Source organism: Rhinolophus ferrumequinum, chromosome 6 (genome assembly GCF_004115265.2).
Source record: "Rhinolophus ferrumequinum isolate MPI-CBG mRhiFer1 chromosome 6, mRhiFer1_v1.p, whole genome shotgun sequence".
Lineage (NCBI taxonomy): Eukaryota > Metazoa > Chordata > Mammalia > Chiroptera > Rhinolophidae > Rhinolophus > Rhinolophus ferrumequinum.
In genome coordinates, this window is record NC_046289.1 from 97,268,845 (window position 1) to 97,385,560 (window position 116,716).

The 116,716-nt window shown below is 48.4% G+C and overlaps 4 protein-coding genes and 1 long non-coding RNA gene across 23 annotated transcripts; 2 read left to right on the top strand and 3 right to left on the bottom strand.

The window, feature by feature from the left end:
- Positions 1 to 1,051: 1,051 nt before the first annotated feature.
- On the top strand, positions 1,052 to 2,891 carry LOC117022858 (39S ribosomal protein L15, mitochondrial-like). Its single transcript, XM_033107036.1, has one exon. It carries the CDS (start codon positions 1,066 to 1,068, stop codon positions 1,975 to 1,977), a length of 912 nt encoding a protein of 303 aa, XP_032962927.1. The 5' UTR covers positions 1,052 to 1,065; the 3' UTR covers positions 1,978 to 2,891.
- Positions 2,892 to 15,843: 12,952 nt separating this feature from the next.
- Positions 15,844 to 46,669, bottom strand: GRAMD2A (GRAM domain containing 2A). 11 transcript variants are annotated; one of them, XM_033106833.1, is made up of 14 exons: positions 38,215 to 38,595; positions 34,360 to 34,443; positions 27,556 to 27,618; positions 24,133 to 24,225; positions 23,240 to 23,297; positions 22,820 to 22,895; positions 22,079 to 22,182; positions 21,409 to 21,507; positions 21,220 to 21,291; positions 20,656 to 20,718; positions 19,511 to 19,655; positions 19,161 to 19,260; positions 18,239 to 18,343; positions 15,844 to 17,991 (listed from the first exon to the last, which is right to left on the bottom strand). In XM_033106833.1, exons 3-14 carry the CDS (start codon positions 27,588 to 27,590, stop codon positions 17,988 to 17,990), a joined length of 954 nt encoding a protein of 317 aa, XP_032962724.1. In that variant the 5' UTR covers positions 27,591 to 27,618; positions 34,360 to 34,443; positions 38,215 to 38,595; the 3' UTR covers positions 15,844 to 17,987. The 11 variants fall into 11 exon arrangements, with proteins under 11 accessions (XP_032962724.1, XP_032962723.1, XP_032962719.1 ...); XM_033106832.1 differs by having other exon boundaries at positions 34,360 to 34,547; XM_033106828.1 differs by lacking the exons at positions 34,360 to 34,443; positions 38,215 to 38,595 and adding an exon at positions 28,453 to 28,552.
- A 1,239-nt stretch (positions 46,670 to 47,908) lies between these two features.
- Positions 47,909 to 73,925, bottom strand: PKM (pyruvate kinase M1/2). Of its 3 annotated transcripts, none has more exons than XM_033107423.1 (11): positions 73,703 to 73,925; positions 63,231 to 63,397; positions 62,562 to 62,653; positions 57,805 to 57,936; positions 57,177 to 57,363; positions 56,322 to 56,592; positions 55,668 to 55,818; positions 55,271 to 55,423; positions 51,517 to 51,683; positions 49,335 to 49,516; positions 47,909 to 48,634 (listed from the first exon to the last, which is right to left on the bottom strand). In XM_033107423.1, the coding sequence occupies exons 2-11, from the start codon at positions 63,382 to 63,384 to the stop codon at positions 48,528 to 48,530; spliced, it is 1,596 nt and encodes a 531-aa protein (XP_032963314.1). In that variant the 5' UTR covers positions 63,385 to 63,397; positions 73,703 to 73,925; the 3' UTR covers positions 47,909 to 48,527. The 3 variants fall into 3 exon arrangements, with proteins under 3 accessions (XP_032963314.1, XP_032963313.1, XP_032963315.1); XM_033107422.1 differs by lacking the exons at positions 51,517 to 51,683; positions 73,703 to 73,925 and adding exons at positions 52,082 to 52,248; positions 65,536 to 65,644; XM_033107424.1 differs by lacking the exons at positions 62,562 to 62,653; positions 73,703 to 73,925 and adding an exon at positions 65,536 to 65,569.
- A 2,490-nt stretch (positions 73,926 to 76,415) lies between these two features.
- On the top strand, positions 76,416 to 85,963 carry LOC117023737 (uncharacterized). Its single transcript, XR_004423249.1, has 3 exons — positions 76,416 to 76,885; positions 77,401 to 77,595; positions 85,623 to 85,963. It is a non-coding gene; the product is annotated as an uncharacterized LOC117023737 (long non-coding RNA).
- PARP6 (poly(ADP-ribose) polymerase family member 6) lies at positions 80,314 to 107,591 on the bottom strand. Of its 7 annotated transcripts, none has more exons than XM_033108848.1 (24): positions 107,499 to 107,591; positions 106,064 to 106,310; positions 103,506 to 103,703; positions 102,828 to 102,905; positions 101,993 to 102,087; positions 101,487 to 101,547; positions 101,161 to 101,251; positions 100,634 to 100,700; positions 97,487 to 97,636; positions 96,330 to 96,540; positions 95,762 to 95,815; positions 94,193 to 94,288; positions 93,551 to 93,643; positions 92,707 to 92,832; positions 91,471 to 91,536; positions 90,490 to 90,557; positions 89,222 to 89,270; positions 88,865 to 88,977; positions 88,045 to 88,117; positions 87,277 to 87,346; positions 81,775 to 81,854; positions 81,319 to 81,382; positions 81,071 to 81,155; positions 80,314 to 80,696 (listed from the first exon to the last, which is right to left on the bottom strand). In XM_033108848.1, the coding sequence occupies exons 3-24, from the start codon at positions 103,506 to 103,508 to the stop codon at positions 80,594 to 80,596; spliced, it is 1,896 nt and encodes a 631-aa protein (XP_032964739.1). In that variant the 5' UTR covers positions 103,509 to 103,703; positions 106,064 to 106,310; positions 107,499 to 107,591; the 3' UTR covers positions 80,314 to 80,593. The 7 variants fall into 7 exon arrangements, 6 of the variants coding, with proteins under 6 accessions (XP_032964739.1, XP_032964740.1, XP_032964742.1 ...); XM_033108849.1 differs by having other exon boundaries at positions 103,506 to 103,605; positions 106,064 to 106,313; positions 107,499 to 107,587; XM_033108851.1 differs by having other exon boundaries at positions 96,390 to 96,540; positions 106,064 to 106,313; positions 107,499 to 107,587.
- Positions 107,592 to 116,716: the final 9,125 nt, after the last annotated feature.

The following is a 116,716-nucleotide window of genomic DNA, read 5'->3' on the forward strand; positions in this document are numbered from 1 at the left end:
CTGACCCGGGCCTGCACCAGAGCCCCTCCCAACAGGCCCCAGAACTAACATACTTGGAGGTTAGCTTCAGACCACGGAAAAGCACTACCCAACTAGCCCCACAAGTGGCACGCCCAAAGGGTGATCTCAACAGGCACCAGCGCCCACTGAGACAAATCCCACTGCATTCAATAAGCCCCCTGCACAGCAGCCCATAAGTTGTACACGTGGCCAAACCCCACAGCCAGTCAGCCTGAGGGTCAGTCTCACCCACTGACGTGCCAATAGCAATCAAGGCTCACCTAAACAGGAGGGTACACACAATCCACAAAAGGGACACTCCTGGAGCACCCAGTGCAGGTGATAAGGGAGATTGTGCACTCACAGGGCACCTACTACATAAGGCCACCCGACCAAGACTGGGAGACATAGCAGATCTACCTAATACATAGAAATAAACACAGAGAGGCAGCCAAACTGAGGAAACAAAGAAATGTCCCAAATGACAGAACAGGAGAAAAGTTCAGGAAAAAAACTGAACGAAATTTAGGCAAGCAAGCTACCAGAGACAGAGTTCGAAGCACTTATTATAAGGATGCTCTATGATCTCAGGGAGAACTCCAACAAATAGGAAACACAAAAATGGAGATAGAAAACATAAAAAGAACCAGTGACAAATAAAGAATGCAAAAACTGAAATAAAGACTACATTAGAGGGAATGAACAGTAGATGAGATGAAGCAGAGGACTGAATCAGCAATTGGGAAGATAAGATAGCAGAAAACATCCAATCAGAATAACAAAAGAAAAAAGAATCCAAAAAAAATGAAGATAGTTTCAGGGGCCTCTGGGACAACATTAAATGTACAAATATTTGCATCATAGGGTACCAGAAGGAGAAGAGAGAAAGCAAGGGATTAAGAACCTACTTGAAGAAATAATGACTGAAAACTTTCCTAACCTAGAGAAAGACATACAAGCCCAGGAAACATAGAGAATCCCAAACAAGATGAACCCAAACAGGCCCACACCAAGACACATCATAATTAAAATGCTAAAGCTTGAGCTAAGGGCGGCCGGCCGTGGATGTTCTCGGCCTTGCGGGTCATGGCCAGTCCCTTGAAAGGTCGTGGGGCCAGGCCTCTGGACCTGCTCCGGGGCCTGCCCCGTGTGAGTCTGGCTAACTTAAAGCCGAATCCAGGTTCCAGGAAACCGGAAAGACGACCAAGAGGTCAGAGAAGAGGTAGAAAATGTGGCAGAGGCCATAAAGGAGAACGGCAGAGAGGAACCCGGCCCAGACTGGGCTTTGAGGGAGGCCAGACTCCATTTTACATCCGAATCCCCAAATATGGGTTTAATGAACGACATAGCTTCAGACGCCAGTATCAACCTTTAAGTCTCAACAGACTGCAGTATCTTATTGATTTGGGTCGAGTTGATCCTACTCAACCTATCGACTTAACCCAGCTTGTTAATGGGAGAGGTGTGACCATCCAGCCACTTAAAAGAGATTATGGTGTTCAGCTGGTAGAGGAGGGTGCTGACACCTTTAAGGCGAAAGTTAATATTGAAGTACAGTTGGCTTCAGAACTAGCCATTGTTGCAATTGAAAAAAATGGTGGTGTTCTTACTACAACCTTCTATGATCCAAGAAGTCTGGAAATTCTATGCAAACCTGTTCCATTCTTTCTACGGGGACAACCCATTCCAAAACAAATGCTTCCACCTGAAGCCCTGGTCCCATATTACACTGATGCAAAGAACCGTGGTTACCTGGCGGATCCTGCCAAATTTCCTGAAGCAAGACTTGAGCTCGCCAAGAAGTATGGTTATATTTTACCTGATATCACTAAAGATGAACTCTTCAAAATGCTTAGTACTCGAAAGGATCCAAGGCAGATTTTCTTTGGTCTTGCTCCTGGATGGGTGGTGAATATGGCAGATAAGAAAATCCTAAAACCTACAGATGAGAATCTCCTCAAGTATTATAGCTCATGAATTCCCTTCCAAGAAAGCAAAGTTGTAAACAAGTATTGGAAAAGGGAATGAAACATATGTATCTCATTGCATTTTCTTAATTTGTAATTCTCTAGATTTTTTTTTTTGGATGTTTTCTATGTAATCATCTCCTTTGTAAAAATTTAAAAATAAAAATCTGTAGGAACTGAATTTATAGATTCTGTCTGAAAGATACAAACTCCCTGGTGGTCTGCCAAAGGAAGATTATAACTTTAAAAATATTTCTAGTCAATTTTTTCATGATCTTTTCATCCAGGTCTTATTGTTGCAAATCAGAGTGAATATGCAAGTGGAATGGGGTTGATTTGTATGCCTGTTCAGTCACGGTTAGAGCAGTTGCTAGGGAGCTGGTGCCCCCTTCTTCAGTAGCCACAAGGAAGCTCTGCTACCCAGTGTTAAGATGGTAAGACTTCAACTTGAGATGATAAAGATGTGGGGTGTGAGTTTAAGGTTTAAGACTGGTTTCTAAGTAGTACGATATTTTCTAAAATTGAAACAAAAATTCCAGGTGAGTTCATTTTCTCAACTCTGATGTATAAACAATTATTATTAAGCTATTAACATTTTTTCCCCTGAAGAAAGTGTTCTAATTCTAATTAATATACATTTACATATTTCATATATTGGAGACATTTGTCTTTCAGTCATTTTAAGTGATGTTGAAAAAATTGTTTAGTGAGTACATAAGCCATAAAAACAATTGTGAAAATTAATGTAAAAAATTCAGCAGTTAGTAAGCTTACTTAGCTTTGCAAAGATCTGTTGTATCTAAACTGTAAGGAGGCTCAATTTATCTTGATGTAATTAAATCTTGAATAATTCATGATAATTTTTCCACAGTAGAAATAAAGTGATTCCAGCTATGTATTTTTTAAAAATAAAAAAATTTAAAAGCCTAAAAAAAAATAAAATAAAATAAAATAATAAAATAAAAAAAATAAAAAAATAAAATGCTAAAGCTTAAAGACAGAGAGACAATCCTAAAAGCAGCAAGAGCAAGGCAGCTAGTAACTTATAAGGGAGTTCCCATTAGATTGTCAGTTGATTTCTCAACAGAAACTTTGCAGGTCAGAAGCGATTGGCAAGTGATTCAAAGTGATGGCAAGCAAGGACCTACAACCAAGATTATTCTACCCAGAAAAGCTATCATTTAAAACTGAAGGACACATAAGCTTCCCAGACAAGAAAAAGCTAAAGGAGTTCATCACCACCAAACCAGTTTTACAAAGTATCTTAGAGGGACTTCTTTAGGACAAAAGAAAAGAAAAAGATAAAAAATATGAATAATACAATGGCAATAACTATATGTCTATCAGCAATTATTTTAAATGTTAATGGATTAAATGCTCCGATCAAAAGATAGGGTGGCTGAATGAATAAGAAAGCAAGACCCATATATATGCTGCCTATAAGAGACTCACTTCAGATTGAAAGACGCACACAGACTGAAAGTAAAGGGACGGGAAAAGTTACTTCATGAAAATGGAAATGGAAAAAACAAAAAGCTGGGGTAGCAATACTTATACCAGACAAAATAGACTTTAAAACAAAGGCTATAACCAGAAACAAAAAGGACCCAGTAATCCCACTTCTGGGTATTTATCTGAAGAAACCCAAAACACTACTTTGAAGAGATGTGTGCATCCATATGTTCATTGCAGCATTGTTTACAATGGCCAAGATGTGGAGGCAGCCTGGGTGTTCATTGATAGAAGAATGGATAAAGAGGAGGTGGTGCATATATACAATGGCATATTGCTCATCATAGAAGGGCTTGCTTGCCATCTGCAGCAGCATGAATGGACCTTGAGGGTATTGTTCTGTGTGGAGTATGTCAGACAGAGAAAGACAGATGCAGTGTGATTTTGCTTATATGTGGAACCTGAAAAACAGAAACACTCAGATACAAAGAACATTTTGATGGTTGCCAGATGTGAGGGAGGTTTGGGGGTGGGTGAAAAAGGGGGAGGGATTATGAAATACAAATTTGTTGTTACATAGTAGTCGTGAGGATGTAGGGTATAGCATAAGGAATAGAGCCAATAATATTGTATAGCTATGTATGATGTCAGATGGGTACTAGATTTATCAGGGTGATAGATGGGAGAGGGGTTGAGGGACAGGGTGAAAAAGGTGAAGGGATTAAGAAGTACAAAGTGGTAATTACAAAATAGTCATGGGGAGGTAAAGTATAGGAAATATAGTCAATAACATGGTAGTAACTATGCATAATGCCAGGTGGGTACTAGACTAGTCAGGGGGATCACTTCTTAAATTATATAAATGTTATATGCTATACATCTGAAATTAATATAAAATAACATTGAATGTTAACTGTAATTGAAACATTGAAAAGGGGGAGGAAAGGTGAAGGGGAATAAGAAGTTCAAATTTCCAGGTATAAAACAAATAAGTCATGGGGATGTAACATACAATGTGTGGAATATAGTCAATAATATTGCAATATGGCACCGTGTCAGATGGTTGCTGGACTCATCATGGTGATCACTTCTTTAGGTACATAAATGTTGAACAATTATGGTATACACCTGAAACTGATATAATGTTGTGTGTTAGCTATGTTTTAAAATAAAAGTCGCAAAAAAACAGCCCATCATCTTTCCACGGCATTGCAGCAGAAATCAAAATGTCATGTTCATCAGCACAATATTTTATGCTTGCATGAGAGCAAGCTGTTGTAGGGGAAGGGTTTGATGAACTTAAGCAACCTGACAGAAAATAAGGAACTTACAAAACATGCAACTCTAACCATGGACATCTCTTCAATTTATCTGCTGATTTCTTAGAGATTTTTTACATTTTACATAGTTGTAAGCACTATTTTAATTCTGTTTTTTATGAATTTCCACACTTGTTGTACGCTTGTTACATTTAAAGGTAACGTGGGGTTACATCAAGTTAATAGGTCATGATTTTCTTAGGCATTTCCCCGCTGTTAGGCTTTTTGGTTAGTTCTCATGTTGTTATAAATAGCAGTGCTGCAAAGACTGACCCCTAAACATTAAGTTGTTAGGAACTGTCCCACTTGGAAATTTCTGGGTTGCATTCAAATGCGAAAGAAATTTTGTTGAGCCACAGTAAAAAAATTGATTTGTTGGCAGCATTTGTCAGTCTCCTCCTTGATATATGGTATTTAGCTTCCAGAACACCAGACTCTTCTGTTTCTCCTCCTACCTCACCAGGCACTCCTCAGTTTCCTTTGCTAGTTCCTCCTTTCCTTCCTGATCTCTTATTCACGGTGTGCCACAGGGCTCAGGCCTGCGTCCTCCCCTCCAGCGACACACACTCCGTCCTGTGAGCTCACCCAGTCTCATGCTTTTAAATAGCATCAGTGTGTCGACAGTTTCCAAATTGATTATCTCCCAGACCTCTCTCTCGAACATCAGACCCATTTGGTCTATTGCTCACTTGTCATCCCCACTTAGAGTCTTAAACTCATCTCAGACTTAACATGTCCAATATTATATTTCTGATCTCCCAAGAACTGCACCACTCATGGCTTTCTCCATTTCAGCGGATGGCAACTCTATCCATCCTTTCAAGCCAAAAAACATGGAGTAATCCTTTATGACTCTTTCTCTATTATATTCCATCTCTAGTTTGACAGGAAATCCTATTATTTTTACCTTCAGAATATATCCAGAATCTTCCCTTTTCCACCCTCTCTACTCCTACCAGCTTAGTCAGAGCCACCATCGTCTCTCACCTGGATTGCCACAGAGGCCTCCTAACTGGTCTCCCTGCTTCCACCTTTCCCTCCCAAGCAGCCAAGGGGCATCCTTTTAAAACCTGTCTAATATAAGCTTATTCACTCCTCTGCTTCCCATTTCATCCAGAGTAAAAACCAGAGTTCGCACAGTAGTCTTATATGGTGTCCCCAGCCCCCGCCACCATGTGCTGCCCGCTGGCTGACCTCATTTCTCGGTCCTGCCCTTTGTTCTTTCTCTTCAGCTACACCGGCGTCCTGGCCATTCCTGAACAAGCCAGGCCCCGTTCCACCGCAGACCTTCTGCATGGGCTGTTCGCTCTGCCTGGAATGCCCCACAGTTATTCTCTCACTTCATTAAATGTTCTCCATCGGACCATCCCCTTTTACCTGTGCTACTTCATCAGCATCGCCAACCACCCTTTTTTTTGCTTCACATTTTTCTTTTTCCCTTAGCACTTAACACGTTCTGACACACTGTATAATTTATTATCTTGATTGCTTATTGTCTTATCTCCCTCCCCTCACTGCTGGAATCTGTAACCTCCATGAAGACAAAGGTTTTTTTTACCTGCTTAATTCACTAATATACTCCAAGCACTTAGCACAGTGCCTAGCCCACAGGAAGCACTCCATGATAACTATTAAAATGGGAAAAAATGAAAATCTGTCATCCCCAGCAACAGAATGAAAATCTGAGTCCACAATTTTGTACAACACAGGCATTTTTCCTTTAGACCAGGGATTAGCAAAGTCTTCTGAAAGGGCCAGATAGTAAATAGTATAGGTTTACAGGTCACGCGGTCTCTGTTGTAACTGGTCAAGGCTTCCTTTGGAGTTCCGGAGCAGCCAGACTACATATAAACAAGCGAGCATGGCTGTGTTCCACTAAAGCTATTTCCAAAAACAAGCGGGCAGCAGCAGGCTGTCCTTCACCGATTTCTGCTTTAGACAAAGATACATCGTGATAAATCATGGCTCTTCACTGGCAGGCCGGATTCCATCCCTCCACTCCACCACCTGCCAAACACAGAATTTTAGAAAGGAGAATGCAAACCTAGCGAAATCACAGACCAGTAGCTTCTCTGCTGGCAGACAGATTGGGCATTCCTTACTAAAAGTGGCCGTTGAGTAAGATGTGACTTGGGGGTGTGGGGTTGGGAGAGATATCCTGATATCAGCCTCTTTCTTGCTAATGAGTCTAGAGCACATTCTCTGTAGCTTTGGAGTATCCTCTAGAGGCTTTGAATATGCAGAACGATGTACTTCGGAAGCCTCTTTCTCCAGGTCATTAAGGTTTAGGCACTGATGATGGATGTCCTGTGGCGAGGAAACCATTTTTACTTTTGTCAGCTATTCTAAAAATCCATAGATGGATGCAGTTAGTTATGAAACTACCTGCCAATATTCTGAGTTCCAAGCCATAACCTCCCACCATCTAGACCAGTGATTCTTCGTCAGACACAATGTTTCCCCCTGGGGACCTTTGGCAATGTCTGCAGATGTGTTTAGGGGGCTGGGGGGGTGTTACTGGCCTCAGGTGGGCAGAAGCCAAGGATGTGTCGAAGCATCCTCCAATGCACCTGCTGACCCCCCGCCACCCGTAACAAAGAATTATGCAGACCAAAATTTCAGCTGTTACTGAGGTGAAGAGACTGACCTAGATGATTCTGCTGGACTTTGAATCTGTCTTGCACTCCACTGCCAAACCTATATTCCTAAACCATCAAATTTATCCATCATTCCTGAGCTCCAGCAGCTCCAGTAGCTCCTGACTTCCCGGAAAATCAAGTCTCTTCTCTTCATCCAGAGGGATATTGCCCACTTAGGAATCCACTCCCAGCACTGACTCTGCATCTCCCAAGCTTTCATCTGTACCATCCGCCTCACCACCATCCTTTTACCAATGTTCTCGTCGTGTAAGGATCCTTCCCACCTCGCTGCTCTGATCCAAATCTTACTCCCTCTTTGAAGCCCACGCAGGCTGCACACCCTCTGCCCCTGAGTGCTTATCGTGGGCGCACATGTCTTACACAGTTACACGGCTAGTCCCTCTACCTTGTCTCCTCAAGAAACTCCCCGAAGGGGTCCATATTGTATTTCTGGCCTTTTGGTCTCAGTTTCCACAGCGTAAGGTGTGAAAACCATGTTGTTGTATTGAGAGTTTCTTACATTGAGAGTCAAGTGATTTGAGTATAAAAAGCACCTTATATAGGGCTGGTACTCAGCGAAGTGCTCTGAAAATTGTAGGATCATGGTACCTACAGAAGCATACATTCCAGAGTCAGTAGAAAGTGCTTAATAAATCATTTAAATGTAGTTACATCCTGGAGAGAGCATGCATTCAGACTAGCCTGGTATTTGGAATTAACAGCAAAGAAAAACTTCCATCAGAAATCCTACACCAATTAACACGCCTTCATGCTACAGTGAATCCAGCAGCAGTGGGTGTCACGTTCTTCCAAAGTGGTGCCTAAGCCAACCTTTCTGCATTTAGCCAGTTAATAAACAGCTTGTGAATGACACTTTGCCCACTCTGGCCCAATTTGGAAGGCTGCCAATAGGATAAGACATCAATACGCCACACTCTGCTTTGCTGAGGTCCCAGCTGTGTCCTCCTTAAGTGCTTTTGCTCTCGGCCACTGGAGGGTCTGATGAACCAAGAGAAGTCAGCACCGGTGGGGTGAGGCTGCAGTGAGGGCCTGGCCTGTCCCCAAGCGGAAGAGAGAGCCTTGCCTCAGATCCTGTGAGAGAAGCAAGTGGGACATAGTATTCCGAGCAACCCAGGTCTGGCTTTGGGCCAGGCACTGAGTGGCAAACAAGAAGGAACACATTCCAGGAAGGCAAGGAGCGCTGCCAACTCAAAGGCGGCCAGCAAGAAGGGCCTGCAGGGCGCCAGGTGCTCCCTGGCTCTGTAGAGGTCAGACACGCAGAGGGATGGATTCCGGTTTCTCCGGATCATCATTTCAGAGCCTTAACCGGCCTCCCTTTCACTTTCAGTGGACAAGTATATGTAACTGTTAAATTTGAATCCCCTCATCTCTGGGGTCCAGCTCTTTATCTCTAAATGAAGGAGGAGGAGAAAGAGTTGTTGCCCCCTGAAATCACACTTTGCAGGAGCCAGTTTTCTGTAATTCTGTGCCCTGAGTAAAAGGAGGTGCTATTGCCAATGAGGGCAGGTCAGGGTGGAAGCCCGAGATTTCTGTGCCCTCGTGGGAAGAAAAGCTGAGCTCCCACCCTCCTCCTGCACCCCCGCCCCTCCAACACAAGCACACACTTTTGTCCTTCACTCTCTGTCAGTTCTGCCTTCCTGCTGGCCTGACCTTCAGAGGGGCTGGAGAGCCCTTGGGAGTGCTTTCCTTTGAGAATCACCTCAGGCCAGGGAAGAGAGGAAGATAAAGGACCGAAGCGGATAGGGAAGAAATGGCCTGTTGGCTAGGCAGTTCAGTGGACTTGGACCAGGCCTGGGCCCATTTTCACCCTGAAAGGGGACAGCGGGGTTGGGTTTGTTTTTGTTTTTGTTTTAAGAAAGACGAAAGAAGTCTGTTCCTTACCGCCTGGGCTCCAGTTCCTGCTGGACTTTGCTGCCACCTAGTGGCGCTGTTGACATCCCTTCCCCTCAGAGAGAGACCAGTCCAGGGATTTGGCCTCAGTTGCGGTTTGAGGCAAACCAGAGAGCCCTCTCTGAGAAGCTTCTCTGCTCTAGGACACCCTGATTCTGCGTCCCAGCAGCTAGGAGACGGGAGCCACACAGATTCACATCCAGCTTGATAAGTGTCCTAATGCCAACGCCCCAGGTAGGAGTGCCAAGGCTGGCTGGCTGAGCGCCTGGGAGGGGGTAGTGAGCATGAAGGCAGTTTCCTGCTCCCAGGATGTCTCTGGTGGAATGCAGTTTTCCCAGAGCTCTTCCTGAATGCCCTTTTCACTAGAACTTCTGTCCCTCTCATGACCTTTCCTCACAGCTGGCTACAGCCCATGTTGCAAAACTGAGGTTCCTGCAATACAATATATATATTCTGACAATTAAGTTTGCAAACTTGTCACAACGATGTTGCTAACCTTTTTTGATATCAGAGGGATTATTCATTATGAATTTGTACCAACTGGTTAACTAAGCAGTTAACCAAGTTCACTATTTTGAAGTGATGAAAAGGCTGCATGAAAAAGTTAGATGACCTGAACTTTTCACCAACAATTTATGGCTCTTGCATCACGACAATGCACCAGCTCACACGACACTGTCTGTGAGGAAGTTTTTAGCCAGTAAACGAATAACTGTATTGGAACACCCTCCCTACTCACCTGATCTGGCCCCCAATGATTTTTTTCTTTACCCGAAGATAAAGGAAATATTGAAAGGAAGACATTTTGATGACATTCAGGACATCAAGGGTCATACAATGACAGCTCTGATGGCCATTCCAGAAAAAGAGTTCCAAAATTGCTATGATGAGTGGACTAGGCACTGGCATTGGTGCATAGCATCCCAAGGGGAGTACTTCGAAGGTGACAGTAGTGATAGTCAGCAATGAGGCAGGTAGCACTTTTCTAGGAGGAGTTTGCGAACTTAATTGTCAGACCTTGTGCGTGTGTGTGTGTGTGTGTGTGTGTGTGTGTGTATCTCAGAGGGTGCCCAAAAAATGCATACACATTTTAAGAAAGGAAAAAACTATTAAAATTGTAATACTCAATATATACCAATTTAAAAAAAATAATACAAGTCACGTTTGACTTTTGCAATTACAAGAGGTGCTCAAAATGGTTACCATCAGCGTCCAGACACTTCTGATTATGGCGAACTACTGCTTGAGCAACGTTGACCAAAGTATCCACTTGTACATATTTTTTTGGCACCCCTGGTCTAGTACCCACCTGCCACTACAGGTAGTTATTACCATATTATTGACTATATTCCCTATGCTTTACTTTACATACGCTCGACTATTTTGTAACTACCAATTTGTACTTCTTAATCCCTTCTCCTTTTTCTCTCATACCCAATCAACCTCCCATCTGACAACCATCAAACTGTCCTCTATATCTATGAGTTTGTTTCTATTTTGTTTGTTTTGTTCTTTAGATTCCATATATAAGTGAAATCACATTGCATCTGTCCTTCTCTGTCTGACATACTCCTCTCAGCACAAAGCCCTCCAGGTCCATCCATGCCGCCGCAGATGGCAAGAACCCATACCCGTCCATGGCCCAGCAATACTCCATAGTATATGAGTCTATGTACCACCTACTCTTTATCTATTCACCCATCACAGACACCCAGGCTGCCTCCACATCGTGACTACTGTAAACACTGCTACAATGAACAGATGGATGCACTCGTCCCCTCAATGTAGCATTCTGGGTTTCTTCGGATAAATACCCATAAGTAAGATTACTGGGTCCTTCTTTGTCTCTTGTTATAGCCTTTGTTTTAAAGTCTATTTTGTTTAGTATAAGTATTGCTACCACAGCTTTTTTGTTTGTTTGTTTCCAGTTTCATGAAATATCGTTTTTCCATCCCTTTATTTCAGTCTGTGCGTATCTTTCAACCTGAAGTGAGTCTCTTGTAGACAGCATATGTAAGGGTCTTGTTTTCTTATCCATTCAGCCTCCTATGTCTTTTGATTGGAGCATTTACTCCGTTTACATGGAAAGTAATTGTTGATATGTAGTTATTGCCATTTTATTATTCATATTTTTTCTTTTTTTTTTTTGTCTTAAAGAAGTCCCTTTAACATTCTTGTAATACTGGTTTGGTTATGATGAACTCCTTTAGCTTTTTCTTGTCTGGGAAGTTCTTTATCTGTCCTCCGATTGTAAATGATAGCCTTGCTGGGCAGAGCAGTCTTGGTTGTAGGTCCTTGCTTTTCATCACTTTGAATATTTCCTGCCAATTCCTTCTAGGTAGCCTGCAAAGTTTCTGGCAGGCCAAGTTCAGCTGCAGCCTGTTGAGAAATCAGCTGACAGTCTTATGAGCTCCCTTGTACATAATTGATTGCTTTTCTCTTGCTGCTTTTACAATTCTCTCTTTGGGGCCGGCCCGGTGGCTCAGGCGGTTGGAGTTCTGGGCTCCTAAGGCCGAAGGCCACTGGTTCAATTCCCACATGGGACAGTGCCAGATGGCTTAGTTGCCAGTTTGACTCCCACAAGGGATGGTGGGCTCTGCCCCCTGCAACTAAGATTGAACACGGCACCTTGAGCTGAGCTGCCTCCTGGATGGCTCAGTTGGTTGGAGCGCGTCCTCTTAACCACAAGGTTGCCGATTCGACTCCACAAGGGATGGTGGGCTGCGCCCCCTGCAACTAACAATGGCAACTGGACCTGGAGCTGAGCTGCACCCTCCACAACTAAGATTGAAAGGACAACAATTTGACCTGGAAAAAGTCCTTGAAGTACACACTGTTCCCCAATAAAGTCCTGTTTCCCTTCCCCAATAAAATCTTTAAGAAAAAAAAATTCTCTTTGTCTTTAACCTTTGGCATTTTAATTATCATGCGTCTTGTTGTGGGACTCTGTGCTTCCTGGGCTTGTATATCTATTTCCTTTGCCAGGTTAGGGAAGTTTTCGGTTATTATTTCTTCAAGTAGGTTCTCAATTCCTTGCTCTCTCTCTTCTTCTGGTATGCCTAATGTTGTCCCAGAGGCCCCTTAAACTATCCTCATTTTTTTTTTCTTTTTTCTTTTTGCTGTTCTGATTGGGTATTTTCTTCTACCTTATCTTCCAAATTGCTGGTTGGATCCTCTGCTTCATCTAATCTACTGTTGATTCCATCTATTCATTTCAGTTATTGTATTCTTTATTTCTGACTGGTTCTTTTTTATGTTTTCTATCTCCATTTTTGTTTCCTATTTGTTGAAGTTCTCCTTGATATCACTGAGTATGCTTATAACGAGTGTTGTGAACTCTGCGTCTGGTAAATTGCTTGTCTCCATTTTGTTTAGTTCTTTTCCTAGGGCTATGTCCTGTTCTTTTATCTGGGACATGTTTCTTTGTCTCCCCATTTTGGCTGCCTATCTGTGTTTGTTACTATTTATTAGATAAATAAATAGATAAATAGGGCTGCTATGCCTCTCAGACTTTGTAGAGTGGCCTTTTTCAATAGTTGTTCTGTGGATCCCAATGGTGCATTCTCCCTCGTCACCAGAGCTGGGTGTTCCAGCTGTGTCCCCTGTGTGGTTGTATGTGCTCTTCTGTTGTTGGTGAACCTTGGTTGCTGTTTGCATGTCAGTGGGAGGGATTGGTTGTGAGGACTGGCCATGACTGCAGTGGAGGAGCTGTTGTGTAGTGGCTGACCCTATACAGCAGGGTTCGCTTTAGTGGGACTCTGGTTCTTGCTCAGTCTGTCCTTTAGTATGTTGTCCTTAAAGAGGCCATGTGATGCTGTGGCTCTGTCTGAAACTAGCCACCAGGCATGCCAGCCCTGGGGCCTCCTGGGAGGGACCCGACTGCAGGCCAAGTTCAACCACAGCCTGTGCCCTGCCTAGGTCCACATGGCATGAGCGACAAAGCAATATGCAGATGGCCGCCACTCACACTGGGTGGCTTGAGGAGCCAAGCCATGAACCAAGGCCAGCTTTTGCTAGTGCTGGGCTTAGGGCTGCTCAGCCAGAGTTAAAGGACATGCTGAAGTCAGATGCTGTTTATTTGGGGTTTGTGAACCTTTGAGAGATTTTAGGATAGTCAGCAGCGTGAGCCAAGACAGGCCATTTGTACAGAAAAGCCGCTGGAAGAGGCTTGTATGGGCCTCCAGGTTGGGTGGGGAAAGGTTTCAGGGAATCACCAATGAGTGGCAGAGGGCTTAACAAAGGTGCTAGCCAGTTTGATGGAGATTCAGATATGGTGGCCACCTGCGTCTACACACAGTGATGGGGGACTGCTTAACAAAGAAACAATGGCTTCCGCCAGCTTCTCCCTCCGCGACAAAGCTGCCCCTCCAGCCCTTGCCCCAAAGCTAGACAACTCAGTTCCTCTCCATTTGTCTCTGGCACCTCCCTGAGCCACAGACCCAGCGCTGGAGCCCAGAGCAAATCAGTCCTTCAGCGAGTAAGTCCATGCATGGGCCTATTATTAGGAATGCCTGGGACTGCAGCTGCCCTAGTCTCACTCAGCCACAATTTCTGCTGGTTTTCACAGCCAGAAGTTATGGGGATTTGTCTTCCTAGCACTGGAACACTGGGCTGGAGAGCCTGCTGTGGGGCTGGGACCCCTCGCTCCTCCAGGGGGAACTTCTGTAACCGAGATAGCCCCATTTTTAATGGTCACATGTGGGTGTGGGACCAGCCCATTCAGTCTCCGCCCCTCCTACAGTCTCGAGATGGCTTCTTCTGTATGTCCTTAGATGTAGGACTTCCTATCTTAACCATTTTTAAGTGCATAGTTCCACAGTGTGAAGTACATTCATGCCATTGTGCAACAATCACTACCATCCATCTCCAGAATTCTTAATCTTGCAAAACTGAAACTCTATACCTGTTGAATAATAATTCTCCATTCCCCACCCCAGCGCCTGGCAACCTCCATTCTACTTTCTGTCTCTATGAGTTTGATTACCCTAGGTATCTCATGTAAGTGGAATCACACAGTATTTGTCTGTGTCTGGCTTATTTCGTGTAGCATAATGTCCTCAAGTTTCATCCATGTTGTAGCATATGATGGAATGTTCTTCCTTTTTAAGGCTAATATTCCATTGCATGTTTATACCACATTTGTTTATCTATTCACCTGTCAATGGACGCTTGGGTTGCTTCCACCTTTTAACTATTGTGAATAATGCTTCTATGAACATGAGTGTACAGATAGCTCTGTGAGACCATTTTCAGTTCTTTTGGATATAGGCCCAGAAGTGGTATTGTAAGGTAGTTCAGATCATAGTTCTATTTATAATTTTTTGAAGAATTGATATGCTGTTTTCACAGTGGCTGCGCCATTTTGCATTCCCACCTATAGAACACAAAGGTTGCAATGTCTCCACATCCTCACCAACACTTATTTCCTGTTTCTTTGATAGTAGCCATCCTAGTGTGAACTGGTATTGGCTGTGGCTTTGATTTGCATGGCCCTAATGATTAGTGATGTTGAGCATCTTTTCATGTGTTTGTTTGCCATTTGTATATCTTTTTTGGAGAAATGTCTATTCAAGTCCTTTACCAATTTTTAAATAGGGTTGTGCTTTTTGTTCTTCTTGTTGAGTTGACTTCTTCAACCTCTTTTCATGTCATTCTCCCACTCGATTAGTGTCCCAGAGCAGTGCAGATGGTCTCTCTGTTCCTCAGAACTATATGCACTCTTTCCTACTTTTTGCAGTTGCTGATCCATTTGCCAGGAAGGCTCTTCCTGGCTCTTCACATGACTGGCTCCTCATCCTTTAGGCACCAGCTTAAACGTCACTTCAGAGAAACTTTCTTGACTACCAGCTAAAACCATTTCCCTATTTACCCCCTATCACTATTTCTTTCCTTCATGGAACTTAATCACAAGCTGCAATTACTTTGTTTGTTTACGTATTTACTTGAATGTTACTTTTACTTGGAACCCAAGTGGATGGAGATGCAGAGATGAGACCTGACATGGTCCTGCTACAGCCCCACTGCCCAGCATAGTACCTGGCACATAGTCTGGGGTCAATATTTATTGAATGAATGAATCCCTACTAGAGAGGGCATCTAGGGAGAAAGCAAGGTGATGTGGCCCAAATGGGAATTTAACCTGCCCGATAATCTGGGCTCGATGTCATAGAAAAGCTCACAGGAATTTTCTGGTGCTGAGTTTTGGACTTTACTTCCTGAGTCAGAAGAACAGTACTATTAAAACCAGAGACATCGCTTTAGCATGCCCAGGAGAAATGGGGAAGCATTCTCAGTGTCCCCCCAAAGGAGACAGAAGGCTATGATGGTTTGCTGTGGCCATCCTTACCTTTTGCCATATGCCTGAAGTAGGAGTCAGCTCAGCCAAAGTCCTGTGAGATTTGCACAATACTTGGGATTCTGGAAATGCCTTGGGCTCCATCAGTCTCCTTGGTGCCAGATATGTCAGTAAGAGTACCTTACGTGAGTAGTAGAAAGGTAAAAATGAACTCTCCATACTACAGGACACTAGAAAAATCAGGTTTTTTATTTAAAAATATTTTCAGAGGCTAATGCCATAGTGGAACAACCCAAGGATAGTTGAACCAAACTCTCGGAATTAGAGGAGCATCAGCCAATGCAAGCAAATCTGAATAAATACACATAGTTTATAAATGAGCACAGCAGAAGGTACACTGGCCCCAGAGGACCAGGCTGGGGGACAGAAGGGAAAAACAGAGAGCGGACCCTGCAGAGGGACAGGCATACCCGTACCCCTGGACCCTAAGAGGGCCCCCAAAGCCACCGACCCGACAGCCCTCCTGCCCTTTCTGAGGCTGGGGCATGGCTGGGTATGTTCATCAGCGTTTGGAACAGTCGCCTATGACTTGGCACCTCTCCTGGCCTCTGGTTCAACTTAGCAAGGCTCAGAGAATGGATCTGTTCTCCCTACTCTTCAGCAAGGAATGGGAGGGGAGGCGCTGGGGCAAGTAGGATTATTTCCCTGAAAACATGATGGAAAGGAGTGATGAAGGGGGCTGGTTCCCAAAAAAGATGGCTATTCATCCAGTGTGGCACTGTAGGGAGAACAGAACAGTGAGTTTCACCTGAGACGTACAGATTTGGTGCAAGCAATCCACAAGGCCAGGCTCTAAACATAATCCTGGAACCTGGCATGGGGAGAGGATGAAGAGGCCTCCAGTCTGAGCTTAGGGAGCTGTCACCTACTGTCAGTCCCCCCGATCCTCTTTTGGATTTTGTCACAAACAGGACAGACAATCATGACTCCATGATAAATAATTTCCACCCGGGTTTCTCCCCGATTAACCTCTCAGGTGTCTGAAGAGGGGAAAACAGTGGCTGTTCTGACACCACCCACCCCATCACCCGTATCTTTCCCTGATACCACTGGCCGCCTCACTAAGGCCCTTCCAGAACCTCCAACGGCACTGTCCTAGCAGACAGGAGTCCCAGGTAGGGCAGGCCAGAGTTCTGAGACACGGAGAAGCTTTTTCAGAATAGCTTCTCTTGACAGAGAAGGAGGAATCTCTAAGGCGAAGCCACCATTGTGTCTACCCTTCCAACCCCCTACCTCCCCTGTCCCCAAAGATATCAGACAGACCCCCTTGGCTTGGTCCCTGCACTGTACCAGACCCACTTTGGACACCTCCACCTTATTCATGGAGAACAGAGCCCATGGAACAGCTGCAGGTGACACGAGTGAGCTCTGCCCTATGGTGCCCGACAGTCCACAGCCAAGCCCCCGCAACCAGCTGCTGCTGGCATATCTGAGATCTTGGTAGTCAGGCAGGGATTACAAAGCAAGACCTCAGATCAAAGCCACAACCCTTGTCATACCTACTTTCCACCTGCGGCACCTTGGAAATATTTGGGCACACCATGGGGAGATTCAGTACCCATCTGTGATCAAAGGCCCTGCTCCCCGTTTCACTAGGAAATGGCAGCTGAAGATATGGAAGGTTGGACTCTGTTCTCCTTCGCAGCCCTTGCCACTGACCCCTGCTGCAGAAGTGTCCTCCCAGATTCCGCCAGCCTCCTCATGAGGGGCCAGAACCGAGCCTCAGCACAGAGCATTCTCTTGTCGGAATGCTGGTCACAAGCCTCGTCCTCTTTCATAGCTTGCCCCCCACTTCCCCTTTGGCCTGATAGGTAGGTGCCTGGATCCCTGCAGAGAAGCCCTTTGGGCTCCAGAACAGACTCTCAGCACACGGGAGAGAGCAGGGCCCCCACTGGTGGTTTGGGTTCTGGCCTCTGTCCCACCACTGTCCCACTGGAGTGAGCCATGTGACAGTCAGCGAGCTGCGTTCCAGGTATCGAAGCATGGTCTTTGTCCCTTGGAGCGGCCCCTCATGCTCTGCCTGTGTGCCAGAACTGTTTCCAAGGAAAGAGTTAATTTTTTTTTTTTTCATTTAAGTGGTTGCTGAAGCTTAGTGTACAGAACTCCTCAGCTGGTTCCAAAAATCTAGCTGTTTGTCTGAGTCCAAATATTGTAGGAGCTCTGTAAACAGGTACTTCAGATCACTCATTGGAAGAGGGCGAAGAGTTGGGGAAGGAGGGAGCTGGAATATTTTTCTTCCTAGTCATTCCTGGCATGGCAGCAGCATCAACCCAACGGGGTTGCTGATGGAAACTAGCACCCGAGCACTCTTCTTGGCGGGATGGAGACCAAGGCCCAGTGGGCGTTACCTGCACACAGAAGACAAACCCAGATCAGAGAGAGGGCCTGGCGGGCAGGGAAGCGCCTCCGCCCTTCAGAATGCGTCAGCACGGGGTCTGTGTGCCCTGCACACTCGGCAGGACCTTACTGAGGTCCATCAGCCCGGCGTGTCAAGGGCAGGGCTAAGTCCAGCCAGCACAACAAGCAGCCTGGCTGTAGGTTTAGGTCCGGTCCTTACCCCGAATCCCAGAGGCATTGGGAAGAAAAAGGGATCACCTGTGCCCAGGGACTGGGCCATCCCAATTCAGGGAGCATAACTGCTGTTCCAGCTGGGAGATGCGGAATGCCAAATAGGACGAGGACACGACCAAGAGGCAGATCCTGGAGAAAAGGGGACAAGAGGAGTTGAATCTCTCTTCCAGAAAAGGGCGTTTTTAGAGGCTCACCAAAAGTAGGAGTGGGAACTAAGTCACTCCTGCACCTGCAGGAATTAAAGCACCCTTTGCCCTGCAGCCATGTTCAAGCCTAGACATCTTTCATCCCAAAGGCCACGTGGGGGTCCCGAGACTCATCTGCATGGGGGTGTCCTTGAAGCCCTTCAGTAGTGCTGGGTTCTTCAGCTGAGCCCACCTTCCCGCTAACCAGCCACTGTGGTCCCGCACCCTTTCTGGGAGGCCATTAAGATTACGCCGTCAGGCAGTAGGCCCATTCCCCCAGCAAGTGCTAAGGTTGACGGCCAAAACCCAGCCAGCAGACCCAGAGGAACGGTATGCAGTGAGGTGAGGGGAAGCCAGGGGCGGGCTGCTCCTGAACCATCCCGCCATGCTCAGGCAGAGTTACAGACACGTCTGGGGGCCCAGAAACTGCCCTAATGGTGGGCAGCAGGATGGCCCTCTCCACTTTTGCTGGCCCTCCCCAGTCCTGTGCAACTCTTCATTTCTGCAACACTTTCACATCCTGCACGTCCTCATCGCATAGCCTTAACCCAAAATTATAGGGTTGTTAAAATAAAAACTGGAGACACTTTGCCTCGGTACAGAAGGGCCTGACATGTGGCTTCCAGACACCACCCAGGAGTTTGCAGTTGACTCAGAATCTTCCCCTCACCCTGGACAGTGACCTCCCCACACACCAAGGCCCCCGCTGCAAACACCCTGACACCCAAATGGGCTGCCCCTGCCCCACTACAGTCACCTACAGCACGAAGAAGACCTTGAGGAGCGGGTAATCCCACAGCCTTGACTCCGTGTCAGCCCTGGGCTCCTCCTCCAGCATCTCCTCCGCACAGACAGCGTTTTCTGCAATAAGAGAGCAGTTAGCCATCTTCCTGAGACAGGCAGGACCCCAGCCCAGCACAGGGCATGCCCACCTCCCGCCATTCTCAAAAGCTGCTTGGGCCCTGGGCTTTCCCTTATGGATTTGGAGAAAGAAAGAAAGAAACAGCTCTCAGAAGCCCTGCTGGCTGGGGTGATCCCTTTCCACAGAAGTGGGAGAAGGAGAAGCCTGGTCTTTGTACACCGTCATCATGGACAAGCCCCCTGAACTCACCAGACCCTGGAGGTTTTCTGGAAGGGAAGAAGCCGTCTATGGCGTCCATGGATGCCCGAGGGATACAAGGGATGTTGGCTTGGAGGGACAGGGACCTGGAGGCAGGGCACACTTTTCTCCACTTCATCTCGGGGATGAGGACTTCCTGCAGAGAAGGCAGGGAAGCTGTCTCACCGTGGCCCTTGGGATCTTACTTGCCTTAAGGGGCCCATACCAGGTTTAGCAAAGCTTTCTCCACATATTACCAAAACGGATGCTAGCAAGGCATGGAAGCAGGTACCTGAGATGGGGGAAACTACTGCCATAGCCACCAAATGTCTGCCCCATCTGCTCCCTTGCTGTGACCAGCTCCTCTTCTAGGGAACGACGCCTCTGAAGATTGCTAGTGTAGAACCACAGTGGGCTCCAAGACGGGAGCAAACCCAGATATGTGCTCAGATAAGCTGAGACCAAGACAGCTCAGCACAACGTGTCTTCGATGGGGTAAGTCATGACTCCTTCTAATCTAGGCTCTACCACACTGAGCACATCACTGACCTTGGCAGGGGGCACTGAAGTTCCTCATCAACAAAAACGGGAACATCGCCTACTACCTCCCTACATGGTATTGTGCACACTGCATGCTTGGCTAGCCACGTAATCATTCCCGAAGGAGGCTTCAAACACCCTGGAGTCATTGCCATCCTCCGTCTCTACTCTAGAAACTCAGCTCTGCCTACCCAGCAGCCCAGCTGCCCAAGGAAACTGCTGGGACATCAGCAAATGTAAAGTGAGTCTATCTGGGACCTACTTAATCGCCTTTGGAGTTCTTCCCCCGGGACGTCTCTACCCCTTTAAAGGAACTGCTGAAGGAAAGGGGCTGGGTCACTGGCTGTGCCCATACAGGTGTGGGAGCCAACCTGGGCAGTGTTCTGGGGGCCGGACATCTGTTCTACTCAGAAAGTCAGCCAATCTGCCAGGACCTGGTGGGTCTGCCCGGTATGGAGTGTGGCGGGTCTAGGAGACCCCCTGACACAGCATGGCCACTGGCTCGGGAGCCTGGCGCCTTGGTTCTGCATTGTGGACCCCTGCCTGGGAGACCCTGAAGCCTCAGAGCCACGAGCAATCTCAGGCCAGCAGCTTTCGCTCCCAGCCTCAGCTCTCACCAGAGACTCGCACTCAGGTTCCTCTGGAAATTCTCTTACACTCAGACTCTTCTTGCTGGAAGGCTGAGGAGGAAAGGGAACAGGGATCACTTGTCCATTTCGAGTAGGCAAGGTCAGGCCTGGGGAGGCATTAGCATTCTCTACGAGAGCTTGACCCCCATTCTGGGTCAGAGAGAGCCTAGCTCCCAGAGTTTGCAGGGGTGCCCTGTTTAATACTGGGGCAGAGGGGCAACCAAGGCACCCCACTCTCCCATGCTGCTGCCCCTCCCCCTTCCTCCCACAGGCTCAAGAGCGGCAGGCCTCCTAGGAAGCAGCCCCATGCTCCTGTCTGTACACTGAGGAAGCACAAGTGAGGGCACATACACGGGGACACACAAGGGCCAATGCTCTCAAATGCAGACTCGCAATCCAAGGACTGCCTGTGACACACCGAGCCTGAGCCTGTTACTCCCATCTCCCCGCCCGTTTCCCACGAGCAGATGGGCCGACCCCCCCCTAACAGCCAAGCCCTCAGTGCAGGCCCGCCCAGACTCCCTGGCCTAACTCCTACTCTGAGCTCCATACCTGGAGGTGAGTGCAGACCCTCCTCAGCATGTCATATACGCTGTCCCGGGAGAGCAGTGACACAAAAATATACTGGGACATGGAATAAAAAAACAGCAAGAGGTGGGGTAAGTAAGACATAGGAGTGTGCCCGAGTCAGGCGGGGGGTGGGGAGACTGACCAGGGAGTGTGTTCCAGAGACCGACTGACCTTCTGGTTGGCGTTGGTGGTGATGGCCAGGCCATTGGGCAGGAGCCGTGCCATCTTGTGCTTTTTGATCATTTGCACAGACACCAGAGGAATGACCACCTGAGGGGGCGAGGCGTGCTTCTGTCAGGGCTCATTCCCAAGGACAGGGTCCCTTTGCTTCTGGCAAGGGCCCCAGCCCCAGCTTGTAATGAGCCATGCCCGGCCCCATGTGGAGTATCTGAGCCTCCCTGTCTGCATGCAGGCTCCCCGTCCCGTCCCGTCACCCCGCCACCCTGCCCAGCCTTGGCAGCACACGCCACTCCAGGCTTTTACCGTTTTCCAGGAGGTCAAGGTTTCTCTGTGAATCCCATCCTCTAGTAATGGGGTGCCCTGACCACACTGATGGCTCCCCCTAACCATGACGTCCCATTCTGGTTCTGAAGGCGTTTCAGAGGCAGAATAATGTGTCTGCGAACTGCTCAGGCCAGTGCAGGCCCGATGTGGAGTCTACATTTGGGGCCGCTGTTGTGGAAGGGGCAGTGCTGACCCCGGGCGGGATGGCTCACAGCGATCCTGCAACCTGGGAGCAGCCTCACCGTTGTATAGGGGGACGGGTGTGACTCCGGCACGCTCGCAGGGCAGGGGGCCGTCTTTTCCCTGGACTGGGGCAGCCCTTACCACTCATTACTACCTTGATATCCTTGCCAAAGATGCTGGCGTGGAAGCAGAGCCAGTTGGGGGAGATGTAGAGCCGGCCCTGGAGAAGAAGGTCCCTCTGGAGGGCACAGGAGCACACTGGGAAGTCACAGGAGAGGAGACTGCCATGAGCAAGGTCAGCTGGCAGCCCCAGGGCCCGGGTCCTCACCCACAGGAGTCCTGAGTCGAGCCTCAGGGACTGTCTTTCTCAGAAGAGCCCCACTCCTCAAACAACCCCCCTCAAGTACCCCGAGTCCTTTCCTGAGAATCCTAACTGCCCCGAGCCCCCCCGCAGCAGACTACGAGATGCTTCCTATTTCTCCATCCATGCCCCAAAGGGGCCGGGCAGGTTTCTGGCCTGGTCCCCCAAGCCTGGATTCTCACGCCCTCAGGCAGAATCCCCTGCCCTGCCCTACCCTGCCCTACCCTGCCCTGCAGAGGGGGCCTTGATTGTGCAAGCGCTCCCATGTTCTCAGGGAGAGGCCTCAGCAGGAAAGAATAGTCACTGATTAGAGCAGAACGCAAATAACATTTCCTCAAGAAAACCTTCACAAATTCTACCTCATATTCCAAACCAGCCCCGTCTTCTCACACTTTTGAAGAAAAAAGGACCAACCACATGCAAAGGGCAGCCTGTTCACATTTCTAAATCTCGCCTTGGAGGCCCCAGGACAGGACCTGGGCCTTGGGCACTAAGGTACCTGTCCAGGCACGTCAGGCCAGGGAGACAGCTCACCTTTGAGCACCACCTCCTCCAAGGGGATGTCCTTGAACAGCTTGTGGTACTGCTGGTTGTATTTACTCAGTAGTGTCTGCAAACACATGGGCTGGGGCTGAGAAGTCCTGGGAGATCAGACCACCAAAGGGGCCCTGATCCAGCCACCAGGAAATAATGCCACGGGCCCCTGGGGACTTAGCATGAAGCAGCCGGAAATAGCCAGTGGGTGGAGGGGGCTGAGTTCTAAGCACAGCTTGTCTCCTGGTGATGCTGGGTCCTGACAGGAAGTCTACGACTGGAGGGGGATGCACCACTCCCACCCAGAAGGGGGCCCCCACTCAGGTTTCTTGGTGGCCAAGGAGCCAACAGGCACCGAATTCAGGCAACCCAAGGCCTCTCCCTTGCTGCTCAGCAAGAAGTCAGCCTCCACATACTTACCTCTTCTCGCCTGCATTTCGTTATCTCTTCGCCCTTCAAGCCGTGTGGCCAGTGCAGACTGCAAAGGAGACATTCCATTCCAGCAACGAGGAACCCTCATGTCCTGCCCATGTATCCTCAGTGCCAGTTCTGTGCTAGTTTCAAGCCAGAAGCTTGGGCCAGAGACTGAAGGGGCCTCCTTCAGGAGCCCCAGCTCAGGGATAAGCACAGTGAGTGAACAGCTCGACCTGGGGAAGGGCAGTACTGGATGCACGAAGGGCCACACAGAGGGGCCACAGGAGCCTCTCCTCCCAGACAGCTGTGAGCAGCGGGCCCCCCACCCCGGGAGGTATGCTCAGCCCGAGCCTAGGTGTCCAGGAGATGCTCAGGAGAAAACCCTTCCCCACTGCTCTGGCCAAGGGGTAAGTAGAGGAGCACACCCACGAATAGATGAGCAGGAGGCACAGGGATGAGGACCGGTTTGGGGAGTGGGTGAGATGGAGGTGTCAGGCTCACGGCTCCGGGCCTGGCCCTGCGCCATGGTCCCAGCAGGTCTGCCCTCTTAGTGGCCTCCGCTGCCCGGTAGGTAGCCTGGAGCTCAGCAGTGAGGATTCAGCAGACTCACCTGAGCTGACAAGGCTACCAAGGCTGGGGAAAGGGGCAGTGCTGACCGCAAAGCTGTCCTTAGCCAAGTTGGCCCGAGGACAGGTGGGCAGGGGAGGAGGCTGGTAACCTGAGAAGCCTGGACTCTGCTAGGTCCCAGTGCACCGGGATGGCGTGGGAGTGGGGGGAAGAGGCCCTGGGCGCTGGGCTGGACCCCACGCCCTGACGCAGCCTGAAGGTTCCCTTTCTAACAGGTCACCTCCCGAGGGCTCCCACCCGCCATATGGATATCTGACTCGGCGGAGCCTCACCTGGAGTTCAGGGGTGCCTGGACCCTGTCTAGCTTCTCTGTGCAGGACACAGGGCTCTTCAGAGGAGCCGTCTTTCCATGCATCTGGTGGTTACTAAGAAGAAACAGGCCCATCAGGAAGGGGGCGTTCATGGGAACACCTTTCCCTACAAGCTCCAACATACCCAGCCAGGGCAGCTGCCTCTGCCCACCACCCAATGAACCCTGCTTTTCAGGGCAAGGCCGAAGATATCACAGTCCTGAGGCAGCAGCTCCGGCCGGGGGGCTCTGGGGCAGCCGACAGGTGGGAGTCTCACAAGTTATCTTTCCTATAAGCTTGCAGTTCCGTGTATGCCTGGGCTGGAAGAAAACCAATCTCCCTCATCCAAGCGCCAGGCAGAGTTAGGCCGCTGGCCCCACCCTCAAGCAGGCACACTGGGAGGGAGAACTCTGAGACCTGCTCCCAGCTGAAAGCAAGTTTCTGAGGCGCCCAGGCAGCATTACTGTAAACTGTCAAGTTCTGGGAAAGGACGCTGAGCACAGGAAGCCTTATCAGAGCTGGCGTGGGAAGACTCCAGTCGGCCCACAGGTGGTGTGAGGGCGGGGATGGGAGGGGCTGCCCCCCCAGGAAGTCGCCATCGGTTGCCTTTGGACACTCAGGGTAGCTCAGCCTTCAAGCCAAACCATCTCAAAAATGTCTCAGAGAGAGGGCCCTTTTCCTGGGGGAGGGGGAGCAGCTCCTCAACGGTCTGTGAGTTCATGTCTCCACTAAACAGATCCACACAATGGGGTTCCCCCTTTCTGCCCCTTCAGGGAAGACAAATTTGAATAACTCAATAAAGCCTGACCAGTCAAACTAGCCCCCAACTGAGTGGGCCCAGGGACTGACGGGAAGAAGGGGTGGGGGCAAGAAGCAGAGCCAAGGCAGGGCAGCTCAGTGGTGGGGACAGGAAACAAGGTCCTATGCAGTGGTCTCTTAACAGATAAGGAGGTGGAACCTGGAGCCTACAAACCCTAGTCGCTGTCAGCTCTGTGACTCGGGCAAGTCACAGTTCTCTTCTTCGAGAAACAGAGTTGCAGACTCAGCGGAGCTCTGCAGGACTCTCAGAGATTATTTAGTCTGACCCCCTCCCACCATACCATTGTACAGATTAGGAAACTGAGACCCACCAGGGAACAGGCTATACCCAATGTCACGCAGGGAAGAGGCAGGTGACCTCACCCACAAAATCAGCCCAGCCACAGCCATGTAACCTGGTGACCTCTATGGAGAATTTTGATATATACATCAGCATATATTTCCTGAATCTTGCAAAGTGACAGGTTGTACTAGTGATTTGACCCTTTGACTCCGACAGTTAATCTCTGAATTTCTTTGGTTCTTTGACTCCGAAAGTTAATTTCTGGATTTATTTGTTTTTATCATTTCACATTTCACAGAGGATTCCACCACCGCCACTGCCACACCCCCCTCGGTTTTTCTTTTCTCATTTTAGGAAATATGAAAAATATAAAATATATAAATACGACGATCAAAATCACCCATAAGAAAAACATTCCCCCCAAATCACCCAAAGATATAGTTATGATAGACATACAATTTATGAGAGTGGGATTATATATCATATCATTTGTAAGCCCTGTTTTTGTCATCTAACATGATTTTATGAGAAATTCCCCATGTCAATATCCATTCCTAAAATTCTCAGAAGTGAAATTAGTGGATTGAGAACAAATATTTCTCAGGCTCTTTAGACCCACTTCCAAAATGCTTTCCAGATGCTATAGCAATTGACAAGGTCTCAGCACTGCGAGAAGGTCCCTGTGTCCTTACATCCAAACCCTACACTGGGTATTATCTTTTTCTCACCTTTGCACATTTGAAAGGAGAGAATATATTGTTTTCATTTCCATTTCTGCTTACTGGTATAGTGACCATTTGTCCCCTAAATATATATTAACCATTGAAGTGTCTTCTGTGAATTGTCTATAAGGATCTTCATGTTTTTCTAATTGATTTATATAAATTCTTAATTGAGAATATTAATCCTTGGTTTATCATTTTTGCAAGTATTTTCCCCAGTTTGTCATTTGCCTTTTAGTTGTGTCTGGTATGGTTGCTGTACTTGTTTAATTTCTGCGTGGCAGTTTCCGTCCATCTCTTCCATCTCTCTGTTTCTCACTTGCTTTGAGCGCTTTGATAGGAGACGCCCCTATGGTAGATGTATAGGTCAAACCCCTGGGCCCTTAGAGAGCGTGAGCCCTGCAGCCCGTGAGCCCACTGGGCCTGCAGGGACGAGAAAGGCATGGGCCCCACTCTAGAGAACAAGCCCTCCAGCCTGGAGACCAGGGAATAAAACAGGACCACAAGGGGAAGAAGGAGCTTGGCCCGTGGTTTCAGAGGCAGGCAGACTGTCCCTTAGGCCCCGGAGAGTGTGATTTGAGTTGTCAGGGCTGCAGGAACTTAGATCCCTGTGGAATGAAAGAGTTACAAAAGGGCTTCTCGAGAAAAGGAAGCTGAGCCTTACCAAAGGGGTAGGATTATCATCTTGCATGGATTCCATAATCTAACCTTGCATGGGTAATCATTCCTTTGCATGGATTCCAAACCACTCATCTTTAGGCCCAGGGAGGGGAGCCCTCCCTCTACCCTCCCCCGCCTAGGGAGGAGCCCCTGCTGCGTCACCCACAGCACCCTGCTGTCAGTGAGCTCTAACTGTCCCCCTCCAGGGGCTCCAAACCTCAGAGACTCTGCCTCCTCCCTCACTGAACCCCCTGAGCTTGAACACCAACCATTGTGCTACGGGCACTTGTGACACGTGTGAGGAATGACCGGGAGGAGACAGTGTAAGCAAGGTGAAGAGCAGAGGCTGGAGGAGTGACGGACCAGGAGGAAAACAAAAGAAGGCCGTGCACCTTCCCAGTGTCTCCATGAAGAAAAACACAGCAAGAAACAGGGGTCAAGTGGGGACACACAACTTTCAAATATCTACCCTGAAAGCAAGGCCGTGGCGTATGATCAGGAGGAGGCTTACAAGCTGTGCCTCTACGTCCATCCACTGGAGAAGCCCCTCCTGGCTGTCCTGATAAGGCTGTGGATCCAGGGGCCCTGCTGTGGCTGAAACGCACAGCTTTCAAAATTACCGTCGATTCAGACTTTCTACTAATTCGTCTTCTCCCCTGTAGCACTGATTTGTTCAGATGAGTGAAAATAAAGAAATGGGAGCAACGCCAAAAGAAAAGGTCCGGGGCCGAGTGGTCATCAAGCATTCACCAGCACATAACCAGCCGGGGAGGGGCACCCAGGGACCAACTGGGCCCATCCAGAGGGACACGAAGGAGGCTCCGCGAAGGAGCTGGAGACTGGGGAACTATCCTGGTCCCTCGGCCCCGTGACAGCCTCCGTCCACCCCTGCATAGACGTCCTCCGGCGAGTGGCTCTTACCTGCGGGCTTTGCTGTGGACTACACCGCTGCCCATCCATCTCCACCCGACCTCCACGTGCAGACTGTGGAGTTAATAACATCGGGGTCCTCAAATCCATATTTATGTTTTCAATCAAAGCCACAAAAAGTATCATTCTTGTCACGAGGGGGATGGAGCAGGGGAGGCCCAGTATTTTGGACATGAAACGGGGTAGAAAAGGTTGTACAACTCCTCCGATGAGGCCCTTTCACCCTGCTGAGCCTGGTCCGAAAGCAGGGCGCCTGTCCAGAGGAGCGGGCAGGTGCCCGCGCTGCCCTGCAGCGTCACTGGCCAGTGCGGGAACTCAGGCCGCCTGCCCATTCTTCCTTCTACAAACACTTACTGAGCTCATCACACTGCCGAGAGGGCAGGATGGGCAGGAGATGTCAGGAAGGAAACCAGACCCATCGAGAAAGGGGAGACCCAGAGGGGTAAGGAGAGGGAGCGAGGCAGTGAGCAGGGAACCCAGACATGAAGTCAAGCCGCCTCCCACAGAGCTCATGGACCAGGCCCCCTGGACGCCCAACACACACTCTGCTCTGGCTGCCTCTCCCGGCACACACTCCCTCATGCACACCTCTAGCCCTGACATCTCGGCCCTGCCATCTAGGTGTACCCGGCCTGCTCGCTTCTGAGCAACCGGTATCCCTGACAGCCTCCGTCCTCCGGTGGGAGCCAGAGTCTCCCACTCATTCCTCTCCCCACCGTCCAACCAATCAATCCCAAAGGCCACGGAGCCTTACCACGGCTTCACCCACAATACCCGCTACTTTCTCCATTCCCACTGCACCACACAAGCTCCGGCCACCACCGTCTTTTTCCTGGATACTGACAACAGCTTCCTAACTGCACCTGCCGCAGCCCTACCCTTACACACCTGCGCTCTGCCTTGGTGGCATCCACACTGCCAACAGAGGCCATCTGGGGCCCGGATCTGATCAGGTGCCTCTCCTGCTGAGTTTCCTTCTTTAGTTCCTTCTTGCCTACTCGGCTGGGCTTCCCGAACTTCCTGCCCCCCTTTGCAGGCTCAGCCCTGCAGCTCTGCTGAGCCCCTCTGCTTCCTCACCGCAGTAGCCCTTCACATCTGCATGTTCACTGTGCCGGAATTCCTTCCCCTGCTTATCTGCCTAGGGAATTCCCAGTCACCTTACAGGCCCCCGTTCAAAGGTCACCTCCTTGGTGAAACCTTCCCGGGTTTCCCTCTGCAGAGCTAGGCGGCCAGTCCCTCCTTTGTGGTCCCTTGTCCCCATTTCATGCTGTTGCCCTAGCACTTACCACCCCGACTGTGCTTGTCGTTTTATACATCTGTGTCCCCCAGTGGGGTATGAAATCCCCCAGGGGCATGTCTTAAACATCTGTGTCCCCAGCACACAGCAGGCACCCAGTGTCTGTTATGTGAATGAGTGAAGGAGAGACAGAGAAAGGGAGATGATGACACACTAAGAGGGCGGAGAGGAGGAAAAAAGCAAGGCAGTAAAAGTGAAGGGGCACAGAGAATGACTGACACCCAGCAGGCAGGGGGAGGGTGGACAGGAGCTGATGAGTCACCCACAGGAGGGACCCTCCCTCTAGGAGCCCTTGCCTGTCAGGAGGCAGCCGGCCCTGGCCCAGTACCACCAGGTACTCAATCCACATGGCTGACTGATCAAAGCGGGAGCTTGGGTGGGAGGCAGATGCAGACAGAAGAGGATTAAGCGGCCAGACAGGATGGGATGGGGTATTTGGGGGAAAGCACAGGCCCCTGGTCCCACTAGGCCACACACCCCTGGGCTCAGGCACATGCAGGCAACACTCCTCCAGCTTACCCAGCCTCCTGCCCCCAGGGCAGAAGCAGTGCCATGGCTGGTGCTGAAGCAGGAAGTCGGGCCAGGCCTCGCAGTCTGAGCCAGCTGGGCCTTCGTGGTCACATGGGGACCCCTTGGGCATCTCTTCCTCCAAGGAAATGCCTACACTTTCTCAAGGACTTCTTGTGGACGTGTGAGATGCTAGAGCATCTGGTGGGTCCTGCCAGCTCTTCTCAAGGCCAGGCCAGGGACAGCTCCACCTTTGCCCACAGCCAGCCAGGACGCTGGGCCCCAAGGAGCACCAAGGAGAGACCTTCTCTTCCAAACAAAAAACACATCTTAGCGTAGGCGCCTGAGAGCACAAACCCAGAGACCACGGAAACAGCCATGTAGGGACAGGGAGCTGAGGGGACCCCTTTCCTGGAAGGAGCTGGGGCTCAGTGGCCTGAACTTGGTGCTGCTCCAAGCCCCCCCCAACCTAGTTCTGCCCGGCTCATCCACCTCTGCCTCTTAGTCAGCACACAGCTCACAGAGAAAAGAAATCGTCCTGTTAACTCCATGTGTGGCCCGTTGGGGACCCATTGAAATCACTTGTAGAGCTTCTTAAAAGAACAAAAAAAATAATGCCTGAGCCATGTCTCAGACCAATTAAATCAGAACCTCGGGGGATAGCATTCAGGTGACTATGTATTTTTAATTTGTTATTGGAAGTATAATTTACATATAGAAAAGTGCACGTAAAGTCAGAGTATATAATTCAGCACATTTCCCAAGCGGGACATCGCTGGAAGCCAGCCCCGTAAGCCCCTCTGCTCCTCCAGCCTCACTGCCCACTCCCATGCCCTCCCTCAAGAAGAGCCATACACTCAGACGGCCTCTGCCTCTTGGGGACCTTCTTTGAATGGAGTCACACCGCTCTTTTATGTGGCGCCTTTCACTCGACAACAGGGTGACATCCACCCAGGGTTGCATGGAGCTCTAAACTGCACTGCACTAGGATTTAGAACTCCATCCTATGGACACACTACAACTGATTTATTCATTGTACTATTATAGGCATCTGGGCAGTGTCCAGGTTTTGCCTGTTACAAAAGTGCTGCTATGAACATTCTAGTACCTATCTTGTGGACACAGGCATTCACTGCTGTGGGTAAACACTTGGGATTGGAATTGCTGGGTCATAAGCTGGGCATATGTTCAGCTTCAGGCTTTTAAATTCTCTCAGGTGACTGGTCTGCAACCGTAGCCAGTGTTAAGAAACCACTGATGAACCCTGCCCTCACCCCTGCTTTCCTGTGGCTCCTGGTCCCCGGGGCCAATCGTCCCGCCTAGGCTCTGGCTCCAGGACCCCGACTCTCCTGTGCCTTCACCCTGCCCCTCTGGAGTTCCAGGAACATCCATGTCAAGATAGGAAATCACAATGTGAATAGAGATTTCCTTCATCTGTTACGAGCACGTTTGCTAAGTTGTTCCAAGGAAGTAAGAAACCAGCTGTCCGGTGTGGCCAAAGACGGCTCGGAGCCACACTGGGTCCTTTCCTTAACAGGGGCCCCTGTGTTCTCTCGGGGCCATAGTCCCGACAGGCCTCCCGGAAGCTGAAGAGACCTCTCCCAAAGGGAAGCTGGACTCATGTGGCTAGAGTCAGGCTCATCCTCAGTATGCTGAAACTAGAAGGTAAAAGGTAATCTTTCGCAAAAAGTAATTCTAATATTTCTTACAGAGGAGCTGCGCCTCACTTTTTATTTTCTCAGTTACTATTCTGTATCTAGGACAACTGCTTTGCCCTTTCTGCTGAGTACAAAAGGGGGGGAAATCCCATAATTGAATTCCATGCTCAGGTAAGGGGGTAAGGTTCACTGCGCTGAGGGCCACGTGTTGGGTCCTGATCCAGTTACCCCACTCGCCAGCCCCAGCTCAGCGCTGCCACAGCCCCGTTCTCAGGACTTAGCTTGAGAACACCTGGGCCAGGAATGTGCTTGTTTCCCTCTACTACCTGCAGCACCTTTGAAATGAAGGGGGATGTACAGTGCCAGACGTCCTGCTTCCCAAGACATCGTGGTTTGTACCAAATGACACTGGCCACGGCCGACAGGGCCACAGGGGTGCCCCAGACCCTTCGCAAGCTGACAAGCAGCCTCCTCAGAGTGCAAAGATGCGCAGGCCCATCAGATCCCCTTCCTAATGAGTCCTGACTGGGAAATGTGAGATGTGTAGGTGTGAAGCCAGAGGCCGTGCCCAGGCATGCTGGGGCAGATTCTCCGGGTACACCCAAGGATTGGGCCTAGAGCAAGGGAAGCGGGGGCAGCGAGAAGCAGCGGGCATGGACCCAGTCTGGGGGCAGCAAAGATGGTCTGTCCCCCGTGGCTGCCCATTAACTTTGAATTCTGCTTCCAGTACCCTAGCGCTAGCAGCCATACAAGAAACCCCCACACCGGGTTTGTCCAAAGACTGCAAACCAGGGCACACAAGTGATGTCATTAGCTTATTAATGGGGGGCAGGTGATACTACTCACATCTCACAGGTAGAGAACGGAGGCTCAGCTGGGTTCAGTCACTTGCCCACACATAGTCATTGGCAGGGCCAGGACTCCATGGAGGTCTGACACCCAAGCCTGGGTGGTATCATACCTCCTCCCACCCCAATGGGCAAACTAAGTCAAGCTCTATTAGCCGAGGGAGCCCCTGGGGAGCAGAGGCGTGAACAGATCTGGCTCATCATCTCCTCTAATCCTCAGTTCAGCTCTAGTTCTGTAAAGGAGATGGCATCTCCCCATTATACAGATGAGGAAACTGAGGCCCAGAGAAGTAAAGCACCTTGCTCCTGACCACATAATTGGAAAGCAGTGGAGCTCGAATTCAAACTCCAGTCTGGTTGAAAGTATACACTCTTTCTAACGTGGCAGAGTCGGGAGGGCTCGAAGGTCCTAGACTTCTGCCCTCTCCTATAGCTTTCCCTTGCTTCAAGGCCAAGCCCCAGCTCTCTCCAAAGGCCCCAGTGGACGGGGACTGGGGGGGAGACAGAGGGGGCATCTTGGTCTGAGATGCCTATGCAGAGGCCCCTCTGGGGAGTTCCCTAGATCAGACCCCCCCACCCCAAGTCTTTATCTCCTTTACTTAAAGAACCAAACGAACTGGGAGAGCTAGTTGCTCAGGTGGAGATGTGGGCTGGCCCAGCCCTCTGGGGGTGGCTGGATCCAGCCAGAACAAGGACCCTTTTGAGCTCTAGGGCTAAGAACTCCTTCTACCTACAAGGATCTCAGAAAGCCTGAATTCTCTCACCCAGTGGGAGCTGGGAGGACTAAGAGCAAGGCTGGCTCCATCTCCCTCTCTCAGCAGCCAATACGCTGCCTGCTGCCCAGGTCTCTCAGTGGAGCCCAGAGCTGCTCAGCCAAGCCCTTACTTAGCTGCTTGGCTGACTGGACCAACGTTGGTCAAAGGGCCCCATCCCCCCTTTACAACTGGGCTTGGGCTCTTTCAGCACACCAGAAAGGCGCAGCTCCTCACGGGGATGGAATTCAAGACCAAAGTGCTCAGGACGCCTCGCCTGCCCTTGAGAGGTGCAGTAACGAGGTGCCCCTCCCAGCTCTGCCGGGGCCCTGCTTCGCTCTCCTCCTGCCTACGGCGGGGTCCATGTTGTTCTCACCTCCCAGGACCTCTCCCTGCTGAAGCCTGGCCAGCCTGGCCCTCCAGGGAAAGCAGCCTTCTCCCTGCCTGTGTCCACACCCGTCTGCTCAGATACCTTCCTTGGCTGCACTGCCTGTTTATGTGGCTATCTCCCCACCAGACTGTCTTATTGTCTCTTACCCCAGGGCCTCACACAGCTTCGGGCATACAGTAAGTGCTCAATAACTATTTGTTGAATAAACAAATGCCTCCTGCTGAAAAGTTCCTCTGTGTTTGTTTAGCAGCAGTGAGGCTTTAGGACACAAACACAAGAGCTGGTGTGAGAGCAGCTCACTCAAGTTTGCTTCTGGCTTGTCCTGACCGTCACCGGCCTCTGTAAATGGGGAAAAACCCCTCCTGGACCTGTAGGTCTCCCGGGCTGCTGTGAAGATCTGAGAGGTCACGACCCGCCCTGGGGAGGGGGCCAGTTCGCACAGCCTTGCCCACTGAGCCTCACACCCCAGACCAGCACCACCACCGAGAGCTGTGTTGACCCCGAGCCCCATCATGTCACTTGAAGGATGCCTTCGAAGGATCCCCATGGGAAGTAGAGGTGGAGGCACCACCGGGCCCCAAACTGCACCCCCAAAGCTCCATACATGTCCTGCATGACTAAACCTTTCCCCTGGGAGCAGGGCCCTCTCTACACCTGGGCCACACCCAGTGACTGCCTCCCACCCCGTGACTGCCTCCCAGCCCTCCTGAGCCCTGAAGTGCTCCCACCGCTCAGGTCCAGCCTTGCTCAGTGCTCAGGACACCACCGCTCTTCTCCTCCCTCCACCAGAGGTCTGAGGCCAGCAGTTGCTGCCCCCTTCCTGGCCAGAGCTCAAAGGCCTGCAGAGGAGAACAGTTCCCAGGGAGACAGATGGTACAAACAGCTGACACCCAGACGATATGCCCCTGGGAATAGTCAGGATTTCCTAGGAAGCCCAGACCATACCATGGCGCAGTCGGTTGGTTCTGCAGAGTACCCTGCCTGTTGCTGGCCCTGTCCTGTAGTGCCTACTGCTGTAGCTGCATCTGTTTAAACTGGCACCCCTGGACCTGGTCACAGACCACTTTTTCTTGGCAGGCCACTTGGGGCCCGGCCGTTTCCAGACAAGAAGCTGGTCATTCAGGTCTAAAAACAGACTTGCATTCAGGCAGAAACAGAGTGCCCCTGTGCTCTGGTGGCCACCTTCTGCCGGTCTGGCCAGGGGGGCCACAGACAGCCTCAGCCACTCAGATGCCCCCATGCAAGGCTGCCAGAAGGTGTGGCTATTCTGGGGACAAGTCAGCTCTGTCCATCCATGGATACCAGCCAGTGCACCCCACTCCAACCACCGTGCGGTACCCACCTCGGAATCACTCTGGCCCTGTGGACCCACTAGGCTCATCTCCGGGCACAGGCAGGTCGAAGGCATCTCAGGGTCCTGAAGAGCCTGGGTGTGGGGGCAGGAAGGCAGGGAGGCAGGCCTGGAAGTACCTCTCACTGCTGAGGGGCCTGGGGGGAACCAGTCTCTCTTTCTGGGCCTCAGTTACTCCTCTGCAAAGGGGCAAGAAAGTCTCAGCCCAGGAGGAAAAGCAAATGTCGGAGGGAAAAACAGAGCCGGGCACTGGGTGGCCTGCCGATGGCCAGTGGCCCTCTGTGGTCAGAAGAACCCCTGTCCCAGGAGAGGTTGGCAGGAGCACAGTCCCCAAAGGGTGGTCGGCCTCTCTGCCTCCCTCCTGCAAACACCAACTGAATACTTCTATTCGCTCAGCTCTGTGTAAGTGCTGGGTGTGCCGAGAGGAATAAGGCAGCTACTATTCCCAAACCACCTGGTGGGAGAGGCAGACGTGGACCAAATATTTATAAAAATCAATACGCAATTCATTACAACTGTGAAACATATGTTATCAAAGAAAAGCAGTGTCCTAGGAGGACCTGTGTCAGGGAGTCCTCTCCGAGCAATGGAGAGTGGTGAAGGCGTCCCTGAAGAGACAGCAGCATTTCAGCGGACAGCCAATGGGTGCTGACCAGATGGGGTTAAGGGTGGTTGCAGGAAGTTGGACAGGGCTCACTGTAGAGGGGTTACGATGTGCCAAGCTCCTGAGGCCAGAGGTACATGACATGTTTGAGGAACACAAACAGAACCTTTCTGTCTGAAAGGCACAGATGAAGAGTGAAGTGGTGAGCAAGGCTGGAGAGGTTGGCAGAGCTAAATCACGCCCGACCCTGTGGGCTCCAGTAAGGGTTTCATCATTCTCTTAAAAGCAATGGGGAACCAATGAAGGGATTTAAACAGGCAAATACACCATCAACTTTGCATGTTAAAGAGATCACTCTGATACACAGATTTGCTTCAGAGTAATCCAAAGGAGGTAGAGCAGAGGGTGAATATTGATGAATTAGGGACAACCTTATGTTGGTGGTTACTGTAGCTGGGTGATGGATACATAGGGGTCCACCCTACAACGGTCTCCTCTTTTGTATGTTTAAACTTTTCCAGGAAGACAGGTCAGTTAGGAGACTGTATTTCAGCAGAGAAATAATCTCAGACTTGGTGGCAGTGATGATGGAGGGCCAGGGATGGATTCCGGATCTGTATTTCCAAATAGAATCAACCTGACTTGGTGACCAATTGGACATGGAGCGTAAGGGGAAAAGTGTCAAATATGACTCTAGATTTCTGGTTTAAGCAAGTAGGATACTGTTCTGTTTTGCTGAGACAAAACATACTGGAAAAAGAACGTCTTTGAAGGAAACAATCATTAGTTCAGTCCTGAACATGTGTGAGATACACTGAAATGGAGGTGTCAAGCTATATGTGGGTAAAAGGCTCAGATGGAAGGTCCAGGCTGGAGGGATATCTTTCTGAGTTATTCGTCCAAGGAGGGGTACAGGAGCTAGGAAGACCCCCCACAGAAAACGGGTACATAAAGAAGAAAAGCTATCAACAATGGTGCCAAGACCAATTCAATTGGGGAAAGAACAGTCTTTTCAACAATGGTGCTGGGACACCTGGATATCCACATGCAAAAGAATTAAGTTGGACCCCAATCTCACACCATATACAAAAAGTAACTCAAAAATGTCAGAGCCAAAAACTATTAAACTCTTAGAAGGAACCATAGGTGTAAGTCTTTGTGACCTTCGATTAGACAATGGTCTCTTAAGATATGACACCAAAACCACACACACACAAAAAAAACAGACGAAAAAACAGATAAACTGAACTTTATCAAAATTAGAAACTTTTGTGCTGCTAACGATATCATCAAGAAAGTGAAAAGACAGCCTACAGATGGGAGAAAATTGCAAATCATATATCTGATAAGAGACTAGTTAGTATCCAGAATATACAAAGAACTCTTACAACCTCGAAGATACTATGCTAAGTGAACTAAACCAGTCACAAAAAAGACAAACACTGTGTGATTCCACTTATATGAAGTATCTGGAGTAGTCAAATTCATAGATGCAGAAAGTACAATGGTGGTTGCCAGGGTTTGGAGGGAGGAGAACATGGAAAGTTATTTGAGGGGTATAGAGTTTCAGTTTTGCAAGTTCAGTTTTGCAAAAGTTCTGGAGATGGATTGCACAACAATGTAAATATACTTAACACAACTGTGCCATACCGATGAACTTAGAAATGGTTAAGATGATCTTTTTTATGTTACGTGTTTTTCTTAACCACAATTAAAACCTTTTTTTAACAAAAGGACTCTTAAAACTGAACAATAAAAAGACAAATAATCCAACTAAAATGGTCAAATGTTTGAATAAATATTTTTCCGAAGAAGATATTAAAGACCAATAAATACATGCAAAGTTGCTCAGCCTCATTACTCATGGGGAAATACAAATCAAAACCACAATGAGATACCACTTCACACCCACGAGGAGGCTATACTCAATATCAGGTGTTGGTGAGGATGTGGAGAAATTGGAACCCTCAGAGATTGCTGGTGCAAGCACTTTGGAAAACAGTTTGGGGATTCCTCAAATGGTTATACAGAGTTACTATATGACCCTACAATTCCACTCCTAGGTATATACCCAAGAGAAATGAAAACATGTGCACACAAAATCTATACACGAATGCTCGTAGTATTATAATTATTATCAGAACAGCCAAAAAATGTAAACAACCCAAATACCCATCAACTGATGAATGGATAAACAAAATGTGGTATATACATACAGTGGAATATAATTCAACCACAAAAAGATACGAAGTACTGATACATGTTATAGCATGAATGAACCTTAAAAACATTATGCTAAGTGAAAGAAGCCAATTACAAAAGAGCAAATATCATACGTTTCCCTGTACAGGAAATATCCAGAATTGGCAAAGCCATAGAGACAGAAAGTCGATCAGATCTCCCCAGGGGCTGAGGGGAGAGAGATATGGGAAGTGACCAATGGGCACAGGGTTTTTTGGGGGGGGTGATGAAACTGTTAGTGATGGTCGTTGCACAACTTTGTGAATACACTAAAAGCCACTGAATTGTACACTTGAAAATGGTGAATTTTGTGGTGTGTGAATTATATATAGTCGTCCCTCGGTAGCCGAGAGGGGATTGATTCCAGGCCCCCACCTCCCTGCGGACACCAAAATCCAAGGATGCTCAAATCCCTTATATAAAATGCTGTCCTGTTTGCACATCACCTATATGGGCACATAGACCACAGCAGGGTACGCCGACACATCACTTCGTTCATGTGAATTCAGAGTGGTGCTCCCTGCGTGGCAAATTCAAGTTTTGCTTTTGAAAGCTTCTGGGATCCCCCCGCCCGCCCCTCGCCCCATATGTTCCACCCCTGGTTGACTGAATTCAGGGATGTGAAGCCAGAGGATCCAGGGTAGGAAGGGCGAGGGCCCCCTGTATCTCCAGGAGGAGGGGGAGGGGAAGTGACAAGTCTGGGACCTCAAGAACCACAGCACTTACAGATTGTCTGAAGCAGGAAGAGGGACTCTCCCCTAGGAGATTAGGAGAGAGGGGCAGGAGAGGTAGCAAGAAAACCGGTGTGCAGGCCAAAACCGGTGTACGGCCGTGGTGACCGCCCAAGGAGCGTTTCAAAGAGGAGGAATGGGGAAACAGTGCAGTTTGCTGAGAGGCCCAGTAGAAGAGGACTGAAAGGCAGTCACTGGCTTTAGCAACCAGTAGGGGATGGGGAGCTTTAACCAGCACAATTTCGGGGCGGTAGGGGGCGGGGTACGAACCGAGACTCGGGTGCCAAAGGCCTGCTCCTCCTTGCACCTTCCCAAGCCAGCGACTGCATCCCAGAGATGGACAGTGGGGACAGGCCTCGGAGCACAAGTGAGGACGCTGCTGAACACAGCTGAACACTCAGCTCAGCCGCCAGCTCAGCATCACAGCAGCCCTGGTCCTGCCTTCCTCCCAGTGAAAGACCACAGAGACACCGGAGGATGAGAAGGACAGGGATTGGACGCTCCTCTCCAGGTCCCCTGAGGGGAGGGAGAAGGCGCTGTCCTTGCCCGCAGCCTCACTGCCGGGACCACCCTTCTCCAGCCATCCTCCCTTGACGCTCCGCTACCCCTGGTTCTATCTGCCGCAGCCGGGGAACCACAAGTCCGTTTTCTGCGCCGAGAGGGCAGCCACACCCAGAATTCCAGCACTGCCCCGGCGCCAAAGATTCCGTGCGTCCGCCCGGCCCACACGTTGGTGGGGGCTGGTGGGTCCTCAGGAGTAAAAGTTGGCGCAGACTGGGGGCGCTGTGGGGAATGCAGCAGCTGCGCCCACACCTCCTGGCCTCCTTGCCAAGGGAGCCCGCGCCGCATCAGGGAACCCCTCTTGGATCGGAGCCTAGCGCCAAACCAGGCAGCTGGCTGGGATTTGGGACGCCCCAAGCAGGCCCGGCTCCGCGCCCTGCCGCAGGCTCCAGCCAGCTCGGCTCCCCGAAACTGTGCTGCTGCTAAGGGTTCAGATTCCTGAGCGATGACCTAGTCTTCAGGAGATTGCTGGGTACTGGGACCTCCTCCTCCAGGGTAAACCCCAGAGTGTCTAAATGATGGAAACCCCCTAGGAATGCCGGCGCTCACCACCATTATTCAATATTTTTCTGGAGGTTCTACCATTGCATAAAGGCAAGAAAGAGAAAGGAAAGGTTTATAGATTAAAAAGATGCTTGTTATTTGAAAGATGGTTAAGATAAACTACCGAGAGGACGTATAACCAACTGAAAAAAGTGAGAGAGTGGCCCAGATACTCTTACATTTGGGCACTGGACTAGGCAGAGCTGTGTCCGGGATAGACACATAATGAAACCTTACGGAGTTAATTATTATTATAGTGGTTTAAGATCAACATTTTAAAAATCGGTAGTTTCTCTGTAGACCAACAGCAATAAACTGTTATAAAATATATTTGGGAAAATGATTCTTTCAGATGTCCACAATACATGTAAGATACCCAAGAATAACCGTTTAAAATGTAAAAACAAAAATCCGAAGAAAACCACAAACATTTTTAAAGTGACATAAAAGGAGACTTGAATAAATGGAGAGATAAACTCTGTTCTTGAGTTTGAAGACTCAAAGTATTAAAGAAGTACATTTATCCCACATTTAATGCAAGAGTTTTGCCCTACCAGATGTCAGAACAAACAACAAATCTAGAGCAATTAAAATTACATGGTATTTACTGGTTTAGGAAAGATTAATAGAGCGATAGGACATCAGAGGGAGTCCAGAATGTTATCTATGGGTATCTGAGAATTTAGTGTATAATTAAGAAGGTATTTCAAATAAGTAAGAGAAGAATGAATTGTCCAACAAATGGTATTGGGGCAACTGACGACCTCACACCATTCACAAAAATAAATTCCAGGTAGATTAAACATCCAAATATTTTCTAAATCAGTGAAGAACAAAATAAAATGGAAGAGAATATTAAAATATCAGGAAGGCCTTTCTAAACAAAATATAAAACCCAGAACACATGAAAGAAAAAATTTAATCACATAAAAATTAGAAACTTTTGTATATCAAAATTTAAACTGATGAAGGATTGGTATTTTTTGACATATAATGAGCTCATCCAAGTCAATAAGAAAAAGGTAAACAATCTCATAGAAAAGTGAGTAAAGAATATGAACAGGCAACTCACAAAAGAAGAAATTGTTTTCTTACCCATCATGTTGGTAAACATTTAAAAAATTATAGTGCTCAATATAACCAAGAATGTGCAAAATAATCATTCTCTATACCCTACAAAGAGACTGAAAACTGAGTTAACCTTTCTGACACGTATCAAATGCCTGAAGAAATACAAATCCTTTGATCCAACAACTCCATTTCACAGAACTTGGTATAAGAAAATGACTGGACAAGTAGGCAAAAATGTATAGTCATATGGTTAACAATTATGGGGGAATAGAAATACCAAAATCATATTTTATCAATATAATAGATTCCTAGCAAATTGACTAAAAGAATGAGTATAGCTGCATTTGATAATATGGAAAAAAGTGCAAAATGTGTTCTTTAGTGAAAAGTAGTACAGATTAATAAGTAAAATATAATCCATTTATAAAATTTAAAAAAATCTTTAAAGAGTATATATCAAACAACAGTGTTTATATCTCAGGGAGAATTATGGGGTGATTTTCACTCTATAATTTCTGATTTGTTTGAACTTATTATCCAATACTTTTAAAATCAGCAAAAACAATAAAGGTATTTAAAAATAAAATAAAGTGTAGAAATGATATCTTTTTTTACTTATTTAATTTCAAAGGCTTAAAAGTTTAATAATATCTACTGTTGATTGACATGTTGGTGAAGGGCAGTCTCACACACTACTATGTGTAGGACAGTATGAGAAGGTTATATACATTTTATATGTAGCTACCTGTCAGACCCAGAAATTCCACTTCTAACAATTTATTCTGAGAAAATAATTGGACACAAATTTAAACGTATAAGAATCTTCACTGAAGTGAAGTTAGAAGAGAAAAAACAACAACAATAGGGCATGAACAAATTATGGTTTATTCATAAACTGGAAGGCTATGGAACTATTAAAATGATATTTATCAAATTATTTATTAAAAACAAGTCCATATTAATATGGAAGGATAGCATTACATAACCTTGGGAAAAGCATTATATAGAACAGTATGCATAATAAAACTTGTGTGGGAAGGACGCTCACCAAAATTCTAACAACATTTTTCTTCATGAGTTGGGATTTTAGGTGTTTTTTTATTTTCTTTTTTATACTTTTCCTATACTTTACTTGAATTTTATGATCACAATGAACAAACTATTTTCATTTGGTGAAAAGAATTAAAATGAAGGAGAAGGATGCAGCAACAAAAAAACGTGTTACCAGGACACAGCCATGTTAACTAAGAGATGCCTCTGAAACTCCAAATTCCTAAAACTTCATTCTTCCTTCATGAAAACCCTGAGAATCCAACAGAAAAAGAAACTTTGATTTTAAAAATGAATTTTACGAAATCCTCAGATGTGATAAAACAGCACAAAACTAAACACACACACACACACACACGCACATACATGTGCATGTAAAACGAAATCTGAACCAGGTCAATGGATTATATCAAAGTCAATTTTCTGGTTGTGCTATTGGGCTATTGTCACACAGGATGTGACCACAGGGAGAAGTTGGGTGAAAGGTACATGAGATCTCTGTATTATTTCATACAATTGCATGTGAGTCTACAGTTGTCTCAAAATACTTTATTTTTTAAAAATGAACTTTGCACCTTGAAAAGAAAAACAGATCAAGTTTTTTTTAGAGCCAGAGCTGAATTATCTGACAATCCTCGTCTCAGATTCTTGAAGCTGAAGGCTCATCGGGGAAACTAACTTTTGGTGAGCTCCTACGTGTACCAGGCCGTGACACAGCCAGAGAACCTGTAAGTGGGCCAGATGTGACTGTTTTATATTAGGTTGGTGCAAAAGTAATTGCGGTTTAAAAGGTTAAAAATAATTGCAAAAACCACAATTACTTTTGCACCAAGCTATAATGTGCCTACTACATGTGAATGTCATCCACGTACATCATTAGAAAGTTCTTTCCAACACCCAAATGGTGATCTATCTAGTGATCTTTCACCAAGGAACAAACCTTTATCACCATGTTCCTTCCTTGATAAAACGAGATCTCCACTGTGGTGTGACCAGTGCAGAGTCTGGGCCATGGCCACTCCTACCCTCTCTTCTCCTGGGGCTAATACTGCAAGATCCATTAGCTTTCCCACTGCTGGTTTTTCATGGGGCCAACTGGCTATTTCCTGTCCTGCCCAGTCCTCTCCATCTTTATGGACACTGGTTGATAGTCTAATGCACCCCGGAGTCCAGGCAAGTGTTGCAGGATAGGTCTGTAAACTCCTGGAATTTGGGGCAAAATTGTGTCTGGACAAAGGAGCCTGTTTCTGGAAAGAGAGCATTTCACTTTTGTCAGATTTTTAATGTAGCCCATGACTTCCAAAATGAAAGGAAACACAACTTTAATTTGATCAGCAACAAAATGGATCTAAAATATAAATTTCAAAACTGATTATTTTAAAAAACACCGAACACCCTAACAACAAACACTCTTGATGCTTAGATTGTGGTCTCTAAACACCATTTTCCACTAAAAGGAACCAGCACTCCTTGGAAAAATGGCTGATTCCAGGTTTGGGGCAGGAAATGCACAAATGAACATAAAAATATCTAATCATACCAGAAAGCAAGGAAGTCATCAAAGACTGAGGTCATGACACAAGGATTCAAGAGCCAACTTGAAGATGGGACAATTTGAGCATCACTAAGAATGATGTCTACAATGGACTGAAACATAGCAAATCTGCTTAAATCCATGAGATTATAATAATACAAAAATAACTTACTGGTCACCTTTGGTGAATACTAGGGACCCATCTCTTTATTTTGAAATTTGTAAATAAAAGAAAGAGTTAAATTTTTAATTCTATCTTTCTAGTCCTAGCTATACCTCAGGGTAACATAAAAGGACCGATATTTCTTTTCATAGAAAGATCCAAGCTAATAATTGATGAAAGAGTGATAGAATTAGAGTAATACCATTTTGCAATCTCTAATGAAACAATGGGTGTAAATGAAATAATCATCAATGGCTGCCTAACGTCCTCTAAAGAGAAATAACCAGACCTTATATGCTTCCTCAAGGGCTCAAAACCTCTTGATTCTGAGCAACTTGTAGATCCAACTCTCTATTTACAGGAAATAAAGTAGTCAGAGGAATCTTTTAAACAACATCAACAAACTGGGAAATGGTATAGGACAAATAATCCTGTTTCTTCAACAAGTAAATTGCAACAACAAAGAAGAAGAAATGGAGGGGGAATTTTAAGATTACAAGAGATTATACAGAAACAGGTATATAAATTCAATGCGCCAGCCAATTGTAAAACCTCATTTGGATCCTTATTAAAATAAATAAATGGTACAAAAACATTTGTGAGATGATGGGGGAACTTTAAAATGTTGACTAGGTATCTGATGATTTTAACGAGTTACTGTTATTTTTTTAGATGTGAAAATGGTATTGTAGTTATATTTTTAAAAATATAAACATTTTTCAACTTGTTTGGTAATCAAGAAAGCCCAGTATGAATATCAATTCTGAGGTATTGTTGCTGAATTATTTTAAAATAAAATGTTGGGCAGGCCTTCCAAATTCCAAAATTATTTTAAAATAGCATTTTGTGTGGCCCTGGTAATTATGGGCAAGTTTCGAGTAATCTGATTAATGTTAACGCATGCCAGAAATATTTACTATTTTTTTCTACAGAAGAGACAGAAAAACATTCTTAGAACCAGTCACAGTTGTTTGCTCAGCACCTATGCTGCTTCTCTGACCCTAAGTCAGAGAAAAAAGGGACACCAGTGAAATGAAATACCAGTGGGATTTTGACAATTACTTAATATACCATTGATGTGCCATGTCAACACATTAAGAGGAAAAGCAATTCATGTTTGGTTTAAATGAATTCTTTATGTGCATTTTATTTCATATTTAAGAAAATAATGCCAGCCAAAAACTTATGTCCATTTAAAAATCTTACAATGTGATTTTCTACTGGATTTTAAACATCACCTGAAGAAACACTAATGTAGGACAAGGACCTGAAGCTTGATTCAACCTCCACAAGTTATTGAAACACTCCAGTCCTAAATTACGACCAAGCTTTCCTAGACTAATAAAAACGTGCAGTGGTGGGGGAGAAAGGAGGAACCAATTTGCCCTGGAGAGGCTTATACTCCGGGGAACAACGCCTTCCTTCTGGCCTCCATGCAGCAGCAGGCAGGTCCTCCTCCGGGAGGCACTTCCTTCTGAATTACCCAGAAGCTCCATGCCCAGGGGCTTCTGCCCTCCCTCTCTTCCTTCCTGCCCTACATTCGTAAACAGCTGGGGAATTAATCAAAGCTTCAAGGGCTGGTGATAACAGGTGGTGACTGATCAATGCCCTGTGGCACAGGTGAATAGCAGCACAGTGGCCAAGGTGCACTTCATGCCAAAGAATGATTTTTCACTTCTCAGGAGAGGAGAAAAACAAAGGATTTTCTGGTGTCCGGGCTCAGACGCTGGACACCAAAGTGGAATGCTGAACTGTTCTCGGCTTCATGGGCTTTCCATAGGTAGTCATAACAAAGAAGAAATGATGTAAAGAAATAAAAGGCCTTCAGAAATTGAGGGGAAACAGGCGAGGTAGCAGAATCACTGAATGACCACATGGAGGAGGGCTTTTAGGGAGCCTACCTTATGATGGCAAAGAAGGCCCAGAGAGGGCAACTGATTTGTCCCCAAATCACAGCAAAATAGTCACATGAGGCTGAGAACTCACTTCTGGTTCCCGGAGAGGCTCTTCACGCTGGTCTGATAAATATGGTATGTGGCATTCAAGAGCCAAACTCGTGGCTTAACCAGGTTAAGGACTGGGCGGAGCCACCCTCGCAGGCCCAGGGAAGAGCTTCAGCGAGGCTGGCTGGCTTATAGGCATCTTGAGTATTGCTGACCTCAAGCTCAGGGGGCATCCTAGGTGGATGAACTGGCACACGAGTCTTTCTGGTCTGCACTGAGGCTTAGAGGATTTGCCTAAGCTCAGGCATTTGAAAGCAACCAATAACAGCAAGGCACGGACAGGGCCTGGGCTGTCCCCTCTAAGGTATTCAGAGCATTCTCCCAAAGGCAAGTCGGGAAGGAGAACTTTGATTTGGCCTCAGCAGAAACTCTCCTGGAAGATCAGTGGCAGCCTGTCAAGTTTGGCCCATTTGCTCCAGAGATGCTCACTGCTTAACTGGCCCTGTCTGCCAGCGTGGACTGGACTGGACTCCAGCCAGTGTGATCAGAGGGCTGCAGAGGGGGCATACTGGCCCCCTCACTGCAGGATGGGAGGGACAGACCTCACCAATCTCTTTCTGCAACCCCGGATGTCTTTGCTCTCAAAAGAGCTGGACTTCAGAGCCCGCTGGAGGTATACACGGGGCAAAGACATCACAGACGGCCAGGGCACTCTGTCATTTCCCTGGAGCCTGATGCCAAACAATCATGGGGTGGGGAGGAGCAAGCAAAGCAAAGAAGGGCAAATGACAGCTCGGTGGAACCCCACCTGCCTCTTTGGGGACAGGACAGAGGGAACCCTGAAGCATTCCACCAGCTCCACATACCGGTGGAGCTGGCACAAGACTCACACATTCACCCCACCTGCCCCACCAGCTATCTGCCAGAGGTGCCAGGCTGCCCTCCAGAGCTCAGACTGTGGGACCTGGGACCTGGGCAAGGGCAGGAACTTACAGCCTCATCCACTGGCTCTGTCTTCCCCCAAATAATCCCACCCCCAGGGCTCCAAGACCTTAGGGGGCAGAGGCCACAATTCTTGATGTCACCTGAAACGCCACCTCCCACCTGCCCTACCTCCTTGCCCCTTCCCCAGGTGCAAGAACTTTCTGTCCTCCCAGGGAGACTTTGGATCAGATCTCGAGGCTGAGAGACCGGCCCGAGCCCGCCCGACCGGGACGGGCCTGACGCACGGGTGCGGCCGAGTCGTGCTGGGACAGCTCCACGCTGCCTCCTGGGCCTCCGCAGGCCGCTACAACTACAAGACCCCGCTGGAAAGGGAAAGAGGCTGACACCCCTCCCTCCACTCGGGGGCCAGCAGGGAAGCGCCAGCCTTTGTGTGGGGAGCAGTCTGAACTGGGGGTAGATAAGGCTGGGGAATGAATGCATGCATGAATGACTGAATATATGAATGAATGAACAGCGATGTTCGCGAGAGGTGGGGTGTGGACCATTGGAGGCGTCCCACGAATGGTGCCTTCCGCCGCCCTTATGCCGCCCAGACGTTCCTCATCCCCAAGGTCCCGACACTTCGAGCCGAGCGCAGACAGCCCGGACAATGTGCCCCGGCGCGACCACTCCGCAGCCCCCGAGGCGCGGGGGCCCGCTCGGCGCAGCTCTGGAGCGCAGCCCGCATTCCGGAGGCGGGGAAGTGTCTGCCCCTGGGGCAGAAGGCCCCCAGGCGCAGCGAGCCGTCCCGCTCCTCGCGGCAACCTCCGGGGCCCTGAGCCTGGCCTGCGGGCCGCAGCCCCTTACCTGCCCGCCTCGGCGGCTTCGCCCATGCTCAGAGCGGTCATCGCGGAGCCTCCAGCGAGCGCCGGGAACCCAGCGCGGGTCTGAGCGCCTGCCCGCCCCCGCCCGCCGAGGGCCCGCCTCCTCCCGCCCATTGGCTGCCCGAGTGGGACGGGCCTTGCTCATTGGCGGGCCCTTCCCCTCGCCAGACACAGGTGGGGCCCAAGCGCCGCGCAGATCGCACCGCTCATTACTCCAGACTGGAAAGTCTGAACCAAGGCCAAGGCCTGGGTCTGCACCTCCTGCCCCTGACAGCGAGAGCCCTGCCCCTCGTTTCTTCCTCCAACGCCTTTTCAATCTCGGGGCTCGGTGCGCTCTGCAGCAACAGATTCCTGTCCTCCAGCAAACCCTGCCAACACTCTTCTCCACGGTAGCTTTCAATTTGTCTCCTCACCAGCTTAGTGAGGACACGAGTAGGTAACCACTGGGGAGGTTGAACGCCAGTCGGACAGCCTGGGAACTAGAATGCTGTCATGACCTTCTACCAGAGTTGGAAACTTCAGTGTTTCTTAGGCAAAAAACTTTTGGAGGAGTCTGGGAAAGACTGAAGTTGGCCAGGAAATCAACAGGGAAGCACAAGCAGAAGCGCTGAGATTGATGGGGATGTGACAAGGAACTGCACTGAGAATGGGACCAAACTTGGGTTCCTCTTTCTTGACTTGCGGGCCCCTTTCCTTCCTACCCCCACGACGTAAGGCTTGGTCCTTGAGTGGTCAGGAGAGGGGTAAGGTGCAAGCTCGATTCAGTTCCATTCCCAACCCTCCCTCACCTCCTTGACCCAGCTGTCATGCAGGGAGGGCATCGGCAAACAGAGGGGCACAAAGGGAGCCCAGGGCTGCAGTTGTTCTGGGAACAGGGAGCAGAAGCTGGTCTCAGCAGCCAGGTCTCATCCTAAATCTCCTTTAGAGGTCTCTACTGCATGAAGACCTAATGGAAGCACAGGGCACAGCAAGGGCTACTTTACTCCTGGTTTACCCACCAGAGTAGGAGGCAGAGGCCCTGTTGCCTTATCTTTGGTTCAAACAAGCCATTAAAACTTCCAGATGCAGGTCCTGTTACAGTCACAGTTGCCACAGGTCCCCAGAGTGCTGAAGGGGGTGACCTGTTCTCAAGATAGTCAGGTACTGCTTTCCCAGCACCTCTCCACCCTGGGGATAGACAAGATGGCAGGTGGCCCGAGCTGTTACTTGGGAGCCCCCACCAGGAGCCACGAGGCTCTTGCCTATCAGAAGCAGGGCTCACCACCCCCCATCAGAAAAGAGAGGCAACAGGTGCTTCAGCTGCTGTTTATTGACATACAGGTAGGCTCTATAGCAACAGGCCTGGAGGTGGCTGCAGGAGTGGGTAAACCAAGGTGGAGGATGGAGTGTTTGTCTGCAGCGACAGCTGAGTGGAGTGCAGGAACACAAGTGCACAGTGCACATCCAGGTGGGAGCGGGGCAGGTTGAGGGGGCTGGAGCAGCAAGTGAAGGCCAGGGCCAGTGGGCGGAAACTGGAACCACTGCCCCAGGCCCGAAGGCCCCTCTCTTGCTGGCTGTTTCCTGACCCCAGCCCAGGCTTCAGGGTTCTCTGAGTATCCATTTCTACAGGAACTGAACGGAGTGCACAAAGGAGGAGAAGCAGGAGCTGTTGCCATCTGTGTTAAGCTCTGGAGCCTCCAGTCCGGCACCCATGCTTCTCTCTTGCTTGGGTGGGGCCTTGAGATGGGCAGCCTGGAGCAGGGTCTTAAAAATAGCCGTGTTTCATAGAGGCATTAATCTTCCCTGGTGTCCCACCCCACCAGGGCCACACTACAGCCCCCATGTGAGCACTACAAGCATTGCTGGCCTAATGGATGGGTTGTGGGGAGGGGATGGGACGGACGGGGCTGGAGGAGGGGCTCTGGGGCCCATCACGGCACAGGTACTACACGCATGGTGTTGGTGAAGCCGGAGCCAGGGCGCCAGCCGGTCAGCACAATGACCACGTCTCCTTTCTTGAAGAAGCCGCGGGCCTTGCCTGGAGAAAGAGAGGGAGGCGGGTGAGTCAGTGCCAAGCCAGGCAGGTATGAACAAAGGACACAGCCCCACAGCCAGAGACAGCCAGCAGAGCCGGCTGACCATTATTTCCTTACACCACAAGGTGGCACCAGCATCACAGCCTAGGCAAAGGGGACGAGGGAGGCCCTGAGATTTTCCGTATCACTCAGATGGCAGAGTTGGCATGGACCTTTGGACATCATTAGTTTATACTCTGGAGGGTGGAGAGCCTTGCCCAAGGTCAGAACCAGCTGCTTCCTCTCTTCCCATGGCATCCTACACTTATAAGGATAAAGGCCACATCAGTACATAATCTGTGTGTGCCACCCCACAGTGCAAGAGCGCTCTCTGGCTAATTTTATTAAAGAAACACCGCAGTAACGAGAAGATGCCGGAGAATGGACAGCCCTGGTTGTCCAGGATCCTTTGCTTTGGGCTCTAGACTGGATGAGTGAGGAGAACTACGCTGCTGAGCCCCACAACTCAAAGGACCTCCTTACCCCCGGGCTCAGCACAGACTTCAGAGAAGGGGATGGAGGTGTCAGAGAACATTCCCAGTGAGGGCAGCCAGGGCTCCCGCACCCTAAGGTGCACACATCCCTTTTCCACAGGGTCCCAGAGAGCCCAGTGCTTGAGCACCCCCACCCTGCAGGCTCTAGTCCTTGCTCCCAGCCACGCACCAACATTCATGGCCAAGTTCACCCGGAGGTCCACGTCCTCGGCCCAGGCATCCTGCACTGGGTCCTTACACACCACAGGGAAGATGCCCCGGTACAGGTGGGCCTGGCGAGCAGTCTGGTGATTCCGGGTCACAGCAATGATAGGGGCACGTGGGCGGTACCTGGCCACCTGGTGAGCAGACCTGAGAAGGGGTAGGGGACAGGCAGAAGAGACCATTCAACAGTGTCCCGGGAGCCTCCCAGGAAGCCCCCCAGTGGCCTTCAGCCAACAGTTTACCCTCTAACCCAACTCACTATGCTAGCCTGAGGCTCTGGCCACCTCATTTCAGCGCCTGCTCCCTGGGTTCCTGTGGGAGTGGGGAGCTGCCCCCTACAGCTGGGGCAGTCCTTCTTCCTGTATCCTCCATAGCACGTCACTTTCCTTCGTAGCTATGCGACCCATTTGCCCTCCACCCTTCCTCATAGGCCAGGGCCCCAGGATCCTACTGACCCAGCCTGGTGGGTCTCACCCCTTTCTCTACATGGCCCAGAGCTGGCAGAACCCCTCTCTGAACTTTTTCGTTCTGGCCACCGGAGGCAGCCCTGCCCCAACCTCACCAGCACCCACTCCTCTTGCTGCTACTATGATTCCCCGAAAATAAGACCTAGCCGGACAATCAGCTCTAATGCGTCTTTTGGAGCAAAAATTAATATTAGACCCGGTCTTATTTTACTATAAGACGGGTCTTATAGCATATCATATATCATATACCAGGTCTTATCTTAATTTTTGCTCCAAAAGATGCAGTAGTGCTGATTGTCTGGCTAGGTCTTATTTTTGGGGAAACACAGTAAGAGCTACAAGCCAAGCAGCATGTGAACAGCACCTCACTCAACGTCTGCCAAGAACAGGAACAGAGCCTACCAGCCCCCCTGGAAATCTACAACCCAAGCCTTCCCTACTGCTGGGCCCTCTCCCCACCCCGTGTGGACCCCAGGTCCCTGAAAAGTCCCAGCAACTGACTGAGCTCTAGAGACGGAGACAAACCTGAGAATCTAAGTGAGGCAGGCTTAGCAATCTGGGTGCTACCCAAGAGGCAAGGCGAGGAGACCAAAGTGTTAGTGTGGGGGCTCTGCCTGTGAAGGCTCCTCTGGAAGGTAGGGGACCCTTTTGAAGCCCCAGTGCCAAATGCTTCCTTGAACATTGACATGTACACTTGTAGTTGCAGATGTGTCTCGGGAGTTGGGGAAGAGCGTGCAGGAGAGACTGTACCCCAGAAGGCAATCTATGAGGACACTCAACAGGTGTCAAGGAAACTTAAGCCATGTCACAGCTGAGAATGCCCTGCTTAAGGCCAGGCCTTCATACATGGTTTTCAGAGGGAAGCAAGTGCTGAAGTCAGGACAGGCTGCGAGTGAAATCCCAGAAGACCGGAGCTAAAAATAGGGAGACGGCACAGCCGGGACCTTTTCATAAAGGTCAGCACTGATGGCCAGAGCGCCTTACCCTGAGCACTCCGCTGAGGGAATCTGCACAGAGCTGCGTCTGGGCAGCCCCACCTGCTGCTCCTCTTCCAGGAAAGCCCCGCCGCCCCGTGGACAGTAGAGGAGCACACCCCACACCGGGAGTGAAGGATGATAACTCAACGTCCAGGACTAGGAAAGGATCCCAAGTCCACGGCTGAACACAGGCCTCAGCTTGGCTGCACGGCACCAGTGACCTTTCCTGGGCCAGGACCCACTCGTCTTGGGGGCTCAGGCACAGACAGGGACGTGTGCACCAACCACAGAGCACATCAGTGAACAGAACTAATTTTCCAAACTGAGTCATTAAAGAGCACACAGTAACCAGAGTAAGCAAAGCTGGTGGTCTTTTACTATTTTCAGGACCAGCTTTGAAATACCCAGCAGTCAGTTTATCTGCAGTTACGCAATGAAATCTCTGGTTCATCCTGAAGGTGTACACGTGCTTTGGCTCCACATGCTCCCCCTGCCTGGAGTCCTTTGGGCCCAGGGACGGGACTCCACTCATTTCTGGGTCCTGGCCTGGGGGCTGAGGGGCTCCTTCCCTGCAGGGTCCAGCAGCAGGCAAGGTCTTACCTTGGCTCAGTGCAATCTGAGCAGCGCTCAGTGCACTGCTCCCAGGACCCCCAGGAGAAGGTGCCACTGAGCAGGGCATTCCCAGGGCTGCTGCCACTCCTACCTGCCCGACTTGGTGAGGACGATTATGGCCCCACTGCAGCACTTGAAGGAGGCCTCCACGGCACCCACGGCGGTGGCTTCTGTGGGGTCGCTGGTAATGGGCGCCAGGCGGCGGAGTTCCTCAAATAATTGCAAGTGGTAGATGGCGGCCTCTGCCTCACGGGCAATCTAGGGGAGCAACATCCGTCCAGAGGGACGACAGGGGGGACAGCGCTGTCAGAGCTGTGTCACAATGGAGAGCGAGGGGAGGGGTCGCACAGACAGCTGGTGAGGAACATGTCCCTGACTGCGAAGGCCAAGAGGAACCCAATCACTGAGGTCCTGAGCTGAGCAAGATCAAGACTCACAGGACAGTCCTTCACCAGGTACCTGTGACACCACATGTGCCTACCGAGCTGAAGGACCCTCTGGCCCTGCCCTGCCCTGAACTCCCTGGCTGGCTCCTGGAAGATGAGAGAAGAGGCTGAGGCCAGGCCTCAGGTGCAGGGCTGGCCCCTGGCTGTCTTCCGAGCAGCTGGAGTAAGAGGCTGGTTATCCTACAGAGTTACCTGCCCTCAGGGCCCTACCTGCCAGACTCCGTCAGAACTATCAAAGCTGCCGCTAAACACTTATAAGAAGCCTGCACGCTGCCCATGGCCATGGCCTCCATGAGGTCTGTGGAGTGACGTGAGCCTCGCACAAGTTCTTCAAACAGCTGGCGGTGGAACATGGCTGCCTCTGCCTCCCGAGCTATCTGTAAGGTGTAGGGGGAAGGGAGGCAAAGAGGGAAGAAGGAGGGAAAAACAAGAGACAACAACATGGAAAGACAGAAAGGGGAATTAATCAGAGAAGGTAACCTTAGGTTAATTGGCTAAATCTGTCCTTCAGGCAGATGCAAAGAGGCAGGGTGACACAAGCCTGCTCAGGGATGTGGGGAGAATTTCCAGCATCAGTGCTGCTGCTTCTCCCCCAACAGAGGGGAAACTGGTTCTTCCGTTATGGACAGACTGATCGGGGTGGGGTGGAGGGAGACAGTATGGCGGCAGGCTCTAGCACCTCAGCATGGAAACGTGCCTAGGCGGGGCCCGAGCCACTCCCTGGCAGGACTTGGCCACGCTGCCTCGTGACACAGCTTACAGGAAGGAACAGGCCCCCGCCCTCACATGGCTGTCTGCCCCCATGCACTCACGGAGTGCTTGGCTTGGCTTCAGGCACAGGGCTGCTACAAGCCTTTCCAACGGCCCACCATGGAAATGCACTGAGCAGCACTGGAAAGCTGGGGTCAGACAAAGCCAAAGCCATGCGGCTAAACCGCATTCAAAGCGGGTGGAAAACTGGCCAACTTTCAAGGGTACACAAAACAGCCATGTGGAGACAGATGCCTGTGGAAGCATGCAGGTAAGTTTAACAAGACATCTGATTAAAATCAATGATTGAAAGTCATGGGAAAGCCACTGAGTTATTTACAGACCACCTGCTCAGAAAACACCAGGAATTATTAATAGAAAGAAAATTTAAGCTTTAGAGAATGACATTGCAATTACCAGCATCTTAAGGGAATGATGGATGAGGGAAGAATCAGTGACACCATCTCATTAATTGGACAGTATTAGCAGACATGAGGCAGGACTTACTAGGTTAAAGGATTTCTTTCTGCAAGAATGGAATGCGTGAAGCCCAACGGCTAGGCAACAGGACTGGGAACAGGAACTGGATCCTACCTGGCCCTGCCTAGTCCTTCGTTAGGGACACTGACCGCATCAGTTAGACAGCAGAGGGCAGAGAGCTGTTAAGAGAAGCTGCCGGCCAGGTTAACTAGGGACAGAGAGAGGAGAGGGCTGGACCCCGTACTTATCTTCTGAGCAGGGCCATGCCATCCCAGCCCTACAGCTAAGGTGTCCGTCTGCTATAGGCAAGCCTGGGGCATGAAAACACGGAAACAGAAGTGATAGCCCAGAGCCAGCTCCTCAGTCTCCGACCCCAGCCCCAGCCCCACAGGGAGACCCAGCGGATCTCCTGCTATGTTCAGGACCGAGCCCAGCAGGTCTGAGCTAACCTCAGGCTTTATTATATCATGTCCCCTCACCTAGAAACGGGGGCGACCTCTATCTCACAGACGCGCTGAAGATGACATCACTCTACACAGGGACTTACCAGACATTTAGTAACAGCGGTCTGTAAGTAAACGTGTCCCACTGAATTCACCTTACACACAGGCTCTGAGAGGCTGCGATTTGCCCAAAGACACATTCAAGTCCCCAGTCTTCCTGGTTCAGTAAATCACGTCAGGGCCACCCTCTCACCTGAGGCCACACATCCAAGCAAGGCAATTGGTAAGAGGGGATGTGTGGGGAGACCCATAAATGTACCAGCAGCCACTCTAGAGGTGACTGGTTCAAGGCCAACGGTCTCCCGGGAGAGACAGGACGTTCCTACCACTGGGGCCATATGAGAGAGAGCTCAGGGTACGACTGGGCATGACAACAGCAAGCCGTCTCACCAACAGGGTGGTACATCTGCCAGGGCCAGGGTACAGTCACCCCAGGACAGGACGGGTCTCTACCAACTTCATTATGAGAAAATCCATGAAGGATGCTGAGGGCAGCCCAGAACACATCTTTAGTCAAGACGTCAGTTCACCACTGAAAAAGTGTTCAATTATAAATGACGTTATCTTCTCTAGAAGCCATTTAAGCCGAATAATTGGACAGAGAGAGGAAAAGAGGAAAGGAAGACATTTAGTCTAGAGGTTCTTTTTGGGGCGCTGTTCTAAATTTGGGGGACTGCAGGGGAGAGGGTGTCACATAAAGGGCATGGTGTCCTTTGTTGACTGAAAGGAAACAGGAAGGTTAAAGAGAAACCATTTTCAGGTAAGAGACAAGTTCACTGAGCTACACATTATAAACACTGACCAAGGACTACTGTGGGGAAGTTCATTGGTAGCACTCGTTTTCCCAGGCATAACCCTGACAAGCTGATCCTTGTGTGAACTCTTTAGTAATCTCGGGAGCAGGAGCAGACAGGGCAGAGGAACTGAGCCTCAAGCCCCAAAGAGCAGCCAGGCACTGGGACATGGCCGAGCGCAAGAGCTTTGAGAAGCCAGCTCCGTAGCTCCGTGGGGAGAAAGAAGCGCCACCTACAGGACTCCTCCAGATGTTCTCAGACCAGGGCCAGCCAGGATACGCCACCCTCCCACCTGTCTCTATTTGTGGACCTGTCCCGTCACTTACACCGCATTTTTTAGTCTGGGACGAGTGCACAGCACAGCACGACAGGTCCTGCTGCAGGCACCATGCAAAGCCAGCTCAGTCAACCCAGGGCAGGCGTCAGCCTCCAGTGCAGGCCGACACCCCTGTCGGGGAGGCACCTGTCGGTGGGCAGGTGGGGAGTCCAAATGGAAGCCCAACAAACAGGATGGCCGGGCGCAGGAGCCCTCGGCTTTTCTCCAGAGTAGGGCAAAGATCCTCTGGACTATCCAGAGGAGGAGGTACAAGTAAACCAGTACTTGAGCCAAGGGAGAGAGCCAGAAGTGCATTAGGCTACATCGGATGGAGGAGGACGCCCCCAGAACAGAAGGAAATAGGAGAGGGAGTGTGGGCAGGGAAGGCAGACAGAAAAAAACAAGACACACCCCCACCCCACGGCAAACACCTCCTCATTCTCGTGACTTGGACAATGATAAAAGGTGTGGGTGCAGAAGCCTAGGTGTGGCTCTGAACCAGAGCGTGCCTCCAGCCAAGCCCGGGCCAGGGGATGGGCAGGCCCCAAGGACTCACCAGGTGCTGCATGCGCACAGCCTCCAGGGGGTAGTCCCCCTTGGCCGTCTCTCCAGACAGCATGATGCAGTCGGCTCCGTCCAGAACTGCATTGGCCACGTCACTGCCCTCAGCCCGGGTGGGACGGGGCTTCTTGATCATGCTCTCCAGCATCTGGAAGGGGACAGAGCATCAGTGAGGCGTGGCCTGGGCTGTCTTTAGGGACAAATGACTGCACACTGACTCCCTGGATGGTGTGTATGTGCAGAGTACGGCTTTGTGTAGGTGCATGGAGGAAAATGAGTGTGAGTGAGTGAGTGTGTGTGTGTGTGTGTGATACGGGGAAGGTCCATGGGAAGAAACCAGGCAGCCTCTAAATCTCCCGAGCAAGCTCCTGTGCGTGAGGAGGGGCACATGCCTGCGTGGCACAGATGACAGGCTTCCCCGCTCGGTTGCAGCGCCCGATCATCATCTTCTGAGCAAGGAAGACCTTCTCTGCAGGAATCTCAATGCCGAGATCACCACGGGCCACCATGATCCCGTCGCTAGCTTCCAGGATCTCATCAAACCTGACAGAGAAGGTGGAAAGACAGGTTATGGGAACAGGGTGCAACGCACAGTGATGCCAAGGAACTCTTCCTGGGATTCTGACTTGGCTGTCCTGCTGCAAGGACAGGATGCTATCACCATGATGTCACTCGCCATGGGTGCACAGAGGTGATGGGGTGTGCTAGCCTCCTCAGTCCCCCAAAGGGGCCCGGTTCAGACTGCTGGGTTCCTTTAGCACTAGTACACACACTGCACTGGGGAGAAGGTGAGGTCTCCTCTCAAATCCCACAGGCCCATTTCTTCTCCACCTGCCTTTTCTGAGGCCCCTCCTGAGGTCTCTGCCAACTCCACCCCAGTCAACACTTCCATGGCAGAAAGGGAATCTGAGGCCTGCTGACAGCTCCCAACACGAAGGTCGTGGCCTCTTCCAGCCAAGGACACCCGAGGGCTGCTCCTTGAGGATGCCTCCTCCTCCTTGCTGAAGGCAAGAGCACAGAGCTGGGCAGGCGCTGGGGACGCTTACCTCCGAACTCCCTCGTGATTCTCGATTTTGCTGATTATCTTGATGTTCTTTCCTTTTTCTCCCAGGACCTTCCTGACTTCATGCACATCGGACGCCTTGCGGATGAAGGACGCGAACACCATATCTACGTCCTGCTCTACCCCGAACTTCAGGTCCTGGATGTCCTTTTCTGACACGGCAGGCAGGTCCACAGCAGCCCCGGGGAGGTTCACACCCTTCTTGCTGCCCAAGGTGCCACCGTTCTCCACCTCCGTCACCAGGAAGTCGGCACCTGTGTGAGATGGAGTAGGTGGCGGGGGGCAGAGCGATGAGGGCACATGTTCTTGGCAGGAAGGGAAGTGGCAGGACGCCGTTGCCTCCCTCCTCACTACAGTGAACTGTGTTAGGCAGCTGCAGCCATGCTGCCAGGTCAAATCCCAGCCCACTAACTGTGTGACCTTGGCAAGTCAATTAAACTCTCTGTGCCTGTTTCCTCACTTGTTAAATAGGGATAACACCTACTCCTAGGTTGTTTTAAAATGTAAACAAATGATCATGTGGAATGTTTAGAATAACACCTGGCACTTATAGAAATATGAGTTATCCTTCCCAGACACAATGGAGGTCTGAATATACTCGTATCCTACTGAGGGATGGAGGAAGGAAGCGGAAAGCCCAAGTAGTGAGGATGGGTGCAAAGAAATCTTCTCATATGCTCCCCAAGAGCACCATTAAGCAGGACTGAAATCTGTTTTTGAGGATAGGAGATACAAAAGGAATTCCTGAGAATAAACTCAATCTTGCCGCCAGCCAAACAAGCTTCCTCTCTTCCTTGTGTCCAGGAAATTGAGAGACGGGAGCCAGTTGCAGACATACCTTTCTGCTTCACCTGCAGGGAAATAAGCCCGTCGTCCACATAGATCTTGCTGCCCACTTCCACCACCTTGCAAATGTTCTTGTAGTCCAGCCACAGGTTGTTCTCGTCACACTTTTCCATGTAGGCATTATCCAGAGTGATCTTGAGAGTGGCGCCTTTCTTCAGCTCCACCTCCGCCGTGCCACTCTGCAAACGAGACAGAAAGCCATGCGTCCAAACTGCCGCAGAGAAACGCTTGCCTCCAGGAAACAACACTCAGGCCTCAGCTGGAAGTAATAAAGCCTTTTCCTTCGGGAATAAATGACCATACCATCTAACTTAGTATAATTCAAGGAAATAACCCAAGAAAACCCTACAATGTTTTAGGTAAGCTATTTAAATGATTCAGGAAAGGAGACACATTTCTCCCCAAAGGTAGAGAGATTTGAAAGTAGTTTAGAGTGAAAAAGATTCCTGTGTGGTATTTTTCCTTAGGGAAGCAGATTAAATCAACATTTTTTACACTGATGACTAAGACCCTCCTTGAGAGACCTAAACTCTGAGGAACGTGGCTTCCAGCAGGGCAGACTGCTGAATTTGCCTCTGGGGCTCGTGCACCTTCCTTCTCGCTTCTCTCCGGATACTCACGCCTTTGATGAGCCCAGTTCGGATCTCAGGTCCTTTAGTGTCCAGGGCCACAGCAACCGGCCGGTAGAGAATGGGGTCAGAAGCAAAGCTTTCTGTTGCTGCGCGCACATTCTTGATGGTGTCTGCATGGTACTGGGGAAAGGAGGGAAGATGGTAAGCGCCCTCCCATACAGGAGGACCTAGCGCTGGAGCTGAAGCGGACCACTCAGGAAAGACCACCACCACCCTCCAGTCTCAGCACCATCCAAGCATTGAGTACTCCACCTGCTTGTTTCAACTTCCTTGGCTCCACGCACTCCTGCCATAGCACTAATGCACTCTGACGGCAGATCTGAGAAACTTTTTAGAGTACTGCCACCAAAAACCAGTAAAGGTATGAATGTAAACACATCTCAACAGAAAAGAAAGAAGCCTGTGTCCCTTCAGCTGTTCTCTTTTCCCCAGGACTCATTAAATAAAGCAGACAACAGGAATGAAAGGCTCAGGCTTGTGTTTCGGTAATACTGGTCTGGCAATCAGTGTCAGATGCTGATAGATCTGGTAATTCTGAGCCTTTTCTCTATTGATTCCAGCTACAATTCAAACTCAAGGTTATTTACTTAAGCTAACACTGGCCGAAGCTAAACAAACAGGGACCTCCTTTGCTAAGGTCATGCAGGCCTGTTCCACAATTACTTTCTAGAGTCCGATTAGACAGAAGTGGAATAGGGAAAGATGGGAATATACCTTTCTCTGAACTAATTGCCCGTTGCTATTTCTCACTTGTCACAAATCTTGACTGCAATCTTCTCTCTTAAACCGTTTCTCTTTTTCCATTACTGTTAACTTAAGGCCAAGATGTCAACAGTTCTTAAACAGTGTAATCAATATGACATTGCTGATAACAGAAGCACCCAGTTTGGCTTTGTGGGCCTCGTCCTTTCCCTGTTCCTGTCCAGAACAGCACTTGCGAGGAGGAGGCTGCAGGGGCAGCTGAGCCAGAGCTTCATTCTCCACGCATGGCGTTGCCTGAAGCTTACAGCTAGATCTCCAGGTCGTAATTCAGGCATACTCTATAAAGAGGACCATCGCTTGTTTTATAGAGGTAGAGGTTCTTACTGTAAGTTATGAAAATTTCTTTCTACTGCTGATTTGCAATAAAAAATTTTGCAATAAAAATCGTACAGAATAGAACATAGAAATAGTTTAAAGGACTGGGTGTTGAGTACTGTCAAATGCTTTTTCCTCAGAGTTGATGTGAGCAAAAGAATACATGAAGTAATTAGAACAGAGATGGGCACATAGTAATTATTTAATAAATGTTATCTATTATTATCATCTTATCTTACAGCAACCACGCTACTTAATCCCAGTGTGAACTGCGTGTCCCTAGTACACATTTACTTGGTCCTGGGTCATAACTTTAATACATGGCTGGATTTGGACTTTTAAAATTTTATTCATGCTTTCTGCATCTTTCTAGTGAGTCTGGTCTAGTGTACTAAACTCTAGTACTAACATGTCTGGTTTTGGTACTGTCCTCGTCTCATCTTAGTACCTACCTATCAGGGTATGTTGGTTGCAAAGAACATATGGGGAAGATTTCTGTACTTTTCTAGGCACTGGCATCAGAGTAACAAAAGATTAAATTAACTCTTCCTTGATGGAGAGACATAATTCAGCCATCAAAATCATTTGGGCCTGGTGTTCTAAGTGGAGGTAGATCTTCCAGTCACTTTTTCATTTTCTTAAGCTATTAGTTTATTAACATTTTCTACTTCTTAGACAATACTCAATTTCATTTCAGTTTAAAGGAATTAAAGTGTAAATCTCTTTATGACTTAAACTCTTCTAATGTATAGGAAATACCCCCTTTTCTACTCAATCTTTATATGCCATCCTTGTCCTTGACCAGGCTTGCCAGTAGTTTCTGCTTTACTGTTTTGGTTTTTTTTTTTTTTTTGGTCCCCAAAGAACCAACTAACTCTTAGCTTAATTTGTTGAATATGCTTTTAAATCAATTCCTTTCCTTCACTCTTTTAAGATTATTTTTCCCCCTAGTGTTTTGAGTTAAACATGTATTTATTTCATATACTTTCACTTGTGCTTTCTGACAATTGCATTTAAGTTTTCTGATTACTATGTTAGACTTTGTTCTCAATATCCATAAAGATAAGTCAGAGAATATGATCTATATAATTTCTACTTTATGAAACTTGAGGTCTTTTTGTGGCTCAATATATTTTTGAAACAGCGTTTTAAATAAACACGCGTTTTTAGTCTTAGAGACATAAAGTAGTATAAACATCCCAGTTAGCTTAGTAGGTATTCTATTACTCAAATCCTGTCTATTATAGTCATCTTTTGGTACATTTCTGGGAGGGGTACTGAAGTCTCCCTCTATCCCTGGGGTCTTGTTGGAAGGCTCTAAACTTGGTCAGTCAGTGTTTCTGGCCAACATGGCATAATGGGACTACAGGTGCAGTAAAAACACATCTTGCCCATGTGAACTGACAAAGGGGGGAGCTAGGAACACTGCGGTGAAGCTGGCAAAGCGCAGGCAGTGCATGTTCCTCTGCCAGAGTGAGGGAGAGAAGCAATGTCAGTGTTCCGTGTAGAAGAGTGTTCAAAACTGTCAAGAGCTGTAAAAGTATGTCCCAGCCATTGGTTAAGAGTCCTGACACGTAGTCAAACTATAACATCACATTATATAATATTAGAACAATTTCAGATCAGCTTCCAAAAGCCAGATCCCAGGGGCAACATCATCCTGGTCAAAAACCTCAAAATAAACCCAGCAGAGAGACTTGGGTTTTTTTTTGTTTTTTCAACACCAAGCCTAACCTGGGATTGAGTTAAAGCACAGATTATCTCCAAATGCGTCTGTAGTTTAAAAAGACCCAAATCCCCCATCAGGGTGCAGCAGACACCACGTGTCCTTCCTCTGCCATTTCAGAGCTGTGCGGTGTTACTTTACTGGATGGAAGAGGCGATAAAGCCTAGTTGAAGGTCAGCTTCTTAAAATCTACTCCTGCTCCTTCCCCTGCACACAGGAGACCGTGGCACACTCCAGCAGCAGGGACCAATAGTGAACCCATCTTGAGTGATGTCTTTAGCTTGCTCTTTGGGCTAAGCTAACACTGCGGTAATTCCTGGCGACTCCTGCTGAGGACCCCCCTGCCTTTGGAAAATTACGGACGCATCTGAACCTGCCTGAGGCGCCTGCTGAGCAGTTCCTCTGAACTTGGTCAGGCCCCCATGACATTTGGTGGCTGGTCACCTGCCAGGCCATAGGCTGTTTATGGAAAATGGGTTAGGGAACTTATGAAGAGTCTCATGTTTCCAGAAAGAAGGAATTCACCTCTTGGACTGCATTTCCTGAGGCTTTATTTTTAGTCTAAACACCAACTTCCAAATGCCAGAGGGCAGCCCTTTGCCACCTGCCCTTACAGGGTGGCACTTCTTTATTCTGATCAGAGAGTACAGAGTCAACAGTGGGGAAATTTGCCTCATCTATTCCTCCTCTATCAATGCCAGTGTGAAATCCCAGGGCCTGGGGTTGAGCCTGAAGGTTTTGAAAAGGCACTATCGCTCAGGGAGCCCCCAAAGTCCTCAAAGTAAGTTTGTTCTGAACTTGGGAACAAAATAGGAACGGAGGACTTCCCAATAGCTGCCACCTGGTCCTTGGGTGAGGCCTCTGTCCGCAGGTCAAGTCAGCTGGTAAACGGCCCCAGCACTAATAGATTCCTACCCGGCTCCTGGGGGAGTGTTGGCTTTAGTTTATCTTTACGTTCCAGCACCCCTGGGAAGAGAGAGGCTGGGAACACGATGCTGACGAAGAGGGCTATTAAATGCCAGAGTGTTAGTGCATTCAACTCAGTCCTTAACTCGCCACAGTGGAAACGCTTCTCCTGGGCCTGCCCAGTTATCTTGGGTCTAGACTAGGCCAGAATCAATCTGCAGGGTGATCTTTTTTTTTTTTTTTTTTTTAAAGATTTTATTGGGGAAGGGGAACAGGACTTTATTGGGGAACAGTTTGTACTTCCAGGACTTTTCCAAGTCAAGTTGTTGTCCTTTCAGTCTTAGTTGTGGAGGGCGCAGCTCAGCTCCAGGTCCAGTTGCCGTTTCTAGTTGCAGGGGGCACAGCCTACCATCCCTTGTGGCAAAATTGTGGTTGAGAGGACACGCTCCAACCAACTGAGCCATCTGGGAGCTCAGCGGCAGCTCAGCTCAAGGTGCCGTGTTCAATCTTAGTTGCAGGGGGCGGAGCCCACCATCCCTTGTGGGAGTTGAGGAGTTGAACCGGCAACCCTGTGGTTGAGAGCCCACTGGCCCATGTGGGAATCAAACTGGCAGCCTTCGGAGTTAGGAGCATGGAGCTCTAACTGCCTGAGCCACCGGGAAGGCCCCTGCAGGGTGATCTTTTGATTCATCACTGCAATATGAGCGGCTACAGAAACCCAGGGGTAGGCGTGTCAAGCAAACCCTGAGGCCAGGGCACTTCATGGCTTTGAGGGGTTTCCAGGAGAACCCTTCCACTGTCCCTTGTGGGGCTAATGGTAGCACAGGTGTGCGGGGGAAACCAAGAAGGTCTTCTTTGCTGAAGGAGAGTTAGCCAGTTGAAATGGCAAGTGAGGGAAAGGAGAGCAGGGAGAGGCTAGTGAAGGCCACCTTCCCATTGGCTGCAAACCCCACTCTTTCTGGCCTGGTCCACTATGGCTGCATCCCCAGTTTCCTACAAGCCATCCCAGTGGCCCAACGGGCCAGCAGAAGCTCACCTCGTGAGTTCCATGAGAGAAGTTCAGACGAGCCACGTTCATTCCAGACTTAATCATCTCCTTCAACATCTCCACTGATCGGGAAGCTGGGCCTGGTGAAAAAGTTTTCAAGCCCTAAGTGTTAATTAGTCAAAGAACGATTAACACTTTAAGTGTACTTAAGTTTAAGGAACTCTTGATATTTTATTTTGTCCCCTAAACTTTTCCTTCATTAAACAGCTCAAAATTCTTTCAAAAGCCATATACGTGGCTATTATTTACTGACCGACTTTAGAGACAACGTCTATTTCTTTCAAATTCTACAGGCTCCATGTCACCAGGAAAGCCTAGGGAAGGTTTGATCAGCCCCTCTTCGTTCTCTCGGAAGCCCAGCCACACATCCCACCATAGACTCTTGGTTGCACAGCGCATGTTAAAAAAGATCTTTCCTAGGTCTGTGAGATGCTCCTAGAAGGATGTGCTAAGGAACACACCCTCTAAATTCAGCCTTTAGCAAAAAACAGAAAGCAAAACTAATTCTCTACTGCAATTTCCTCAGACCTAAGTTCCCGTAAGAATCTGTGTAGAATCTTCCTCAGCATCCATTTTGCTGTCTCTATTTAGTCTTTTAAGCAAAACAGTCCACTGGCACGTGAAGCCCCTGTGCGGGGCCGGGGCACAGCCACTCACCGATGGTGCAGATGATGCCAGTGTTGCGGGCGGTGATGGGCGGCGAGTCGATGTCCAGACGGCACATGTGCTCCAGGAACGTGTCGGCCACGGCCGCGTGCAGCTGCTGCGTCTGAATGAAGGCGGTCCCGACATCACTGTGAGGCTTTGCCATGGCTCCTGAGGTCCTGCGTCCGGGGGAATTGAAGACAGTGATCAACCTGCGAAGCCCCGTGGTGAAGACACCGCTTGGCACAGGAGGCTGTTTCCTGCTCACATGTGAACTCAGGAAGCACGCTCTGTGCACACGCCATGGGGAGCCCCGCACGCTCGGGCTCTGTGGGTGCTCCTCAGGGCAGGCAAAGGGCTCACGGGGCCGTGAGCGACGGAAGGACCGTAAAGAACAAGTTAAAACCTCGTACCCAATACATGTTCTTCCCAGGCATCCACTGTAAGCAGACCTCCCTCACAATGAATGGGCTAATTTCTACCTTGACAGCAGCTTTCCAGCTAATCCTATAAATAACATCATTTTACATGCACCGAAGGCGCTTTCTCAAAAGGAAGCTGTAACCATCTTCCAGTGATACAAACAACTGACTCCTAATTTAGAACTTGGGTAAATCCAGATCTTTGTATGAAAAGTTTTCCCACAGCTACAAACACCTGCTATGGAGTGAGTGGGGCACCCATATTGCCTCTGAACAATCCCACCCAAACCCAAAGTGACGTCCTGGTAAGTGAAGACACACAGACCTCCTAGGTCCAGAATCCCAGGTTTTCACTAACCCAAAGCACCACATAAATTCATTCCTCGACTCACCCTAGGCCCAAGTAGGTCCCAGCCCACTGACGGGCAATAAACACCACTCCTTGGACAGGAAGCAAAGTCCAACAGAACCCTGAATGCAAAATATTTCGTCCCAGGAGACTGTACCTAAAAAATACCTGCTTTTTTGGTCAGGACTTCAGGATGTGCAAAGCACAGTGCATAAAACCAAGGACGACCACAACGGCACAGGTCTGATTCCAAAATTATTACAACTTCATTTACAACACGAGGAGATTAAGGTTACTTGTGGAATCTTTCCCCTAACTGATTTTCCGATGCAGCATCCCGATTCCCTTTCTAAGTCTGACAAGCACACCACCCCCAGTGACAAAGACCATCCGTTCCAGGTAATTAACCAGCCCGGGTCACAATCCTGACAACTGTCCTGACCTTTACTTTTCTTCTTTACTGACTTACAACTAAACTCACTCAGCCGGTTAGTTCGCTGATTTGAGACAAAGAAGTGAGAAGCTTCTGGCCAGTGCTCTGAAAAACTGTCAGGTCAGGGTGTGAGCAGAAACTTGACACTCCTCCTCAGAAGGCTGTCCCTTTCCTCAAGTTCTCGGACCAAGGGCCATTCCTTCTAAAACACTTGAGCCTAAATGCTGCAGCCCAGGCTCAGGGACAAACCTCACTTTAGCACTGTCCCACCTCCTACTAAATCTCGGGGCTCCAAATCATAAAACCCTTACTCCTTCTCCACCCCTGATTTGTGGACTCTCTGGGTGGCTCGAGTAAGCATACATCTAAATCCATCTGTCATCTTCAAGAAGTCTGGTAAGAGCCCAAAAAGCTCTGTGACCAGGTGTGAGCAAAATTCCTGCCAGCTATTGACAAGGATGGCTACAAGTCCTCAACTACAGAATCTGAAACTTTAAAATGGGGAAACAAGATACCGCCTCACTACTCCACATGGCAAGTGCACAGTCCCTCCCAATGTGCATTCCCCAAATGACGGCCACCCTCTCCTCCGTGACCTATGTTGTTCTGGATCTCTAAGCATCTAGCACTTGGAGGGATTCTGGTGTCGGCTGAATGACCTTTCAGTGTATCTTAATGTCTCTCTGTCAGAAGCAGAGTTGTACCTCCAGTCCCCACTCCCCAAATCTGAGAACTTCTGAATCACTGGCTGGGTGGCCTCGGCAGCCAGAGTCCCTTTACCTGCACTCACATTTGGGGCGGGGCTTCTTGCATTCCCGCAGAGCACCAAGCCGGGTTTAGGTAAGTCTGGCTGTTAGGGGAACATTCCTGAGGAGACGGTACTCGGTGGAATACAATGTCAGCTAGAACACTAAGGCCTTGCTGTGGCCTCCAGGTGGAGAGAGCGCCGCCCAATCCCAGGACCGTGTCGTGAGCCAAGTAAGACCTGAATAAGTGGGTAGTGGAAACGAACCCCACTCTTCTCAAAAAGCATCAGCTGGCTCTTGATTAGACCTGAGACATTAGGGTCCCCTTGCAAAGACCTGGCTGAGGCCACTGATTATCGGGTCATACCTTGTGTTCTCTGGGCTTGGGCTTCCGGTGACATAGTGCTTTTTTGGCTCAGGGTGGCTCCTTGGCCCCACTTGCAAAGACTGCTTGGAGCTGAGTAAGCTTTTCCCTGCAGAGCTGTACAAGGATTAAAGTAAGAGCTGAGTGTAACTAAAGCTCTTTGGGGTATGGAAAAGTTACCTTACAAACCAGGTATCCAGGCGGTAGCTGTTTCCAGAGATTAAGCTGTGTTACAAAGAAAAACAGAGGCCTCCCAAGGAAATACCAAGAATCTGGTCCAAAAAATTTGCAGGTAAAAGTGAGTTCTTACTGGCTCCTGTCCGATGCTTCCTCCCCTTCCCTAGCACCCAAAGATTGCTTTCCGTCTAGTCTCTCTAAACCTGTGGTTCACTAACATTTCACTATGCTATATAAGAATCTGATCCCTGCCCCTTTTAGGTGGAAGGGACACTAAATTAAACATACATAAAAGACTGGAAGGCTATCTACTAAAATATTAACATGTTACCTGGGTAGTAAGATTACAGCAAATTTTTTTCTTCTTTACTGATATGAAATATTTTTGTAATAAGAAAAAATTACGAATACACCTCTTCCAAAAAATGATATATTTACAAGCATCCTGGTAAAAGTGTTGAAATCAAAACCAATGTGAAGCTCCCAGTTCCAATAAGCAGCTCTATGTCCTTCGGGAATACTCTCTAAACAGGCAGAGGTGAGATGGTAACACGTCTTAGGACCTAGGTCACATCTGGAGTTTCAATGGCTTAAGAAAGTCAACCTTGATGCATTCAACCTCAACGCAATGAATGAATGAATAATACAGTCCATAGGACAATTCAGTGCCCAAAACCTCTTAGTTATGTGCCCAAATCCTGCACATTTTTTTTCCTATTTAGCCTGTCCTCGGGCTTCACAGGAAAATCTTTGCGACAAGGGTGTTTTGGTACATAAGAGCTGCCTCCAGGAACAGGAGATGCCATCAGCAGATACAATTAATTATATCGGGCTCAAGCACTAACCCTATTTCACCATGTCGAGTTAATTCTGAGGTTTACAAACGCTGATGCTGTGTTCACCCAGCCTGTTAAGTACAGAAATCACAAGTGAGAATGTTTGGCATTTGAGTGGAAATACATACAAGCAATCAAAAGCATGCTTGTGGGGTGGCCGGATAGCTCAGTTGGTTAGAGTGCGAGCTCTCAACAGGGTTGCTGGTTCGATTCCCGCATGGGATGGTGGGCTGCGCCCCCTGCTACTGAAGACTAAAAACGGCGACTGGACTCGGAGCTGAGCTGCACCCTCCACAACTAGATTGAAGGACAACGACTTAGAGCTGATGGGCCCTGGAGAAACACACTGTTCCTCAATATTCCACAATAACATTTGTAAAAAAAAAAAAAAAAAAAAAGCAGCTTGTCAGCAAGTCGGCCCAGACCCCTACATGGTCTCAGTAAGTCCGTCAAGCCCTCCAAACCTGAGACGTCATGTTTCGTCCCTGGGTCATCAACCAGTCTCTCCTGCCGTCTCCCAGGTCTTCCTCGAGTCTCTTTTCCTGAGTATACGCTGCCCATGCCACCAACCACCTACCTAGAGTTCTGCCTAAAACAGGCTCCAGACCCTCCCCTGCCGGCCCAGCACAGCAGGCTCAGCCCTGGAGGTTCAGGGCGGGTCTCTGGAGAAGCGCCCCTCCCTCAGGCTAGCCGTTTGGACAGTGCCAGCCAGGACATGCAGCCCAGCCCATGCCAGTCTGACTCACGACTGCATCCTCCTCTCGGGAGGCACAGACATGCAGAGCCAACCTCCGGCCAGCAGAGCAAGCTCGGCGTATCCACTGCCGGCGGAAAACACCGTGCCCAGGTCCAGGAGCCTTATTCTCGAGCCTGAGCCCCTGCAGGAGCATCTTCCTCAGAGCCATTTCTCCTCTGTGAGAAACGAGACACCACCAGAGCCTCAGTGTGGCCAACGGGCGTCGCAGCTCAGCTCCAGGTGCACCCATTCCCACCTTTCCTTTCTCAAGGGCTCCCACTTCTCTAAAACTATAGTTTCTGTTATACCTCTCTTCAGAAACTAGTGGGGGGTGAGGGGACTCATAAAGAATACCCGACATGTCACTTTTAGAGCCAGTACTGTTGGCATGCTGTTCTGGGGAAGATTCACGCTTCACTCCACCAATTCTTTCACAAAGACCCACATCATTCTGCCCTAGTAAACCAGCCTGGCCTACGGGCCTGTATGGGCACAAAACAATTTTTAACGAGCCAGGGCTCTCTGTACCCATTTTGTGCTGATGGCAACCTCACCACACAGAGTAACCCAATAACGATGGCACCTGATGCCCACAATTGTATTCCTTGCTCTGACATCAATTTGCTACTTAAGTCTCCAAGCCAGCACGAAGGCCTTTCAATTCCCAAATCTTCAGAAGGTCAGCATCCATTAGAAAGTTTGCATCACAATATGCTGGACCAGGCACTCAGGCCAGCCTGCTTCCTAGGCGCTCTCTTCCAAGATGGTGGAGCAGGGAAATATAATTCCAAAGACTGGCCTCCTCTATGATCAAAACAAGATCCAAGCACGTGCCGGGCCAGCCACAGAACCTGGCAGGGTCTGGAGGGAATGGCTGCATTCTGATGTCCTGTTAATGAAAATGGTGTATTGGCATATGGAGTGGGGAATGGATGGAGGATAAGCAACTTTTAGCTGAGATGTGAATCTGAAGTCCACTCCACCTTCAGCAGGCCCCGTAACAGAAAGCAAAGTCTGGTTTGCCTGGTAACACAAAACAAAACGAGCCCATCTGTACGTTCAACTAAAATTCCCTTGCACTTTCATTTCTTCAAGGCTACAGCTAAGTGACTTACACCTTACAAGCAGGAGTCTAAGGTCCTGTTTCAAACTAGAGTGCGGAATAGGACACAGAGCTGATACTGAATGGGCCTACCCACCCCCCAAAAAAAGGACCAGTCAACTCCAGGGCAGGAAGTGCCAACTCAGAGAAACCTCCATGTCCTCAGATGCCAAAGACTTCCTGGTTTGAGGGCAGATGTTCAGAGCAGAGAACGGGTTTCAGCCTGAAGGAGGAAGTCTGAAGGAAGCTTTTGTGTGGTGCCTCTTTACTAAGCTTAAAATAACGAGGTGGTGCTTCTGGGCATGATATTCATACTCTGGAGGCAGCAAGGGACCTGGAACCCTGGTTTAGGGTCCTTCCAAGTCAGGTACAAGCAGGCTGGAAGGTGGTCTCAGCAAAGTGAGGCTTTGGCTCAGCATTTAAAGGAGGAGCGGCCCTGCATCACAGCTGGAGGGAGAGGAGGGGGGTGGAGGGGGGCAGGGCAGTGCCAGCTCATCCAGAGCACTGACCTAGTTAGTCTGACCGGTCTCCTTCACAGGTTTGCTTCTCTTTTGTTTTGAATTAAAAAAAGAAACATTAACATCTGGATTTCCACCACCCAGAACTGACCATCAACATTCAGGCAGATTTTTTTTCAGACTTTTAAAAAAGTACAATTTTACAGTTTATTTTTTTCTCCAACCCCAGACCTTCAGCCCTTTCCACACCCCTTCAAGAACTTTGACACCCAACCCCTGTCACGAATTTTGTAGCCTTCCAGTTCATTTAAGTGTGTCCGTATTTATACTGAACCCTAAGGTATACTTAGTTGTTTTCTAAAGTGCCCTAAAATATCATTAAACAACTTGCATTTCCATTCAGCACATTTAAGATCTATCCAGCTGATATATATAGATCTAGTTAATTCATATGAACGGCTACACCGTCTGCTGCACAACTAGACCATTTATGTATTCCGTACTGGTTGGCCACCCCCGCCCCCGCCCCATTAAATCACTTTTCCCCCAATTTTCAATCTTCTCCTAGTACACGTCTCCCTGTGCAGGTGTGAGCTTCTGTAAATCCAGACATGGGATTGCCGGGCCATAGGCTATGCTTATTTTCTACCTTACTAAAATAAATATTGCTGCATTGCTCTCCCAAGCGGGTACGTCCATTTACAACCAAGCAGTAACGTCAGTGCTTGCCTTCCCACCTCTTTGCCAACACTTGATCCTGGCAAAGTTTTAAAACGTTTGCATCTGATGGGTGACCTTTGTGAATCTGCACTTTGAAATCGTAAGAAAAGAGGGATACCGCTGAGCAGGTCTCTACCTCCCTGTTTACTAGATCAAAGCTCCAGGGATCCTCCAGAATGCATGTAGTTTTTTCACATAACATGACTGACTCAGCTAACCCTTCACCTGACAGGGGAGATACCCGACGTCTGAAGTTAAATAAACAGGATCTGTCTGTAGGTTGATTAAAGGCATTTGGAAGGGATGGGCTCCTTTCAGAGAATCCTGCGGGCTGCATCAGTGACCACAGGCCTATCACAGAGGGTCCTGGACTCTCCCCCACCACAGTCCCTGCCTGACCTCCAAACGCAGCTTGCTGGCATCAGGAAAAAGGCTTAGAGCTCCCCAGGGGCTTTGCCTGAGGTCACAAGTGGGGGAGCGGAGTCTCAGAGGCCACCAGAGGTATTGCAGCGCGGCTCTCCTACGTGCAGACTGGCACAAACCACTGCAGGGGTGGGGCGGCACTGCTCGGTGGCCCAGACAACCTCCCCTTTTCAGCTGAGCAGACATAGCAGGATGCCAAAAGGCCTAACAGCGGCTGCACAGCACCGATCACCCACTCGAGCTCACCTTCCCCAAAACAGCTTCTTTGACAAAGCCCAGAGAATCAGACTATTCGTTTCTCTAGTCGAATGCTGGCTCTCAGGAGAACATGGACGTTCCCAGAAAGCATGGTGGTATTAAGAAAGGTCTTCATTTCACTCTATTCGTATCCATACCAGAAGCTGATGCTTATAGTGATGACGCAAAGTCCCATAAGACCTTTTACCAAACAAATCACCTACACTTCTCATAAGATTCTCTACAAAGTTGCAAGAAAACTCAGCTCCCGTGGGCAACTCATTCTTGTGGTGTACCAGTTACCTGGGATTTGACTGCGGACACTCAGAACAATTCAGGAATAACGCTAATGTCAAATGAGTCACTTTCCCCTACCTTGTTGTCAGTCTTAGCTACTGGCCAGGATAACACATCCTGACATGCCTTCAGAAAAGCTGAAGCAAATTAAAACCCATGCAGCGTGAGGCTGTAAAGCAAGAGGTGCTTTTTTTTCTACCTTCCTGCTCACAGACGTTTCCTCATTTCTTCCATTGCCTCAGCATTAAGAAATAAAACAGCTTTAAGAAATGAAAATTGCTTTTCCTGTGACTCCACATTGATGTCACAACATTCAAGGCACAGAAGCAACTCCCGTAAGGTTCTAGCTCTGTTTGGAGTCACAGCCATGAAATTTGCCAAGTCACCAGGGGCACATTTCTTAAAGATGCAATAACGCTCTTGGTTCAACTATGAATTCAACACTAAAATTATTTACTTCTAACACAGTGCTTACAATGAGAGTAGCTGTACTGGACAGGAAGAAATTAACACCCATATATTTTGCCTCAAGTCCAGTCACTCAGAAATGAGTTCAAAGACATTCTTTCATACCTTATTCAAGTCCACTACAGCCCTTATCCCATGAGGCTGCCATGCCCACTGCAGAAGGCGCAGACTGCATTACCAGGGTATAGGGCTGTGCCACACTGCACCTCAGCTCGTAGGGCAGCAGAGAGCCTGGGGACCTGGAACAACCATTTTTCACTTAGTTGAGACATTTTTAACTGCAGGAAATACATGCTTTGTTATTTGACTCACTGAAAGGGGAGAGGGGACTTTTTACACCTGCAAAGATTACATGTTTCCCGCTCACCTGATGAAGAGGATTCTCTCAAAAGCTGATACGTTGAGAGGTTCAGTCATCCTCCCCACAGACCTGGTGATGGGTTACCAGCCCCTCAGAACAGCGCCACTGCATTCCCAGCACCATCCTCAAACAACCAGAGGGCAAATTATTTGCTAACAATGCTGTTCCCCTAGGGAGTGGCCTCACCCTCAGTACAGCCAATAGAGGGTTAGTGCCCCCTGCCTTCAGTCCTAACTTCACACTTACCAGCTGGCTGAGCGAATCCTAGAACCCAGCTGGCGGGTAGGGAAGATTTCAGTCTTGGGGTTGTAAGTCTGTTTCCGCTTATAGCCAAACACCAAAGACTGAAATGCCCTCCCCTTCCTTTGTCTAGAGGTCCCCATTCTCAGGAGACCTGTTTGAAGTGCAGTTACAAAGTCACATTATTAGCTACTTTGTGAACACTGTACCAGGATCCCTGAGGGAATTGGTTTCCAGGAGATGTCTGGTATTTAGAGCCTGCCTCCAAAAAGGAACTGTGAGTGTGTGTTTGGGGATGGCATCAAGATTAACCCTTATGCTCAGTTACCTGTTAATTGTGCTCAGTGACTAAAAGAACACATTTAGAGGCATTTCTGCTGGACTTCTCGCCAGAGATGAGACACTACAACACACATACACCTAGATGCGTGCATAGAGACAAATCCTTTCAACAAGCATGAGGAAAATGTTACTCAGTTTACACATGGCAAACAGGCCCCGGGGCTGAAGGCCCTCCATCACTCCTGTCAGTATGAGTCAAACCTGATTCTAAACGCCTGTTGACACCTCCCAATGCCTCTATCCACCATACACCGACGTCACCTATCAGGTCACTTGCATAGCAGGGGATCGATGGCCTGGGTTTGAATGAAGCACACGGATAAGAAGCCAAGGGTGCCTTTAAATAACCTTCAGACCGCAGGTGCTTTCCTGCTTCTTCAAACCCTGTGTGATGCCACCCTGTGAGGCCTCCTGTCACCAAGCCCTCCCCAAGCAGGAAGGGCGTACCTGCCTCACCACACTAACCAGTGATAACTTCTACCGGTATGTTCGTCCTCTAACGAGGCTGTGAGCTCTGTGGGCAATGGCCAGTATAGTTATCCGGGTCTCCATCCCCCTCCCCGCAAACAGCTTCTGAACAGTTTTTATTGAGTGAAGGTGGTACGTGGCACCAACCACCAGACCTATTTGTCCGCTACCCACACCTACTCCCACCCACCCCGTGACCTCCGCGTTCTACAATCTGGGCGCATCTGTGAAGCAACGTGAAGCAGAGGCGAGGAGGCCTCCGCGCCGTACGGACGGCTGGCTGGCCAGGCCCGAGGTGAGGCTGGGCGGTAACGGGTCCGCAGGCCAGTCGTCCGGCGGGGCGGAGCGGGGCCGGTCCCGGGCGCCGGCTACTACGTGCAGCTCCGCCGCGGCGGGATGGAGCCCCGCCACGCTCCCGGAGCGAGCGCAGCGCCTGGGTCACCGCATCGAATCTGGAGCACCCAGGTGCAACCCTTTCTTTCCCTGCAGCCGGAAAGGCCCAGGGTTACGTAACCCGGGCCACCGCTGCATCCCGGGCCGCACCCGACCCAGCTCTGCCGGCCCGCAGACCACTGCCCTTCGTCGGTGACCCCGGACACGGGTTCCAGGAGTCGGAGACTGGAGCCGTGATGGAGACGGGGGACACGAGTTGGGGGGCGGGGTAGCAGTGGGACGAGACCAGATGGGCGGGGGAGGGGGCGTGAACGTGACTAGACCCGAGTGGGAGGGGCGAGGGCCGCACCGCGCAGAGAAGGATGCCGAGGAGCGGACGTGACCGGAGTGGGGGGGAGGGGCGGAACAAGCGCATGAATGGGGTAGCTGGCGGCACGAGGTGGGCACCGGGAACCTGAATGCGGGAGGAACGCGGAGGTTACAAGGAAAGCATCAGAATAAAGAGGCACGGGCAGGTGGAAGACGAAGGGCGAATGGATCAGTATTAAGGGGCAAGGGGAGGAGGCGAGCAAGAGAGCAAGGGGGAGGGAGGAGAGGAAAGGAGGTTCGGAGGGCATGTGGGAAGGGAGGCGAGGATCGCACCAGAATTGGGGTAGGGATCGAGGCAGGAGAGGATCTGGCTGAGTCATCTGACTTTGGAAGAAACAGGAGCTGGGGGCCTTGAAGAGCAGGCCCTAGGCGCGAGCAGCTTCTTTCTCCTCTCTCCCGACCCCAACCGGGTACAAGATGCCCAGGATCCCGCGCCGCCCCGGAATGGGTGCCCTGTGTGCGCAGACCGGCCAGATTCCGCACTAGCCGGGCGATGGAGCCCAGGTGGGGACGGATGGCTCAGCCTGTCTCCCTCCAGCTCACCTCCGGTGTGGTCTCGCTCGGGCTGCGGGTACACTGCAGAGAGGTCAGGAGGCTCTGCGCGCGTCGCTTCTGCGTGCAGCCGACTGCCTCAGCCTCAAGGTTATTCCGACTACAAGGCCGCCGCAATCCCTCCGCCGCCCCGCCCCCCACCCAATCCTGGCTCCCCGCTCGCCCGGCCCGCCCCCTGCGTCCCCGAGGGGAGCAGTCCCTTCTGTAGGAAGTGCGGCGGCGCCGGAACAGACAGTTAGGTTGCCCTTTGGGAAGGACTACATTCCGTGGCGGAAGGATACGGTACATAAAAATCGATCCTCGCACTCTGTGAGGAGCCAATGGGGAAGCGAGGAGGCGGCAAGACCCGCCCTCGGAACCTCGGAGTCCTTTCCTCCCAGACCCCCGGGCGCCTCGGCCACCTGTTGCCGCCAACTTAGAACGCTGGAGGAGGGCTGTACTCCTGACCCTCGGCCCAGGCCACCCCAGCTGCCCTGGCCTATTCGGGCGGTTCCCAGATTTATGGGTCCAGGGGTAGCATTCCCCCAGCGCCGCCCCGCGACGTCCCACCCCTACGGGTGCCCACCCCAGCGCACACCTCGGGGACTGGGCCGAACAGGAGGTTGGGGAGCTCGGAGATTTCATGGGATGGTTGGAGGTCGGGCCGGGAGTGGGGGTAGGGAGAACTAGGGAGGGCGGGAGGTGCTTGGAGCGGGAGCGGGAGGCCTTTGTTCTTAGGGCTGGAACAAGGAAGGACAAGTTGGGGCCATGGGAATACTTTAGTAGGGGCTGGAATCCTGCAGAGCACGAGCCTGGAAATAGAAAGCGAGTAGAAAGTATTACTATTAATGCAGAACTGATCGTCAAGAAATACTCAGAAGGTGAGGGCCCATTATCTTTGCAGGAGTCAGCGCTTGTTTTCAACCTTGTGTATTTAAATCAGTATTGTTTTTCTCCAAGGCATTTTCCAATTTCTCGGTAATTAGCCACAACCACTGAAAACAGTAATCAGTGAAACAGCTGTTAACCCTTGCCTTCATTCAGCCAAGTTTTGAGAGCAGATACAATGTTACTTCATTAAAAATCCTGAAGGCTGTTCTTTTTAGGTTCTGTCCGTTTCCTGGAAAATGGGACCAATGGGTGTGACCTGCTCAGGCACACACCCTGCCGGCAGCTGAATCACAGGTCTTCATTATGATTTCCTCTAGCCCAGATAAGCTGGGAGGAGAAAGTGACAGCCTACAAGTAAATTTCTGTTTGAGATAAAATATTTCATTTCTTCTGTGAGCCTTTTCTGGTCTCTTTAGTCGTAGATAGGAAGTAAATGCTTGTTCATGGAGGTAGGGAGAGCACACGAAGTTGTGGAGAGGAAAACGGGCCATACCCCACCAGGGATAATGACATTCCTACCCAGAGAAAAAGGAATAGCATGATCGGCCCTTACAGGGCCCCTCAGCTAAGAATGAGCTAAGTACAGGGGAGGACAACACGGGGAGGGGGATGGGCAGGCCAGTGCTGTACTACCTTGTGTTTTAAAGTTCTAAATCGAGATACATTCCCAAAATTGAAATGCACAGCTATTAAACTGATGAGTTGGTGGCAAACTATTGCCCTTCAGTGACAGAGGTCGGTCAGCTGTTATAAAATGCTGTCCATGAAACGGGCAGAGACAAATCCAGCATATCCTGCTCACGTTAGATGCATAGTGCACATTTGTCACATTGCGCTTAAAGTGTTGTCTTTTTGCGGAAAGCAGCATAGTATAGAAGAAAGCTTAGGTAGGTTCCATCATATCTGAGTTCCAATTCCACTCATCAGTCCCTGTGATTGTATACTATACTGTGTGAGTCCAGTTCCTTGTAAATAAATGGAAGACAATTCCTGTTTCCCAGGGTCGGGTTTGATCAGATGCTGGGTGTGAATGAGCACAGCACTGCCCAAGAGGCATCCTTTCCTTGGGAATTGACTAGTCCTGGACGCTTGTCCTTGTAACTAGGGTGAGAACGCCTTTCTGAATTCTAGTAACTCATTTGCCTTTCTGTTGGCCATCCTCCTTAATCTTCACTCCCTTGACCCAGCAACAAGTAACCCCAGGAGTGCAGGAAACAGGAAAGCTGAGGGAGGACACAGATTCTCCTCGCAGCCAGGCTCCTCCTCCAGAGCCTTCCATGCTCACTGACGTGGCCAGATTGGCGTGGTAGCTGCGAGGCTCACTGGACTGGGCTGTGAGTGAGGATATATACTGCTGTGCTCTCTGGGTTCTGGGCCACAGAACCACAGAATCTGGAGTTTAATGGCTTCACTTGCGAAGGTCATTTGGAGTCCTTGGTGGGGTAGGTGTGTCAGCAAACAACAGTGAACCCAATCTTGCAGCCCAGAGATGAGTTTTGGCCCTGGTTACAGACGTGACGGTCCGTGCGTGACCTCTTGGCCTCTGCCAGAAACAGCAGTGTTATTTCTCAGGACAATCCAGATTTCCAGGGCAGCCCATAGGCCCTCAGTGGCAGGTTTAGAGCAGAAGTGTTTATCACTTTGGAGTTTATATGCCCTTTCCAGAGCCAGACCAAGTAGATCTTTAAATTTATTCTGTGCCTGCCTTCAGACTCCCAACATCTCTTCAATCCCACCAGGGTGGCACAAGAGTTCCTCCCCGCCCCCCTCCGAAAAAGTCTAGAAGGAAGAGGAAGTTGGTTTCTTTGGCGTTGAGGATACAGAGAGAACAGGCTATCTGTGTGGGAAAGGGAGGGTTTCATGGAGGAGACATGGAGGGTTGGTTAGGATAGAGATGGGTATGGGAAGGCCATTCCAGGGAAAGGGAACAGTGAAGAATGTTTTCTGAATGCAACTGTGTATCTAGGTCCCCCCTCCTGAAGAAATGCCCCACCAGCACTTGGAAGAGGGAAGAAGCTTGAGGACTCCTTATTCATTCCAGAGGAAGTACAACCTCAGCCAGGGTCTCTATCAGCTGATGGGACCTCCAGCAATCTTTCTCTAGCTCAGGACTGCTAGGGCTCCCAAGAAAAGCCTCCCTAGCGTGGGTTAATCCTGCCCGCCAAACCCTCCCTTTGAGGCCCTATGCTTTCTCCCTTTTCCCTACAAGTGTAGCCAGAGTTCAGGCTCCTTAAGATGCAAATGTAAGCAGATCTTATCCCTCAAAAGTCATCAAGATTTGGAAGACCACCAAGAAAGGCATCGGTGAGTAATGGGTCAAGTGCCCCCTTCGCCGGAAGTCCTCTTGCTGCATGCAGTTCACCAGTCTGCTTTTTCCTTGGCAACATGCTTCCAGTCTCCCCCTCTGTGCTCACTGGCTACCAGCTAATCTGACCCACTTATTCCGGAAAGGATGGCTAGGACTGAGGACACTCTGGTCTCTGTCCTAGATAATGTTGGTGGGCAATGCTTTAACTTAAAGGGTGGCATGTTTGGCCCCATTGCAGGGGGGTTCTGAAATACTTACGGAAAGTCCTGTCCTCCAGAGAGAATGATGCCCCTTCGAATGAATTGAAGCCTACTTTATTCCCATCCTTTCTGGGGGAGGAGGACTCTGGGGAATTGTGACTCATGAATTCCTTGCCACCACTCCCAAATTGGGCCCAGAAGCTGAGACAACTTCCAAACCTCCATCTTAGAATCCATCCTGTAAGTAAGCTGGTAAGTAACCCAATAATGACTCAGCACCAGACTCTTTTCTCTCTCTCCCCACTGGCCAGTCTGAAAGGCAGAATCAAGCAGAAGGCTCTTCCCCTATGGATGGCCACATCCTCCCCACAAATGAGTCAAGGCCACACCCTGCATGGATGGAAAATTACCATCAGAGAGAAGCAGAAAGTTAAACTCTCTGGGGTTTTTGTGTTCTCAATCCAGAAATCACAGCCATCTACTCTCCACCTGGAACAAATTGTGAGGTAAATAGTTCTTTTCCTGGCCCTGACCGTAGCCCTAAGGAAGCATGTCCAGGTCTAAATGCCGTAAGGCTGCTTGAGCCTGGGACTATATGAAAAGAGGCCACTGGCAACCTCTGCGTGCAGGATGTGTAATAGCTTTGGCCTCTGAAGGAGGATGATCTCTTGCTCAGACCTGGCTTTCACAGGCCCCACCTCCCCACCTCCAAGGTAGCCAGCCAGGCCTGGGTGAGGGAAAGGGGCTCCCAAATCCCTCTGCAGGCTGTGGGAGAATTCCTCTCCAGAAGCCCTGCAAGTTTCTCTGCAATGGAGGCATTCTTGTCATAGGGTGTTCTTTTTTTTTTTTAAATAGGGTTTTAATTAGATTTGTTTTACAACCATATATGGGTATATTTTGAATTTTTTCAGATGTGATTGTGTATGGCTCTCAAACATCTCAGATTCAAAGTCCTGTTGCTTTTATATGGGACACTACAAAATGGGGTTCAGTAAGTCCTCAGTGTCATGGTAGCTTTGTGACTTTAAGTGAAACAATGCATAACTGGACCCATTTTATCATAAGTTAATTGATATAAAGAGTTAAGTTCCCTTGGCATCTTATCAACATTATAAAGACGTTATTGGAGGACGTGCTGTAATTTCATTACACTTATTGGCATAAAAAAAGACCATTATGCAATGTTCTAACAAAAATTGACACCCATGAGACTAGCTCAGGTATTTGGATATTTCTGGTAACATACACTACCTGTTCATTACTTCTTGTTCCATCATTTACTAGAACTTATGTCATCTGCCACTGATAAAAAAAATTATAAGAAATGCTTATAATTTCTTAAGCAGCTGAGAATGTATAATTTCTTAACAGCTGAGAAAAGTCCATTAACATTTTCTGAAAATAGACCAAAAATGTTGTAATACCATTTGAGTAACCAAGCACCTGGGTTCAGTTGCTGGAACGTCAGTGGGAACAGTTTGAGAACCTCTGGGGAAGTAAAAGAATGGCTCAGAGCTCAGGTCCTAGTTGGGCAGCTCTGGTGAAAACTCAGGATTGCCACTACCCAGCTGTGAGACCCTGGACACGTTATTTAAGGTCCCTAAAGAAAACCTACCTTCTACCTTTAGTTGTCAGGATTAAATGAAAACCTTAGTGAAATCTGAAGAGCTACAGAGCAGAGAACTAGAACAGCTGTTCTGGAATCAGGCTGCCGGTCAGTTGCTGGCAAATCACTATCCTCTGTGCCTGTTTGCTCATCTGCAAAGTGGGACTAATGCACCCACTTTATAGGCTCCTTGTGAGAATTACATTAGTCAATATATGCAGAAACCTGACAATGCGAAGCACACAGTAAGCCAAAGTGTTAGCAAATTATTCAAGTGCTCAGTGTAATGCCCCCCACCTGCCCAGTAAGGCCTAAAAGATGTTAGCAGTCTCGGACACTACACAGAGAAGCTTCCAGGGTCCTCCCTGACGGGGTCATTTTTGTGAGGAGAGCTTCTGCTAGACCTGAACCCAGAATGGGGCAGAGGGCCTTAGGAGACCTGTAGTCAGAATGTGGTAGTCTTGATCAAGATCAGGTACAGAAGTTAAAGAAACAGCAACTAGGGGGATGGACCTGAAGAATGGCACTTCTAAGTTAAGGCAAGTCAGGAACTACAAAGCCAGTAAGGTACCCAGGCAAAGGTTATCTCCAAAGTAGGGTGAAGGTAATGCAAGAAAATACCTGGTCTAGTACAGGCTAGAAGTAAATCAGGAAGCTGACAATGAAAAGACCTACACAGGCATACGTGGTTTTATGACGTTTCATGTTACTGCACTTCACGGGTGTATTTTTTACAAACTCTTGAAGGCAAGACCCTCCACCAGCAAAGATGATGAGCCGCCTCTCTTGTGAGTCTTGCTCTATTGGGGTGGTGTGGAACCAACCCCACAGTCTCTCCAAGGTCTGCCTGCACTTGAAAAGCCAGGCTTTTTTAAATGCTTTTTAACTTTTGTGCTTATATTCCTGTTTTCTTCATTAATAGTTCATAAACTATTTCATTACTATTTCAAGGTCCAACCTGTCTCTTACAACTGACTTAGGGTTTTAGGTACATGGAGCACACCTGGAAGGCTAGCAGAGGTTGGCAATGGGAAGGAATTTCAACAGGGAGATGGATTTCACCGGAACAGTTAGATCTCCTAGAAACAGCTGTCTTCCTTCACCTTGCTCGCCTTGGAGAATGTGGACTTTGTTTTATTATGGGAGGCTGCATTTCCTTAGGATCTCTTTATAGATTTCAAGTTAGAGACCAACCCAACTTCCTGCACCTGCGGGCTGTCCCTGCCACCTCCCTATCCCAAAGGAAAAAAACAGCTGGGAGGAGGCAGAGAGCAAGGGACAGTGGGTGGGTTTTGTGCAGAAAGCAGACCTCCTGATCTGACCCAGTTTCTAGAGGGAGGAAATCTGAAGTGCTTTGGCTCAGTGATCCTTTTCAATCTTGAGGAACAGTTAGTTAATCAGTGGTATTCTATACCCTTCTCAGTTTGTGTCATCTGCGTAACTGTTAAGTTTCCCTTCCGTACCTAATCCGTTGATAAAAATGCTGAGAGCTGTACACTCACTAGATGGACTTAGCTTTCAGTCCACCCAACAAACAGTTCCAACCCGCATGAGAGTCCACTCTCCTCACCCCCACCCCAGGCGGAGGCTCGGGCAGGTGCTTGGCCAAGGCCAGTCAGACCAGTGATCATATCCAGTCCACAGCACCTTCCATTTTATTGTTTTATTTACAAACGGGGTAAAGTCAACTGGGAAAATCGGGGGTAGGGAGTCAGTCTGGGCCATCCAGACGTGGAGAGATTCCTGGGTCAGTCTCCACCCGGAAGGCCGCGTCTTCCGTCCTTTCCCTGCCCCTTGGTAACGGCCCGATTCCTCAGGGCAGCTCCGGCTGCTCCTGAGCCCTTTAATGAGGGCAGATGGATCCAGGGGGACGGCGTGGTACGAGGGCTGGGGCCCCCTCAGTTTGTGTAAACCTGAGTTCCGACCACACGCATGATCTCCTTCTGTATCTTGGGGTCCTGAGTATTAATGTTGGCATCGCCCACCTGCCCATCCTCATAGCTGCCAAAGACGACAAGTGTGAGCACCGGGGGGGCGGTACCAGGATAATGCCAACCCGTGCAGCTGGTTTTGGAGGTGTGGCCATCCCACCCCAGAAGAAAAAACCCTTTCTTGCTGCTGTTTGGGTGGAAGAGATTCAGCTTATCTGGCTTTCTTTGACCAGACCCGATCTATAGCTGTCCCCGGCCTCCAAGGGACAGTCCCAGTGTCCCTCCACTCAGGGAGCCAGGGACAAGTCTCAGATAAGAGACTTGGCTACACAGCGGTGAGAATACGAGGAAAACAACATTCTCCCAGCTCTCCCAACTATCACAGGCCGGCAGGCCCCCGCCCTCACTGCTCCAAGCCTTTCCCAAGGCACCGCCTCGACTTACACGAAGAAGAAGCGCGTGCAGACATGGTCGGACACAGGGCAGACCCAGATGTTCCCATGCTTCTGCAGGTCCTTCGACGTGATCACTGGGAAGGGGCCAGAAGTTATAAATAGGACGTTTCAGTCACAGTCCAGGCAGGGGAGGGAAGGTGCGATGCTTCAACATCACCCTTCGCTGGCTTGTGTGCCAACAGTTGCACCAGAAATAAAGGCTGGGGACCCAGAAAAACAGACGGGTGAACTACCTACCTTCACAAAGTGCTATACAATTTAGATTCCGACTCTGCAGGAACCTCGACTGAATGGATCGGGTCTGGAAGAGAGAGCAGAGCCAAGCAGACTGTTATAGTATTCCCGAGAGGCGGCTTAGCTGGCGATGGTTGTGGGGGGGTCAGGGACATCCTGGCTCCCGCGCCCGCCCCCTGCCCCCATTTTGCTTTCCCATCATAACCACTCTAGGTGAATCCACAGCTTCCACCTTTACATTTTCATGTCACTGCATTTAAACTCAGTCTCTGTTTTCATACTTCTGACTGAGGCCACACGTGACTTTGGAAGTGTGTTCATCTTGGGATGTACCTGATTCCTTCAAATGATCTTCAAACCACCCACCTCTCCCACCACTGTTTCCTCATCCATCTCTGCAGCCTACAGCTAGCCCGGGGGAAGAGTCCTGCCTCACTGGAGCAGGGCCACTAGTGATACCTGGGGGATGGTATTCATCCTGTTATATCTCTGGACCAGCTCATCCTTGGAGGGCATCCTGTGCTGTCCTTTTCCCATTCCTGTCACAGAACAACAGACCCAGTTCATTCCCCCATTCCTTTAGCAAACATTTACTCAAGAGCCTGCTAAGTGCCAGGCACTGAGGTAGACAACCCGGCGACACAGCGGTGAGAGTAAAACAAACAAGCTATCTGCCCTTAAAAAATGTAGTCTGGCGGAGGTTATAGGCAAAGAACAAGTAATCACAACACAGTATGGTGAGGGCTGTGATGGGAGCATATGGAGCCCTGTGAGCTATAGGAGGAGGAAAAGGTGCAGCCCCGCCTGGGGGATCGAAGAAGGCTTCCTGGTGAGAGCAGACTGAGAAGTCGGGACTAGAGCAATCTACACAGGAGGGCAGTACCTGGGCAGAGGTGACCGGACGGAACCCAGAGGGAGAAACAGGGTGCCTGAGCCTGTTGGGGGCACAGTCCGTGGCAAAGGCCCGAGAGCACGTGTGAGAGGTGAGCTCGGGTCAGGTCAGGCAGGCCTGTAGACCCCGTAAGACAACTGGAGCTCAGCCTGAGAGCATCAGGGAATCACGGCTTCTACAGGGAAGTAACAGGAAGCGAACGAGACGGGCAGGAGGGGCCCGAGAGAGTAGTGACATAACACTGAGGATCCAGTGCCAGGCTGCGTCAAGTGAGTGGAGAGAAAGCAAGCAGAGCAAGTCAGGTCTTCTCCAGTCTCAGCGTTACAGAAAACACTGACCAGAGCCATTCAAGAGAAGAGGGAGAAAGCACAGCAGCAGCTGAGGGAGAATTTCCCACAGATAACTATAATGACAACAACCCTGAAGAGTCCTGCTTCCTTCAGAAAGTCTTCCCAGACTTTAGGAAGCAGTGCCAATTCCCTTGTTCCCACCCTATCTAAGCCCATAAATCCACCACCCTCACTTCTCACTGACTAACCCTGTTGATAACACTTACAGGCTCCATCTGGATTTCTCTGATTTAGATACGAATCAGCCTGTGTGCCCCTCCTGCCAGCTCTCTCTGGCCTGTGCTGAGGACTTCAGTCTCTCCTGAGCGTTGGCAGAGCCCCGCCTTGTCAGTCAGGGACACAGGTCTGTGTGTATGAGACCAAGGGGATGGATGGAGGGGACATGAGGCCATCATCGCAGGCCACACGCAGGCGCCCTATCTTCCCCACTCCACCCTGGAACTTCCTATTGTCACTAACCACTGCGTCAGTGTCTGGTCTTGCGATAGCCATGGTGTAATCGGGGGATGAAACCCCTGGACTGACAGCCTTCACTGCTCAGGCTGTCAGTCCATCGTGCACCCACACTCAAGTCCCGTCAGAGATTCATGGCCTGAACGGAACTCAGGGCAATCAGAGCCTCAGACTAGAACCGCTAATTTCCTCCTACAGGACACTCACCACCTCTCTGTTCCCACCTTCTCTATTAGCCTTAACTAGGTTTAGCTCTGCACCCAAACCTCATGACCTTCTCAGCCTGGGTATTTTACAGCAAGATTCTGAGTGAAATTCTCCTTTGGGTTCTACCCCGGAGGCCAGAACAATCTGACTCCTGTGGCTGATCCTAGAGAGGCCATCATGATACAAATCCTGTCCCATTCCAATCCTGTCGCACACTGTCTTGTCCATACTGACCCAGTTTCCTAAGACCAGACCCTGAGAATATGGTGGCTAGAATGATCTCTAGATGCTTCGTGTCCAAAGTACATACTTATCAAGTCTCTAAATAGGACTAAACAGATGGAGTTCACCATCTCCTTTTTCACTGGCCCTCATTGTAACCTGCACGCTCTGACCAAGTCATTGGAGGCTCTGCTAGTCAAATGGATGCTGTCTACACGACCCCAGGGGGCATCCAAGGCCATCAAGCTAAGGATACCTTGAGGAAGAACAGAAAAGCAGAGCAGAATCGGTTGGAAGGAAACATCCAAGAAGATAGTTGGCCAAATGCTAGAGCAAATACTAGTTGGATACTTGCACACATCCCACCCACCGTTACAGAGACTCCCATTTGTCTGTGGGGCCCTCAGAGAGTCAGTCATTGAAGCAAAGCCCACCCTGTCAGTCCTTATACTGGTAAGAACACTGTCCCAGAAGTTAGGCGATCTGCTTTCCCGTCTTAGCACTGCTACTCATAGCTTTGTGACCCCAGTCATTTAACGTCTCTGAGTACTAGCTTTCTCATCTATAAAGTAACATGGGATTGGACGAGATGATCTGTAACTCTAAATAGTAAAATCCTATGGTATTTTGTACCTATAATCAATTGACCTTTTTGAAAAGGAGAAGGATAGTACCATATAATGTTTTTACGTAATTAGTAAAGTGATGAAGAAAGATATCAATAGAGACTCCTGGCTCCATCTATAACTAAAGGTATTCAGGCACTTAGTGGTAAACAAAGGCCAGTGAGAGAGGAGAGAGGGAGAAAGTAGGAAGAAAGAATTTGTGGGACCAGAAGAATCTCACTATTTGGAAAATAATAAGCTTCATTAGAGGGAAGCTCAGGCTGAGACAAAGATAAAAATTGAGGAAACTAGACAAAGAAGCCAGAAAGACTACCCCAACCCCACCCCACTTTGGACCCCAGGCAGGAAGAATAAGATCCATTCACACATTCAATAAATATTTATAGGGCATTTACCCCGTGTTGATTCACGGTAATATTCGGTTCATGACACACTGTCATTTATTTAATAGGACAACGAATATCACCAGATCCAACCTAAGAACTAAGTCCAACAACTAAAACATTACCAGTGACTTACATCTAACAATGTGCTACCCCATTCAAACTATCTGCCTCTCCTTGGGAGGTAACCACCATCCTGAAATTTGTTTCATCACACACACACACACACACACACACACACACACACACACGCACGCCTAAATAATGCTGAATTTTGTTGGCTTTTAAACAATATAAAAAAGGCTTGCCTTTTCTTATTCAACTATATTACTAAGATTTTTCCAGGTTGTTGAGTTCCACTGTTTGTTCATTTTCATTGCTGAATAAAATCATTATGAGAATATATTAAAATGTATCCATTCTCCTGATGATGAGCTTTTAGGTTGTTTTCAGGGTTTGCTCTTGCAACAGTATTGCTTTGAACATTCATGTAACATCTTTGGGTGAACATACACAGGAATGAAAACGCTGGGTAACAGTTGAGATTTCCCAGCTTTATGAAATTAAATACAAAATTGTTTTCCAATTTACTTGTATACATGTATCTCCATCAGCAATAAAAGAGGGCCTCATGATCTACAATCTCTGGAACCATCAGCGGTGTTATCAGATTTCTTAATGTTTGCCAATCCACGTGTCATTTGGGTCCTCATTTTACTTCCGTGATTAACAGTGATTGAGCAACTTTTCATATCTTTTGGTCATTTCTTCAGTGACATGGCTGTTCATGTCATTTGACTATTTTCTGTTAGGTTGTCTTTTTCCTAATGATTTGTAAGAATTTTTTTTTTTTTTTTTAAGATTTTATTGGAGAAGAGGAACAGGACTTTATTGGGGAATAGTGTGTACTTTCAGGACTTTTCCAAGTCAAGCTGTTGTCCTTTCAATCTTAGTTGTGGAGGGTGCTGTTCAGCTTCAAGTTGTTGTCTTTTCAGTCTTAGTTGTGGAGGGTGCAGCTCAGCTCCAGGTCCAGTTACTGTTGCTAGTTGCAGGGGGCACAGCCCACCATCCCTTGAGGGAGTTGAACCGGCAACCTTGTGTTTGAGAGGACGCGCTCCAACCAAATGAGCCATCTGGGAGGCAGCTCTGCTCAAAGCACTATGTTCAATCTCAGTTGCAGGGGGAAGAGCCCACCATCCCTTGCGGGACCAGAGTTGTTGAACCGGCAACCTTGTGGTTGAGAGCCCACTGGCCCATGTGGGAATCGAACCGGCAGCCTTTGGAGTTAGGAGCATGGAGCTCTAACCGCATGAGCCACCGGCGCGGCCCTTAAAATACATTTTTATTGCTAATCTTTTGTGCTTACAGTGTTAAAAATGTCATCTCCTGATTTGTAGCTTGTCTTTTTACTTTCTTAAGGTGTCTTCTGATGAACAGAAGTTTCTAGTTTTAATAAATTTAACATTCTTTTATGATTTATGATTCCATCTTTTTCTATTCTCTGGATGATTTTGTATAAAATTGTGAAATAATTTATTCCTTGAAAGTTTGGTTTAAGATTTACATGAAAACTATCTGAGCTAGGTGGGTTTTTGTATGTGTGTTTGAATTTTTAAACTACTATTTCAATGTATTTTATAGTTTTGGAGCTATTTAGGCTTTCTACTTTTTCTTGAATCAGTTTCAAGTTATATTTTTCTAGAAATTTATCCATTTTGTCAAAGTTTTCAAAGTAGTGGCCTAAAGGTGACAGAATTCTCCCATTAGCTTTTTCAATTTTGCTATATGTGTAGGTATGTTCCCTTTTTCTAATTGTGTTCTTTTTCTTCTTAATCAGTCGAAGCATCTTTATCTTTTTTTTTAGTTCTTTAAAAGAATCATCTTTTGGATTTTTTGGTCCTATCTACTGTACCTGTTTTTATTTGGTTGATTTTGGTTCTTACATATATTATCTCTTTTCTTCTACTTTGGTTTATTTTGTCGTTAGAGATGTTTCTAATTCTGAGCCTCTGGACCTAAGTTTTCTTACCTTTATAACAGTTATAATTACTGGAGAATACTAAATGATAACCTATACGTACTCTAGCACTGTCCCCTTCGGATGGTAGACATGCAACTATATGGTGGCTCTCCTTTATACAGCGACTATATAGAACAAGAACAAAAGATGACTGAAAAGAAACTAAGACATGAACCTGGAACACTAAGTTTTAAGTCAGAATCATTATCTGAGCAGGACAGAGCTGGACTCATCTCCTGACTAGAATCTGGACCTCATTCATGCCTTATCTTTGGAGTAAAATGCTTTCTCTTGCATTCAATGTGACTAATATCATAGTGTGTAATTCACACTATGGCAGTCTACATTTTAAAAGGTGGTTGACAGGGAAGAGAACAATGTCTCCAAAAATGTAAGCTAATGGAAGGGACTCAAGCCTTTGAGTGTATTCAGATAAATTCACATGCACATGTACACACACACAACTTTTTATGACAGAGTACTGCCAACCAAAAATGTAGTACACAGAAAGCCTAGCTTCATCTCTCAGTCATTCCCTAACCTGTTTCCAGGGCCTAGCCCCTACAATGACTAAAACCATCCCCATGGAGAAACCGACTAACTAAGACAAAGGGAGGAAACTGGCCTTATTGTAAAGAATCTAAACTTCTAATGGGAGCAGGAAGAGAAAGACAGACTGTGTCCGTAACTGGGGAGAGAGCTGGTATAGACCAGGCACCCACGATGGAGCAGGAGACAGCACAGATCACGTGTTCACAGAATGGATGCAATGTAAACAGAGGCAAGGTGGCCGGAGAGTGTTTCTTACCTGAGTATCCAAAGGAAATACTGGAGATGGGGCTCAGGTAGATGCCTTTGCCATAGGCTGCTCCATGCAGCTTGCAGGGAAACACCAGGATGAGCAATATGAGCCTGGGCCCTCCCGGGGCTGTATATCAGGCAGCCATAGGCTTATCCAGCCCTGTCCCTCCATTTACCTTCTCTTTCATTCAGAGAACTCTAGGCATCTACTCTTGCAAAGCTGATTGGCTGAAAACTGGACGCAGGTTAACCCTTTCCTATGAAATACTAGGTATTGACACCTTTGAGAGAGGAATGGCAGAGCGACTGAGTCAGTCCCTCAGCATCCATGCACCTCTCCCCAGGCCTGGATATATATGCAGATTCCAAAACCAGGAATGACGGAGTATGTAGCCAGGAAGAGGGACAAACCATTCCTTGGAGTAGTCTCACAGGGCAAAGAAATAATTCTATTTCAACTCTCTGAATGAAGAGTCACATAAATTGAAAAGTTCTAACAGGTAATTCACCTAATGGCTGCGATCAGCAATTTGTACTCCTGCCTACAGCTAAATTCCCATTCCCCAAACCACCAACACACACAGCCTGGGGCCAAATATACAACAGCCACATTCATTCTATACGCACAGCTCCAACTTCCTCCCTAGGGAAGCCACATGGCAGGCGGCATTTGAGGATGCTGAGGCAAAACCAGCTGAGCACTCTACAGTAGCTTTCCCCCAAACTGAGTGGGGCAGGGCGAGGTTGGAGAGAAGGGGAAGGGGCACAGCCTCACCTGCAGTTTGGTGTAGGATGCATTGACCAGCCCATTGCGCAGGATCGAATGCCAGTTCTCGATGTGGGACCCACTGTAAGGCAGGGTAGAACACATGTCTCCTCACGGTAGGAGGTTCCCGGAAGCACTTCCATGATTGCCATTCCCACCCATCCTCACCCACACAGGACATGAAGATGGACAGACAGACCTAGCAATGGACATGCACATGGATACAGTCACAGGCATGCAAGGTGTGAGTGTGGCTGACCCTATGTCTTCATTTCTAGTCCCAGCCTCTCTGCGGTGTCTTAGCTACTCCCATCCTAGATCCTCAACTGCTGGTTCAGTATTTTCATTTGCCTATTCTCTTATATTTCAAATTAAATTCTTCTCAAACTCAATACACTTATCACTGATCCCAAATATGGCTTCCAGTCCTAAGTTCATGTCTATTTTGAGAAAAGGTTCCCACCATTCCCTTGAGGTTCCCTTTAATCTCTCTCCCTCTGCCTCTCTCCTCTCCCACAATTAGGCACCAGTTGCTGATTTCTTTCAAAGTAGCTTTCAAATCTATCCCCTCCAATCTGTTCCTTCAACCACATCTTTTTAATATGTAAATGTCATTTCTCCTCAACTACATTACCAGTAGCCCGAGAGTAAAGACTGTATCGCATGGATCTTTTCATCCTCTACAGCACCCAGCACAATAAATACTTGCTGACCGACGTGTTGATGGACACAGGTAACACAACCTCATATACCTCTCATGAACTTGCCCTCCCACTGCCCTGCGTTAGTTGCTGCCTCCCCCACCCCCTCCCGCCTCCACCCTCCTCACTGGAAGGCAAAGGTGCTGCCGTAGAGCTTCTTGGCGGTCCGGAACCGAGCCTCCTTGGCAGGAGGGCTGCTCAGCAGGAGGAACTGGTGTGAGGTGTGCATGAACTTCAGCTGCTGCCCAGGGTGGGGTGGGGTCAGGAAAACAGAGCAGAAATGGAGATCAGGGAGGGAAGGATTGGGGATAGGGAGCAAATCAGGGCCTGTAATGACCCCTAGTAAGGGAAATGTGCTCAGGCCCAATGACTGCTGTTGATGGACAGAGCCAACCAGGCAAGGCTAGGACCAAGGTGGCTGGCTGCTTTGGAGCCCTCCCTGCCCCCACCAGCAATTCAGACTTTAGAGGAAGAAAGTCACTTACCCTGCTGAGAGGTAGTTTGACAATGTGTGACCTGTTGCTGGAAATGATCCTAGGACAAGACAGAGGAAAAAGGAGCAGGACAGCATAAGTGTGTGGTTAGGCCATCCTGAACACAGCAGCAGCCTTGCTGTGCCCCTGGGAGACAAGCAAGGATCCGGGACTGTCTCAACTGTGGGGAGTATCCAGGTCATAATATGAGGACATTCCCACGGGTAGTAATGCTTGTGCATAGAAATGTAAAAGGGAAGCTACTGACCAGAGACCACCTAGGTGCTGGAAGTTAAACAGTGGATGAAAAAGGAACACAGAGGTCAACTGAAAAAAAATAAAAATCTAGAAAGGAGCGGTCTGTATTAGGATGCTGAGAACTGATCCTTGGGATTCAGAAATTTGGAATGGGGCCTCAGGAGTAATCCCGCCTGAGCTCAGAGGAAGTCTGAAGGTTCTCAGGGATGGGGAGGAATGGACAGAAAGTTACTGTTTATGCTGGAGAAAGAAACAGAAGAAACTAGAACAAACTTCCTGCAGCTTCAGGGATAGACTGGGCTGTGCATAGGCTGAACTCAGGGACAGGAGAGAACAAAGGCACAAAACACTGAGGGCTCAGCAAGGGAGCATTATCTACTATAGTGGATATGGTCTGTTTTTTTTGTGCTTTTGTACTCGTCACGTCCTCCTGAATGGTCTCTGCCTGGTCATTCCTCATATAATACTAAAGAGGGAGCGTGTTGCATTGAGAAAGCACTGATGTCAAAGGCTGACTAAGGTGAGATGGAAAAGCTGTGTCAGGAAAACAGAGCAGAAATCAAGAGCAGGGAGGGAAGGCAAGGAATGGAGGGCAGTAGAGAATGATCAAAAATCTTTCCAGAATGGAATAACAACACCTCCAGGCTCTGGACAGTCTACATCACCAGGGAGGCCCTGAGACAGGGACAGGGAATCGCAGGGGGACACTGACCCTCTGGATGCACAGAAGCTTATTTGAAATGAACGGTGTTAAGTCCTACATGCAAAGGGCACTCAAAAACCTACTGGTAATCAAGAAATCCCTAAAGGGCAGTTGAGACATCATCTCAGAATCTGTGAGCTCTCTGCAGGATCTGAGTTCTTGTCAAGGCCAGGTGTATCAATAAAACGCCAAGGAAAAGCTGCCATAATATCTATAACCTCAGAAAGGAGGCTGACACTGCCTCTATGAGGAAGTCCAGGCTCCGTCTCCAATACCATGTCCCTTTGTCCTGCCCCCGGGGGAAGGGTTCTATCCATACCACTGCAGGAGAGGATGGGCCAGGGGGTCCAGCTTGTCCATCTGCTTCTTGATTTCCAGATATGAGCCCTGTAAGACAGTAGCCATAAGCTTATCTTCCAGGAGTGGTGGGAGCCCTCCCAATTTCCACAGACTCCCAGGGCCCAGGGCAAGGTGGGTACTAACGGCCACACAAAGGCAAGAGGAGATGGGGTTCCCACCCCCAAGGAGCCCAGTCAGATCGGGAAGACTCATAAATAAATATGGAAATGACTGAAGATGCTTACAAAACAACATGCAGGTGGGTCTCCCTCATTTAATGCAATTCCTACAGCCCTAAAAAGTTAATTTTAAATCAAAAAATAAATAAAATCAATGTCCAGAAAGAACAGGCTAAGGAATCCTGTGGTACAACTTTACATAAAGCAGAGTCCTTCTAACAAGTATATCATCCCTCCTTGGTGTATCTTATGTGTTAATCTGAGCTGTGATACATAGGATTTGCTGAGAAGAGGCCCACCTGTAAATGAGTACAAATGAATGTCTATTCATGCAGAGACTGCAGACGAGGGGTGGGGAAGTCTGGTGAGGGACAGCCTTGAGTCAAAGGATGGTCACTGCTCCATGTGGCTGCCCCACCCCTGGAAGGACAGAAGATGAAGGCCCCGGGTCTACTTCCTGACCTCCAAGCCCCCCTCCTCAGCCTCCCAACCCTGAGCAGATGTCTTTCCCTCACTTCTCTAATTCCCTGAGAATTACGGGGAAAACATTACATACGAACTTGTGAAGAAATTCACAGCGAAGGTAAAGGTTAAGAGAGACATTAGGAGAGAGAAAGAGGAGTAACAGAGCTAGAACACAGAAACTGACGGGGAAGACTGAGAAAACACTGAGAAATCTGAGCAGCCTGTCTAAGTCTTCACTCCACTCCCGTGACTTCCAAGCAGCACAGGGCCCAGGAGCAGCGCAGGCAGAGGACGGCGACGGGCCCAGGGCAGAGTACCTGCGTCATCTCCCTGATGGACATCACACTATCCAGAGCTTTCTGAAGTCGCTCGTAATTCTTCTTCTGTGGGGAATTCATGGGAAGAGAAGAACCAGATGAAGAGAAGAGAGTAAAATGTGATGAAAAGGAGGGCTAGGGAACGAGCAGCATGTCATGGAAAGAACACAGATTTAATGTCAGACAGCACTGGAATCACGCTAGTTCTCTTTTACCAGCTGGGAATCATAGGCTAAGTTTCTTAACCTCTCAGCACCTCACTCTCCCTGAGTGTAAATGAAGATAAAAACCCCCACTGCCCTCGTAGGGACGCTCTGAGGCTTACGCAGCGCGTGTAAAGAAGCTGGACAGTACGCACTACACAACAAGGACAGCTGTGCTGGCTGCTGTGCTGGTTAATTTTGTCAGTGGCTCACTGTCAATCTGACTGGGCCATTGGGGTGTGTCTCTGAAGTGCTTCTGGAAGACATTAACCTTTAAATCTTAGATGGAGTAAAGCACATGACCCTCCCTAATTTGGGTGGGCCTCAACCAATCAGTTGAAGGCCTGAAAAGAACAAAAAGGCAGAGTGAGAGGAAACTTCTCCTGCCAGACTTCCTGAATCTGGGACACTGGTCTTTTCCTGCCTTTGGACTTGGATCCGGAGACCGCCAGCTTTTGGACTGGAACTTACACCTTTGACTCTCCTGGGTCTCCAGCTTACTGACTGCAGATCCTGGGACATCGCAGCCTCCACACTGAGGAGCTAAATCCTTGTAACAAATCTCTTTCTGTATACCTATCTCTTACGGGTTCTGTTTCTCTGGAGAACCCTGAGCAATGCAGTACTTTACATACATTATCCCTCATTTTTATAACAATCCACAAGGTAGACATTACCTCTTTTTACAGATAAGGAAGTTGAGGTTCACAAAGCTTAAGTGACTTGCTGACAACATTCAGCTCGGGACAACAAAGTCTCATGTACACTCCAGGTCTGTCTGGCTCCAAAATCTGCATTCTTTTCTTTCGTGACATAACTAATTTTAATCTTTCTCCCCTTCTTCTGACAAACTCAGTTATTTATTCACCAAAACAGCTAAAGCTTAGGGTTCAAGAGTTCCCAAGAAACAAGTGTTTCACTTCCTCTGACCTTACTCCAAGCTGCTGTGTCCATGAGAATGATGGCCCGTGGTCTCCACTATCATTTCCTGTTCCTGTTCATTAGCCCTGACCTTCCTTCCCAGCGACTGTACCTTAGGGTTAAAGGCCAGGGTCTTGGGATCAGTGGGGTCCACCACAGAGGGATAAGGCTCAAAGATGATGCTCTTTCTTGGGGACTCCAAAGCTGCCCTACACATGGCCACCAGCAGATCCACCACCTTAGGGGCAAGGAGAGAAAGAGGGCAGAGCTAAGTGACTGCCCAGGGCTGGGAGGCACGCAGGATCCAGGACAGGGTCTGCCCTCTGGAGTCTCAGCACATTTCTCTGCTGTTCTTTTCAAAAGCAAATGTTTATGGTTTGTTTTCATTAGAAATAATATAAACTCTTTATAAAAATTCAAGCAACAATGAATTAAAAAGTGATGAAAGCAAAGATAAAAATCATCCCTCTGCCCCCAAACAAATCTCTTTCGTCATAGGTAACTACTAGTAAGTTTGATGTATATCCTTCCAGATATTTTTTCCTATGGAAATAGTTATTTTGTTATGTACCAATTTAACAAATTGTACTATGCATACTGGTATATTTTCTTACATGTTATAATTTTCTATCTATAAATAATAGTTGCATAGTATTTCTACTGTAAGGACATACCATCATTTCTTTAAATGGACACCCTACAGATGTATTAGTTTGGTGCAAAAGTAATTGCAGTTTGAAAGGTTAAAAACAACTGAAAAACTGCAACCACTTTTGCACCAACCTAATAGTTGTATCGTGGTTTTTTTTGGTTTTTTTTTTACAATTACAAACAATACTATTGTGAGTATCTTTACATATGAAAGCATTCCTGGAGGTTAAATTCTGAGGTGTGAAAACTGCTAGCTTCCCCAGGTTTTCTCGATCCCAGTTCCCACAGCTTTTCGCTCTCTGTACCTCTGCTCCAGTGGCCACCTCCTCTGCAGCTCCAGACATGACTCCCAGTGTGTAGAAGGAGAAAACGCACAGTTCACGAGTACAGACGGCTGGCTACATGGATAGATTAAGCAGACAGTGGTGGTAAGGGGTGTGCAGTAAGAAGGGGTTGACCTCAGACAACTCTAGAATGGGTAGGAATGTGGGGCCCTCTGCCAGGTAAAGACAATAAGTAAGTGAAGTCTAATTCAAATGCCTTTCAGAAATAATGCTGTCTCCTCCAGGAAGCCTTCCATGACCTCCTCAGGGAGTTAAGATGCTCTCTTGTCTGAGCGTCTACAATCCTGCTCATATCTCTCCTATACACTTGGAGTGACGTGTCTGCTACCCACCTAGACTTGGAGTGCTCACGGACTGCATCTTATCCAGTCATCTTGGTCAATATCTGAACCATTTTTAAATATTGAGTGGGGATTATATCTTCAAAATATTCACATAGCCTCATCTTTCCAAATAGGAGTGCTGAGAGTTGTTTTCTGAGACAAACAGTTATTTCTAAGAGTCTCAGAGAGTATGGACAGAATTCTGTCTTTGCGAGACCCAGGAAGAAAACAATAAAGGTGGGCTAAGGAGGCGCGCCCTGGGGCAGAGCAGGACGTGTACCTTGAGCATGGACCCATTCTGGAAGACGTGCTGCTCGTCACACACCACGCAGTACTCATTCAGCGTCGGGACCCTCTGCTCCGCGTACTTCATGATCTGGGGGGGGAGACCTTCTACCGCATCTTTCGGCAGTACAGGCACACACAGGCCACAACTTGGGCTTCTTTCCCAGCGACCTCCTCCCTCCCAGCCCTGTGCCTACGGTAGAATCTCTGCCAGGGTAGAATCCTGCACTTAAACTGATGGCCTGATTCTAAAGCTCAGACTATATGTGAGAGTAAAACTAAGACCAGCCACGGTAGAAGATCTGGGTTAAGATTCCCCTTTTCACTACTTAAAACCATATATAACTTTGGGCAAGTCAGTTAACCTGAGCCTTGGTCTCTTCATTTATAAAGTGGGCCATTATTCACGTCATAGAGGTATCGAGAGTAATGACATGATCCCTGTGGAAGTATCTGATAAACACTAACAGCTATTAATCAAACTTTAACATTAGTTGTAGTAATTACAGATGTCCTCTGGGACAGGTGAGTACTGCTCCGTGATGGATGGCAGGGGGGCCTGAGAAGCCTCCCAACTACCCAGAACCATCAGCCTATCCACGGGTCCCCCCCAAGACACAGCTCTGCGCTGCGAAGAGAGCACAATTCAGAGCTCCTGCAGCAATAGCCTAGTCTTTTTTAAAAATACTTTCTCTTAACATGGCTTTTTAACCAGGTACATTTTCTGTATTAATTAAGTTGTTCCCATTTCACTACTTTGGGGCTGGGAAAGGAACAGGCAAGGGCTTTTATTCATTCCGATTTATTGAATGAATGCTACATATCCAACTCAGTGAAAGGTCTCCTTGATTGTGCAATAATATAAAAGATTGTCTTCACAGGACCTATGCTGCAATGGGGAAGGTGTGGTATGTATACAAAGTAATTACAATTCAAGGCAGCATATGGCACGTGACACACAGGTGCCTAAAAAACAAAAAGCACCATGAAAGTTCAGTGAGAGGAGACATCACTTCCAGCTAATTAATACAGCTGGAGGAATGGAGCTCTTAGGGAAAAAGTGGCATTGAGCCTTGACTGCAATAGGCAGATACAGGGAGGAGGGCCAGTGGAGGGAATGACATGAACAAAGATAACAGAGATGCAAAAGGGAAAGCAGGTCCAAGGAAGAAAAAGATTCAAAAGAAGAAACAACCAGTAGTGGCTGAGCAGTGAAAGAGGTCTGCACAGAAAACTGACGACCACATGAGCAAGGCGCTTGGGACCCTAAGGAAACCATGTCAATGACCCTCATCTTGACACCCAGGCACTTCAAGTTTGCAGTGCATCATGGGCGCTTGATCATACGTGCTCTCTAAGTGCGGTCTGCTGGTAATGCTGCGAGCTTCCTGAGGATGGGAACTATGCCTTCTTATCTCCTATCTACATGACACTCAGCATAGTTCCGGGAGCAGAGCAGCTCGGGAAATACCTAACTGACTGAGGAGCTGGGAGATGTTAGGCGGTCAGATGGGTCAGACAAGAGGGGAAAGGCTTTGGCGTGAGGCTTTGGACTTTTCCTTACCTGGACAAGGAACCCATATTCCAGAGTGGGGATGTTCTTGCAGTGACCACTGACCTGATGAGAGTAAAGGAGAGCCCTCGTGAGCCTCCCAGGATGCTGCTGCCTGGACAGACCTCACTCATCCCGTTACCTAGGATTCTCCCAAAGCAACTAAGCCCTCGCTCCGATCAGCCTAAGTGATCCCAAAGCTGGAGAGAAGACCTTCAGATAGTTTTCCAAAAGGGCTCATCCATCCTTAACCTTCTTCAAAATTCGGTGGAGTAGGTTAATACAGCAGCTGACTACTAAGTCCCAACCACAACCTAATAAAATCATGTGACGTCTTTGGGATGCCCAACCCCAGACTCTGCTTCTTAGTCTACTATCAGAGAAGCTTACCTAACAGTTTAGATGTCAGTTTTCAGCTATTAAAAATACGTGTTCCATTCCACCCACTCAGCTACATGCCCAGATTTGATTTACGATGCTTGAAAAAAACCACACTCCCACCCCATTTGAGAAGCTATACTCCCACAATTCCACTTCCACCCGCCTGACACCCCAGTCAAACCCTCCCCAGGCCATGTACCAAAGGAGAGGTCCGTGCTGGGGGAGGGAGGCCCACGTGCTGGGGGCACAGGAGACCTGCCTGGGGGCTGGGAGGGTAGCCAAACACTTCCACTTTGGGGTTCTTCAAGGTGCAGGAGATGGAGCGGTTCATGAGGCGCCCAACCCGAAGCTCAGGCACAGCGAGTTTGCCTTTCAGCATGGAGTCCTGTATGATGGGGAAACTGGGCGACCTGGAGAGGGAGCAAGGAGAGGCCAAACTGGGCATTCAGTACGAGCCCTAGAAGAGGTCCGGAGACAAGTGGGTCCTCGGCCAGGATCAGTGAAACGACTGGAGCCAAAGAGGAACTCACATATAAGGACAGTTCCATGGGATCTAAACACTGGTAAACAAGTAGGTGACACATCAGAATTGTTTTTGTGTCATTACCTATGTGTGTTCTCCATTGGAACACGGAGGGTAGGCAGAGGCAAAGCCTAGGTCACTGTCTGTGGCATCCAGGCAAGGTATGGAATGATCCCTTGAAAAGGATGCCTGTTTCATTTACTCAATGTGTGTGTGTGTGTGTGTGTGTGTGTGTAGTTATATACATATGATTAAGTGCTAAACTCTGCACTAGGCAAGAATAGTTTCTTCCCAAAGAGCATGATGTCTGACTGTCCACAGTAGTGGCTGAGAAGCTACAAATCTGGGTCTGTGTTTGCCTCTGCGAAGATCAGAAAGCACCAGGGTTTGGGGTGTGGTCACAGGGGGATGTAGGCCTAAGGTCAAAGAACAGAGCAATATTTATTTTTAGAACTAGGTAATAAATCAATGTACCCTTCCATAAGAGGGAGGAGTTGGTGCCTGTCTCTGACTTGGCCTCCTTAGGATGGGAATCAGGATGAGGGTCAAATAAAGGAAAGATGGAGTGACTGTGGCATACATCTCTCCAAAGACATTCCATGAGTTAGGTGTTATGTTTTACATAGAGGACAGGTATGAATACTTGGGTCAGGACAAGGATAAGGACACACAGGGAACAGGACCACGTGGGTGGTGTTAGCAGTTAAAGGTACAGGATTCAGAGAACCTAGGGAGAGGACACCATAGATAAATTTAAGTAATCAAGAAGGTAGGCTGGCGACTGAGCCAGACTAAGGTGACCAGAGGTGACCGGCCCCTAGGGGAGCACTTACTTTGGGACAGGTGAGAAGATGCTGAGGCCAGCTCGGAATTTCTTGATGGTACCACTTGCCTTGAACCAACTGTGCCTCTTCTCCTGCTGGGTCTTCAAAAAATCGTTGCTGAGATGTTTCCATTGTTGGGATGTGAACATACCCAGGATTCTAAGGAATGAAAGAAAACAGGCTTAGGAAATCTCAGGCAGGGGAATAAGTGGAGAAATAGGACTATGAAAAGCAACTAATCAAAAAATAAATAAATAAGTAAATAAAGATAAACTTTTAAAGAAAAGCAAATAATCTAGAATTCACATCCAGGGACTGCAGAGCAAGTTGTGGTGGGGGAATGTCAGAACAGCTCCCTCCACCCACAAGACCTTAGCATATGGAAACGTACTGTCTTAAAGTACCTCTTTACTCTAGGGGGTAAACACCCAGCCCCATTACCTAGTCGAACAGACCAAAAACATTCTGAGATGCTTTGCCCTTAGAGGCAGATCTCTGAGGTGAGCCCTCAAAAGTGGGGAACCTTGGAATTTATTGCTAAGAATTACTATACTTTGAGGGTGAAACAGAAGTAGTGGGTTGGAGGTGAGTACCACCCTCTGCCTTGTGAATAGTGAGTAAAAGTTCTAGGGAAATGACGGGTACTGACATTGTTAGGTGAAAAGTTACATCCCCAAATTTATGGTTTCTGACTTGAGTTGGGCCCTCAGCTAGTTCTGTCAATCCTGTCACTTGCCGTTGATCAGTTCTCTCTAGTGTTACTGTAAGCTATTATTCTAAATCCTTATCATCTTCTTTAAGCAACTAACTTTACCTACAACCAATAACCTCGTTTCCTTCTTAATGAAGAAAACTGAAGCCATCAGATACCAGCTCCCTTCATTTTCCAAGTCTACTACAAAATCTATTTCCTTTTCCACCATTACCTCAATCCCGCCATTCCCTGGAGACAAGGAAACCCTCCTAGTATTACCTCTATCTTTGCTCAGGATCTCAGCCCCTTCTTGGGACCTTGATCCATCCATCACCCCCCCTCTCCTGGTAACTCCTTTCCCAAAATCTACAAAAAGTTTCAAGTTCCTGCCCCTGATGTAGCTACCGCTCCCTCTTCCCTCCTATCCACACCCCAATTTCTCAATCCACACTTATTGTTTCTACTTTGTTGTCACTCACTTCTCAACATATTCTATCTTTGCCACTCTACTGCAACTGCTCTCACCTTGATGCTAATTCCAACAGAAACCCCTAAGTTCTCCTCTTGCCTATTCTCTCTGGATCTCTTTGTAGAAGCTCTCCTCCTTGCCTTCTGTGACACCATTCTCTTGCCATTCTTCTCCAACTTCTCTGACCTACCTTTAGTATTTCTTCTTTCTCTGCCAACTCTGCTAATTTCTTGAGTATTTTGTCTGGGTGATAAAGAATGTTTGTTGTTTTTTTTTTAAATATGACATTTAAAAATTTTTTTTTACTTTATTTATTTTTTACTTTATTGGGGAACAGTGTGTACTTCTAGGACTTTTTTTTCCAAGTCAAGTTGTTGTCCTTTCAGTCTTAGTTGTGGAGGGCGCAGCTCAACTCCAGGTCCAGTTGCCATTGCTAGTTGCAGGGGGCGCTGCCCATCATCCCTTGCGGGACTCGAGGAATTGAACTGGCAACCTTGTGGTTGAGAGCCCACTGGCCATCTGGCCCATGTGGGAATCGAACCAGCAGCCTTCGGAGTTAGGAGCATGGAGCTCTAACCACCTGAGCCACCGGGCCGGCCCAGATAAAGGGTGTTTTGCCCTTGATCCTATCTTCTTCTCACTCTATTATGCTCTCCCTTAGCAATCTCTTATTCTACCTATATTAAGATATGTATCAGTGTAATTTCTACTCATACACTGATATATATTCAACCATAATAACTACTGGAAATACTAAATCTACGTATCTCTCCATTAAGCATCGCCTCCTGAATATCCAAAGGTTACCTTTAAATATGTTTAAAATGGAACTAATTATCTCTCCTCATCCCACAAACCTGCTCTTCTTCTTAAATCCCTACTTAAACTGGTGGTATTACAATGTACCCAGACATCTAGGATGGAAACCCAGGAGTAACTTCCCACTATTCCTTGGCTTATGACCATAAACAGTATATCCATATCAATCTTCAACTCTTAATGATTATATACCCCATAAATCTCTCTAGTCTATCATCTCTAATCTCAGCTACAGTCACACTTCGGTTCAGGTCCTCATCATCTCAGGTCTGGTCTTCTACAAAAGCCTCCTACTAAACTAATTTTGGTCTCGTCTCAACCCCTCCTACCCATTTTGCACAATGCTACCAGAATGGTTTTTCTAAAGCTAAATAGACCATGTCCTTTCTTTGCCTAAAACCCTTCAATGCTCCCACCGCCTGTAGTATCAAAGCCCAAGGGCCTCTGTGATGTGGACCCCTCCCTACTTCTCTGGCTTCGGCTCCTACCTCTCTTCCTTTGCAGTGTACTTGCAATATTTAACTTCCTGAAGTTTCCTGCATACATGCTGCTTCAGGTGCCTGTGCCCTAGCAAATGTTAATCACTCTCAGAGTCTGTCTACATGGTAACTCTTATCCATCTTTGAAAACCATTCATCATCTCTCATTCATTCCTTCACAGCCCTCCATCTCCCACCAGACTAACTCCCTCCTGCGCTCGTTCTAAAACGTATGTATTCACTTCTGTTGGAGTATGTAGTCAATAGACTATCGGAACTCCACTGAGGGTAGAATCTGTAGTTCATTTCTCTTTGTATATCAAATACTTAGTAAAGTGCTCAACACATTCATTACACTAGAGCTGTCTGAAGTCCTGCAGCCCCACTCTGAGGAGACGAGAGAAAATGTGAAGAGCATGGCTCTAATTCCAGGGCTGTACTTTGCCTTAAACACTAAATGCTGATGAGCCTCTCCTCTCACCTCCAAGAAGTCTCAATGCCAGACACCCAGAACCACAGGCTCCTCTGCCTAACCATACATTTGGCTCCCCAAATTGATTTTAGTCTTTCTAGGGCATAGCTCAGAAAGACATTTAAGGCAGGAAACATTCCATCCAAGAGTCTGCCTGTCCATCCATATATGTCCACCTCTCTTTCCCTCATATGTCCATCACCAGAAAGATCAAAGTTCTTACTTTTTCAACTGAAGACCCAGCCCAAACCCTTCCTTATTCGATGGCTGGAAAACCTCAATTGATGGTTCTGCAAAGAGAAGAGAAAGCTCCTAGTATGGACATGTCTTTATCCTCCTGGGACTCCAAAGCCCCAATCCAGCGGACCAGCTTCCTCAGAGTCTAAAGGTACTTGAAACAATGGCGGAGAAGGAAAACATTTGCGGCAGAGGGGAGATTCTGGGAGCTGACTGACCAATTTCAAATATCCTCAACTTCTATGAGGAAGGTGAGGGGAAGGGAAGAAATAAATAATATCTGGGAACCAGAGAAAACAATTTCGTTAACCAAGAAGGATTTGAGGGGCTTGCTATCAGGTGACAGGGAATGAAGACACCAATGAGAGGAAACTGAAAAGCCCCCACCAATGGCTTGCAGATTACATCAAGGGCCTTATTCAGACTTGTTCCTAGTTTTTCTGTCTCACGTAACTCAGGACTTTGGATTAGATCAGACTCAGAGAACCCACTTGCCCAAAGTCACTCCCTTACCTGGTCCATCAAGATACTGGGACAGAGAAAATCGCAGCCTCAACACAATAGGTTCTGTCCGGAGGACCTTCCAGGCTGTAGAGACTTCCTCCTGAAGAAGTAAGAGAAATAGTTTCCGATTTAGCAACAAAGAGGAACGGCCCTGAAGCTTTCCCTATATGACACACACATGCACGTGACAGTGCCCGCCGCCGTCTGCTGATGGTCTAGGAAAGAGGGGTGAAGAATACGTGCTCCAAACAGCACCGAGGAAAACGACTCAGGGCCTACGTGACGTGATCCCCCCCGTCCAGCTGGATGCGCCGGCAGGTACCAGCAGCACTTACATCGAGGAAGCTGATGTTGATGTGAAGGTCGATGTCCACGTCGTCGATAGTTCCATATTCTCTACAGAGATACAGGGGGGCACAGGTGAGACTCATCAGGGAGAGAGAAGGGGACAGAGCCTGAGGCAGAGAAAGCCCTGAGCCTGGGCTGGGACCACGAAAGGTAGAAGGTAGCTGTGTTATCGGCCCTCAGCTACAGTCTTAAGCACCAACATGACCAGGGCCTTCTCCGGGCCAGGAGCCCTTCTTACCTCAAAGGGGAAACTAGCAGCCTAGAGGGGTCTAAGATCAGAGGGATTTCTAAGAAAAGTGGCCACCCTGCCCCACTTACTCCTGTCAGCCAAGCTCACGTACACTGAGCAGTACTCACTACCAGTAAGCTCATAATTTACCCATGTCCACAGACCCGCTGACACACCTTGAAAAGGAAAAACCTTCATTCGGCCTTCTAACAGCTCAGAAGTGGCCTGCTCCCCCCCACCCGTCACCCCTGCTGTGGGTCCCACCTGATGGATACAGAGTTCTCACTGTAGATCTCCTTCACAGCTTCAATGTCGGCATCAAGCTGTGGGTGCCGATACAGGTCAGCTGCACAGCTCCCCTGAGTCAGCAAAAGTGGCAGGGGGAGGGGAGGAAAATGGAGAAGAGAGAGGTGAAAAATACACAGAACACGAGAAAGCCCCAGGACCAGGAAAACCCAACAATAGCAGGACATGTAAGCCAAAGACTGTGTAGGAAGGGGCTCTTAGGAATGGCCCTAGCGGGGATTTCAGTGACAGCCACGTCTCCCTCTGTCACCACTCACAAGTTTCAGGGGTCCCCCTGCAGGCTTTGCTTAAGGAGTTCACATCGTTAAGTCTCCAGCTTTCCCTCTCAGACCCTGACCAGGACTCTTGGGTGTCCTTTCTACAAGAACTCAGAACAGACTGAAGTGCACAGAATTTAACGCAGATTGGTTCTGTCCGCAGAGTCCAGCATGGCTGCACGTGACCACGCCTGGGTAGTCACGGAGTTAGCAATCTCTGACAGGGTGATTTTTTTTTTTTTTTTAATTTGACTCTAATGGTTGAAATGACCCCACTGGCTAGTGAGGGGAGAGTCCAAAAATAATTATTTCCAACTAAGAACATAGGGGTAGCCTCCATGTACAGTGCATGTAGTTTACTCTGGGAAAGGTATGAGTCCCAGGCAAGAGCAAGGCTGCACCAGCTCTGACAAGACCATGCTCAGACCACACCAACATTGTATCTCTGGTCCAGAATAATCTTCCACTCCTGATGGATCCAGAGGGAAGCACATATTTCAACTGTCCAACATGGATCTTAGGGGCTGTAATCTCACCTGAACTCCGTAGAGAAATTCCTCTGATTCATTATCTCCCTCCGAATCATCATCATTCCAGAACTGGCCTTTGATGTCCTAGTAAAGAGAAATAAGAGAACAACTCTGTTGGTCCCTATTCCCCCATGGAATGAACTGGGGTGATAGGATGGGAAACAGATCCTCACAAAGAATGGGAGAAGGTCCCGTGGGATAGCGTGAGCTCCTAATCCCTTTATTCTCTTCACCTCGCCCTTTGGGAGCATCTCAGACTCTTCCAGAATCTGGTCATGTACACGGCCTAGTTCTGACTTGGTGGGATGGAGAGAAATAGCAGTATGATTGACGGTCTGGTAGACATTGGGGGTGGGATGCAGAAGAATTCAATGTCAAGGTTGGCTCCGAGGCATATCTAGGTTCTAGTATAAGCTGGCCTCTTCTAGGATCCTCTACGGACCCCAGGCAGCTCCAACGTACCTAAGCTCCCTGGCCTCGTCACTCCCTTTCTATTCCTTTCCTTCCCAAGAAAATCCACCTATACACACACCAAGTAGTATTGTTTCCATGCCCCTTCTCCTTTCTTTAATTTCAAATACTCACTCTACCTCCCGAAAGGGTGGGAAGGGAACTACCAGCAAAAGGGGAGGTTCCATCTACCCCCTGGGTGATCAGTTGCTGAGGTGGGCAGTCAGTTCTCACCATTGGGTCAGTGGGTCACACACACTCCCCGGTCAGTGCTAGGCAGCACCCCTCCATACCACCAGCTGAACCCAGGCCAACGAGACGGGCATTTAGGAGGTCACAAGGGAGACAAGGAAGGGGGTGACGTCAGGGGCTGACTGGAGATCGGCTGGGGATGGCAGGCTCTGCTGTTTGTGGTGGTAACAAGTCACTGTCCTGTGGAAAGGAGACAACAGTTGGTTTCATCACCACTCAAAAGCTAGGCAGTGTATACACAGGCACACGTTTATACATACACTTTGATTATACATATGTACAGACACTAGTACATAAAGAAACATACTTGCATGCAAGCATACACACTTCTACATAGTTCTTTAAAGATAATGAACTGTGAAAGCACCAAAGAAACACAAGACATTACTGTTCCATTCAAGCTGGCGAGTTGGGATTGGAGCAAGTCCCTGTTCGAGCTCATAATGCTGTATGAACCCTGAACCAGCAGTAATGGTGGCAGGACCAGAGGCTTATGCTACTGTCACAGCAGTTCACTTAGAATATTCTTCACAGTACCTGCTCCCAGCAGAATCAGATTCTTTGGGGGAGTTTTTACCCCTAGTTACTTCTCCAAATTGAGTCATCATCTCTTATTAAACATCAGTATCCCTTGAAGCCTTTATGTGACAATCACAGCTAACTTAAAAAGTCATCAACACTGAACATCCTCTGGTAGACATGGTCTGAGTTGTCATGGCCAAAATAATGCCCTGGACTCACCTTGCAGCGTACTTGACAAATAAAAATGCAATAATGATTCCCAACAAACGCTTAGAAAAACACGAACTCCTAGTCCTTTCACAGAAGTGAGAACCACTGTTATAGGCCTTCCTGGCTCTGCATACATCTCACTCTCACCCACCCCGATTTTACACAGAGGTGTTCTTGCTCTCTAATACGGTTCTGTCGAACCTTAGGTTTCCAGTAGATCCGAGTTCTCAAATGGGCTTTGTAGATGTGTAGTACGTATCAGTATCACCAGGGAACTTATTACAAGTGTAAATTTGTGGGCCCCTACTGAGACCCACTGAATTAGAAATTTGAGATGGGGTCTAGTAATCTGTGTTTTAGCAAGCCCTTCACATTATTCTGATGCATAATAAAATTTCAGAACCACTGTTTTAAATCCTTGTGTGTTCAAGGGGCCTGTGGTCTGTTCCTCATATACCAACTTAAACCTGGTAACTGACCTAGGGTGGGCACATAAGGCATACAGCCAGGGAAAACAGCATAGCAGTCGCCTAGCTGACAGTGCTGCCTCACCCATCAAAAACAATACGCCAAAGGAAATTACAAGTGATGTTCTTAGAGGTGACATAGTTGACATCTGAGATTTGCTTTAAAACACTACTCCAGCACAAAAAACGGGGTGGAAGGGGATAGATGAAATAAATACGGCAAAATGCTGATTGTTGATGAAGCTGAGTGATGGGTACATGAGGGTTTCTGGTTTTTTTCCTTCCCCCTTCTTCCGACTTCCCCCCCACCCCTACTCCGGTTCAAGCCGTTGTTCTCAGTCTAGTTGTGAAGGACACAGCTCCCTGACCCATGCTGGTATTGAGCCTTGTGCTCCCCCCGGCTGAGGCAGTCGGTTGCCAGTCCTTGGTCGGCCACTCACAGCAGCTCACGGCAGTTCTCGCCGGCTGCCGGCCACTAATGCTGGCCACAAGCCACTCATGCTGGCTGCCAGCCACTCATGGCAGCACATGGTAGTCCATGGCAGCTCACAGCAGCCCAGCTCCAGGAAGAGCCGTTGTTCACAATCTTAGCTGTAGAGGGCGCAGCTCATTGGCCCATGTGGGAATGGGACCACCGCTGCACAAACCACCTGAGCCACCTGGTCGGCCCTACATGAGGGTTTCTTGTACTATCTACCTTTGTGTATAGTTGGAAACTTTCATAATAAAAAGTTTTAAAAAATCAGAGGCTACTCTTAGACTTTTGATGTGATGTGGTTATAACTAATTCAAGTCAACTAACTCTAAATGTAAATAGGAAGATTACCCCTAAGACTCTACAACTGCCTCCTTGCTGTTCTTCAAACATACCAAGCGTGTTCCCACCATAGTGCCTCTGTCCCTGCTGTTCCCCCTTCTTGGAATGCTTTTCACCCAAACATCCACATGGCTTGCTCCTTCACTCTTTCAGATCTCTGCTCTAAGGTCACCTTGACCACCCTGTGTAAAATAGCAAAACCCCCACACACACGTACTAGCACTTCGATTTCCCTTCCCTGCTTTATTTTGTCCACAGTACTTACCATGCTCTGACATACAAATGATTATCTCCCACCAGAAAGTAAGCTCTGTGGTGGCACAGGCTTTAACTGTTTTCACTGTTAAACAGGGACTATTTTGTTAGTCCCTCCACACATACTTATTAAATGAATGAATGAATGAATGAATGAATGAACCATCTGCTGGATCCCTAAAGCAAAGGGCAGAAAAAAGAACCTAAATGCATCTACACATAGACAAAAATCATATAAAAATGATTTCAAAAAGCAAGACTCCATTCACCTTCAAGAGCAGCTGAGAACCAGAATATGAAGATTTGGGGGCTGGGTTTGTGAGACTTGAAAAGAAACAGTCAGGCGATGATCTGAATGATCACAGAGGAACCAAGAGGGAGGCACTGAAGTCCAGCCTAGCTTGTCTTGGGCTGGGTGGTAGGATGATGGCAGCGTAGACCAGAAGTACCAGCTTTCTGGAGGTCTTCGTCACTGAAACACTTAGCTTCTCTCCAAGGGCTGTTGCGGCTTGATTCCTGCTGTTATCACAAGGAGAAAAAGATAGTTGAGAGGGAATTTTTCTTGTCCAGGGAAGAGACAATTCAGAGACCACCATCTTTTTAAAGCAGACTGTTACAGGGAAACGGACTCCCACCTTCCACTCTCAATGCCCACTCCTCTGAAGAGATTCACAAGGTGAAGAGTGAGAAAAGGGGAGTGGCGAGTCATGGAATTCATAGAATCACAGACATTTTCAAGAGGAACAAGCCTGAAAGATGACCTATTTCAAAGCTTTCATGTTGTACATAGAATGCTCAAGTGTTGGGACGTCAAGCAACTTGCTTAGCAGTATCGTGCAACTGGGACTGAAGCACATTTGACAGGTCCTAATCACATCCGATCTTCACGTGATGTGCTTATAACTAGAGACGTCGTTCACGAATTAGGCGAGAAAAGAGGTGAAGGAGGGAACCTTTCAAGAGAAGCTGGGCCAAATACAGACTGTGTGAGGTGTTCCCAGAGAAGGGTGTCGTTCGGCTCGGCGTTTAGTTTGGACGATGGCAGCTAATATAGAACGCTTTACGAATTTTCATGGGACTAGGCCACATGTAAATAAGCCTCAAGTCTGGATCACAAAGGTCTTTCCCTAGGTCCGCGGGCGCTTCCCGGTGTGACAACTTTACGTCTAATGAAAGATCTCCACGGTTAAACTCTGGGTTTGGCTCCCAGCTCTGTGGTCCTGGGAAAGGAGGTTACTCTGCTCCGTACGGGTGCTCCTTTCTCAGAAAGAGGGGGCCACTGAACAGGAGTGCGGGGGAGAACCCACAGAGGGGAGATTCGAGCAGGCCAGCGCTATGTCGGTGGAGGCAGAGAACGGGATTTGCCCCCAAAACACTGGCTGCCACCCGCGCTTCCAGGACAGGCCCTGAGACCTCCCTTGGGGGAGCAGTTAGAGCTCTTCTCCGGTTGCCTTCGGAGACCCCAAAGACACCCAACACCTGCCTCCCGGGAAAGAAGCTCTGTGCCGGATCTGTGTCGCCAGCCGCCCGGCCTTGAGCGAAGCCTGTCAAGCCTAAGAGGGCAGATCACGGCCACCCGCTTTAAACCCCTCACTTCATCCACCCCGGCCGAGATGGGGCGGGCCCCGCACCCTTCCCGCGGCCCGGCCGCCCCGCCCCGTCCCCGTGGCGACCGCCCCAGAGGCCGGCCTCGCGAGTACTCACGGCGACCCCGGGCCGCGCGCGGCCGCCGCTGAGGGGACGAGCGGCCCGGGACGCCCCGCGGGGGCGGAGCGGCAGGCCAAGGGGCGGGGGCCGGGCCGGGCGGGCGAGGTCGCGCTCCCCCACGCCTCGTCTTTCCGTCACGGGCGCGCTGAGCCACTCTGCGCAGGCGCGCACGCGATGCCGTAGCCACGTGGCCTGCTCCGGACCAACCGCCCCGCGGCCTGCCCCTGGGCCCGCTGTGGGCCCGACGTCAGGCTCGGGGCGCCTGCGCGGTAGTGGCTGGTTGGGAGGGGGGATACGGGGCGAAGGTGGCCTCTAACGCTGAGGTTGGAGGCGGGTGCGTGGAGGGACAAGAGGGGCTCTGCGGGTGCAGGGAGGGCCCTTCGAAAGAGACAGTTGGCATTTGGCGCCTCGTGTGGTTGGGAGGAATGATCAGGGAATGCAGTCCCCGGGTGCCTCGCCGCATTAGAGGTCCCGCTGGGCAGATGGAGATTGAGAAGGGCCTCTTGAGAGGGTACTGATCTCAAGAATCTCTGGTTTCCAATGGGAGTCAAACACCCCAGGGTCTTTTAATTCCTAAGTTTTAACATATTTGCACCCCTGGCAGCTGGAAAGCACCCTGTCTATTCAGACAATGCGGTTGTGAAAGAACCGGGCAACGTAGTAGACCTGATAAGCTCAGGGGACTAAGTGGCAGGCCTGGCAAGCTCAGTGACCAAAAGTAACCACACAGGCTGGTCTGATCATAAATTCCTAACTGGATAGGTAATGGCAGGTAGTCACATCCCAGGCCTATATCTTCCTTAGCAAAGATCAATCTTTACCTTAAGTGAGCCCTGTCCATTGTTCTTCAGCATCTTGGATAACATACCCTTGAAATGCCAAAGTAATTTTCTTCTTCAGACTGCTCCAAGGCACAGCCGCCGGCATCACGGCACAAGACCACTAGAGCAGGAGCCCATGACACTCCTCGGCCTTGTTATCTTATTGCCACATACCATCTCTATTCACTGTAAATGTTAACTATCCTGTACCACCCAATGTAAAAACAGTATGTATCTCTCCATCTTACTTTCTACCCAATCCTAGGCATTTTCCCGCTTAGCTTTCTCCTGCCTCCCCAATCTACCACCAATAGATTTCAATGTAACCTTCCTTATATTTTCTCCCTTGATTCTAAAGGTATAAAATAAGCTGCAAAACTGCCATTTCCAGAGCATTTTCTAAACCTGTTGAGAACTTGTTTCTAGGAGCGTCCTCAAAATCTTGGCTCAAATAAATTCTTATAAAGCTTTCTACAGGTTTGAATGTTCCTTCGTCGACAGGGTTCAAAGCTTGGTTTCAGCATTCATTGACTGTTCACCCTCATTTCTGAGTCTTAATTTTCTCATCTGGAAAGTGGGGACGATAATATCTATTTAGTGGAGCTGTTCTAAAGGATGAAATACAATGGTAGGTTGAACCATATGCAAGTGCCATTTTGTAAGATATAGAGTCAAATACCTGCTGCAATTTCATATGGTTTAACCTAATACAGTTGACCCTTGAACAATGCAGGAGTTAGGGGGACCCCCAGTCAAAAATCCACATGTCACTTGACTCCCCCAAAACTTAACTACAGTCATCCCTCGGTATCCATTGGGGATTGGTTCCAGGCCACCGCAAATACCAAAATCCGCAGATGCTCAAGTCTTTTATGTAAAATGGCGTACAACAATGCATACAGTCAGCCCTCTGCATCCACAAATACCCAACCATGACTCAAAAATACTATTTTCCATCCAGGGTTGGCTAAATCAGCAGATACAAAATCTGGGGTTACAAAGGGCCAATTATGTATTTTTGATAAAAATCTGCATATTAAGTGAACCCGAGCAGTTCAAACCCTTGCTGTTCAAGAGTCAACTGTACATGTAAAGTAACCAGTGGAGTACCTAGGACTAGGAATTACAGGACGTCCTCAGATAACCTTGTTTCACTCAGTGTCATTTTGTTACAACATTGATGAAAAAAATGTTTTGATCTCCAGTCGGACCACTGTCTGTGTGGAGTCTGCACATTCTCCCCATGTCTGTGTGGGTTTACGCCGGGGACTTCAGTTTCTTCCCACATCCCAGAGATGTGCATGTGAGGTGAATTGGCATGTCTCTGTTGCCCCAGTCTGAATGAGTGTGGATGGGTGGGAGTGCCCCTGGGATGGAAGGGCATTCTGTCCAGAGTGGGTCCTGCCTTGCGCCCTGAGCAGCTGGGAGAGAGGCTCCATCCACCTGTGATCCTGAACTGGAATAAGTCGGTTGGAAAATAATTACCTTGTTTTTATTCATCTTTCTTAAATGTGTGTATAGCTCACATTTATGTCAATGTTTAATATTAGAAGGGTTTTGGGTCTTTATTTAGAAGTTTGGTGATGTTTTGTGACCAGGAATATGTCATAGGAACTTAACTCATGTTGATATCAATTAACCTGTGGTCAAATTGGTTCCGTTTTATATTGTTTCACTTAAAGTTGCAGTTTCCAAGAACCTATGGACTTACTGTAATCCATAAATGGAAGTTGTAACTGTGGTTATTACAGTTACTGTGTTTCCCCAAAAACAAGACCTAGCCGGACCATCAGCTCTATTGCGTGTTTCTGAGCAAAAATTAATATAAGACCCAGTCTTATTTTAATATAAGATCTGGTATAATATAATATAATATAATAATGAAATATAATACTGGGTATAATATAATATAATACCAGGTATAATATAATACTGGGTCTAATATAATATAATAATACCCAGTCTTATTTTACTATAATATAAGATTGGGTTTTATATAAGACTGGGTATAATATAATATAATATAATACCGGGTCTTATATTAATTTTTGCTTCAAAAGACGCATTAGAGCTGATGGTCCAGCTAGGTCTTATTTCCGGGGAAACACGGTATTAACCTCAGACATGGCCAGACCTCATCCTTATCAGAAATGGGCGTCTTGAGGCTCCCACATGCCCCTCTTTTCTATCAGCAGGAAAGGCTTATCTTAGATCTCCTTTCCTTCCTCACTCCCTTTTCAGTTGGACCCGGCACACACAGAAAGGCTTTGGCCCTGAATAATATAAATACATGTTGTATCTATCCCTCCTGAGCTGGCCTCAGTCAGAATTTTCCAAGTGATATTTTTACATTTGAATAACCTCAGCATCTCCTTTCTGACTCCTTCTCCTTTTTGATGCCCCCTCTTCTCACCTTGTCACTCAGCCTGGGCCACAACACTGTCCCAGCATTAGTTTGTTATACCCATTGTTTATAATGCCGGAAAAAAGGGCTATAAAATAACAGGACTCAGTCTCAGAGGGCAGAAATTCATAGGGGAACGAGATGGTTGTGATCCCTAAAACAGCACACCAGCTAGGGCTCCATAACAGCTTTTGAAGAGGCAGAAACCAGAAATGGTGAGACTGCTCTTTGGTTTCTGGAAGCTTCCCAGGCTCTTCCTGAGGCCCCCGACCTTGGGATCTATGAGTCACCATTACCTACAATAAATTTCTTACATTAACTTGTACTCAGTACAGAGCTACTACAGATTCCGTCTCCCTAGCAGGGCCCTCAGCGCCCCCAGCTGTCCTTCCACACTTCTGCCACCATCCCCCATTCCGCTTCACAGAGAAAATAAAGGCTATGAGGGAAACGCTCTCAATTTACAGCACCGTCCAAACATTTGAATCTTTCCATCCCTTCTTTCTCAGATGTAGAGAGGTCTCCCGTCAAACCCAGGGTTAATCCTTTCACGGTGATGTGTATTTCATCTCCTTTCCTCCTTCACTTACGCCTCTCCATGGATATCGCACCTTTCCTCTCCCCTACTCTTTGATCTCAGCACATAAACTTGATCATCTAGCCCCACCTTTTTAAAAAATCCATTTTCAATCCCATACACTACTGGCTATTGCACATTTTTTCTTGCCTTCAACCAGGCTTCTAGGGAGTAGTCGCTACTCCCTTATCTCCACTTCTTCACCTTCCAGGTTATTCCTTAAATCTAGTGCCATCTGACCTCTCCCCAAAATGTCTGCTGAAAATACTTTCACCTAAGTTATAAATGACTTCCAAGCTGCCAAATCCATTGGAAAATTCCAGGCTGAACTTATTTTGTGGCTTGATGTCATTTGGCATCGTCGAGCCCCTGCGTCCCTTTCCTCTGTCGGCTCCCATGGGCTATGCTCTTCCAGTTTCCTCCTACACCTCACATGGCTTCTTCTCAGCATCCTTAATAGACTCCTCTTCTGTCATTCACTATTTAAATGGAAACAAACTAAAACAAAAACCAGCTCAATCCACACTCATTTCTGCCCTCACCATGCCCAGTGACTTCATTAGCACCCAGCTGCAGCAGACCTTGGTAATTTGGGAATGTCTAGATTTGAATCCCTTTTCTGTGTTACAAAGTCTTGGAGGTAAGCAACCCGCCTTCCGTGACAGACATCAAAAAGGTTGGGTCTTTGCTTTCCCAGCTTTTTGGCAGCTAAAACAGAGGTATGTGACCTAGGCCTGGTCAAGTAGCCCCCAGAAATGTTGATTCTGGAGTAAATGAGTCAGAGAAATAGAACCACAGACAATTCATCCTGGTGACCGTGGCCACAGTACGGTCAGCTTGATACCATGCTGGAGGGCTGTAGTGGTGTGGACACTGATTGTAGAGACATCCAGTGTCCAGTGAGGGTGAGAGTGTCAGTATTGTCGCTGGGCTAGTTCTGGCACCTGATTTTGGCTTTTGCTCTGTTGGATTGGCCTCCCATTGTTCCTGCTTATGTTCCAAGCTTGTGTCTCCTGCTTGGCAATCCTGTGTGTGATCCACCCAGCACCCTTGCAACAGATGTTTCTCTGTTTAAATCTGTCTGTGTGACACCCTGACTGCAAGTGACCAGGACTCCCCAGTCTACATATCCATCTCTTACCTCTGGAGTTTCAAGTTGCCTTGGATAAGTTGCCTTTTAGAAAACTCAACTTGTATGACTAACAGACAAACTCATCTTCATCTCAACCTGCATCTCCTTCATGTTCCTAGCTTAGTAAATAGCACCTATGACATGGTCAGTTTGAACCCTGAGAGGGAAGCATCTTAGACTTTTCTTACCCTCACTTAAACTGAACTGATTTCCCCTTTTTAAACATCTTAAATTTTACCCCTTAATACATCTTAAGTAAATCCTTCCTTTATATTCCTATGTCCTCAACAGAAGCATTGTTCTAGCCTCCTAACTAAACCTCCTGTCCCAGTATCTACTCCTCTGATGTGTTCTCTACTTAGCTGCCCAAGGGAATCTTTCTAAAACCCAAATCTGATCACCTCCCTCTATGGAAATCCTTCCATGGCTCCCTACTGCCCCCAGGGTAAAACATACCCTTTCTTAGGGTCTGCCTCCTACTTGACTTTTACCACTCCCTCACCTGTATCCTACACTCCATCTAAACCAAATTACTCATTCTTCCAGACCATGAAGGACACGTGTTTCCACTCCATAAGTACTTGGTGGGGCTGACAGTCACAGTGCAACTTCAGCCCCCTCCCCTCTTCCACCTCAAAGAGATGGATACATGACCCATCAGACCAGACAGGAGACTCCATCACCCTGACCAAAGTGATTAATTGAGGTAGGGGTTTGTGACCTAAGTAGAACCAATCATAATATTCCCCTCAAAGCTGTCTTGCTTTTGAGGCCATGGTGCTAGGAGCATATGTGATTGAAGCTGCTGGCACTTAGTTCTCTCTGCCACATGAAAAAATTGTGTCTATGGCAGGAAAGAGAATGGCACCAAGGCCCAAAGCAAAGCAGAGCTCTGAGAGGTGGAGCAGGAGAGACATGGTTTTTCATTTGAGCCCTGAATTCAGCCCTACCTGAAGTCAGTAATATCACCACACAGTTCCCTTCTTGCTGGCTTCTGTGGCTTCCTATTACTTGTAATTAAACCAGTCCTAATACAGAAATGGAATGGAGTGTGCAAAACAACAGATTCTAGAATGTGGAGTTGGCAGGACTAAACTGAAATGGAGGCAGTGGGGATCTGATGATCCTTGGCTGAGAAGTTGAAAAACCCTGTTATGTGGTATCAAATCAGCTGGTTAAGTGGTCTTCTATTTTATCTTGAGATTTGGGTCATATATCCATCATAGATATATTCAGGGACACATATTCAGGGACACATATTCAGGGACACACTGGATTCAGACTCCAAATGGGTCTGAATGTTGGAGCATGCTGGCCTCTTCTCAAGATTTTTAATAAGGTCGTGCAGTTCAGCTTTCTTCCATGCTAGCAGAACCAGAGCCATACTCAGCTTTGTGTAGAGTTGCCTTTTCTGCCTGTGGCCAGAAAGCGAGACTGCCAAGGGTCAGATAACCATGCGTCTTATAGATTATGAAAACCAGATCCTCTTCCCCTAGCTAAAATGAGTGAGAACAAAGGCATTCAGGCAGGAAATCCAACAGGAGATACTGGAGCTCAGAGCCTGGGAAGTTCCAGAGAAAAAGCCTAATCCTCCACTTTACGCCTGAATGCTTCTTTTGTTTCTTCCCAAATTAAATAATCCCTATTTCACTTAGCATCCAGATGGCGCTGAGGGTTCTGGTGCCTGGAGACCTTGGCTATGAACCCTGTGGGAGAGTGAGATGTGTTGGTCACAAACCTCATGGGCCACCTATTGGACTCCCTGGGCCACCTCCTCCTTTCTCTGTCTTGGTTGGCACCCCAACTACGCCGAGTAGCCCCTCCATTTCCACACCTGTGGTAGAAATACCACCTGGCAGGCCATGGGATCTGACTTCCCAAGCAGACACCCAGAGGGCAATGATGCAGCTCGGAAGTGGAGTTAGCACTCTGTGGGGTGCACCTTGGCCAGCAAAAAATGAGAGACAAGGGGAACCACTAGATAATTTCCCTCTCAGTTCTCTGCTTGGTGAGCTGCTCCAAGGTGCGGTTTCTCCTTGCAAACACCATGAACTTAGCAAACCACCTGTCAGGAGACCGTCTCTGTCCTCCTGGCTCCTGTGAAACAGTGGCCAACACAGTAATGCATCATCTTACATCTTCCCTCGCCTCCCATCTCTTCTCCCCTCTCACTGTGCTGGGCTCCCATCTCCCAAAAAAGTGTGAGCACTTTAATCCTTGCCTTAGAGTCTGCTTGGGTTAAGACACAGAACCACAGTCAATGCCCCCATTCCAGCATTGGTCCCAACAGTAACAAGAAGGTCTTGAGGACACAACTGATTTTTCCTCTTCAAATGCAGGGAATCTAGCCCAGTCTGCGGCTTCCTGTAATGGGCCCAGTGCCAAAGCGCCGGCTCAAGACATTTCTGGCCTTCTCTATAGAAGATGAAGCCCATTTCACAGGCTCTCTTTATGGTTCCCTGCATTTTCTTCTGGGCATCTAAGACGTTTCTTGGGAAGTCAGACCCACGCTTGCACTCTGCTTTGCCTTCTGGGTCTCTGTGTTTTTTGGCAACTATAGGGCAAGAGGCAGAGCCTGGAAGTTCAAAGTCTCCTCTACAGATGGCCAGTCAAAGGCTGGCCCAGGATGCTAGAGGGTGGAGGACATTGTAATAGCGATGTCAGAATCCAGGGCTGGGGACAAAAAGAGTGGCGCTTGGCACAGACGTGGTCACCTCTTTGCAGACTGAACATGGCTCAGGTTGCAAGGGCAGCTGCACAGCCTGCAGTGGCTCTGAGCTCCCTGAGTCTGGGAGGTTTCTTCCTTTGTTTGCTCTTCCAAAGAACACAGGGCTGTATAATATAGTTGTGCAAATGTATTGGCTGTGAGGGGAGGACCAGAGGTCAAACATAGCCTGTGAGTCCCTTCTGGGTTTGTTCTTGTCACGATGCAGGCAGGTGCAGTCAGGAAAGCAGATGCCCAAGGATTACAACCAAAGCTGGAAAGGATCAAGAGAAGTTATGGGATCCCCACATCCTTAGCACCCTCTTTTGAGGGTATTGCATGCATGTTCTGTTCCACTGGGACAGACGCGAGTCTCCAGGTCTGGTCAGAGCACACAGTAGATCCAGAGTGGCTTCCAAGGTCAGAGCTCATAAGTCCCATCTCAGACCTAAGGTCACTACATCTAAGACACCCAGAGAGAGAAATCCCAGTGCCCTGCTGAAGGCTAAAGACTCTGCCCACAGTCCTCAAGTTGTACAAGTTCTCAAAAGGCCCCCAAATTTTGGGTCCATGGACAGACTCCCTTCAGGAGTGCTTTGGTGATGTGGCCTCAGTGGAATAATGGATCAGAGCCAGAGGGTGAGGAGTGAAGCAAGCTGCACATTAGCCAGAATGAGTGCTCGTGTGGTTGCCTTACCCCTGTCCTAAGCATCTCCTTGGGGCCGAGGCCTAGGAGCAACTGCCACTCAGGGATTTTGACTATCTGCTCAGGGAGCATGAGCCAGCCAAGTGTTGGGCAGGTAATCTCTCTCTGGGTGCACTGAGCACATTTAGGTTGACTGATCGCCACACATAGGCCATTATGGAAGCCATGAAGCTGAGGGGGAGGGAAATGGGCAAAGTGTGACCTGTTGCTAGAGACGGAAACCACAAGGGCCAGATCCAGACTCAAACACAAGGACCCAGCAAGATTCTTGATGATGGCTACGAGCTCATGGAGAGTCCCGGAGCCAAATCAATCAGTTGGAAAGGCATTGTATGACCAGAGGACCTGCACACAGGGCAAACAGAGATTTGGGAACACGTAACCTGTAAGGCAATCTCTAGGCCCAAACTTCTGTCCAAAGGAAAGAGCAATGCTTCAATTCCAGAAGGGTCCTCCTCACAGGGATGTTCATAAAGGAGAATGGATAAAGGATATATTTCCCAGTGGAAAGGACCAAAAGCCATCAGTTTTGTTGACCAAGAAACTTACTCCACTGTCCAGAAGGATATGCTTATAAGCTATAGATTCGTGGCCAATATTTTCTCTTCTCCCCTATTCCAAATGAAAGGTGTGTTTTTCTTTAGAGAATGCAAGAAAGCATTTAAAAAGCATGTGTTAATCCTACAAAATCTTAAAGATTATTGTTAAAATAACTGGAAAATAATATGTGTAGTATATTATTTTGTGTTAAAAACAGAAAGCAAACTATGCAAAAAAATGGTTATCCCATTTTCCTCCACTATTTCATATTAGTTATGTAGGTATAGCTAAATTTATCTTTTAGCCATAGATTGTAAAATCATAACAAATT

Coding starts and splice junctions, on each gene's coding strand:
- LOC117022858 (XM_033107036.1), top strand. CDS start 1,066: ATGTTCTCGGCCTTGCGGGTCATGGCCAGTCCCTTGAAAGGTCGTGGG.
- PARP6 (XM_033108848.1), bottom strand. Junction 81,156..81,318: donor TTGTATAGCACTTTGTGAAG/GTAGGTAGTTCA, acceptor GCCCCTTCCCAG/TGATCACGTCGAAGGACCTG. Junction 80,697..81,070: donor TGCACGCGCTTCTTCTTCGT/GTAAGTCGAGGC, acceptor CGTCTTTGGCAG/CTATGAGGATGGGCAGGTGG.
- PKM (XM_033107423.1), bottom strand. CDS start 63,384: ATGGCAAAGCCTCACAGTGATGTCGGGACCGCCTTCATTCAGACGCAG. Junction 62,654..63,230: donor TGGCATCATCTGCACCATCG/GTGAGTGGCTGT, acceptor CTTTTTCACCAG/GCCCAGCTTCCCGATCAGTG. Junction 51,684..55,270: donor CTGTGCGCATGCAGCACCTG/GTGAGTCCTTGG, acceptor TTGCTCCCCTAG/ATTGCCCGTGAGGCAGAGGC.
- GRAMD2A (XM_033106828.1), bottom strand. CDS start 28,496: ATGGCCTCTGTTGGCAGTGTGGATGCCACCAAGGCAGAGCGCAG. Junction 24,226..27,555: donor GTCCACAGCAAAGCCCGCAG/GTAAGAGCCACT, acceptor GTTTCTTCTTAG/TAACCACCAGATGCATGGAA. Junction 21,508..22,078: donor TCTTTGGCAAGGATATCAAG/GTAGTAATGAGT, acceptor TCGCCCCCTCAG/GTGGTCATTCCTCTGGTGTC.